Here is a 144,179-nt window from a genome sequence, read left to right on the forward strand (position 1 = left end):
CGCATGTTGCGGACTCCACTTTGTAGCCCCATTTCTTAAGGTTGGCTCTGCATCTCGTGGTGCCAGAATGTAGCCTGTTCAGCACCTTCCAGGTTGCCCAATGTTCTGTGTGCCCAAGAGAGAGTTTCTCATCCGGTGTCAGACACTGACTAAAGTTCTAGGTTTTAGCCTGCCACTTTTGGATTCTCACTTGCTTAGGTGTTCCTGTGAGTATCTTTGTAGATCTTAGGAAGCTGTTTCTTGATATAAGGCATTGGCATGCTAGCTGTTATCTGAACAGGGGATGGGCCGGAGATGTTAATGCTTTGGTCCTTTCATTGGTAACTGCTACTTCCCAGTGGATGTCAGATGGTGCAGTACCAGCTAAACAGTGTAATTTCTCCAGTGGTGTAGGGTGTAGACATTCTGTGATAATGTGGCATGTCTCATTAAGAGCCACGTCTACTGCTTTAACGTGATGAGATGTATTCCACACAGGGCATGTATATTCAGCAGCTGAGTAGCAAAGTGCAAGGGCAGATGCCTTCACTGTGTCTGGTTGTGATCTGCAGGTTGTGCCAGCTAGCTTTTGTACAGTATTATTTCTAGCACCCCCTTTTTGCTTGATAGCCAAGCAGTGCTTCTTGTAAGTCAGAGCATGGGTTCAGAGTAACTCCCAGGTATTTGGGTATGCTACAATGCTCAAGTGGGCTTCCTTCCCAGGTGATCCTCAGAGCTCAAGATGCTTGTCTGTTCTTAAGGTGAAAAGCACATCTCTGTGTTTTAGATGGATTAGGAATCAGCTGGTTTCTCCTGTAATAAAATTTCCTGTGATTTTGCAATGAAAGCCCCTCATTTTGTGATGCCCCCAAAATGATAATATCCCCAGCATTTTATGTCCAAGAGGCCAGAAAGTCAACTGGATATTAATCCTGTTGCTGATAGAAAGCTTGTCTACGTTCCAAAACATAGTGAAAATGCCCCCACTCCAAAGAGCCATGAAATCAGAAAAGGAACAGACTATTCAAAGAAAGAAGAAGAAGAAGAATATAGAAACCAAAGAGGGGAGAAGCTAGAAGTATAGGAAAATTTGTCAACAAGGAAACTACATCTGAACTCTTGGAGAAGGAGATTGGGAAGTCAACAACAACCCCTATCGCTTAACCTAATTATCTAATCTCCTTCCCACAACTCGACCTTATTGTACCTCCACCCTTTCCCAATAGATATTTTCCACTCCCCTTTTAGATATTCCCCTCCCCTCCCCCACTTTCCTAGCTTTCCTTCCCACTCCAATGTCATATTTTATGCTTGTAGAAACAGAAAATCTTTCAATAAAAAATATCTCCAGCTCATCCCTTGTTTGGGTATCAGCCAACACGTCAACGACTTAAATCAAGAAATAGTTTTCTAAGATCTACAGAGACACTCGCTGGAACACCTCGGCAAGTGAGAGTCCAAAAGTGGCAGGCTCAAACCCAGAACCTCAATCAATGGCTGATACCAAAGGAGAGACTCCCCCCTGGGCACACAGAAGACTGGGCGACTTGGAAAGCGCTGAACAGACTGCGCTCTGGCACCACGAGATGCAGAGCCAACCTTAAGAAATGGGGCTGCAAAGTGGAGTCCAAGACGTGCGAGTGTGTAGGAGAGCAAACTACAGACCATCTGCTGCAATGCAACCTGAGCCCTGCTACATGCACAATGGAGGACCTTCTTGCGGCAACACCAGAGGCACTCCAAGTGGCCAGATACTGGTCAAAGGACACTTAATCAACTACCAAGTTTGCAAATTTTGTTTTGTGTCTGTCTGTTTGTTTTGTTCTGTTAGAAATATAATACAATTGTCTGGTTGCCCCTGACACGAAAAATAAATAAATAAATATTTTTTTAAAAAACAAAGAGGCATGGAGGAGTATTTTAGGAGTCAGAAATCATTGTGGGTTTTTTTTTTTTGCAGATATGCTTGTTTTTGCAGTAATTGTGTGCATGTGTAAAAGAGGCGGGATGTTGATCTTCAAAGTCTCCTGGTAGCTAATGTGTCCCATCTCCCTGAATCCCACAATTACCCACCTTTGCTCTAAATGCACCTTTATTAGAGCAAGTGACAAGCCATTGGCGGAATGTACACACAAGAAATTAACACGTAGGTTTTCTTGCACCTGTTGTGCACTTGTGCACTATCTTCCCATTCCTAACATAAATTGGGCATGTCACTGGAGGGATAAAAAAATCCCACGTCAGGAAAGTGAGATCTCATATGGCTTTGCTAAAACGATCTCACAAGTAATTGCTCACATAATTAATCAGCTTGATTCATCACTTAAGCCCCCGGTGGCGCAGTGGGTTAAACCTCTGTGCCGGCAAGACTGAAGACCGACAGGTCACAGGTTCGAATCTGTTCGAATCTCTATCAGCTCCAGCTCCTCAAGCGGGGACATGAGAGAAGCCTCCCACAAGGATGATAAAAACATCAATTCATCTGGGCGTCCCCTGGGCAACGTCCTTGCAGACGGTCAATTCTCACACCAGACACGACCAAAAAAAAAAAAAAAGGTTTGCATATACACTGTAAAATTAATGCAATTTGATACCACTTTAACTGCCATCGCTCGATTCTACATAATCATGGGAGTTGAAATTTGGAGATGTATCAGCACTATTTCACAGAGAGGCTTTGTAAAACTACATCAATGATTCCATGGCAGTGAAGGTGGCATAAAACTGCATTGAATTGGTAGTGTAGGTTGAACACCAGTGGATTTATTTTTAGGTTGACATATAATGCTGCCATAGTGACTGATTTTAAAGAATAGGAAAAACAATTGGACCACTCAATTACTCAGAGTGGATAATACATACATAAAGCTGTGCTGTAGGTTGCATAATGTGTATATCAGAAAAGAAAAACCAGCCTGATCATATTTAATAGCTCACCTATTAGAAAGGCAATGGATAGCTTAGTCTCATCCTTTTACGCTGATATAGAAATTTTATTGCCATATTTAAGCTTTCCTTATATGCTTTAGGATAGCATCGGTTTCACTGAGGCCCCTTCTTTACTGCTCTGGTTTCCAGGATCTGATCCCAGATTATCTGCTTTAGATTGGATTATTTGAGTCTGCGCTGCCGAATAATCTAGGATAAGAAGATAATCTGGGACCCTGGGATACAGCTCCCATCAGGTTTAGACAATTAGGGATTATGGAAACTGTAGACCAGCAATCTCTGAGAGGTGGTTGCGCACTCTTGCACCAAAGGATGTTCTTATGCAATTGTGTTGAAGTGAATCTGAAGGGACACCTGGAAAGCCCATGTTTGCCCATGCTTGGTGTAGAGACAGGAAAGCCACTGCTTGATGGAAAGCATTGCTATTTTTAAAAAAGTAATGTCAGAGTACCTAAAGCAATGTTTCTCAACCTGGGGTTTGGGACCCCTAAGGGGGGGGGGGTTGCGGTGTGTGTGTGTGTGTGTTCAGAGGCATTGCCAAAGACCATAAGAAAACATATATATTTCTGATTATCTTAGGAACCCTTTGGCAGAGAAGACTGAAGACCTCTCCACCTGTTCTTTTCTTGTGGTGTTGGTGAACTACAACTCCCAGAATTCAAGAACAGCCTCCCACGACCCCACCCATAGATAGTATGCCCAGTTTGGTACAGATCCATTGTGGGCTGGGTTCAAAGTGCTATCTGATTGATCATGGGAGTTCTGTGTGCCAAGTTTGGTTCAGTTCCATCATTAGTGGAGTTCAGAATGCTTTTTAATTGTCGGTGAACTATAAATTTATTTATTTATAGGTGAACTATAAATCTCAGCAATTACAACTCCCAAATGTCTATTTTTCCCAAACTCCACCAGTGTTCACATTTGGGCATATTGAGTATTTGTGCCAAGTCTGGTCCAGATCCATTATTGTTTGAGTCTACAGTGCTCTCTGGATATAGGTGAACTACAACTCCCAAACTCAAGGTCAATGCTCACCGAACCATTCCTGTATTTACTCTTTGTCATGGTAGTTCTGTGTGCCAAATTTGGTTCAATCCCATCATTGGTGGAGTTCAGAATGCTCTTTGATTGTAGGTTAACTATAAACCCCAGCAACTACAACTCCCAAATGACAAAATCAGACCCCCAACCCCACCAGAATTCAAATTTAGGTATATTGGGTATTTGTGCCAAATTTGGTCCAGTGAATGAAAATACATCCTGCATATCAGATATTTACATTACGATTCATAACAGTCGCAAAATGACAGTTATGAAGTAGCAACAAAAATAATTTTATGGTTGGGGGTCACCACAACACGAGGAACTATATTAAGGGGTCGAGGCGTTAGGAAGTTTGAGCACCACTGACCTAAAGAGACATAAATGTAAGGAATGGGATGCATGTTTTTAAAAGCCATGCTTCAGGACCATTGACATTTAAGTCTTTCTGTATCGCAAGGGCTCAATAGTGGTTTTGGTGTGCTAATGGGAGACTTCCCTTAAACATGCCACAAAAGCAGAAGAATGAGTAATGGGCACTTAAGTGACAGATACAAACATTCCCTTTTTGAATCAAGACCAAAGATTGATTCCTCTCTCTTTCTCAACTTAAAATGCAATTACCACCTTAGCAGCTGCCCACAAAATATGAGGCTTTGAAATTATTGCCCTATAAAAAATATTTAATGCGCATGATTAGGATAGTGGAGAATAACTCAATTATAATTTGATATAAATTTAAAGATGTTTCCTATTTGGCCATCTTCGTGTATAATTAGGAGGATAATTCTTCTTCAAAGATTGAGTGGATGAATACAGTGATGAAGGTAGACGTAGCATCATACAGTGAAAAACAATGGAAGATATTACGAACATTTCAAACTTCCAATCCACTTTCCATATTAGCTGGTGTTTATGTGGAGCAGGACTCCATCTCCTGTTGTAGCCCAGCAAGCACCAAAGGATTTTTCAGAGGATGAGGGGGATGATGGGTTTCAAATTGAGGAGTCCGTGAGTAATCGAGGAGTGTGTGAGTGTGTGGAAGGGGCCCCACTATCAGAGAAATACAGTATATATGTAATTGTGACATGACCCAAAATCTTCAAGAATTGGGTTGTTGTAGGTTTTTTGGGCTATATGGCCATGTTCTAGAAGCATTCTCTCCTGACGTTTCACCTGCATCTATGGCAAGCATCTTCAGAAGTTGTGAGGGTTGGCCATATAGCCCGAAAAAACCTGCAACAACACAGGGATTCCAGCCATGATAGCCTTTGACAATATCTTCAGGAATTGTTGTTTTTCTCAGTTCAAGAAAATTTACGTTTTATCCACATTTTCACACATTTACTCTATCAATCCAACCCTGATGCCAAGAAAAAAAAACCTATAGTAACTATTTCGGATTTTTTTCTTTGTCATGTCAGGAGTGGCTTGAGAAACTGCAAGTCGCTTCTGGTGTGAGAGAATTGGCTGTCTGCAAGGACGTTGCCCAGAGGACACACGGATGTTTTGATGTTTTTATCATCCTTGTGGGAGGCTTCTCTTGTGTTCCCGCATGAGGAGCTGGAGCTGATAGAGGGAGCTCATCTGCACTCTCCCCGGATTCGAACCTGCAACCTGTCGGGCTTCAGTCCTGCCGGCACAGGGGTTTAACCCACTGTGCCACCGGGGGCTCCTATATCGGATGAAAAGAGCTCACAGTCGTACACCAGAGCAGGAACATCTCTGACCTTAAACACTACACCAGCTTGGTAAAATCAGCAAGCAGTTTATAGAAGAATATAAGTAGGTAAAGCAGTGAAATTAGCAAAAACAATAAAGTTCCAAAACAAAGGTTAGTCCATGAGCTTAAAGGCAGAACAAGATCCATAGGTATAAAAATCCATGAAACAGGCACAAGAATCCATGAAGCAAGGCAACATGAAAAATCCAATAAACTAATCAGGAGCTTGGCAAAAACTTGGTACATGAAACTAAGAACACTTGAAAGCAAGATTGTCATGAAATTCCAACGTTGACCCAACTGAGACATCTCCAGATCCCAAAATCAAAAGGTAAGCATTTCTTTTGACCTTACCACCAGATATAGGTTTCTTATCTTTCTTTTCCTGTAAACAAACTGATCTTCTTTGTGCCTGAGCACTTTGTCTCTGTTTACAAAAGCCTTGCCTTCTATCTACACTCTCATTAACTTGACTCTCATCAACTTCTGCACCTGACAAATCATTTTCAGACAGTTAATCTGAGAAAGACTGTGAAGGCCTCTCCCAGGAATGTGTCCTTGTGAATCTTCCTGAGACGGCTTGGGCCTCTTGTCTGAGCTTAACTGAGGCCCAGGCAAACCCTCATCCCCACTGCCAACACACCCAGGCCCACCATCAGGAACATCATCCCCATTCCCATCATGAACATCAGATACAATCACAGGCTGAACAGGCTGACATACAACACTCACATTCATTATTTTCCATGAAATGGAATGTCACTCTTCATGGCTTTTCCACATTCCCTCTGTCCTCTGTCAATATCTGTTGCAATATAAATCTATTACAATATAAATCTAAGACAGTATCCTTTCGAAAGTGCAAGGGGGATTGATCTGAGGATGTGCAGTCACTGTGAATTACTAGGCAGATCTCTTGAAAATGTTTGACCAAAAATTTATATCCTTGGGATATTTTTTGACATGTTTTTAATATGGGAATATGGATTTCTTTTTCCGGAACTCTGAATCTTGAATCACTCTAAATGTTCAGTTAGTGAATGCACTCCCTTCTACCATTTAAAGCCTGACAAAGGATAAACTTGTTCACAAGTTTTATTGATTTTTCAGAGGACGAGGGGGATGATGGGCTTTAAATTGAGGAGTCTGTGAGTTTATTTGTTCAGTCACTTTGTTCAGTCACTTCCAACTCTTTGCGACCTCATGGACCAGCCCAAACCAGAGCTCCCTGTCAGCTGTCACCACCCCCAGCTCCTTCAAGGTCAAGCCAATCACTTCAAGGTTACCATCCATCCATCTTGCCCTTCATTGGCCTCTCTTCCTTTTTCCTTCCATTTTCCCAAGCAGCATTGTCTTCTCCAAGCTTTCCTTTTTCTCATGATGTGGCCAAAGTACTTCATCTTTGTCTCTTTGTATCCTTCCCTCCAGTGAGCAGTCGAGCTTTATTTCCTGAAGTATGGACTGGTTGGATCTTCTGGCGGTCCAAGGCACTCTCAGAATTTTCTTCCACGGTGGTTCTCAACCTAGGGTCCCCAGATATTTTTAGCCTTCAACTCCCAGAAATCCTAACAGCTGGTAAACTGACTGGGATTTCTGGGAGTTGTAGGCCAAAAACATCTGGGGACCCCAGGTTGAGAACCAGTCCAACACCACAGTTCAAAAGCGTCTGTCTTCCTTCGCTCAGCCTTAATTATGGTCCAGCTCTCACATCTGTAGGTGACTACGGGGAACCCAATTGCTTTGACGATGCGGATCTTTGTTGCCAGTGTGATGTCTCTACTCTTCACTATTTTATTGAGACTGGTCATTGCTCTCCTCCCAAGAAGTAATTGTCTCCTGATTTCCTGGCTGCAGTCTGCATCTGCAGTCATCTTCACCCCTAGAAATACAACATCACTGCCTTGTCATTTCCCCCCTCTCTTTGCCAGTTATCAATAATTCTTGTTGCCATAATCTTGGTTTTTTTATGTTTAACTGCAACTCAGTTTTTGCGCTTTCTTCTTTCACCTTGATTAGAAGGCTCCTCAGCTCCTCCTCACTTTCGGCCATCAAAGTTGTATCATCTGCATATCTAAGGTTGTTAATATTCCTTCCAGCAATTTTCACCCCAGCCTTGCATTCATCAAGCCCCGCACATCACATGATGTGTTCTGCATACAAGTTGAATAGGTTGGGTGAGAGGATACAACCCTGCCATATGCCTTTCCCAATCTTGAACCAGTCTGCTTTTCTGTGATCAGGCCTGGAAAAAAGTTCCTATTTGATGCGGCAGCAAAAAAAGTCAATGGGATTTTGGCCTGCATCAATAGGAGTATAGTGTCTAGATCCAGGGAAGTCATGCCTTGGTCAGACCACACCTGGAATACTATGTCCAATTCTGGGCACCACAATTGAAGAGAGATATTGACTCTAATGTGTCCAAAGGAGGGCGACTCAAATGATCAAGGGTCTGGAGAACAAGCCCTATGAGGAGCGGCTTAAAGAGCTGGGCATGTTTAGCTTGAAGAAGAGAAGGCTGAGAGGAGGCATGATAGCCATGTATAATACGTGAGGGGAAGTCATAGGTAGGAGGGAGCAAGCTTGTTTTCTGCTTCCCTGGAGACTAGGACGCGGAACAATGGCTTCAAACTACAAGAAAGGAGATTCCATCTGAACATGAGGAAGAACTTCCTGACTGTGAGAGCCCTTCAGCAGTGGAACTCTCTGCCCAGGAGTATGGTGGAGGCTCCTTCTTTGGAAGTTTTTAAACAGAGGCTGGATGGCCATCTGTCAGGGGTGATTTGAATGCAATATTCCTGCTTCTTGGCAGGGGGTTGGTCTGGATGGCCCATGAGGTCTCTTCCAACTCTTTGAATCTATGATTCTATGATCTGTCAGGAGTGTTTTGAATGCAATTTTCCTGCTTGTTGGCTGAATGGGGTTGGACTGGATGGCCCATGAGGTGTCTTCCAATTCTATTTCTTACACATCCTTAAGCCACGCCCTGTGGCTATATTCATTAACATATTTAGCCCCACCTTCCTCCAAAACCATCACTTAGCCACGCCCCCTGAGCAAAGAGGCACGCCCACTTGGCAGTTTTCTCCTCCCACACTTTCCTCGCAGAGAGAGAGAGAATGAGTGTGTGTTGATAATCCCCACCCCCTCACGCCCATTGGCCAGAGAAGCCCATTCATTTACATATGTAGCCCCACCTCCTCCCAAGTCTTAAACTAACCCTTAGCCACGCCTCCCGAGCAAGGAGACACGCCCACTTGGCCGTTTTCTCTCCCACTTTCCTCGCAGAGACAGAGAGTATGAGTGTGTTGATAATCCCCGCCCCCTCACGCCCATTGGCCAGAGAAGCCCATTCATTTACATATGTAGCCCCACCTCCTTCTCAGTTCTTAAACTAACCTTTAGCCACGCCTCCCGAGCAAAGAGACACGCCCACCTGGCCACTTCCCCTCTCCTTAAAGGAGAGTGAGTGTGTTATAATCCCCGCCCCCTCACGCCCATTGGTCAGAGAAGCCCATTCATTTACATATGTAGCCCCACCTCCTTCCAAGTCTTAAACTAACCTTTAGCCACACCTCCCGAGCAAAGAGACACGCCCACTTGGCCACTTAAAGGAGAGTGTGTGTTTTGATCATCCCCGTTCCCTCACGCTCATTGGCCAGAGAGGCCCTTTCTGCGAGTGGGCCCCGCCTCCTCGAGGTTGTGCGCGCAGGCGCAAAGGCTTCCCAGTTTCCAAGGCACGAGAGAGGGCGGCTTCAAGCCACGCCCCCTCACTGCCTATTGGCCAGGAAGCGGGCCGCGTCCCCCTCGCGAGGGTTGGCGCAGGCGCAGACGCGTCCTTGAGAAGGGAGTGACAGAGGCACAGGCGGGACGTCATTCTCGTCAGCGCGCGTTGTTGTTGTTGTCGTCGCCGTCCTCGTCGCCGCGCCTCTGGCTTTCCCTCAGGAGCCGCGGGGCCCCGGCCATGCTCCCTCCGCCAGGCCCGCCGCGGTCTTGGGAGCCGGAGCGGCGAGGCGAGGAAGAAGGGGAAGGGGAAAGGGAAAGGGAGGGAGGCTCGGGGCCTTGGCCTCGGCTATTGCGGTGATGAGAGGATGGACGCCGACGAAGTGAGCATCCGCGAGCAGAACTTCCACAGCCAAGTCCGCGAGTACACGGTGCGTTGGGGGAGTCTCATCATAATATCCTATTATTAATAGTATTTAATGTTATTAATATTAATTACCATAATCATAAAATTATAATATTCTGTTATTAACTGTGGCCCACATGGGGGTTCTGTGTGGGAGGTTTGGCCCAATTCTATCGTTCAGACTGCTCTGTGATTGTAGGTGAACTATAAATCCCAGCAACTACAACTCCCAAATGTCAAGATTGTATTTTCCCCAAGCTCCACCTGTGTACACATTTGGGCATATAGAATATTCGTGCCAAGTTTGGTCCAGATCCATCATTGTTTGAGTCCACAGTGCTCTCTAGATGTAGGTGAACTACAACTCCAAAACCAAAGGACACTGCCCACCACACCCTTCCAGTATTTTCTATTGGTCTTGCCACGCATTGCTGTGGCCCACGTGGGGGTTTCTGTGTGGAAGTTTTGGCCCAATTCTGTCATGGGTAGGGTTCAGGATTCTCTGTGATTGTAGGTGAACTATAAATCCCAGCAACCAAATGTAAAGATTGTATTTTCCCCAAGCTCCACCAATGTTCATATTTGGGCATATTGAGTATTCGTGTAGTGTTTGTCCCAGATCCATCATTGTTTGACACCACAGTGATCTTTGGATGTAGGTGAACTAAAAACTCCAAAACCAAAGGACACTTCCCATCAAACCCTTCCAGTATTTTCTGTTGGTCATGGGAGAACTGTGTGCCAAGTTTGGTTCAATTCCATCATTGGTGGGGTTCCGAATGCTCTGTGATTGTAGGTAAACTATAAATCCCAGCAACTACAACTCCCAAATGTCAAGATTCTATTTTCTCCAAACTCCACCAGTGTTCACATTTTGGATATATTGAGTATTTGTGTAGAGTTTGGTCCAGACCCATCATTGTTTGAGTCCACAGTGATCTCTGGATGTAGGTGAACTACAACTCCAAAACCAAAGGTCACTGCCCACCAAACCCTTCCAGTATTTTCTGTTGGTCATGGGAGAACTGTGTGCCAAGTTTGGTTCAATTCCTTTGGTTGTAGGGGAACTATAAATCCCAGTAAGTACAACTCCCAAAGGTCAAGGTCTATTTTCCCCAAACTACACCAGTACTCGTATTTGGGCATACTGAGTATTAGTGCCATGTTTGGTCCATATCTAACATTGTTTGAGTCCACAGTCCTCTCTGAATGTAGGTGAACTTCAACTCCCAAACTCAAGGCCATTGCCCACCAAACCCTTCCAGATTTTCTGTTGGCCATGGGAGTTCCGTGTGCCAAGTTTGGTTCAATTCCATCGCTGGTGGGGTTCAGAATGCTCTTTGATTATAGGTGAACTATAAATCCCAGCAACTACAACTCCCAAATGACAAAATCAATTTTTTTTGAGTGAAGGACATACATTGGGTTGTTAGGTATCTTGTGTCCAAATTTGGTGTCAATTCGTCCAATGGTTTTTGAGTTCTGTTAATTCCACAAACGAACATTACATTTTTATTTATATACTAGCGGTCCCCTGCCATGCATTGCTGTGGCCCATATGGGGGTTTTGTGTGGAAGGTTTGTTCCAATTCTGTCATGGGTAGGGTTCAGAATTCTCTGTGATTGTAGGTGAACTATAAATCCCAGCAACTACAACACCCAAATCTAAAGATTGTATTTTTCCCAAGCTCCACCAGTGTTCATATTTGGGCATATTGAGTATTCGTGTAGAGTTTGGTCCAGATCCATCATTGTTTGAATCCACAGTGATATCTGGATGTAGGTAAACTACAACTCCAAAACCCAAGGTCAATGCCTGCCAAACCCTTCCAGTATTTTCTGTTGGTTACGGGAGTTCTGTGTGCCAAATTTGGCTCAATTCCATCATTGGAGTTCAGAATGCTCTTTGATTGTAGGTGAATTACAAATCCCAACAACTACAACTTCCAAATGACAAACTCAATCACCCCCCCCCCCCCCCCAACCGTACCAGTATTCAGATTTGGGCATATCGGGTGTTTGTGCCAAATTTGGTCCAGTGAATGAAAATACATCCTGCATATCGGATATTTACATTCTGATTCATAACAGTACCAAAATTACAGTTATGAAGTAGTGATGAAAGTAATTTTATGGTTGGGGGTCACTACAATATGAGGAACGGTATTAAGGGGTCACGGCATTCGGAAGGTTGAGAACTACTAATGTAGGTGAACTACAACTCCAAAACCAAAGGACACTGCCCACTAAACCCTTCCAGTATTTTCTGTTGGTCATGGGAGAACTGTGGGCCAAGTTTGGTTCAATTCCATCGTTGGTGGGGTTCCTAGCAACTACAACTCTCAAATGACAAAATCAATTTTTTTTAGGACATACATTGGGTTGTTAGGTGTCTTGTGTCCAAATTTGGTGTCAATTTGTCCAGTGGTTTTTGAGTTCTGTTAATCCCACAAACGAACATTACATTTTTATTTATATAGACTAGCAGTCCCCTGCCACGTGTTGCTGTGGCTCAGTCTATGTATATGTTTTGTGTGTGCATATATTTGTGTTTATGTGTATATATGTGTGTTTGGATATATATATAGACAGATAGATATAGATATATAGATAGATAGATGGGTGTATATATGTGTATATATTTGTGTATTTCTATATATATATATGTATATTGGGTATATGTGTGTGCTTGTGTATATATGTGTGTATGTATGTCTATATCTATATGTATGTGTGTATATGTAAATATGTTATGTGTGCATGTGTATATGTGTATATTTGTGTTTGTCTGTATGTCTGTGTGCATGTATATATGTGTATGAGTGTATGTGTATATGTATATATAGTTTATTTTGGGGGGTTTAGTCCGTTCTGCTGGGTTGTGTGTGTTTTAGGGGTGATGGACACTCACTGGCCTGATAGGTGTATTGTGTCCAAATGTGGTGTCAATTCGTCCAGTGGTTTTTGAGTTCTGTTAATCCCACAAACAAACATATTTTTATTTATATAGATAGAAAATATTTTATGTTATTATCTATATAAACAAAAATGTAATGTTCGTTTGTGGTATTAACATAACTGAAAAACCACTGGACAAATCACCACCAAGTTTGGACACAAGACACCAACTAACCCAAGGAGTGACCATCACTCAAAAATGGATTTTGTCATTTGGGATTTGTAGTTGCTGGGATTTATAGTTCACCTACAATCAAAGAGCATTCTGAACCCTACCAATGATGGAATAGAACCAAACTTGGCACATAGGACTCCCACAACAAATTCTGGAAGGGTTTGATTTTTTCATTTGGGAGTTGTAATTGCTGGGATTTATAGTTCGCCAAGCATAAAAGAGCGTTCTGAACTCCACCAACAATTGAATTGAACCAAACTTGGCACACAGAACTCTCATGCCCAACAGAAAATACTGGAAGGGTTTGGTGGGCATTGATCTTGAGTTTGGAAGTTGTAGTTCACCTACATCCAGAGAGCACTCTAGACTCAAACAATGATGGATCTGGACCAAACTTGGCACGAATACTCCATATGCCCAAATGTGTACACAGTTTGGGGGAAATAGACCCTGACATTTGGGAGTTGTAGTTGCTGGGATTTATAGTTCACCTACAATCAAAGAGCAGTCTGAACCCCACCAACAATAGAATTGGGCCAAACCTCCCACACAGAACCCCCATGACCAACAGAAAATACTGTGTTTTCTGGTGGTATTTGGCGACTCTTCTGACACCCCCTCCCCCCCCCCCGGGGCCTAACTCCCAGGTTGAGAAATGCTGCCTTAAGGCCATCCAGTCCAACTCCCTTCATCGGGGCAAGAAAACATAATCAAAGCCCTCCAGACAAAGAGCCATCCAGACATAGACATAGATAGATATATATGATTCACACACACACACATATATATATGAGAGATATAATATCATAGATTTGAAAGGGACCCCTAAAGAAGGACAATTATATGTTGCATCTTCCAGAATAGGCAAACCAAACCACCTCTACATCAACACTAACAAAGAAAAAACAAGAAATACTGTTTACCCACAAGCATAAAGAAATTACATATATTAGAAACCAACACTTTCACATTACTTTATTTTCCAGATTACCAGACTGGGCCACAGCAACGTGTGGCAGGGGATAGCTAGTCTATATAAATAAAAATGTGATGTTAGTTTATAGGATTAACATAACTCAAAAACCATTGGACGAATTGACAGCAAATTTGGACAAACAAGTGACCATCACTCATACAAACACTGAAAAACACAGCAAAAGGGACTTAAAAAGCCAAAAAAGCTGCCCAGGGGGATGCTTTTTGGGGAGGTGTTAGCTGGGCATAGCATATTATTTGAGAACACAGAATCATAGAATCATAGAATCAAAGAGTTAGAAAAGACCTCATGGGCCATCCAGTCCAACTCCCTGCCAAGAAGCAGGAATGTTGCATTCAAATCACCCCTGACAGATGGCCATCCAGCCTCTGTTTAAAAGCTTCCAAAGAAGGAGCCTCCACCACACTCCGGGGCAGAGAGTTCCACTGCTGAACGGCTCTCACAGTTAGGAAGTTCTTCCTCGTATTCAGATGGAATCTCCTCTCTTGTAGTTTGAAGCCGTTGTTCCATTGCGTCCTAGTCTCCAAGGAAGCAGAAAACAAGCTTGCTCCCTCCTCCCTGTGGCTTCCTCTCACATATTTATACATGGCTATCATATCTCCTCTCAGCCTTCTCTTCTTCAGGCTAAACATGCCCAGCTCCTTAAGCCGCTGGACCACTCTAACAACCACCATGTCAGACTACACAGAGAAGCCATTGAAATCCACAAGCATGTGGACAATTTCAACAGAAAGGAGGAAACCATGAAAATGAACAAAATCTGGCCATCAGTATTAAAAACTCTAAAATCAGAACAATAAATAAAAAAACAACACTAAAACAATCAGGGGAATTCCATACAGTAAACCATCAGGGCCAGCTAACACCGCCCAACAAAGGATTCCCCCAGGCAGAAATCAGCCAAGCTTTGAAGCTGCAAGGCCATTAAATGCTAATCAAGGTGGCCCATTGCAACATTCACCTATGCCTCAAGCAGACAAGAGTTCTTTCTTCTACCCTGAACAGATATATAAACATCAATTACTTAATTTCCAACAGACCCCTCGACCTCTGAGGATGCCTGGCATAGAAGGGGGCGAAACGTCAAGAGGGAATGCTTATGGAACATGGCTATGCAGCCCAGAAAACTCACAGCAACCCATTCAATGCCTTAATTGAGCCATAAATTCAGACATAAAAATGCAAAATAACCCGACATTGGTAAAGGTTGTCCCCTGACATTAATTCCAGTCATGTCTCACTCTGGGGTGTTGTGCTCATCTCCATTTCTAAGCCGAAGAGCCGGCGTTGTCCATAGACACCTCCAAGATCATGTGGCCAGCATGACTGCATGGAGCGCCGTTACCTTCCCACTGTTACCTCCCCTATTGATCTACTCACATTTGCATGTTTTCGAACTGCTAGGTTGGCAGAAGCTAGGGCTAACAGGGGAAGCTCATGCCGCTCCCCGGAATCAAACCTGCGACCTTTCGGTCAACAAGCTCAGCAGCACCACTGCGCAACCGGGGGCTCCTAACCCAACATATAAGAGCAAATTATAGCATGACAACTAAAATTAACATAACATAACCTATCAAGTTTATTTATTTATTTCGTATCAAAAGCATTGCATAAATTAGCCTAAATAGACAAAAATAGAAGGTGTGCAGGTGGCTAAATATCTTTTGACCAAAAACAGGCAACAACAACAGCATTGTCTGTGGCTTCCAACAATTCCTCCTCTGTACATGAGGCAGGGCACAATGAACAAGAATACAGAGGCAGAATTACCTATCAAGTAAATTATATCTAACAGAACACATGAAACATAAACGTCAACACCAGCATCAATTTACAGGAACGACTAATGGTTCATTAAAATATGTAGGTTGATTATGTGTCCATTGATCTTAACTGGACTATCAGGATCTACAAAGCCCAAGTACAACAACAGTTTTCAATCAGAGGTGATACATCATCATTTAATCCTCCTCCTCTACATATGCTAATGAGCAAAGGTAGTTTTCAGTTGATTTTTGAAGGAGAAAAGGGAGGAGGGTGTCTTTATTTCTTTAGGGAGTGAGTTCCAGAGGTGAGAAGAATGCCCTTTCTCTCGTTCCCACCAGCCAAGCTTCAGATGTGGGTGGGACTGAGAGTATTATTGATATTATTATTAATAATATTTATACATAATAATAAAATCCACAAAGGGACCCAATTGTATGACATATTAAATGTCATACAAAGTAGCAGCAATCAAATGCATATATAACAGTCAATAAACATAAATAAGCATTTTAAAAACAACATAGGTTAACATGGTATTTTTGTCAGGTTATATTGCACTTCGCTCTGGTTGATAAAATTAACATTCCTGACACTTCAGTCTAGGTTTCTTCGCTGAAGGCTGGCCTAAAGATTATTATTTTTGTGTAATTTGGTTATTATTATTACTATATTTTATTATTATTTAATTTAATGACTTTATGTTAGCAGACCCTGATTGTTTCATGACAGGAATTCCCCTATCTTTGGGTGTACCCAAACACCTTCCAACAAAGGATTCCCCCAGGCAGGAAGCAGCCAGGCTTTAAAGCTGCAAGGCCATTAAATGGCTAATAGCAACATTCACACTTACCTCAAACAGACAAGAGTTATTTCTCCCACTCTGGACATTCCACAGACATATAAACCTCACTTGCCTAGCTTCCAACTGACCTCACAAACTCTCAGGATGCCTGCCATAGATGTGGGTGAAAGGTCAGGAGAGAATGCTTCTGGAACATGGCCATACAGCTCGGAAAACTTACAGGAACTCAGTCATTCTGGCCATGAAAGCCTTTGATAACACAATTATATTTTGTTTTTCTGATCATTCTGGGCCCATTTCCATAGTATCTGAAAGACCATATCTTCAGATCTTCTGGCAAGGCCCCTTTCTCTGTCCAAGGTACATCTGGTGGGAGCATACAAGAGAACTTTTTTGGCAGTTACTCTTCTCTCTGCATTTCTCTTTGTAGAGGTTACATTCTTGCTATTTTCTCACAGGTAGATGAAGGCTTTTTCAGTTTAGCAGGCCTTTGAAGACACTTCAAGGCTTCTTGCTCTTCAGAAATGTGTAGTGTTATCCGGTGGTTTTTTTTTACTTATGTTTTAATTGGTTTTAAGGTATTGATAATTTAAATACATTTTGTTTTGTTTTTTAATTGGGTCATTTTTTCACAGTATGCCAATTGTTGTAAGCTGTGTTGAGTGCTAGAAAAAAGTGTTGACTGTCTGTCATTTGACTCAAGAAAGCTTAGTCTCTCTTCTTCCATATATCTGTTCATGGAGTGGATTCATAGGTGAGAAAAAGGCTTGCCAGGCAAGTTGTGGTTTCTAGGTTCCTAAGTATGTACTATTTTGTATTATATTAGCTTCTTCCTCACATCTAGGTTGTAGGCTAATGAATTACACTTGTCTAGACAATTGCTAGACAGGTATGTATTTGTGTTTGATTGAAGATTGCATGCATGTATTTCAGTCACATACTGGTGACATGCATCATGCATGCCTGTGATATATATTAAACAGAAGAGTGTGTACTTAATTATCTTGTCATGGATTGACATAAAAACAAGGAAGGAGCAGTCTGCAAATGTTTAGGGAGGCAATTCCAAGCTTATGGAGAAATGAATAAAAAAAACCCTTGGTTGGATGAGAAACTTAGGACCTCATCACACTAGAGAATGAATCCACTTTAAATCTGGTTTCTGCCTCCTGCAGAATTCTGGGGTTTGTAGTTTAGGGAGGAGCCTTTAACAGCCTCACAAAACAACAAACCCCAGAATTCTGCAGGAGGCATAAACCGGATTTAATGTGGATTCATTCACTAGTGTGATTAAGTAATTAGAGTTCCTAGAACTGAGATCGTGAGCAGACTAATGAAAGGCAATAAATGCTGGGAGGAGCTGTGTAGGATTTTGGAAGTTAAAACAAGAACCTTGTAATTCATTTTTTGTGTGGGGAATGGAAAACCATTGAAGAAATGTCAAAAGTGAGGTAACATGCTGAAAACAATAGGACAGAAAGATAATCTAAACAGTAGAATGTTGAATGGAAAATAGAGGACTATGGTGAGATAATGGAAGACAAGTCAAAAGAACATTACAATAATCAAGGTGGAAAATAGCTAAGATATAGACTAAGGTTTTAGTAGAGAGGAAGCAGAAAGAAAGAGGCCATGTTATAAAGAAAAATGTTTAAAAGCAATGCTGTGTGATGGTAGGTTGCTGCTAACTGTGAGAGAAATAAGGTTGAACACTGTGAAAGCTATCCATTGTGTAGTTATCCAGCCTCCTCCCAGGAGACTCAAATCAAGGAAAAGCTTCACGAGAACCACCACTCCTCTTAATGTTCCCCCAGCAACAGCAAGAGTATCCCTCTGGGCAGCTAAACCAGGAATCCCAGTTGGATGGCCCCTCATGCTGGTCTACTTCCAGGGGCAAGCCAAGAAAGGGCAACTTGAAAGTCCCTGAACAGACTCGGAAGTGGAGTGAGCAGATCAAATGACAGTCTAGCAAAATGGCATTACTTAAAAGAATCCTCCACCTTGTGTGAGTGTGGAGCAGAACAGACAACTCCGCATCTGTAAGCTTGTCCACTATGCCCTGCCTCATATACAGAGGAAGAATTGTTGGAGGCTACAGACAATGCGGTTGCTGTTGCCCGTTTTTGGTCAAAATATATTTAGCTTCTTATGCTCCTTCTGTTTTTATCAGTTTTATACCAATTTATGCAATGCTTTTGATCCAAAATAAATAAGCAACATGACTTTGCTACAACTTTAATGTGAAGAACAAAATACAAAGAAGAATTAAAAAGTCATGACTACATGTTCCTTTCACAGGAAAAATGAGAGTAATTATTAATTTTGATGGAGAATGCATGTTGCAAAGAAGGTCTGTGAGGAAAAATAGTTCTTTCCGCCATGTTAAGAATTAGGCAACATGCTTAGATAGCTGAAAGATGTACTGTAATGTGATGTCCAAGGTCAGGGGAGAGTTCTCTAGTGGAGAAATACAGCTTATTTTCTTCCACATAAAATTATAATGAAAGCTATAAAGACAACAAGATTGCTGACAGTGTATAAAGAAAATCCAACAAAGAACCCTGTGGAACTTTAAGCAAAACGGGAAGGAAGAAGATAGGTTGCCAACTACCATATTAAATGACTAGTCTCACAAATAAGATGTGAACTAACTGAGGACTGAATCAGTAAATCCTGTGTCATGAAGTGAATCCAATGAAAGAATGCTGTTTGGCTCTGTCAAATGCTGCAGACAGATCGAGAAGCATAAGGACTGAATATGGGCCATTTTAATTGACCTGAAAAAGGTCATCTGTGATCTTCATAAGAGCTGTTTCTGTAGTGTGCAAAGATTGAAATCTAGATTGACACAGATCCATTACAGAAATATAAGAAACGAAATCTAGGTAATTCGAGAGGACTTTGGAGAGGCATGGCAACAGTGAGGTAGTGATAATGAGAGAAGATGGGTCAAGTGAAGGTGCCTTAGGATTTGGAGAAACTGCATTTTTAGGCTGAGAAGGGAATGCGACAGTAGAAAAGGACAGATTGATACAGGTGGAATATCCCTTATCCGAAATGCTTGGTACCAAAAGTGTTTTGTTTTTTTCGATTTTGGAACAACTGAATTTTCATATACCATATATACTCGAGTATAAGCCGACCCAAATATAAGCCAAGCCACTTAATTTTACCACAAAAAAGTGAGGAAACGGATTGACTCTAGTATAAGCCGAGGATGAGAAATGCAGCAGCTACTGGTACATTTCAGAATGAAAATAGATACCAATGACATTAATTGAGGTATCAGTAGGTTAAATATTTTTTGAATATTTACATAAAACTGTAATTTAAGATAAGACTGCGCAACTGATTAAACCATTATTCTAACCTTCTTCAATGTCAATTTGCCAACATATCCTTCCAATAATAATACAGGAAAATAATAAATGTAATAATAATAGAGTGAAATAATAAATGTAACAATAACAATCATAAATAGAGTAAAATAATACATGTAATGATAACAATTATAAAATAAAATAATAAACATAATAATAAAAAAGTAAAATAATAAATATAATAATAAATAGAGTAAAATAATAAATGTAATAAATAATAATAGTAATGACAGAGTAAAATAATAAATAACCTTGACCCGAGTTTAAGCTGAGGGGGACTTTTTCAGCTAAAACAAGGGTTGAAAAACTAGGCTTATATTCGAGTATATACAGTATATACATAAGAGATACCTTGGGATTGGAAGCTCAATCTAAACATGAAATTGGTTTATGTTTCATATACATCTTATATACATAACCTGAAGTAACTATATATAATATTTTCAAACATTTTGAGCATTAAACTAAGCTTGTATATACTGAACCACCAAAAAGCAAATATATCACTGTCTCAGCTATCCGTGTGGACAGTATTGGATTATTGAGTACTGGTACTTTGGGTTTTGAAAATCCAAGTAAGGGATGCTCAACCTGTAATATCATGAGGACAAGGAGGAATTTATTTCATCTACTTATACCCCGCCCTTCTCACCCCGGAGGGGGGGGACTCAGGGGGGAATGGCAGGTGCACGAGAAATTAAGAAACCAGAAATATTAAACACTGCATATACTGATTCAGTAGGGAAAAGTGGAATGCCCTTTGTCTCTCCTTTGTTTGATGTCTGAAGCTACATTGAATTAATTGCAGTCACAAGTGTCCTCTTAAATTTTACTTCTCCCTAGTATAAGTTTTATACATTACTTTGTGTCTCTTCAAACCACTGTGCATTAATTAATTAATATTAATGAACAGAGAATGGAAGGGGTTCTATTACAGTAGAGTATTTCAATCCTTTTATTAAAAAGATCAACGTATACATTTTCCTTCACAAGGAAGGAAGCATTTATCCTTTTGTCTTGCCACTGGAATTGCACACATTGACATGTTGTATCTGAGTCCATTTCCTTCTGAATAATCAATGCAGAGATAAATGGGATCTCCCTTTATCTCCAAAGGGACTGGAGCAGAGGAGAAATTGAATCTCAGTGAAGATTTTATCTGAGTTATCTCCCATTCCCCCAAGGAATGTTGCACTCTGAGGGAGAGAAAAGGGGAAGAATAGAGAGGTTTTCCTTGCTCTCCATACCTCCTTGAATGACTTTTCTCCTTAATACGCAATTACTACAGTTATAGGATCAATTCATGCTAATAAAGTTGTTCTGTATTAGCAATCTGCCATTTCTGGTTATTCTAGTCAGAGTTCTTTTGTGTAGGGAAGTAACAATAAAAATGTACCTCCAGTATGCTTCTGAACAGGGGTTTGTGGCTTCCACCACACTCCGAGGCAGAGAGTTCCACTCTTGAACTGATTTTACAGTTAGGAAGTTCATTCTAATGTTCAGGTGGAATATCCTTTCCTGTAATTTGAACCCATTGTTCTGAGTCCTAGTCTGACCTAGTTGTCCGATACATTCAGGTTCTTAATAGCAAATTAGTTGAGATCTTACATTCTTAAAAAAAAAAAAAAAACAGCATGTGTAATTTTAGGATTGCACATGAAATTGCAGTGAGGGAACCTTCCCATACACTCTTTTGAGTTAGCGTTCTGTTTATAGCATTACTGTGAAATTAGGCTTTCAAGTGATTGCATGCTGGGTAAATTGTTAAAAGGATGTGCTAAATCTGCCATTTTATCATCTTTAAAGGATATATGATTATGAATTATACATTTTATCTTGTCAAGATGACTTGCAATACAACTTGAATATGAAGGCGATTTTTTTCAGTAATGAATGCAGTGAGATATTTTAAAAATTTAGTAAGATTATTTTCAACACAGATGTTATGGCAGGCACAGGCAAACTTTCTAACTTTAGGGCCGCAAGTCCTCTCCCTGCCTTTTCCTCCCCTTCCTCTTCTCTTTTGGGGGCAGAAAGTGAAGGAAAGGCGGGAAATGTTTGAATCCCAAAGGGTTGGTCTTGGTCTGGATGAGATGGTGGATGGGAGAGAAAAAGTTTATCCATTAGACTCCATATTGCCTACTCCTGATATATAATCCTATAGTTGGAAAAGACCCTCAAGGGCCATCCAATCCAACCTTCTGCCATGCCAGAAGGCACAATCAAAGCAGGAGGAAAGGTGGAAGGAAAAAGGGAAGAGAAGAATGGAGAGGTGGAAGGGAGTGGAGGGAGAGAGGGAAGGAGGGAAGAGGGAAGGAAGGACAAAACGGTGTAAGGGAAGGAAGGATGGAAGGAGAAAGAGGGAGGTAAGGGAGGGAAGGAAGGAGGAAGGAAAGAGAAGGAAGGATAGGATAGTGTGAGAGGAGGGCCTGAGAAAATAGCACAAGGGGTTGTTTATCTACATGGGCTGAATGGTCCTTACTGACCATGAGGTCACTTGTGGTTGTCTTCATGATGTCCAGTCACTTCTGATTCACACAGACTGTGGTCATTGGCACAGGAAATGGGAGAGATTGGGCACAAGTTTCCCATCAGGATACCACCCCCTTCTCTTTAGCTACTTACTGAGCAATTTGACCTTGTCAGGCATGGCTCATAGTATTATTTGAGTTTTGTGGCAGAGAATGGTTTTGGCCACTGCAGGTTCTAGATCTCCTCTCATATGTGCTGGGTAGGTTCATCAATCAGATCTCAAGTCCCTCCATTTGGAAACATGAAGATTCAGATTACTACTGTAATCCTACCTAAATACATGTTCCTATAGTGCTGGTTGGGTTGTTTCATCTTTCTAAGGAAACACTTCCATTTCTCTGTTAATCTTTCTCTTCTTGGGCTGCCAAAAGTGTTCACCAGTTTGTCAATAAAAAGACTTCTGAAAGGACTGGCTCATCTTTATCCACCTGTCATACTCCTTCATCACTCTATCCTGTCACAGCTAATATCAAAGTCATTTGAGCCATTCACATCCTTGACTTTAAGAGTTATATTTCATGTCACCACCACCAAGAAGATGAGTGAATCAACTGCACTTAGTTATGGTGAACTTTTCTTGTGCTTTTGCAGTGATAAAGCTGTGCTTCATTCTGGTTTTAACTTCTTGTCTGGTATTCTTTCATGCTTTAATGTTAACATTTTCTATGTTTCATCAAAATCATTCTGTTTTAGAAATTGCTCATTCGTTGTTAGGTGTTTACAATGCCCGAAAGCAGTGGTTCTCAACCTATGGGTCCTCAGATGTTTCGGCCTTCAACTCCCAGAAATCCTAACAGCTGGTAACATGGCCGGGATTTCTGGGAGTTGTAGGCCAAAACGCCTGAGAACCCACAGGTTGAAAACCATTGTTCTAGAGCTTGTTATTGATCTCACAGCATTGTCTCATGATTCTAATCACTTGTTTGTTTGCTATGAGGTTCTGAAGAATTATCTCCAAATCTTAATTAAGACACTGTCCCTTGGCTACTTTGGGAAGAGGCTAGATTCATGGGAGTGCTTTTCTAGCCTCTGAAGTAGTTGCAATCTTTAACCTTGTTAAGGGATAGCTTTTATTTCTTTTGATACATTACAGCAGTGCTTATTATTTTACTTATTACCTGTTTTTCACCTGGTATGGCACTCAAAGCGACTTACTACAGGCAATCTCTTTTTAAACCCAGAAGTGCTTTTGCATGAGTTTTAAAGACAAGTTAGCGGGGGCAGAGAATGAGTTTTATAATAGTATTTACATAAAGAACTTCAAGTTGACCTGTTTTTTCTTCTTATAAACAGGGGCATTGGAAGAATCTGAAAGGTTTGACTAGTACTAGTAAAATGAGCTGAATGGTGCTGTATTCTTAGAAGTATTGGTTTGCAGGGTGCTGATGTGACAGTCATTTGATCTAACTGGTCACTGACATTTAGGTATGAGCACTTTGAATAAAAGCATTAATATCGGTCAACACAAAGAACAAATTATGTAATATGCTGATAGGTATGTGTGCATGTATGTATGTGTGTGTGTATGCGCACACACACACACCTTCAAATTGCCTGTTGACTCTAATTTTTTTAGAGTTCTTTAGGCAAGGAATACTCAAAGATGGCTTGTCATGCCTCTCTCTAAAATAGGTCACCTTGAATTAAACAGCATCTTCTACCTGAAAAAAGGGTTTTACATTTAAATAAAGCGTACTTTGATGAGTTTCTTGAGCAGTTATTGTCTCGTGAATTTTTAAAAAATCAGGATCTATTCCTTGATATTTTCAATTGACCACTCTTTTTAAACTGTCATTTTTAGAAGGGAACAGTGGTATTTTCAATTTCCCACATGATTGTTTTGATGCAGATGGAAAGAAATGCAAATCACATACATTTGGTTTTTATTTCATTGATTCTTGGTTTTTAGGCCTGGGCGGTTTCGTTTCGTTAATTCGTAATTCGTTAATAATTCGTTAATTTTTCCAATTACAAAACGATAACGAACCATTCTGGAGCAATCATTAAAAAAAATGAATTTTTAAACACGTTTTGTAAATGCTTCGTATTTCGTTATTGTATTCGTTTCGTTATTGTTCTGAGGTCGTTTCGTTATTATTTCCACATGTCTGGGCCAGTTTTATGGTTTAATTAGTGAAAAAAAATTATAATATCACACCAACAGTCAAGAACAGAGGGAGAGGGAAGCTTCAGAAGTTTTTGGAGGTTTTTTAGCGTATTTCGCGGTCGCGTCCGCCATTAACGAATCGATTCGTTATTGTTTCGGAAATTGATTCGTTAATTTTTTACCATTTACAAAATTTCATAAATATCGAACTTTTTAAAAGGAAAATTTTGTAATTATTTTAAATATCGAAACAAAAAAACCCCCCAAATACAAATCGATTTTAGAAACAAATTTTTGCGTTGTTACCCAGGCCTATTGGTTTTTATTTCATTGCTTGGCATTCTTCAAGGGATACATATTCAATCTAACAGCATACATTTCTGGAGGTGCTGAAAATCCCTCTCCGTATAAGTGGTCTGTTACATAATAAAAAATGGAAGAAGGTAATATAGTAATATAAAGGGCTGAAATGCATTGGGCTTTCTAAAAAACAAGATAACAAAAATACCTGTTTAAATAATATTTATGTATTTATTTACTATGTTTCTGTCCCACTTCTTCTCAGAGCAGGTTACAGTTTGGCAAATTTCCATGCCACATTGCAGATACAACTATATAAAACAACACATTAAGCAATAAAACAGATAAAAACATATAGATACAGTAAAACCATTAAAACATAGCCTTTAGATACCATATATGAACTGCTAAACCCCCAAATAAATAAATCCTAAAACAAATCAAGTTTAACATGTCTCTAAAAGCCAACATGATGACACTATTGCATTTTGCCTATATTATGAGAAGACAGAGCCCACTAGAAAGGCAATGTCAGGGAAAGTAAAAAAGGATATGCACATGAATAAAATACAACTTTCAGTAAACAGATCAAAATCTCTTTCTTTTTTTGTCTGCAGACTAAAAGGAAATATGTTGACTTGGAGAGGAATCAGATGCTACCTGGCTCTCCAACCCTTGGAGAGTCTACTTTCTTGTAAAATTCACTGACTAGTTATGTGGATTAATATTTGGTTTTTAAACAATTTTATTGATACACAAAAGGTTTTTTATGTATATTAAATAAGGAAAAAATTACATCCATAAGCTATAGTCATTGTATGAAACAAACAACAGTACGCATAAGACATGACACTACATACTTCTGGGGGTGGGGGGAGATTTCAGAGTCTATAACACACACACACACACACACACACACACACACTTTAACTTTATTACATTTCTGTTAATGGCGTATTTCTATCCTCAAAAGTCAGAGTTCTGATATAACTCCATCTTGTCTTCACAAAGTTAATATTTGATAACGTGTGATATAGCATTGTCCTATGTGTGTCTGTCCGCTCAGACATAAGTTCAGTTGAGTTCAGCAGGATATAGTTCAGAATAAGACTACACAGGATTTCAGTCATAGTCAGTTGTTAATATGGTTGGTTTCCACCCACACCATTGTGCCTTTTTCTTTCTGCCAGATTAATTAATACAACTGAAGTGAATGTGAGATTATGATGCAAGCATAGGAAGTCCAATATTTTAAACATTTGAATGCTTTTTATTGTTTTTTGTAAAATTTAAAAAGTCCCTTAACTTTTTTGTATTACATTTTGGTATTATAGTTAATTATCTATGCTTTGTATTGTAGTTACATATATATGTGATGAGAGCCAGCATGGTGTAGTGGCTTGAACATTGGACTCTGGCTTAGGAGACTAGGGTTCAAAATCCTTGCTCTGCCATGTAAACTCACTGAGGGAATTTGGCTGAACCATACTCTCTCAGCCTCAAAGGGATGCAAAGCCAAACACCCTCTGAACCTATCTTGCCAAGTTTATTTTTATTTCGTGTTGAAAGCACTGCATAAAAAGCAGTGCTTTGGGGCTGGAAAAAATAGTTGTTTATAAGAAATGTTGCCCAGGGGATGCCAGAGTGATCCTCATGGTAGATTCACCTTAGAGTTGCTGTAAATTGGAAACAACTTTAAGGCACAGAAACAAATCTGTGCTTAATGTGTATGTACTTCTATAGTTAAAATTATGGTGTGTGGTTCAAAAAACAAGCTTCCTTCTGACAAAAAAAAAAAAGAAAAGAAAAGAAAAGAAGAAGTCAATTTATAGTAAATTACCTGCCCATGTCTTGTATGAGTGCTGTGATATCATTATTTAATTTTGTTGGGGGAAATTGTTAGATTAGGATATCTAAATGTGTTTTACAAGTAATATTGATTAAGGCTGCGTACTTACCAGGAAACAGGAGATTTTCTTTTTACATACAGTGTACTGCAATCTTCATGAAAGCTCTGACACCTTTTCATCTTGACTTAATATATTAAATAAATTCTTTGCTAGTGAATCTTAATAAAGTATATTCACTGTAGTGTCTGCTTGTCTATGGCCTCTGTATACTGTTCGTACCTGGAAGAGCTCAATAAATAAACAAAATAGGCATACCATATTAGTTTATGCCCACAGTAATCATAACCTTTTTCTTCATTGGAACTTGTCTCATTTCTTGTTTTTAAAAATGTAATTCTTACTTGTTATATGATGCAAATATTTTCAAATCTTAACCTTTTTTCTTCCAGATCTGTTTTCTTCTATTCGCTATTCTGTATATTGTTTCCTATTTCATTATCAGAAGATACAAGAGGAAAGGAGGTAACTTCTTTTTCATTCATATCTTCATTGGAATATGAGAGATAAGCAGTTGGTGTTATGATCGTGAATAAAATGCATAGTCCAACTATGAAAAAGGTGGTTTGAATGTTGAGGCAAGAGAGGGTATATTCTAATTTGTTCAACAACTAGTTATCATAATTGAGATCTTGAACAACTTGTAAGAATGCTTCTTTGACTTTTTTCAACATTTCTTGCTACCATTATGAGTTTTTCACATGTTAACCATTCTATTTACAATGCTTTGGCTTGAATGTTAGTTGCAGGGAAACAACAGCATGGGAGCGCTAGTGTCCTTAAGTTGTTAGCATCTATTAAGCTGTTTTGAAAAAAAGGATGCTCAATTTTGAAAGATAAATATTGTCTATTCTTCTGTATTTGGTAAAGATTAGGGGAGGATATTATATGACCTTTGATCTGTATTCTTTTTTGAATTTAGAATTCAGTATGTGCTCCTGCCTCTGAGGATATGTCTTTACAATTGTTTTCTTGATCCATGAAGGACATTATATGTCCAGGAACTGAATGGAAGTTCAGAAGGAAGGCATAATCATTTAAGTCTTGCTTTTTGATCAGAGACATGACCTGTCAGCTGAGTTTACTTCTGAACGCCAATGTACAATTATGTGACTGACATATAAATATAATATTATCATTCAAGGCTATTTACAGATATTAGTGTTTATTGCACAATTTGTGGTATGCCTGCCATTTGATTATTAACGACACAACTGATGTTCCATTTATGATCTTTGTTCTATTGCCAAAAAGTGTAGCTGATAGTCTGTGTCATGCTGCCACCTAGCTGCCAAATAACAGCCATGTTATCTATCTGGATGTTTTATGAAGAGGTGTAAGATTAAGGACTTAATCACACTAGAGAATGAATCCACTTTAAATCTGGTTGCTAGCTCCTGCAGAATTCTGGAGTTTGTAGTTTAGGGAGGATCCTTTAGTAGCCTGCCTATATGAAGTCACAGAATTCCATGCAGATTTATTTTCTGGATCCGGGGCTGCAAGAATAAATTAGCTGTGTGCGCGAATAGACATTTAAATCTAGATCTTTGACTAGGTTCCATTACTTTAATTTATATGAGAAATAAAATGTATATTCTTATTTACATTCTAATGTAGAAATGTGCATATTTTTATGTAGATGGCAATGACTGTAGTATCACTTCATGATAAAATCTTCTGCGATCTTGATAGTTTTTCTTTTTTGTTTATCATATTCCTAGTTTTTCTTGACTGACAAAATTTAAGGGAAACCTTTTGTTTCACTTGATAAATATTTAAACAGTGACATTTGTGCTAAGCTATAGATCTACTTCCATAGTCTGAAAGTAAATGAACACATTTATACAAAATGAAGCAATGCATTTTACAGAAAATTAGGCTAATGAGGTTCGATAAGAATTAAATATTGCTTATATTGTCATCTTCCTCTAAATTTGTGTCCCTTTCTTCCACCCAGTGAAAGTTCCACCCATATCTAAAAGGTTTCCGGATATTTTTCTTCGTGGTGGATTCTTATTCTTAACATTATTTATGTGTAGAGGAATATTAGTTTTTGGCCTAGTTTTGAAGCTCTGTGAAGTGAACAAGATCGAAACTAGAGTGCTCTTGTATTATCTGGGGAGGATGCTTCACTCATGTTGGAATGTCTTATCTTGTTCTATGTCATAAATAAAAGGCCATCCAACGGGAAGGAAGCATGAGCCACTTGTGCTGTATCTAGTGTTTATGAATCTCAAGTGAAAATGAAAAAAAGAGATGCCAGTGTCTTTAATGCTGAAACACGATTATTCCAAGACACTGTATGTATATTGGAATGGAAATGCTTGCTTCCTCTTTGTACAAGAGTTAGAAGAAGCCATGAGGGAAGAGTGAGTGGCTATTGGTTACTTGCTACTTTATAGGCTAACATTCCCATATTCGTTCCTTAATTTTTTGTTGGAATTTCCGAAGCATTCCTATCCAGTATGTCCATTGGTGGGAAAGATGGTAATATGTTGCACCAGAATGCTCCTAGTTTATCAAGAAGAAGTATGCATAAAGGGAAAGATTTGAGATTTGTAAATGAAAACATATGTAGTAGCCTTGATTTGTAGTAGCATAACATTAAAGTCACTGACTAGGACAAAAATCATCTGTCATTATAGAAAAACGTAGTATAAAATTGTATATTGTTTTTCAGATGAGCAAGAAGATGAAGATGCAATTGTCAATAGAATTTCGTATGTATATTTCTACTTTTTTATTACATCGTGTATTGCAAATATAGAAACTTCAATGATTATATATAGATTCTTCTCTTAGGAAAAAAACATTATTGGTCTTACAGACACAATAACAACAACAACAATAATAATTTATTTATAGGCCACCCTCTCTCCCCAAGGAGATATCTTTTGCTGTAATCTAGAATGATAAAATGTATCTTTGTGCCTGCTGAGGCTAAATTGTATGTTGTTTTGAGGGTGTTTTTAAAGAAAAATATGACAGTTTCTGTCATGTAAACAGCACTGATGAGAACAACATCTGAAAGTAGCTCCTGCTTTCACCTTATCTGTGGTACCTTGTATCCATATTTAGTCCTGTTTCTAAGAAACTCTATGTCTGTGTTTTGGTGGTCAATTTATTTTCTTTGCAGTATTGCTTAAAGCAGTCTTAAAAGTTTAGACAACTGAAAAAAAAAAGTCCAGACATCCACATGTATAGATTTAATTGGGCAAAATACATTTACTATATATACTTAGAATGGTTTGCTTTTTGTTAAATGAGTTTTTGGAATATAATGGGTCACACTAACCTGATAGTATTTCACTGCCTAAGAACTGTCCGACACAAAATAATTGTATATTTACTGTGATAGGTCTGATTTGAGAAATTTCATCAGGTTACTGTCATCTTCATTAGTTTCTTTTAGGGAAGTGGTACATGAAAACTATTTGCTCCTTAGAGTGGAGCTTTGAATATGAAAAACTGTGAGTGTGTTTTAAAAGTTGTACCTGTATGGTTGACCTTTCTACTCTTATTTTTTTATAGAAGATTAATTATTTGAGTTCTGATAGACTTATGTACAGTATTAGATAGAGTTTTGAGTTGCTCTGTTCAGGAAATTGATTGTAATAGATTCTAACCTATGGAACAGTCGGCTATAGTCATGTATTAAACATAAAATTGTTTTGCTGCTGAGTTGCTGTGAGCTTTCCAGGCTGTATGGCCATATTCCAGAAGCTTTCTCTCCTGACGTTTTGCCCACATCTATGGCAGGTATCCTCAGAGGTTGTGAGGTCTGTTAGAAACTAGGCAAGTGAGGTTTTTATATCTCTGGAATGTCCAGGGTGGGAGAAATAATTCTTGACTGTTTGAGGCAAGTGTGAATGTTGCAATTGGCCACCTTGATTAGCATTTAATGGCCTTGCAGCTTTAAAGCCTGTCTGGTTGCTGCCATTTAAAAGATTGAAGAACGAACATTGTAGCTATAAGTTGGGGAACCCTGCACAGTACTTGGTGTCAACAGCTAATAATTTGGATTGTGAAGGTCTTGCCCTGTAGTGATGTGAGCTGCTCTTTGGGAAATCTAGTGCCCTCTTGTGTATACAGAATTGGATGCTGGTATATATGGGTCTATTTCTCTTTTGGTTTTCATTTGCTGCACAGAGGAAACCTTCCCTGAAATTACTTTTAGCACATTTGCAGTAGTACTCCATTTCTACAGCAGAGGGAACACTTCCCTTACAACTAACAGATTTCACTTACCTTTTTTGTGATGAGACATTTATTTTTATTTGACTTGGCAACTGAAATGCTACATCATAGATTAAATTGTATATATAGTGATTCAGTACTTTGACTGAATAGCACTGTTGGCCTCACAGCAATTTTTTATTTCACTACTTTTGTAAATGCAAGGGAATGTGATTGTTTCTTCTCATGCAACAAAATGTACTGAGAATATTCTTTTTTTCTTTTTTGGAGGGATAATTTTTGTTGTAATTTTCAAATGGGCAAGTTTACATAAAATAAAATAAAATATTCTTAAATAACTGAGAAGCATGCAAGTACTGGAAGATTGGATATACTTTATGCATTCTTTTGAACACATTCAAATGTTTTCTAAATCATAGCTACGGTATTTACTTTAATCTAATGTGCTATCGATCTCATGCACACCTCAATTTTCAAAACCCTGGAACCAAAAAAAAAGTATTTAATGTAATGCACAGCAGCAAAATGTTCATTCTGTCTAATTTGTCCATTATAGTTGCTGCCTGCTTAGAATTCCTTCTATAAAAACAAAAGTGCTAAAACATTAGAAATTTCAGGAATGGAAAAGAAAAACTTGAGGTGCATCTATAGAGTAGAATGAATCCACTTTAATTGCCTTAGTTCAATGCTATGGAATTCTGGGGGTTATAGTTTGACAAGACCTCGAGCCTTCTTTGCCAAAGAATGCTGATGCCTCACCAAACTACAAATCCCATGGCCATTAAATTAGAGATTTGTTCATGTCAGGAGCGACTTGAGAAACTGCAAGTCACTTCTGGTGTAAGAGAATGGGCTGTCTGCAAGGACGTTGCCCAGGGGAGACCTGGATGTTTTACTATCCTGTGGGAAGCATAGAGAAGACATCCCTCAAAGAGGAGCTCTGGGTGCAGCTCCTGAAGCAGCTTCACCTTTGCTTTGTCTCAACACTAATTACTGTATTACACAAATATAATGTGCACCCTAATTTTGGCATGATCATTTCATCATTTCAGGTGAGCATTAGATTCGAGTAAATAGGATATATATATGCTGCCTTTCATTTTAAATGTAGCTTATATGTCACGTTGAAGTAAAAACATCAGAATAGCTAATGTTTTAAATATTAAAAATGGCCTGGAAAAGTGTTCAAGGATATCGGTTACCTTCTAGTTGCTAATATTTCATTTAAAATATTCTTTGTTATTATTCAGTGACTTTGTTACATTGAATAAATGTCTCACTGGAACAGCCCTCGGGGTGATCTTTGCATTTGCTTCTCATTTTTTTTGGTCAAATGTAACCTATTCTAGAATTCTGTTCTGGTGTTCCTAATTGACTCTTTGTAGGGTTCAGTTTGAGAAGGACATTGGTTCTCAACCTGTGGGTCCCCAGGTGTTTTAGCCTACAACTCCCAGAAATCCTAGCCAGTTTACCAGTTGTTAGGATTTCTGCGAGTTGAAGGCCAAAACATCTAGAGACAGGTTGAGAACCACTGCCATAGGATCTCATTTTATTTTCGGTTGTATTGATTTAATTCTGACTCATCTTTTAAAATAAAAACAAGTTGACATATTTTAAGGGTTCTTTCTCATACCTATCATGACTAAAAATCTTGTACTCTATTTATTAAGGTTGAAATCTTAAAGTGTGCTTAAAGTATTGCCTTAAGTGTATTGTCAAAGGCTTTAAGTTTTTTCATGTATAGTAGCAATTTTCCATGTTGACAGTCATATACTGTTTAAAGAAATGTTCAACAAATTATGTGAAATATTGCACTGCATGCTAAAGTCAGACATGTCTTCCCTGTTTTGTTTCTTTAATTAAACCTTGCATGTTAAATATTAAAACAATCCATATAACTTATTTGTTGTATGTTGATAACCATGTATTCAAGCTTTTTAAAAATAAAAATATGCTGCTTTGCATTAAATTAATATTAGTTTTAAGCTATTGCGTTGACAATAACAGACATGCCTGTTTTTGACTTTCAGACTGTTCTTGAGTACATTTACTCTTGCAGTTTCAGCTGGTGCCGTCCTTCTTTTACCTTTCTCCATAATCAGCAATGAGATCCTACTCTCTTTTCCTCATAGCTACTATATTCAGTGGCTAAATGGCTCTCTAATACATGGTTAGTATTATAATTTGAATATTGGTACATTATCTTGTAGTTTAAAATATTCTTGAAGTATGTTATACTATGTGGTATGGTATTAAGGTTATTTGATTCACAATGGAAAACAATATAGGGCACCTTTTCCTAGCTTAGAGGGTGCTAGTGCCTTGTAGTGATTAGAATTGGGGCGGAAGTGCACTTAGATTCAGTTAAAAAACCCTAATTATTTTAGAAATGAATTTCATATACATAAAATTAAAAGGAGCTGAATAGTCCCCATCATGCCGTTCAGCAGTGGAACTCTCTGGTGGAGGCTCCTTCTTTGGAAGCTTTTAAACAGAGGCTGGATGGCCATCTGTCAGGGGTGATTTGAATGCAATATTCCTGCTTCTTGGCAGGGGGTTGGACTGGATGGCCCATGAGGTCTCTTCCAACTCTTCGATTCTATGATTCTATGATGATTCTATGGAATCCTTACTGTATTTGTGAGGTTATAGCATCATTCGTGATCCACATCCTGGTTTGCTGTGGGGAAGGAAGAAATGCGTCGTACTAATGTTTGGTTATATCCTTGGTTTGGTTTTATGAGGACATCAGCGATATCCTATTTTTATACTAGGTTTATTCAAATATTGAATGTGTGTCTTTGCAGGGGTTCTTAATCATTTGAAGTTGGTTTAATTTATGGCATGCTATGTTTGTTGTGCGTAGCCAAGGGTAGTAGTGTGGCTTTAAACAATGCTACATGGATGCGTTTGCATAGACTATATGTTTCCTGTTTGTCAGCTTGTAGTTGCACTCTATTTATATGGCTATGTTATTAACAAATGGTTACTGATTTTGGAATTGTGTTTAGCATTTACAGGCTTCTTCCCAGTGGAGATGCCTTGTGGAGCTTAATACAATAATTCAGTCATCCCTTTACGTTTCTGAAGTCCAAAACAGACAACTTTTTGAAGTGGAAAAACAATCTTTAAAACATGTCTGACATCTGAGAAATTTGGCTCACTTTCAAAAACTCTGTAGGAAGCAAAAAATACTCAAACTTGTCAAATGTGAAGAGGAGGCTCTTGCTATGCTGTGTGTAACCAGTAGATGGAGATAGAACATAGTGTAAGCCACACACACAAACACACACACACAAAATAAGACAACACAAGACTTGCTTTTTGTTCCTCAGAGTACTAAAGGCAAGGGTGAGGCTTTACCAGACTTGGGAAAATATTTAATTGCAGTTTTCTTATACTTAAATGATTTAAAACCGAGATAGTATCTGAATTTGGCTGGCAAAAATAGTGTGGTTACTAATGAAATACTTTCTATGTTGTAGCTTTTTTTTCTTTAGCACTATAAATACTTAAGGCATGATTACTCACTTCTTTTCTTTGCAAATCCAAGTAAGGGCAGTGATTCTTGCTCATTTTTCAAAGGGGAGAACATGATTACCTTTTTGAGTAGTGTCTCATATTGTTAATGAAGAAAAATTAAATTAAAGATTGCCATGCCCATAATGTACTCCCTTCTCATCTATTGCAAACTTAAAACTTCAGAAATGAATGAGTATGAATTAAGGTTTTGTGGAAACACTTTTTCAGACAGTTCTTCTTTTATTATACTTTTAAAGATCTGCAGCAATCAAAAGTAACCTGTATCTTTTTTTTTTTTTTTGGTCTAGGTTTATGGAATCTTGCTTCCCTGTTTTCCAATCTTTGTTTATTTGTATTGATGCCCTTTGCTTTCTTTTTTCTGGAATCAGAAGGCTTTGCTGGCTTGAAAAAGGTGCGTGGATATTAAGTATATGGAAATGATGCCTAAACACGATGAACATCTGGCGAAACTTTGTTGAATAATACTAATAGTTACTTTAAAAATCTATTCTAAAGCTCTTGGATGTATACTAAATTGTGATGGAAATGGCTTGGCAACAACAATATGTAAGCAGGAACTTGAAAAACTTTCATGTTCATTCTCTTACTAGTTACTAAAGCCAGTTTCAGTAACATTGTTATTACAAATAGAGTATGCAAAAGTTATGTAGATTATACAAAAACATTTTGCAAGGAGAAAAAAATTGCATAGAGTATTACTGATTATTTCTGAAAAAATTGTTTAAACCTTGATAAAAAAAACACCAGAAACTTTCATTGTGAATGCAATTTGACCTGAACAGCTAGTACCAGACACATGTGTAAGCAGTACTTAATGATTTTATCAGAATTTGGCATCGCGTTCACTTTAGTTCTGCCTTCTTTGCCCAAGGAGTCTTTCTGCTTTGCCAAAACTATTGTGTGTGAATGTGCCTTCAAGTCACCTCTTGACCTATGATGACACATGAATTTCACAGGGTTGTCTTAGACAAGGAATAATCAGAGGTGGTTTTGCCAGTAACTTTCTCTGAAATGTGACCCACAGTGCCTAGGCTCCTATAGTGATCTTCCATTCAAGTACTAGCCAGGGCTGACCCCAGCTTCCGAACTGAACAGGATCTGGTCCTCAGAAGCACTTTATTTTATGGTTCGTGCAATTAAATCCTACCTCATCCCCGAATCCCCTCTCCAATATTTTACATTGTCCTATCTCCCAGTGTTTTAAAATTTTATCTTTGAATTTGGCCCTGCCCAGTGTGATCATTTGTGTTTTAATGTTTGAGTTTATATTGCTGTGTCGCTTATTTATATTGGTTTTGCATCTTACGTTATTTTATTTTCTGATTTTCTGTTGTGTTTTTGTGTTTGTTGTATTGATGGGTGTGGCCTCATGTAAGCTGCCTCGAGTCCCCTTGGGGAGATGAAGGTGGGGTATAAATAAAGTATTATTATTATTATTATTATTATTATTATTATTATTATTATTTAGACTCTACCAATACACAGCCTCTTGAATTTAACAGATTGTAATTATGCATAATGATGTTGCCTAGTTTATCTTACGTTATTTATTTATTTGTTTGTTTGTTTATTTATTTATTCAACTACAGTGTTTATATTCCGCCCTTCTCACCCCAAAGGGGAATCAGGGCGTATCACCGGACATACATATGTGACAAACATTCAGTGCAGTTTTATGCAGTCAAGGCAGACAATTTGAACATAGATAGAGGTATATAGGCTTTTGCAACTTCAGCTTCATGAAGTCTTGGTTCTCGGTTCCGGCCAAGAGGTGGTGTGTGTGCTGTCACTCCATCTACCTGCTGAATAGCTTTGTTCGCAATTTCCTCCTTTTGATCTTTTTGCTGGTATTTCCTGGCATTTCCTTGATGGGTGCCTTTTTAAAATACCTCCCTGCTTTTAAGCAGTTCCTATTTATCTACTCACATTTTTGCTTTCGATTCACTAGGTTGGTGGAAGTTGGGCTAAAGGTCAGGAGGTCACCCTGATCCAGGCTTCAAACAGTCAGCCTTTCAACTGACAAGATTTATTGCAGCTAGTGGTTTTAACTCACTGTGCTAAAGCCCAGTTGTTAGAATGACCCAATTTATATGGCCTATTGTTATATTTAGGGATGTATTCTTAGAAGGCAGGCAGGACTCTAGAAGTCAGTTATACTTTCAAATGCAGGCAATTAGGGAGAGCTGGAGGTGAGAATTCTTGGTAGGCATGGTCTTAGCTTCTGATGTTGGCACAGGACATCCACTACAATTCCTGGTTGGCCAGACAGATGATATATATTTAGTCCCATTTTTAAGTCTGCATGGTTTATGATCAGGCAGGACAGAATTTGAATGATAACAAATGCAAGTATAGGAAGTCCTCGAGTTTCAAGCATCCAACATATTAATGACTCATTGTTAAAAACGGGGGTGAGAAAACAAAAAGTGAGAGAAACGTACCCCTAGGAAGGAAAATTTACTCCTGAAAGAATTATCATAGGAAATAGGGGGTCTCCACTGAAGCTTTCTCATCAATCCTTGTTTCCAGCCAAATTTTTCCAAAATCCAATTATCAGAGACAGAAAGTGAGGGGAAATCTTCTGAACAGGGGCACAGACAGCAAAACAGACACTACAGGGGTGTTTAACCCTTCCCTATGGTATCCAAAGCTGAAAAATATATATGGAATTACAAAAATTTACCTCTTACAGAAAAATTCAACTTAAAAACAATCCTACAGAACCTATCTTAACTTGGGGACTGCCTTTCAGCTTATTCTCAGATCAATTTATTCTCAGTTATCTAGTGCTCCTTATATAAGAGGCGATATGTATGCAGGGTCTGCTATAGTGATGGATTCCTGGGGGGGATTCTAAATTTTGTCTATCCAGTGCCATGCTTTTGAATTTTCACCAGGCACAGTGCTTCCACTTCTACCTTTTTGGCACAAATTATGGCAGAATGGTATAGCTCTCCAGATATTGCAAATCCCATCATTCCAAGCTATTGATTTAGGTCATCCGGGGCTGGATCTACACTGCCGTATTATCCAGATTATCAATGCAGATAATCCACATTATCTGCTTTGAACTGGATTATATAAATCTACACTGGCATGTTGTACATCTTTTAATAGTGTTTTATCTCTTGTTTTAATGAAGTTGTATCCCGCCTTGAGCTGTAGGGAGAGGTGGGTAATAAAGTCATTATGATGATATGATGATGTTGTCTTTGCATATAGGTATTCTTTGAATTATCCAATCCCATCATTTTCTGCCTGTTATGTACCTTAGTGATTCTGTCACTAGGGCTTTTTCCTCCCTCTTTCTATACATTGACTGCCCATCAGTTTGCATAAGTTCTTATTTTTAAATAAATTGATGAGTCGGCAATTATGTATTCATTCAATAAATTGATTAAATGTTCAGCACTAATCGAATCCTTGAAGTTGTTCTTCTTTTTCTAGTGATCTTCCTTTAAAATGGCAGATTGAAGGTACCTCTGATGTTGCCTTCTTATTTTATTGTCTTCTTATTTTGAGAATTCAAATTCTCATGCCAAGATTTATTTTTAGTGTTATTGTGTCCATCCTTGGACAACTTAGGGTGGCTTATATAGAGTTTCAGGAGGCCTCTGTTTCAGGTATTTTTTAGTGGACACTCTTCTAATATTAGGTTCTCCTGATTATTTAAAGGTCTGCTGACACAGACTATATGAAGAACAGAATCTTTGAGACCTAGTGTTGAAATGAATGACTTTTGAACTTCTGAATCTAAACATGTTTACTTTATTATATGTAGTTCAATAGCATTGGGAAAGCCTCCCCCCCCCCCTTCCTCCTTGCTTTTGATTAATAGTTTGTAATCCCAAAATGTGTGTACCTTCCTCCAGGCTGCCTCTTTTCTCAAGCTTTCTTCCCATTCAATGAAGGGAGTTAAAATAAGATTAAAAATGATTCAAATCTGTTGAGTCTCAAATGACAGTCAAATAATCTAGTCAGTTTAGAAAAGATAACACATTTGGCAAGCTCTTTTTATTCTGAAAGTGTGCAAAAATGAAGTTTGGCACAGGTTTGCTGGGTTTTTTTTTGGAAAAGAGTTGAGTAATGTGAAAGGCAAGTTTGGGAATTGCACTTCATGTATTTCATCTCCTTAAGGAAAGCATCACTAGACCTCGTACAATAGAACTTGGAAGCAATTATGAGCGTGATAACAAGTAGTATATTTGTACAGTATTACAAACAAATCTCAAACGTCTCCTGTTCATTTAAAAATACTTTGCAAGTAGGATATCAGACAGTGTCCCAAAACCGAGGCTGATAACATATGTAACAAGACATTCTCTAACCATGGAGATAGCGTAGCAGTCCTGCTGAGAAACATAACATTTCTTGTAGAATTGTGCACTGCATTACTCCTGCACTTTGCGAATGAGTTTCTTCTTGCTCTTAAGCTGGCGGTAAACATTATTATTATCTCGCAGTGTTGCATATATAGTGAACCCTTGATAGTTAAGTATGGCCATGTCTACAATGATTAAAGGTAAAGGTAAAGGTTTTCCCCTCACATTAAGTCCAGTCATGTCCGACTCTGGGGGTTGGTGCTCATCTCCATTTCTAAGCTGAAGAGTCGGCGTTGTCCATAGATGCCTCCTAGGTCATGTTGTCAGTATGGCTGCATGGAACATTGTTACCTTCCCGCTGGTGTGGTACCTATTGATCTACTCACATTTGCATGTTTTCGAACTGCTAGGTTGGCAGAAGCTGGGTCTAACAGTGAGAGCTCACTCTGCTCCCTGGATTTGAACCGGCAACCTTTTGGTCAGCAAGTTCAGCAGTGCAGTGGTTTAACCCGCTGCACCATCAGGGGCTCCCTTGGAAAATGTTTACCTTGGAATTAAAATTGGTTTAGGAATTCAGAATTGGTGAACAAAATGTTTATCCTTCAGCCATTCTTCAATCCCGTCAAAGGATAAGTAATGCTAAATTTGCAGCCACGAAGTGTGTTTGGAGGGGGGTATATTTTGTCTGTTTTATTAATGCCCATTGACAGGCCTGCTGGATCTTATTATTTTATTTCCCTATAAGTGTAATATATTATATAAAAAGCTGTGGCACAACTTGCTAAAACTACAGCCGATCTTGATAATGTTTATGCCAATTAGACTAATATTTTCTGTTCTTTTTAATAGGATTAATCCCCCCACTTAGCTGCTTGTAACTTTATTGTGTTATTTTCATTCTAATTGATGGCATTCATTCTTGATGGCATATGGCTCCTTTGGTAGGCTCTCATTTATACCCTTGGGCAAAAGTTTTTTTTTCTTTTCCAAGCACTTGAATATTACACAGAGATACAGATACGGAAATTGGCCATTCACTGCGGATGGATGCATTGCTTGTTCTAAAATTCAAACTAAACATGATTCCCTGTCTAGGGATTTAATTAAACCATTCTGTTAATTCAGACAGGATATTTTAGGCCCAAGGGGGTTAACTGCGCCCTTTAAAAAAAGGCTTAAGTGGCTTTTTTCCTTAGTCAACTGTTTAATTTTTTATTGGGTCTGCAGTTTTTCTATGTTCCTTAAACTGTAAATCTAGACAGATCAGTCTTCACTTTGAATGTTCATTTTCAATAGTCAGATACCTTGTTAACAGTTTTGGAGTTCATTATAATCTCAGTGGTTAACAGTAGTCCCTAATGACTTCAGTTACCCAGCTATTTTACCAAGGTTTTTAGAATTCATCCTTTCACTTATTCAGACACTTAGCATGTTGCACTAAGCATAAAATCCCATAATGCAACAAGGAGGAGCTATACCCTGAAGGTCTTATTTTTGCTATTCTAATTCTTTAATTTACACTTTATTTTACAACATTTCCCTTCATATAGTGTATAAATATTTTAAACTGCTTCATTGGTTTAGAAGACTTTGCCTGTTAGGTGAAATGGCTGATTCTTGGAAATGAGGTGTACTGTACCTTGCAGAAGCAGTCTTCCACTATTGCTTTGTGCTAGAATCAGAAAAGAGAAAATAAAAGGATTATGAGAGGACAAGTGTAATAACTGATTTAGATGCTTTAATATTTTGTGATACCTTGAGCTCACTCTTGGGGAAGACAACTAGCAGCATCTCCCTTCTCTAATGCAGTGATTCTCAGCCTGTGGGTCCCCAGATGTTTTGGCCTTCAATCCCAGTAATCCTAACAGCTGGTAAACTGACTGGGATTTCTGGGAGTTGTAGGCCAAAACACCTCAGGACCCACAGGTTAAGAAGCACTACCCTAATGGGTCTCTGGATCCCATGCATTATCCAAAATCCATGGTACAAAAGTATACAACATTAGTTTCTTTACCCAGATGAATTCAGACGGGTCACTCAAACAGGAGCATTCGTACCTCCAGCCTGCTATGCCTTTTGATTTCGAGTTTTTAAAATAGCTTATGACAAGAATGACTTACATATATATCAAGATACCTGATCAGTTACCTGATAGTGGGAATTGTGATTGTAAGGGATAGTCATGTTTTCTATCTGTTTAAAGGGAAGAAAACACTACACACCTATTGTGATGGATTAAGCGGCTATTTGGAATGCAGTCTGTGTGCTGGATCTCAGTGGTCAATGATACAAGAAGACCATAAATGATTTTGTTGTGGGATGGCTGGCATGCTTTTCCTAGTCTAGTTGTGATGAAACTTTTTGAAGTATTAACAAAAGCATTTCTGTCATATTTTTGGATGTGGTTTTTTGAAGTGAAAGCACATAGATGTTCCGCTGTGCTTTTGATTAGACAATCCCCCAGATAATTTTGGCCCCAACCGGGACACAAAATCTCGTCCTCGCACTTTACTACTCTTCTGTGCCCAAAGTTATAATGCTACATCTTACATTGCCCTCTATCCCTAATGTTGCCATTTGACTTATGCACTTTATGCATCAGCCCTATCCTCCCAATTGATTTGCACCAGTCTGTCCACCTGTGTCCAGAAATTAATTATTATTGCAGGTTCATTGTTTTTTGGATGGTTGCTCTTATATTTTGTTATAATGTTGTTGTTTTATTCTGTTTTATGTTGTTATTTTGGTATTTGAGTGTGTTATATTTTAAATATGTTTGTTTGGGCTCGTCTCCATGTAAGTCGCCCTGAATCCCTCCGGGGAGATGGAGGTGGGGTATAAAAATAAAGTTGTTGTTGTTGTTGTTGTTGTTACAGAAAAAACCATAGAATTCTACTTTAAAAAGTAATCGTATTATACATTGCTTTTAATTTAATATTGATTTCTTTTGGTTGTCGTCGTTCTCCTAGCATAAAATTTACTATGTGCGATAGCAACATCCTGACCAATTATGCAAAGCATCCAGACATTTCAGTGTTTGGAACACCAGAAAAAGTCTGTGGATTAAGAAGTTAACTTGGAGAACATCAAAAGACAGTCTTTGATAATAAAAGCAAATGGTAGAAAAATTTTGAGGTAACTTCCTTGCTTAATTAATTAGATAGGCCAGGTGGAAGTGAAGAGGTCTGTGTTGCTGCTAAGGATATCTATAAAGCTGAGCTACATGACAGCACAATGGAGGAGGAACAAAGATTGTTTTAATATACTTCTATCCTGTGTCACAGTTTGAAATTGTCCTGGTTTATGTCCCTTTTGGCAAACTTACATAAAAGTGACCATGTACTGTATTTTATGACCAGATGACTTTCCCCCCCTCGTGACTAATTTGTATCAGGCCCCCAATATTAAAGAGACACCGCAATGAGTAGGAAGTCTAAACCAGTATGTCTCAAGGACGCTTCATAGCATTCTTTCATTATTTTTGCTCAGTTTTGCCACTGATCATCCATAAATTGTTAGGAATAAGTGATTGAGGAAGTGCTGCTTAGCGTTAGTGGCACATGGATGTTCTGGGTGAGGCTTTTTTGTGGGTGAAAGGAAATCAAGCTCTGTGCAAACATAAAGGAAGACTCCTGCTGGGAACCTTTCAAGGAAATTTAACTTGCATAATGTTTTGATCTTGGTGTTCCTTACAAAAAAATAGAGCAATATTTCATTAGCTGTTGTGTGTCAAGTAGTAACCCCATCACCACGTCTGTCTCTTCCTTCCCAGAACAGAATCCTTTTAAGAAGAAAACAAGTTTAGTAATAAAACAGCTTAGCCACATTTTAAAAACTACAGCAGACAAAGTACTGTCCCAAAACATATTTATGGCAGCGGAATAGATCAAATCACACTAAATTTCTGTCCTTCTATAAAACCCTGTTGTTTATATTAGCAGTAGCAAAGAAGTTGGCAGTGAAAAACTCTATAACCATGTGAGAATGTATACCAACCGAGATGTTCTAAAACATCTTGAAATGTTGATTTCAGAAAAATCTCATCATTATCCATTTTCATTCACAACAAAGCTTTTGAGATATTTTTTCCCGGGTTCTTGTGGTTCTGTTCTGATTTTTAAAATCAGAATAACTATTTATTATGTTTGGTATTTGATATCTCATGTAAGTGAACAATTCAGCATAATCTCATTGGGAATTGGTTTCTAATTTTTCATGGAATTTATAAAGTAGTTTATTTGAAAGTTTACCATGTCACACCATTTAATATAATGCCAAGTTTTTAAACTTTTTTGTTTTCTCAAATATATCACAACTGTACCCTTGGTTTACTCCTGATACGATAAATAAATAACCATGTCACAGAATAGCAGGTTCAGAAATGAAAATAGCACAGAAGAGAAGGAACCCTTTAGGAGGAAACATGAAAATATATATTTTTTTTCATCAAGAAGGATTTTGTGTAGGATATCACTGTTAAATAGTTAATGAGAATGATATTGGCATTTCATTTGGCAGAACTTCATTTGCTTATTTTATATCTTAAAGTATGAAGTTCAAATAACCACAAGCTACTGTAAATGTTGGCTCTGCAAATACTGGAATGTGGTTAAATGTGTGTGTTTATTTGGCGTTTACGCTCACATTTATGTGTCTATAAAAACATTCAGCACAGACTGACATTTTAAGGTTTGGATCTCAGTGAAATATTTACTGGTATGTAACTGAATTGTGCTACATTACAGTCCATTTATTTTTTCATTAGACAAACCAAAATCAGTTGTTTAATTGGAGACATCAAACGCAATGTAACGATATCTTAAGCTAACATTTTCTTTAAAGTTCTACACATTTGAACACATTGCCACAACAGTTTTGTTACAGTTGACATCCTACATGGCTTAAGATTGTATTTGCAAATAGTAAGAAATGCCTTTGGTTAACCATATATTTGAGAGCCCTTAAGCAACAAAATCCATAATATGGTGCTACAACAGTACTAGTGCTCTCAAGTTGCAGTCAGCAGTCATGACGTGTAAATACTGTAATTCACAAAGAAGTGTGTCTCCTCTGGAATGAATAAGGCACTCTTTTAACATTAGCAGGCCAGTTTTCTTGATTTATGATATGGCCAAATCATCAAAAGCAAACATCCTGGGCTGATAAGAGTATAGTTAGATGGCCAGTAGAGCTGGAGATATGTAAGGCATCTGACTGTTTGATGACTCATGAATTTCACAGTTTTCTTAAGTAGAGAACATTCAGGTGGTTTTCTCAGTTCCTTACTCTGGAATATATCCTGCAGTACATGATATTTGTTGGAAGTCTCCCATCCAAGTACTAACCAGGGCTGGTTCTGTTTGGCTCAGTCAGGATCTGATGCCTCTAGGCCAGGGTATTTAAGCCTCAGATGGTTTGTCCTTGACACAATTTAAAGTGCTATTGATGGTTGGTACCAGCACTTTAATTTACCCTCAGAACCAACTGGTAGCCAATGTCTCTATTTTAACATGTGGCTTATATGCTCTTTATATCCAGACCCAGTCAGCAGCTAAATTGGAGCATTTTATAGCCAATGAACAGTTTCCAAAGGCAGTTCCATGAATAGTATGTCACATTAATCCAGATGGGAAGTAATCAAAATATCTGTTACTGTTCCCACATCTGATGCATCCAAGAATGGGTACGGCTAGCATACTAATTTGAATTATGCAAAAATACTCCTGGCCGCTGGCAAAACCTGTGCCTCCAAGTTAAGGGTCGAGTCCCATAGGAAAGTCAAGCTATTAACCTTATATTTCCAGGGGACCAGTAGTATCTCTATCTATTAGTAGGAATATAAAATCTAGTGATGTCTGGAGTGTTCTTCTGGTTGTGGGCATATTCAAGCAAGCAGTTCTTGCAGGACACCAAAGGGCCTCCTCTGCTGGCAGGATTTGAAGCACTCTGTGATCAGGAGAGCACTGCAGACTTCATTCCAGCATCCTGATCTACAGTGCTATAGACATGCTTCAGTCAGTTTCTAAAGGTGGGTTTTGGGTTGATAACATAATCAGATGCAAGTGCAATGGCAAGCTCCATTGTCATAATTGATAATTGGGCCCTAGCTCTCATTTTTTTTAGAATAATGTAATGTCATCAACAATTTAAAAGTATTTAAGTGTATAATCAGTAAAATTTGCGGTTACATCTAAGAAGTAAGTAATTTGGGAAAACTTCTGTGTTTTTGTATTAAGGTAGGGTACTTTACTAAAAAAAGAAAAGCAACATGTTGATAATGTATTATTTGTATGTTATGGAGCAACATATCACAAATATACTGCTTAGAGAGAAGCTTCTTATTACAGAGTCTTCTCCCTAGCCCCCCTTTCTCTTTGTCCCCTGTCCAGGTAGAATTTTTTTAAGCTTCATCTGCATTAGGAGAAAATTGAATGAGAGCTTTGAGTGTTGAAAAAAGTGGGAAGGAAAGAACTTCTGTAATTTTCCATAAATTACTGATGAATTGGGTAGAATGTTAAGATCAGCTGGAGTAGCCTTGCTCTCGAACTCACCCCCTTTGCAGGTGCAATTGGTGGGGACGAGAGACAAGGCCTTCTCAGTGGTGGTCCCTTGTCTATGGAATTCCCTTCCTAATGACGTTAGACTGGCCCCCCTCTCTCCTCATATTCAGGAAAAAGTTGAAGACCGGGCTATGCCACCATATATAGAATGCAACACTGACAACATTCTGAGTCTAGACATTATGCTTCAACCTGTTTTAATGGTTCTAACTGTGTTAATTGTATTGTATGTTTTATCTGTGTTTATCATTTTATTATGTCTTATTTGATATGTATGTTGTAATGCGGCATTGGATTTTTGCCAATTTTGTATGTTGCTCTGAGTCCTCTTTGGGGTGAAAAGAGCGAGGTAGTAATGGAATAAATAAATAAATGATGGTACTAGTGCATTAGTGATAGTCTTCAAAGGTGGGTAGCAGAAAGCTGTGCATACAGTTTGCTCTTGTTTATTTATAACCAAAATATTCAATCTGTACATCTTTAATTCTTTACAGATCAGGTTGCTTCAGATGTTTAATGATTTTAATGTGTTCAACTACTATACTATTTAACAAAATTTATTTTAAAAATGTTCCTTGTTTGGAAGTGTTATTTCCTGTTTAATTATGCAGTAATTACTTTGAAAGTAGTTTTCATACTCCGGAAATTTAATTTTTGTGACTGCCACAAACTGTGTTGAATTGGTTGAGACTCGGTAAGATAAGAAAAGCTATAGCAAAATGTGCTGCAGGATGTCAAGCGAAAACAATGTTTTTGCAGTTTAATAAACTTTTTCCATGTTTTATGATAGGAAATAACATTTATAACCCAGGAACAAAAATTGTGTTACATAGTGTTATTTATTAACTGTTCTGAATGTACACCATGTGAAAACTTAATTCAAAAGAATGATCCAACATCAACTGTCAAGAGAAAAAACACACTCCGTGCACAGAGAGAAAGTACCCTCTAGGTATGAGTTGTAAACACATTTATTGTGGGGCATGTCTTAATGTGTTTCAATTGACATAATGGTAATCTCCTTTAATACAGATTTATTGGGGGAGGAGAGTAGACTTTTTACTTCGTAATTATGCTCCGTGGCTTCCTTGTGTCTCATTGCTACAAGATTGTAAAGCCAGCTGCCATTCATACATGAACGGGGCTTCCAGCTGGAAAGTGACTTTACAGGCATGCTCTGTTTTTAGGAGGGTTAATTGTTTGCAGTGGGATGTCAGTAATGATGAAAAGAAACACAGCCGACATTTGGAAAATAGGTCTAGTACTATATATGAAGTTTAAAACCAATATTTTTTATGGAAAAGAAGCTAAAGTTTAATACTTTCTATTTTATGCATTACCAAATTAACAATCTCTCTTAGCATTTGGGACACTTTGAGAGGAGTGTGTTGGTCTTGATCTGTAGGCTCAGTTTAGATACGATGAGCTTTATTTAATAGAAATGACATTTCAGCATGTTTTATTCCCTGTGGTAAACAAAAATAATCGTATGGAATAAAATAGGTTGCCTCAGGGACTGGTAGGTCCTCTTCTTTTGAGATCTTTAAACAGAGGTTAAATCTTTTGCCATTGGGTCGGGTGAGAGGCCCTTGTGGTCCCTTCCAATTCTCATTTTTTGACTGAAAATGGCTGTAGATCAGGGTGGGTGGACACCACGAGTTTACTGTCTATTTTTTATCCTAAAATCCCCATCCTGCTAGCTTCCTTCATTTCAGGAATATAGTTATGTATATCCCTGTATCTGATTATTTGCACTGGCAAGAGGTAATTGTTTTGCAGGCCAAAATCCACCATTTGGGATTCTCCAGCAAGTTCTGTTGAGACAAAGGATACCAAACCACCACTTCCTCTACCCTTTTTTGACTTTTTAACGGCCGGGAGACTAAATGCTTTGTAACCATGTAGGAATGGAGGGTTAACTTCATGTGTCCAGGTCTCTTGCAGGCAGATAATGTCGAATTTCTGAATAGTTTCAATGAATTCCTTATCTGCCACTTTATTTTCCCAGCTGGCCAGATTCCAGGAGACTATAGTTATGTATATATGTAATGATTGTTGCTATTGCTAAACAACTGCAAAATTGACTGGTGGGGTGTACTGGTATTTTGCACTGATATTTTCCTGTTTTCACATGATTGTTCTCCCAATTGACAATGTTGTTTACTGATCTGAACTAACCATAAAACCTTTTGGGAGACTTGAAACTGTTACCAGGCATTATAATGGAACTTTTAAACCCTATCTGATTCTTATTATGTGTCTTAAAGCAGAGAAAGCTTGGTAATCTAGGCATTCTTCTGTTTTCCCAGCACCATGATTGTGTTCACTGAACATATGGATGTCCTAAATAAATTTATTAAAAGTTCTATATGGATCATCTTGCATTGAATGTTCTATAGTGTAGGCCATGCATGGGCAAACTTCGTTCGATGTTTTGGACTTCAACTCTTAGTTGAAGTCCAAAACACCTGGAGGGACTAAGTTTGCCCATGCCTGGTGTAGACACACCCATGTCTGTCTCCTTATTATAGGGTATATGTTGGGCGATTGGGCTTATTATCAAAAGACCTTTCTCATAAATGTACATCAGAGTAACTTATTAACAGCAGCGTGACCCAGCACCAGTAGCCAAAAGTGATAAAAAGAACAATAACAACAAAAAAAAACCACAGACCAATGTTCAAGTTGACTTTATTACGGTCAATGACCAGCTCATGAGAAGAGACCAATGTTATCTCTTCCATAGGAGGCATTTCTTTATAGCAAAATAATATGGCTGCACTATTTTCAAGAACAAGGTTTCCATGACACAAATAAAGTTCAACCTTCACACAGGAGCTTCACACACGAGGCCTTCTCATACTGGGGCTTACTTCACACAGAAGCTTCTCTCACTGACTAAGGTGTACCTCACAATGTGAGGTCGCCTCTCACAGAATAAGGCCTGCCTCACACTGTGAGGCCTTCTCACAGACCTTTCTCCCACTGAGGCAAACTAACACAGAGGTCTTCTAGGCTACAGGCACATCTGCTTCTATAGAATGGCAGCTTTTGCTGAGTCATTGCATCCATTTTACCCTTTCAGTGCTTGACACACATTTTTGTAATTAAAAATACCTAGTTAATTTTTAATATTTCTGACAGTACAGTGTTACATGATTTCTAAAAAATGGTGTGTTTACCACCCCCCCCCCAAACGTGTGAGATCTGATCTTGTGTAGCATGTTCGTATTGATCTGTGAGTATGTGAGGGTATGTAAGGATGTTATCCTCTTAAGACCATTCTAGATTCTAAGAAATAGAGCTGAAATAATTAGTAGAAAGTGTGTTTGTTTGGGACTTAGGCTAGTTTAGGCTATCTATTCTTGGGCAAACTTTAATTTTGGGAGAACTATTTGCCATAACTGGCCTTCCATTCACTGCATTGAAACTGGAGATGCAATTTTCTGAGATCCTTTGTCAGCTGAGTATCTTAATAAAAATGTTTTTCTTTTAAAAATACTTCTGTTGGCTCTATATAAATGTTTTATGTAAAAAAGCTGCTTCCTTGTACCACTCCTCTATTTGTATATTTATTTCATTTTTCCAGTTCCTTGCTATAAGCAGTCTTGCTATTGTTAATAAGTTTGTTATCGCTTCTTTATCCTCTTTTTTCAATTGTTTGTTATTATATAATGATAATAAAGCTGTACTAGGACTTCTTTCTATTTTAATATTCATTATATCTTCTATTTCTCTAAATACTTCCCCCAAAAATTATTTACATATTTACATTGCCACCACATATGTATATATGTTCCTGGTTCTTGACATCCTCTCCAACAATTTTTGAATAGTTTTTATGGAAATTGGCAATAAATGATAAGCTGACATGTATATTAAAAGTTAAAAGAGGTATATGGAAACAAAGTGATTTTGATAATGCATGGAGAAAATTTATTGAAAAAGGTTTAAAAAAACAAAGAAGGAAAGTTACCTCCACAAGAAGAATTGAAATTTTGGACAGATGATATGTAAAAGTTGTGGCTTGGGAGTGGGGTGGGGAGCACAGCGGTGAGGGTCAGAAAATATGTATAATGCAGAAAAATAACACTAGATGCCAAAAATATGGCAGGTTGTATCGAATAATATGTATCTGCTGTAAAACAAACAATGTATAACAAATGTATTAAATCATGATAAAATTATATATATATATATATATATATATATATATCATAGCAGCCAAAATGTACAAAAAAAAGCTGCTGTTATAGGTTCTCATTGAATTAAGAAAATATAAATAGTAAGCAATCCCCCCCCCCCCCCTTTCTCTCTCTCTCAATTTCTCTCTGTACTAAAGAGGAACTTGGTATGCCCTGGAGTTTGGTTCCAAGACTACCTGTGGATAATAAAATAAATGAATATTCAAGTCCTATTCTATGTTATACTGTAGTAAAATAATGTTTCTTATATAAAGTTGGCAAAATTAATGTTTGGGGCTTTTTGCTATTTCAAAAATATTTTGAAGCCATGGATGCAGAAACTGTGAATATAGAGGAGTAACTATAGAAGTCTTATTTTTTTTCCTCCAGGGGATCAAGGCGCGCATTCTGGAAACTGTTGTTATGCTCATTCTTCTTGCACTGCTCATCTTTGGAATAGTGTGGGTTGCTTCAGCTCTCATAGACAATGATGCTGCGAGTATGGAGTCTTTGTATGGTATGAAATCTTTATAACACAATTTAAAACATTCATGCGGATAGCTACTATCCAAAGTTGCTTGATAAATTAGGCATTTCAAAAAGTTAAAGGAACATTGATTGTATTTTGCGAATTGGTTTTGTTTTTCTTCCAAAAGAACCATAAACATAACTATTTTTATTAACTTTAAGAATAAGATTTATTTTATTAAGATGTGTTACTAGAATGACTGAATATAGTATTCCATTTTATGTTAGATATTGCCTCTATGCTCCCTGACACTAGTCTGATTTGACAAAATAATAATATTATGTTTTTACTTTCAGATCTTTGGGAATTCTACCTCCCGTATTTATATTCCTGTATATCATTGATGGGATGTTTATTGCTTCTATGTAAGTCTTTGAATATATACTGCAAGAGCAAATACTGTGGGTTTGTTTCTCTTTTCACATCTAGTGTTTTAAAGTCTTGTTATTTAACTTTAAAAGCTATTCTTTGTTTTGACTACTATATGTTTTACATAAAAGGAAACTGAGGGCCAAATGACTGAGAGTCAGCTGACCTATCTTAACAATATTTGAATATCCATAACTTGAATATTTATTTAAACCTTGCCTTTCCATATATGGATTCTCCATACTAGGCAGAATCAAATCTATTATTTATTATTTATTTATTTCAAAGTTGTATATACCGAGCTTCTCACCTCATAAGAGGGACTCAGCCCAGTTTCCAACCATAAAAACACATACAATCGGTAAAATATCAAAATACACATTACAATAAAACATTAAAAAAGCACATATATTTAAAACTACAGTGGTCAGTCGTCATACTAAAATCGAATATACACCGTCTTCCATCCAGATCATTGTCTCATTCTTCGAAGGCCTGTCTCCATAACCACGACTTCACCTGTTTCCTAAAGTGGTTCTAACCTCTGGCAGGAGAGAGTTCCAGAGTTGCGGGGTCACTACCGAGAAGGCCCTGTCCCTCGTCCCCACCAGCCGCACTTGTGAGGCCGGCGGGACCGAGAGCAGGGCCCCTCCAGACGATCTTAGTAATCTTGATGGTTCGTAGGGGAGAATACGTAGGGGAGAGGTAAAATGGGCCGGTGTCGTTTAGGGCTTTATAGGTTAACACCAGCACTTTGAATTGTGCTCGGAAGCTAATTGGCAGCCAGTGGAGCTGGTGTAACAGCGGAGTGGTGTTCTCCCTGTACCCAGCACTCGTTAGTAATCTGGCTGCCGCACGTTGTACTTGCTGCAGCTTCCGGGCAGTCTTCTAAGGCAACCCCACGTAGAGAGCGTTGCAGTAGTCTAAACGGGATGTAACCAAAGTGTGGACTACCGTGGCCAAGTCAGCCTTCCCAAGGTACGGGCGCAACTGGCGCACAAGTTTTAGTTGTGCAAAAGCTCCCCTGATCACCGCCGAGACCTGGGGTTCCAGGCTCAGCGATGAGTCTAGGAGAACTCCCAAACTGAGAACCTGCGCCTTTAGTGGGAGTGTGACCCCGTCCAGCACAGGCTGTAACCCCGTACCTTGTTCGGTCTTACGACTGACCAGGAGTACCTCTGTCTTGTCTGGATTTAGTTTCAATCTGTTGTCCCTCATCCAGTCCGTCACAGCGGCCAAGCACTGGTTCAGGACCTGAACAGCCTCCTTAGTAGTCAACATATAGCATTTATTTACCTCTGGGGGCATTTTGTAGAATACATTGTAGAATCTTCTGTAGACAATATGTAAAGTTTGAGTCATCTTGCTTAATTAAATCAACCATTGCCTTTTTGAGGCAAATATATCTGATTTTATTCTCTTTGATAAATGTTCTAAAAGTTTAAATACATTTTTAAATAGAAACTGCAGCTGTATGTGCAGGTTGGCTGATATGTGCTTTTTTCCACAGTATGTACGCCAATGGGACTTTCACGAATGTTTACAGTAATGGGTCAGATGCTTGTGAAGCCAACGGTAAGCATTGTACTATTTTAACATAACACATCCAAAATTAGTAGGTGACATTCAATAAGCAGCCTATATTTGGTCAATTTTCTTATTTTCGATATGTTAGGATTAAGAAATTTCCAGATGTCATTGAACTGAAATAGCTATCAGCTCCATGAAATAGCTATCAGCTCCAAGGCTATAGCTACCACCATGATAGGTCAGTGACCTATCATGGTGGTAGCTATAGCCTTAATATCCTAAAGGACAGTGGTTCTCAACCTGTGGGTCCCCAGATGTTTTGGCCTTCAACTCCCAGAAATCCTAACAGCTGGTAAACTGACTGGGATTTCTGGGAGTTGTGGGCCAAAACACCTGGGGACCCACAGGTTCAGAACCACTGCTCAAGGAAGTTCCTGGTTACCCACCCATGCATTTGTACAAATACAGTACTAGTTAGGTATCGAAAATGCATGAACATGATCTAATTGTATGTATTGTTACTGCTTTCATTTAGTTTTAGTGAAGTGTGAATTGGCAATAATATAACTGATTCATTAAACATGTTTGCTTCCATACAGATGCATCCCCGTATTTTTCTTGTGTCTGCATTTAAAACAATAAGCTTCTAAATTAAAAAATTCAGATAACTGAGGGCCACTTTGCACTTGATTCAGATGCGTAAATTATATGCATGTATAGATTATAGTTATCTCTGTAATGTATCTCTTTCAATTATAGGCATAGTCTATATCAGGCATGGGCAAACTTCAGCCCTCCAGGTGTTTTGGACTTCAACTCCCACAATTTCTAACTGTAGGCTGTTAGACACATGGAGGGCCAAAGTTTGCCCATGCCTATGCCTGGTATATACTGCATGTGAAGCTGTTTCATATTTCCCAGTAAATGTTTTATTCAGTGTCTGTATTTCTGAATTTAGATCCTTGAAGACCTGGATGAACAAATATATATTATCACCCTAGAAGAAGAAGCTATCATGAGGAGGCTAAATGGTGTGTATAAACAAAGTGGTGACAAAATTGTTCTTCTTATATATATATATATACTATATATAAAGTGTGTGGTTATATTTTAACAACGGGCGGGTGGCTGCAAGAGGGTGGGGGTCCCCCATTTTGAAGTAATGAAAATATACCACTGGGTTTTAGCATATGTTTAATATTTATAATGGTTTTTGTTCTTTCTGCATATAGTTGTATAAAATTTGACTATTTTCACAGAAATAGGCAGCTACTGTAGTTGTTGCATGTGTTTGTGCTTAGTGCTTGTATGAGTTGCATGCAGGCCTGTTTGCTGCAAAAACAAGAGCCTTGTGGATCAGACAGGATGTGAGAGAAGTTTTTGCAGTAGAAGAAATTTAAGGACTAATAACTATAAAAATTGTTGTCAGTGATGTATCTTACAAGTATTCAACTGTGCATATATATAGTTTGAATTTGAAAAATGACTGGTTGTTAAAAGCATGTTTCATAAGATATGTTTTTATATTGCCTGTAACACAAAAATGAGACCTAAAACCCTAAAGCCACTATATCCTCTATGATCTTGGAAGCTAAACAGGGTTGGCTCTGGTTAGGATTTGGATGGGAGATCGGCAATGAATACCAGGTGCTATTGTCTCAATTTCAGAGAAAGGGACTGGCAAAATGAATCTTCCTTGCCTAAGAGAACCCTACTTCATTAGATGCATGGTGTGTTATTCAGAATTTTGGGTGTGAATCCATACAGAAGACATGGTTAGGGGTCAGCTTCTGGATCAGAAGTTCACCAAGTTTTCATCTTTTACTACCAGAAGTAAGAATAGCCAGCAGTTTTCAATTCTCTTTTTCTCTTGTGCTTGTGCAAGCACAATCCAAATACTGGCACTAACAAAGGTGAAGTGGGATTTTTGAAAATTACAGGAGGCTTGTGCTAGTAGAATGATATAATATATAACTCAGTCTTTGTATGTCAATAAAAATCAAGAAACTTTGAATGGTAAACATCATACGGCTACATTGGAGACAAGATGTGTTCATCACAGTTTTGGCAGACAGTCAGGGTCTCTCATGTAGGGTTGCCAGAAAAAAGGAAACAAGCCTCCTGTCCCTTTGATAGGTGTGTAGAAGCAGGAAGTTCAGCAGGTGCTGCTTGTCATGCAAATACATGCTGAAATTCCCTCTGCACAACTGTTAAGAGAATCATTAGAGTTTTGGCAACGTTCTACCAAGTGGAAGGTCATGAAATTTGTCCCTCATTCTGAAAAGCAGGAGAAGTGTTGTCAGTTATAACCTTCATCCTTGTTTATGTGGAATATTAGACTGTGCAATATTTTATTTCAAAACTGATTTAATAGTGCTTCTAGGAAGATGCAAAAATGTTACAATTTAGCTTGTGGTTTTTAACATTCCCTGACTTAGACAATATAAGAAATTAAAAAATCTCACACCATTAAAGTTTGAATTTTATATAACTTAATTTATGGGGAAGATGATAGAGCATTGATTGTTTTTATTGTGGAAGAGACAGTGGAATGGAAATAGTGTTTAATTTTCTGGCATATTGTATTTCAAGACCCACATCATTCCTACAGCAAAAGAATAAAGCTAGGACCTTCTTTATATTAAAAAGGAAAACCAGCCGTTAGCTATTAGTTTTCCTGAATCCAAGGAGATGGGCGGGGTAGGATCAAAAATACTTTTTTGATCAAAGTTATTGGCTCTGAAGGTATTCTATCCTATGTAAGAAAGATGAAAGGGGATTTTTTTTTATTGCACACTAGTAACAGTGTAATTTTGAACTAATTGGTGTTGAACTGCCAATCATCTACAAGGAGTGCAAATAGATACTTCTACAGTTTCCTTTGAGGTACTGAAATATTATGTTGGGGTTGGAAGAAAAACAAAATAATACTGTTAAATTGACCTTAAATGAGCTGCTTTGTGGTTTTCTTGGAGAATCCCTTCTACCTTTTCATGACTAGTCTGAACAAGTTCTGTCTAACAGTTTGATTTATTGGCTAGACAATGCAGGCATTAAACTTTTGCTTGAAATGAAGTTTTAGAGGCTATGATGCTTTGAATAGTCTGTGGCTCTGAAATGTTGCCTTGTTCTTTTGGGAAAAAATGTTAGGATTAGTATTTCCATATTATCTTGGAGGAAGTTGTAAGAGTGGTCATTTCCTTAAAGAGTTTTAATGTATTTCCTATTGACGTGTATGAAGATTACAGCAGATGTAGTGAAAGAAAAGTGTTTCTAAGTTCATGTACTGAGGATGCTCAAAGTAGCCTTAACAATACCCATTGGTCCTTCTAGCTCTGTGATCAGAGTAACAGCTCTTCTCTAAGATCCTCATGAATTCTGCGAATCTACTAGAGATGCCAGTTATGAGCAAACAGACATAGGGAACACCTGCTTTCATGAATGGTGCAGTAGCTGCTGATTTATGGTCCTTTAAAAATACAAAATGTTTATGGATGCATCTACTTTTGCCCTGTTCTTTCTCCTATAAATTCAGAATTCATTTTTGAAATGATGTTTTTACGTCAGTTTGAAGTTCTGCTGTAGAAGACTTTATATTTTGTAGTAACATTTATCTTACTCTATCTAGCTTGGGCTTTGCATTGACTTTGTTCCTTGTAAAATAGGTGGAATATCAGAGTTGTTTTAATAAACCAAACCAGGTGACAGCATCTTTGTTCTTGAACAGGGATTTCTTCCTCCGTGGAATATAACCCAAAACAACTGGAACAGGAGCTCAATAATGTGAAGAGAATGAAGACAAAATTGGGTAATTACATCAGGTCTTTTGTGCATGTCCTGGAGCTCACTTCTGCATGGTGTAAGCGGCATTTGTGTGTATTTCTTATCAAGACTCTCTTGGTATAAACCTCAGGCGAGCCGTTTGCATTTTGTGAGTTTGCACTAAACATATACAAGTAATTGTGAGTTATTTTCTTTTTCATTTTAAAATACTTTTTCATTTGATTATGGGCAAGAAACCCTACCCTTTCCCCAAAGCAGATTCAAAAAGTAGTTCCAGCTGTTACTGTATTATTGTACTACACTTTAGCCTGCCTTTCCAATTTCAATAGCACTCAAAGTGGCCAATCAGCACAATTAAACATGAAAATAGACAATACAACCTTTACAGTCCTCACATTAATCTCTATAACAGGTGAAAACATATTTCCCTTTGTCCTGGATCTTCATTGAATGGTTCTGTGTTCTAGTATCAGGAAAAGTCTCCTTTGGTAATATTCTGTTCAATTTTAGATGGCTTAAGGTTTTAAACTTACTTGGCAAGGAATTTGCTTTTGGAAAGTTGAATGAAAATTCAAATTCTACAAATAGAAATCTGTAAGTTTTTACTGGAAATGGAAATGTTTCCCCGCTTTTGCACAACAAACATTGCGCACTAATGTTGTTTGCCATGAAATTATGGTACTATATTAGATTCTAGATGACAGAGGTTTGTGTGTTTCATGATTAACTATTAAATCTCCCAGGAAATCATAGATGGACTAGGTGTTTTTGCAGTGGAAATTCTTGCAGCAGTGCTTATTATATTGCCTGATATAAGAGTACCGGCATTTTTTTTCTTAATATGCCAGGTATTTGTACCATATTTGGGCTCATTTGTTACACCTGTCTTCTTTCCTGGGGACTCACTCCTGTGGATTGTCTCAGTGCCTTGCATGCTCCATGGACCCCACTTTTAGTAGAATTGACATAACAGTATTGCTGGCAATACTTCTAGTTGTGTGTTGCTCTGTTGGGTGAGTGAGTTTATTAACATAAGACCCTCCCCATAAATGTACAGCAGAGTAACTTATTAGCAGCAGCGTGACCCAGCACTAGTAGTCACAAGAGATAAAAAGAAGAAAAACACACAGAACAATGTTATATCTGCCATAGAGGCTTTTCTTTGTCGTAAAATAATATGGTTGCACTATTTACAAGAATAAGCTTTCCATAAAACAAAGTTCTGTAAATTTCCTTCTTTGCTTCCACGCTGGGCTTCTTTCTCATGCAGATAAACAGCTTTGCTCTCACAGAGCCTCTTCTCTAACCAAACTTACACAGGAGCTTCACACAGTAGCTTTACACACAGCAGCCTTCACACACGAAGTTTTACCACCTGTGGCTTCTCTTACTGAAGCTTCTCATACTAGGCCTTCTCACAGACTAAGGCCTTCCTCACACTGTGAGGCCTTCTCACAGCAACTTTTCTCCCACTGAGGCAAACTGAAATAGAGGCCAACTAAGCTTTTATAGAACTGCAGCTTTTGCTGAGTCATTGCATCCATTTAACCCTTTCAGTGCTTGACTCACATTTTGTAATTAAAAATACCAAGTAAATTTTTAATATTTCTGACATTCTCTTATCAAGAGCTTCTGATATTCAAAATCTGTTTCAAGTCATCTCACTTAACTTTTGTTATTTGGTTTTTAAAGAGCGACGGAAAAAAGCTTCTGCGTGGGAAAGAAATCTTGTATATCCAACTGTAATGATATTACTTCTAACTAAAACGGTAAGCTCAACCTTCCCTTCATTAGTTAAAACTCACAATTCTTCCTGATATTAGTGATCGTTCTCATTTTCATGTCTGAACTGGATATCAGAAATATGCAGAGCTGCTGATTCTTTATCCCCTTACACCATCACAGCTATATTTTACTCAGTATACAAGGCTTTTTCTTTCAAAATGAAGAAATGCTCTTTAGTATGTGAAAAATAGCAACTTTATAAAGCATCAGTGATTGAAATAGGTATCTCTGGTTTTTCCTTTTGTAGGCAATCTCCGTCCTTCTGGTTGCTTGCAACATTCTTTGCCTATTGGTTGATGAAACTGCAATGCCAAAGGGGTCAAGGGTAAAGTATTGTTCTTTTATTGGTGCTAATTACAGAAAAAGGTTCAGTATTGGCACATCTGCTCAAAAATAATGTGATTCCCTTCCAGGAACAGGTCTCATGTCCAGGAAAATCGGTATAGGAATTTGCAGGCTGTCTTTGAAAGAATGAATTGTGCCTTAAATGTAATTGTGATGGCGGTTGTACATTTTTGCATAGAACCCAACTCAAGGAAATGTTATGTTTTGGAGCATAATGTATGTCTAAATAGGAAATAGGGGGAAAGTAACATGATCTGAACTAGCATCTTTCTGTCACAAGCTAACAGTGCACATAGCTGGGCCAGTGTTAGCTGTCACACAATCTAAAACATGCTGAAAAAAGCTGTTCAATTTTTTTCAACACAGTAGCTTTACACACAACAGCCTTCACACACGAAGTTTTACCACCTGTGGCTTCTCTTACCGAAGCTTCTCATACTAGGCCTTCTCACAGACTAAGACATCAATGTTTTGCAAAGATCTAGCTTTTATGTTCATAGAATCTATTGAGTATACTCTGGCTGTATTCTTGAAAAAATGCATTTTTTGCGGTCTCTGATAGTCAGTAAGCCAAATTGCTTTTAGAGCTTACCCTTTTGATTCCACTCAGATTATTTTTGCATGTTGATATCTGCCAGTTTTGGTCATATAGGAGAGAAGAGGAACACTTCCCTTTTCTCTCCTGACTGGAGAGGTTGCACCGGGGAGCTGCCATTGCCCACTTCATTCTCATTAGATGTTCTCTGGTGGATCCTGCTCTACATTTTGGGATAGTCAGCTTGTATTCCTAGGTTTCATATTATGCACAATTATTGATGGCTAACTTTGCATAAGTCACTTCTGCCCAAGGAACTTCTTGATTTTCTAGGCCAGTGGTTCTCAACCTTTCTAATGCCACAACCCCTTAATACAGTTCCTCATGTTGGGGTGACACCCAAGCATAAAATTATTTTTCTTACTACTTCATAACTATTATTTTGCTAGTGTTATGAATCATAATGTAAATATCTGATATGCAGGATGTATTTTCATTCACTGGACCAAATTTGGCACAAATACCCAAAACGCCCAAATTTGAATACTGCAGGCGGGGGGCGGTAAGGGTTTTGTCATTTGGGAGTTGTAGTTGCTGGGATTTATAGGTAACCTAGACTTGATGGGAGCTTTACCCCTGCTTTGAAGGGATGCAAGCCTCACTCCAGCCTCAAACGCTCTCCCTGATCTGCACATGCGCACCACACTACCATGCGCCGAGTACGCCTGCTACCCCTTCCCCTCTTGGAGTTTTAGTAAAAGCCTTTCCCTTGGCTGAGATGCTGACCAATAACAGCAGCAGGAGTGCCTTTGGTGGGAGGATTCGCCGTATGTTTCCAAAAAAGGAAGAGAAGGACAGGTGGAGAGATCTTCAGCCTTCTCTGCCAAAGGGGTTCCTAGACCATCAGAAATATGTGTTTTCTGATGGTCTTTGGTAACTTCTCTGAAGCCACCTGATGACCCCCCCCCCCCCCGGGTTCTTACCCCCAGGTTGAGAAACATTGTTCTAGGTAGACAAGAACAGCATTTCAGTGTAATTTCCTCTTTCTCTCCCTTTTTAAAACTTCTTCCAGGGGCCTGGCATTGGAAATGCCTCTCTGTCTACCTTTGGCTTTGTTGGCGCAGCGCTTGAGATCATTTTAATTTTGTATCCTTTGCTTCAGTAGCCATTCTTGTGTTTATGTAAGTATTCTGACCAATTTCTGGAGCAGTTTAATTTACTGGGCCCCTTATGTAGAAGAGAGAAATTGAAGGGTCAGCCATTCTCATGCACTCAGAAGTAGCCAACCCCTTCTCTCTATGTGGTTTTTGAGTTTGAAACTTGGATTATTCTGGAGTTCCCTTTTTTCCTTAATTCTCACAGCTATCTTATGGTCTCCTCTGTAGTCGGCTTCTACAGCCTGCGTTTTTTTGGAGATTTCACTCCCAGAAAGGATGACACAACCATGACAAAGGTAAGTTAAAAAAAACCCTCTGAGATGATTGTGCTTTATTCCTCCTCCTCCTCCCTGTCTCCTCCTCCATTTCTGCCACTCAAGGCAAACCTGAGCCTCTCAGTCCACAGTTGCTCTAAATGACTTGTTGGTGGTGATTAGGTTTTGTAAATTGTGTAAACAGATTGGAAAAGTTTCACACTGTTGAATGGGGTTGGAGGAGAATAGAAGAAAGGATGTGGCTTGTCTAATTTGAATGGATTCTATTCACATTGAAAATTCCTGGGACTGCAGAGCTTGTTAACTGACCATAGAAAATGTGAGCAAGGTTTTTTCTCTCCTCTCCAAAGGGAAACATGTTGCTAATGAGTAACTTTGATTGTGCCAACTGGACTTTAGGGGCACGTTTGAAATGTGAGGAATTTGGTTGGTTACTAGTCATGCAAAGTCACACAAGCAAATCCATCTATTTGAATAACTAGTTAGGAAGTGGTTCTTTTCAGCAATGTACCTCATTCTGAGGCTACTCTGACTTGGCACGATGTTTATAGCAGGTTTAGCAGAATTAGTGACACATTCATTGAAAAGGTAGTCCTATAAACTAAGCAGCCAGAAAGGATTCTGTTTAACTTTCACATATTTGAGATTTCCTTCTACTTTATTTAAAAGGGTTTTTTTCGGAGGGAGGGGGGAAGGGAAGGGGAGAGGTATTCAAAGAAACGAGTAGCAAGATTGCTTTAATCTTGCCAGAAATTCTTGGAAGTGGGAAAGTAAACAATATAGAAAATTCTTGATTAATACTGTTGAGGAGTTCCATTATGTTTGTTCACCTCGTTCATTGAAAGCATTTTGGAAAAAGGGCATTGTAAGCCAGTAACAGTGCTTAATTTGCCACCTTATTTGTGTTTAGGCATTTTTTAAAACGAGCTCCCGATACGTTTCCCTTGTTTGACATGGTGTTATAGGGTTATTCTTATTCATAGCAGTTATTTACACTTCCACCTTTCAGTTCATTTTAATACAATGCTTTTATTTTATAAATCAAAGTAATTTCAGTGAATCCATGGATGATCATACTTTGATGCTCTTAATGGATGTTTGAAGGAGTCCCCGATGGCGCAATGGGTTAAACCCTTTTGCTGGCAGGACCGCTGACTGACAGGTTGGCGGTTTGAATCTGGGGAGCGGGGTGAGAAGGATTCAAGGGTAGGGGCTAATCTAATCTCTTTTGGGAGGGTATTCCAGAGCCAGGGAGCCACTACAGAGAAAAAGCCCTCTCTCTTGTTCCCACCAACCGCACTTGATATCAAAGCCTGTACCAGTTCATAGAATGAGATGTGGTCTCAAAGATAGGTTGGACCCGAAGTGTATAGGGCTTTGTAGGTAATAACCTGCAATATAATGTTATATTCAATAGCACTGTGATAGAAACTGGTGCCAACCATGCTTTCCTTGCGTTTGACTGGTACAGCTTTTGTTAACAAGGTGAGGTATCACCTTGTTGGTTTCAAATATCCTTGTGATCTGTTCAGAATTGTAGAGGAAATTGATTAATATGGGAATATGTATTTTACTGTACATTTGGAAGAGTGCAGAAGGAAGAGACCATTGGGATGGGGAAGCAGTAGAAGCAATTGGATTAGTAAAAGATGATTTGTGGTTTGTATGTTTTGCATCTACTTAGTAAACTTAGCAGGTGTCATTAAAATGTTACTTCTGTTTCAAATAACGTATTTTTGTTGCAACAGATAATTGGGAACTGTGTTTCTATATTGGTCCTCAGTTCAGCTTTGCCAGTTATGTCTAGAACACTGGGTAAGTATTATTTCACTTTTAAAAGAATATTTTAAGTATTTTCCACTTGGTGTAGCTGCTGCAGAACAGCAAATAGATATTTAAGGAAAGAATAGAGATAGAATGAGTATTTTAGCTGCATAATATATATTATGTGTCAGAATAGATGTGAGCATAATGTGGCCTATAGCGACCTATTTTCGTGGCCCTTAATCTACCCATTCCTTTTAAAATGTGTTATTTTGGGGCAATTTTTGCCATAAAGCCATACAGAAAACTCTTAAAATACATTAAAACATGTAATAACAGTCTAACCCACCTTGTAACACTCATATCATCCCTGGAACCTCAATATTTTTACATGGTGCACAAGAGTCGAATGAAAAATTGTTCAAACATATAAACAAAAAGTGAACAATGGCTATGGTATATTCAGAAAAGAAATAGAAAGCAAGACTCTTTAGTTTCTTTTCTGTGGTCCACAAATGACATTCCTCTGTTGTTTGCTCTAGAGATAAAGGAAAGACTAAAACAGAAAAGATGAACAGTTAAAACACAGCTAACAAATGCACAGACACAGCTGTCCAAATAGGATTAATAAGAGTGTATTAGGGTACAGTGAGTCTTTGCTAAATATCAACATGCCTCACATTGGAAATTATGCCCAGTGGTACTGGATGGATGAAACGAGACATAGAATATAAATAGATTCCTAGATGCATTTTTCATTACATTATGAAAGCAGGTCCCTGGGTGATAAAAGGGATCATGGCTGCTGTAATGGGAAAGGCAAACGGAAGAGCAAATTCACCTGTTTAAGACTACTATAGATCGTTTTGTTGAATGCAAAATGGAGCTTTACAAACATGGCAGGATTGTGCCAGTGGCTTAGGAGGTTGACAGCACCGTGCTCCACTTTCAAATAGGTGGATGACACTCTTGCTGGGCAGATGTTCAGAACTTATTTCAGATTTTTCTTTTATGCTCCTGCATGGCATAAAGGCCTGCATCTTTGGGCCCTGTGAAATGAACAAGGACTGAGCTCTTTTTTGTTTCCACAGGCCTATCTTACAGATTAAAATACTGCTTTAAAAACAGAACACAGAGATTCAAGACAAGTAGTTTTCTGCTTTCTTTCAAGTAACATAACACCGTTGATAGAAATCATTATTCTGAAAACTATATGAATTCACAAGTGATTGGGATCTTACAGTATATAGAGTTGTGCTGAAAGTGCTTTAGAGATCATAATTTCTACCTTTTGAAACACCACTCTGCATCTTATATTTTTCCAAATTGGTATTATTTCTCTGTCTCTCCCATAGGCATTACAAGATTTGATCTTCTTGGAGACTTTGGAAGGTTTAACTGGTTAGGGAACTTCTATATCGTGCTATCTTACAATCTGCTCTTTGCCATTTTGACAACCCTGAGTTTGGTCAGAAAATTCACCTCAGCAGTTAGAGAAGAACTGCTCAAAGCACTAGGTAAATTGCATTATCTTATTTTGGTGCTTGACTTGCTTTAACATGGTTTAAATGTAGCCTCAGAATTTTATATACCAGTGAAAATAATCAACTGGTATGAGTTTCTAGTTTATGTGAAAGTTAGGTCAAACCAACCATTTAATGACCTAGACTACCTGGTATGGAAAGACCTATGTGGTGAATAGTTTTGTATCCAAATTCTCTATGTTTTGCATTTTTAGAAAAAAAAGCATCATTTGTGTTAACATTGGTTGTAAATAGTAAAGATAGTAAATAAAAAACTACAAACTATGAAATAATTGAACAAATACTACTAAGATGAGTAACGCTAGCCAACAAAATCAAACTTTTTGTAATCATCAGAAATGAGAATAGCACAGTTTAAATCAAGTTTTTATGCTGAATTTAAATATGTCTTTATTTTTTTCCATCACGTCAACTTTTTAAAATATGATGAATGGTACATTACAGCAGACTACTGTAAAGTCTGGACATTTCACATCATATTTGTCTAACACAAGGCAACAAGTATTTTTCATCAGATATGATTTTAGGCCATTCATATAGAGTTTTTTGCACTGAATTCAGATATGTGTTTATTTTTCTCGATCACGTGTAGTTTTTGCAATGAGACTAATCAAATAATGCATTTATGCACTGATATGAATTAAGATTCTTTTGATATTAGTGTGTAAATGCATTAATTATTCGATTAGCCTCATCGCAAAAACTATACGTGATAGAGAAAAAATAAACACAGATCTAAATTCAGCACCAAAAACTCTAGAATGACCTAGAATTATATCCGATGAAAAATACTTGTTGGCTTGTGTAATATATTAGGTTTAGATAGATAAATTGGTGGAAGAGGTGCTAAGCATGTGGCCGTTCATATATTGCTGAATTTTTTTCTGAGTTATAGTGAGATGCAATTGAAAGCACGTAGCCTTATGTCTGACTCTCTGCCAAGATATTTGATATTTTATCATGATCTATAATGCCATTTTTCTCTGTTGGACACAACACTGGATAATCCCAAATTCTATCACATAACACAATATACATTCCATTAGATGGGTGATAGTGGCAATTAGACATTTGAATAATTTGTATCATGTTTAGGTGTTTTAAAGATTTAACAAGTTTTATTTGCTATAGTCTTTCTTGCACTCTAGTCATGTTTTTAATGAAGTAGGCTGGAGTCTATTACAGCTTATAATAAAGAGGACTATTTTGTGCTGCCATAAATGAAATAAAGTTTGCTTCAATTTTCTCACAATGTTTTTCAGGTTTAGATAAACTTCACCTCTCACACAATGCAAGAGACTCTGAGACAGCTAAGCCCTCTGTAAATGGGCATCAGAAAACACTGTGAAAAGCAGTCAGTGGACTGAGCTCTTCAGCTTCATGACATTCCCGTCACTTCATCACACTTGGTTTTTGTATTGCTTTTACCTGTTTGTATTTTGGGTCCAACGTGATTCAGATGTGTCCAAGAAAGATGGGTACATCTGGCTGTGTTCTCCTCTCTTGGACTGGCCTGTGTTTCTTCCAGCTTCTTTTTCAGCTGGTTCAGAAATGTGGCTCAAAACCGGGAAGCTGAAAACTGCATTCCTCTTTGAAGAGTTTCCATATTGAACTGTCTGTGAAGAAATACATTTCTGAAGAATGTGGTTATGTGCCTGAGATGAACCTTGCTAGTTGGAAATGCACCCAGCCGCACCCCATTGCTTAATTTTTCCAGTAGGACTGTATTATGAAAGCGAGATTAACTTGCAGGGTTTAGGGAGGTCCAGGATCAGTTAATTTGCCCGTGTAGTTTGTACTGTAACTACCGAATATCTAAGCAGTCCTACTTCAAAACAACAAACCGTCCTGGAGTTATCACTGAAGACAACTTCCTTCCTGGTTAATGTATTATGCAATAATTTAACCTCACACTGCTAAAACTGAGCCTGGAAAACTGACAAATTTCACAGACCTCTGATCATTGTGTACAGAATCATGTATCTGGAATATCTTAATACAGCAGTTACTTGCTTCACTAAATATTATGCACAGAAAGTCTTATTCTTTCTTTTCTGTGAAATATTTCACCAATAAGCAGTGAGAAAACCGAGGTAATACAAGGCAGCTTTCACAGGTATTGTCTTAAAATGACTTCTGAGGCAGGGCATTTCATCTAATTGAAACAAGACTATTTTCTCATTAATTCTTTTAGTTGATTGTATATGTATCTATAGTTTCCTGAAAAGGGGGAGGATATAGATAATGTGCATTTTAAATACAAACATTTAGATTCTCGTTTAGGGATTAAGAGAGCATGCAAGCCCCGGCACACCTGAAGCTGAAGGAACTGAAACTGAGGTATAGACTCTGTTGAAGTGCGTAGTTTGTAAAGATCAATTTGTAACTGCTGAAAGATTGTAGTTGGGTGGCATGTCACACTGTGCCAATGAGGACAATTTATAGGTTTGGTCACATAGCCTTTACTGGAACTTCACAGTTCCCGTAAATCCAGTACTTCTAATGCATGAACTGGATTTGGAGGTATTTCATAGTATCTAGATAGTTTAAGCTATCCAGCTTTTTAGGAGAGATGAGAGTATTGCTAGCTTTGTTAAGGTCCACAAGCATGACCTTTACTGCTTGATCTCACTGTGGAGACTTCAGATACATCCAGGTTTAACTAAGTTCTTACTCAATTTAATTTTGCTTAAAAATTCGAAGGTAAATTTTCTAGGATAGATAACAGCAAGTTTAATAATGGAAATTGAAGTGTTGAGTAGAACTCGCAGAGAACATAATTTAATGGTATAGATTCTAGAAAATACATTGTAACAGACCTTTTTGCCAAACAGAAGCTTATGGCAATCAATTGACTCTTTCTGTTCAAATGTTCATCTCAATTTGAAAAGATAGTGATTTCTCATGACAAGTTGGATGTATCTCATGATGAAATTGAATATATGTATTCTAAAGGACATAATCTTCATGAACTGCCTCCTCCACTGAAGACCAGTAACATACCTACTCAAAATTAGTGTGGCTTGATACAGTTAATATGTATCTCTACAGACCCACCGTAAGTAGTAAGTCTGAGTTTGAACTATATTACCCTAACTGTGGATATCAATACATATGTCTATGCAGAGCAGAGAGTTCTTTGAAGAAACAAGACTGTAACTATCATTGCTTTGACAAGATTCATCCAGAAAATACTGTGAATTTAGTCAAAGATCTAGGCATGTATTTCCTCTAGAAGTCACACGTGTAGTTGTTGCAAAATAGGGAGAGGAGGAAGACAGAATGGTTGAAATTATGAAAATTCTATTATTTTAGACATGTTTGTAATAGCACATCAAGACTAATGGGGTGGAGGGGAAAAGAAAAGTAATGTCTTGTGTGGACACTGCTTAAATCTCTGGTCAAATCACTAGAAATGGCTCTAGAAATGTGCAAGAGGAAAAGCTTTTTTTGATAATCTCTTATGGATAAAATTCAAAGAACAGGGTATGTTGAGAGATCCCTTCCTAGCTGTAATTTTTGGGATCAGGTTTGCTTTTTAGTTTGTATTTTACTAACCTCAAACATATGTCACTCTTTTGCCCTTGGAAAATATTACACTTGCTTCTGAATTGGGAATGGCTGCTTAACTAATGTGTGTCTAGTGCCAATAAAGCATACTGTTCCTCTGTGAATTCAAGAAAAGTTGATTTCAGTACCTCCCCTCCCCCCAAATATGATCCTCTACTCTGGAAATGAATGTGAGATAAAACGCACAATAATAGTGATTCAGTTCCCTTTTCTATATGACCGTTTCCTCTGTGTCTTGGCTTTGTCCATGTGAAAAAGTCATTGTACCCCTCAGTGCAAAATATTTTGCAAGAAAATTTTCATTTCCAGTACCATTAATAAGAACCCCCCCCCCCCTCTTATAGGAGTGTGATGTCTACCGGCTTAAACACCTCTCTAAGGAAGTAGCCAATTATCATATGGACATTTCTAGTGGTTTGACCGTTTTAGCACTCAGCACCTTTTTCTGGTACAACAGCATCAACCATCTGCCTTATTAATTATGAGGCTTAAGCACAAAATAGATGAGCTAGGTATATGTCGAAGCAGACCAAAATGTATGTAAGTGAAGTGTCTTTAAATGAACCACTGTTTTGACTTTCTTCTCCACAGAATGAAAGCAGTGTTAACACGGCATGACAAAAATGTGGTAAAGTCTGAGCATATCTCTTCTGTTCAGCTCTTAAAAGTTAAATTCAGGCGCACAAGAGGGTTAATTCAGAAGTCAAATTCACATGGACACTGTTTACAGATTGTAATGTGATGTTTATCTGCACCCCCTTTTGTCTGGTAACTTTTACAATTGCCTGTTTTACAGTGCTGATTAAAAGATTTGACAAATTGTTGTATGACTTGGTATTTCATGGAGATCAAGCATTGTAATGGAACATCTTGATGCAAAGGCAGAATATAAATCTGATTTGCGTGCTTCAAGCATTAGGAAATAAACTTGATTTAGTTACTGCCTGAGGGCCAATGGTAGTATAGTAGTTTACGTGTGGACTATGACTAGGAGACCAGAGTTTGAATCCTGTCTCAGGATTCACACACTTGGCCTTGCAGAAAGGCAAAGGCTAATCTCTTTTGAATAAATTTGGCCAAGAAAAACCCATTGTAGGTTCTGCCCACCTAGGAAGCTGGGAACTTTTCTCCAAAAGAAATGGGGAGCAGATAATTCTATGTACCTCAGTGGAGAAAGCAGAAACAAATGTTTTGGGTGGTTTCCTTTTTAAATCAGAGCATAGGCTGAGGAGAAGCACCAAGACTTCAGCCTGTGAGCTATTTAGCCAGAAAGCATGGATTTAGACACATAGTTCCAATGGAAGTAATCACAGTGCAGCTGTGGGATTGTCATCTGCAAGTGAAGTAGGTTGGAAGTAGTGGTAAAATTAAGAATTTACATGGTCTAGAATGTACTGAATTGATGAGATAGGAAATTGTGTGTCTGGGTTACTGGAATTTAATTGAAAAAAACTATTTCTTTGATTTAGGAAATTAGGTTTGAGCTTTCTTGAACATACCAGCATTCTTGAGCAAGCTTCCAAATTTGGAAGCTCAGGAGAGGAATTTTGGGTAAACTCTTCACATTAGCACCTCTTTCTTGCATAGGCAAGACAGCGTTTAAGGAGATGCCCAAGAATCACTGCCCCCAAACAAAACCAAAAACTTGGCATCTTATTCCAATGGTTATGTTATGATCCATAGTCATTAACAATTCATGCCACTCTGTCTTTCCTTAAGCCAATGAGATTTTCCAAAATTCACATACATGCATTCAGAACAAAATCAACTGGAACACAGACATTGGATGAAAATGTAATATTTTAAAAAAATATTAGGTGAGAATTTTCTTTTGATAACAGGAGCGGCATAAAGGACATACAGGTCTTTCCCCCAAGGAAAACTCTTCAAATGCTTGAAGACAAGTACAGTGAAAAATATGAGAACAGGAAAGCAGAACAGTCTGACGGAGATATGATGGGCCGCTCTCATGGGAGAGTTCATCCTGAAGATAAGGGTGCCCCAGTGGCATAATGCAAATTGGGCAGTCAACAATATCTTGGCGAAAAGCCTGGAAAACAAATGATACTGCATTTTAAAATGCTGTTTATATTCATTAGCGGAAAATACAACTTTTGCTCAATATGAAAAATAACAGTGTCCTGATCTAAATCCAGCTATACCTTCCAAGTAAAGTAGACCCAATGAATCAGAAAGTAATTTTACCCCTTAGTGCAATACATTTTACAATAAAATTTTCTTTTCCAGTGCCATTAACAAGAAACCCCACTCTGGATTGCTCAAGAAATCATCCTGAGAACACCACATAAACATTATCAGGAATTAAAATACTTAAACATAAAGCAAGATTTGATTATAAAGGCCCAGTACTTAACAATAAGGCAGTCCAATGATGGTGGACTACTTCATAAAAGGCTACTTCCATTAACTGGCCTTACTTCCTGAACAGGATACTATTTGGATTGTGTGAACAGGATACTATTTGGATTGCATTCATTAGAAGTTTTGAACTAGATAGCTCAATAGGCGCTAAGCTCACCTATTGAGCTATCTTATGCCAGAGGCTTATTGTGACGATAAAGCTGTAGTATTACTGTACACCGTTCTAAACTGATGGAGGATAAAGGAACACAGAAATGGGCAGAACAATGAAATGGGTGCAATTGGAACAAAATGCATAAATGTAAAGTCCATCTCTTGGACTGAACCAAGAAACATTTTTGCCTGAAAACGTACCTGCATCTGTATCTTTTCCCACTCAACTTCACTTATGTGTGGACCAAATACGTGGTCAAGTTGCTGAAACACAGTCTGGCTTGTGGCTACATCAGAATCAATTTCTGAGAAGAATTCATCTATGTGGGTATCATAGGAATGCAATAATCTTTGGCAGATCTCTGTAAACTGCACAGTTCAGATAAAGTATTTTAGTTTTGGAACTGAAATGCAATTGATCTGTATCAAGGAACACTTGGGGGGGGGGGTGCATCTGAACAAAGACCCTAAGTCTAGACTACCTTTGAAAGAAGGAATCCTTGATTGTTCCTCACCCAAATCAGATCTGACTTGCTTGAACATGTGGCTAATGCTCTAATAAATGTGACATCTGTCCTATGACATTTAACAGAACATTAAAAATATTTAACATCACTTTAAAAATAGAAAACATTTGGTTACCTTGACTTAAGAATTTAATTTGTTCTGTGACTGTGTTCTTAAGTTAAAATGTTCTTATCTCATTGAAATGCTATTAATCCGTTCTGGCCCCTTGAAACACCCCCCTCCCCCAATTTTTTGTTACATGTTTTTAAATAAGAAAATGTACTTTCTAAATTACAAATAATGTATAAATGCATATTCTCGTGGAACAATAAAAAGCAAGGTCAACCTTGACACAGTTGAAGCCCAAAGTTGTGACAAGGAACCACATTTGAAGCAACAAAATGTGTGTTGGCCGGTGTAACAGCAAGGCAAAACAGCATTTTCTTCATACTGTCCTAATTCAGTACTACAGTACTAATTCCAGCCTTCCTCTCTTGCTCTCTCTCTCCTTGAAGTCAAACATAAGCATACAGAATGAACTAACCCAAACTTCCTCAGTGGATAGCAATCTTAGAAAGCTGAGAAGAGGCAAGCATGCAGAAGTCTCCCAAAGCAGAGGAGCACATGACAAGCAGGCAGAGGCATGCAGGCAGAGGCACTGAGAGGTATAGAAGCTGCTCTCTGGAAGCCTTGTACTCTCGTGAGAGTGCTACGTCTTGCAGTGCTTCTGGTGGCCGCGTGCATGTTTGAGTGCTCCATCTATTATAAGCACTCTCTTGCTCAAGTTCTCCATTTGGAGCAAGGGGCTTGGGACTTGTGCTCCTTTTAGGGTTCTGGCACTGTTTTAGGGTTCTGGCACTGTTTGAGCACTCCATCTGCCATGTTTCATAGATCAAAATGGTGTTCAGATGTCAAAATGAAACCTAGGCCAAGTGACAGTTCGTTGATCAAAACGTACGTATGTTAGAACATTGCTAAGTAGAGGCTCCACTGTACTTGGATTCCAGTTTTTGTATGAGGGACAAAATTCATATTCCTCACAAAAGGCTTTTCTATGACTACTCCACTCCCCATCTGCTCCTGGTGACAGCATCACAGTTGGAAATGCTGTAGGATATGGTGCAGAGAGCTAAAGATGAACATGAAGTTTAGCAGATCCTCTCTCCACAGGAATAGTGGGACAACATAGGATCTATGTTGTTTATTCTTCAAAGGAAATGATAACATGAAAAAAAAATATCCATTTTAAAAATGAGAACATTTAATTTCTCAGAAAAAAAACCTCTTCTGTATTGGTTTAACTAATTTTGTGTCTATTACAATGACTTAATTTGCCCTTCAACTTGAACAACATGACAAAGCAAAGGCATTTTAAATATTTTTATCTAGATGGTAAGCACCATCAGTCACAGGTTTTAGGTGAAGCCCAACAACATGATTAAATAAAGATGCACATAAAAGCACTGAGATGAACTTTGTCTGCCAAAGGCGAGCCCTTTTAAAGCAATCCATCTTTATGTCAGCAAATTGCTTACTAATGTGTTGACTTAAAAGTAAAATGAAAAGGCTGGAATTTACAGCGTATCAATGAATCAGTTGATAAGCTTTTACTGGTTTAATGTCCTTCTAGCCTTGCTGCCTGGAGCTACATCAAGTTAGCAACAGAATGTTTGCCATCTCTATGTGATAAAGGAAGTCAAATGGCTAAACAAACTCCTGGACCATTATGCTGTTTGGTGAGATTTAAATTAAAATCTTTGGGAAGAAGTCACGTGATAGAGAAGTCAGCTACTAGAGGAAGCTGCACTATTTTACAAATAAGATACCTAGCTTCCTTAACAATGGTCTACATTTTTAGCTGGCCTGGAGATAATGTAATGCATTTGAAAAGATTTAATTACCGCAGTAAAAGGCTACCTCAAACAGATGACATATACAAGCATAGTTTATAGATGAGGATCAAAGAAATTCACTACAGAACACGCTGAATTCTAGGCAACCCTTTCCTTGGTGTATACATTGTTGTTAAAATTAGCATAGTTTGGTAGCAGTAACCTTTTGCTGTCTCTTTGATCTGTTAGCAATAACTCGGATGGATTAGTGTAAAAGGACTAGTGTACTACCATTAGGCACTTTTTTAGAAATGCCACTTCAAACATTAAGCATCTGACCCTTTTGTGTATTTTTGTCAAAGGACGAGGACCAACATACAATTCATAGAAAAGATGCATTTAAAGTGGTTTTATACTCCTAACTGCATAAGTGCTTTGATTCTGTTACCATTTAAGTTGATAAAAATTCCAGTTTAGAAACTTATTTGCAATCTACAAACATTCCCTGGTTTCACAAAAAGCTGAAAACGTCACTCCTATATTTGTCTACAAAGAATTAAACATTTTGGAAAATTATTCTGAGAAGAGCAACTATATCTGGAATAAATATTGAAACTTCTTTCTGGGGATAATGGTTGGGCAAACTTCAGGGACTCTTTTCCCTTTTCGTCTTCATTGGAGATCTACTAAATACATCCTTTTTGAAACATTTTAAGACAAAGAGATTTGTTTTGAGCATCAGACCTGAATAAAGCTCACCATGCTTACAAAAGTATATTTCTGGTCATCTTTTGGTAATTTTAGCATAAACTTTAGGGCAGGACTTTATTGTACATGATGAAACTTGTAAGTCTGAAACCCCTGCTGATCTATTGCAAATCACTAAAAGATCTAGCACTGGACCCAAATCTATCTCCTGCTTGGGTCTTCCCAAAATCATAGCCAGGCACTATGAACTCACAATCTTAAAATTACTTTTCTTTGAATTACCGTTAATTCCCATGGTGCACCTTTTCCAGTTTCAAATTTCTAGTTGGTATCAAAACTATTACTTTATGTTATGGTAAGAGTCACCTTGAGATAATTTCCCCACATGTTTTCAATGATAAATATATTGTTTAAATATGCCCTCACATGGTGAAAATTGGTATTTACTCTACCAAAGAAAAGCACTGAAGGTAATGGGTTGCTCTAACTTTTTCGGGCTGTATGGCCATGTTCTCATGGCCATACAGCCCAAAAAACTCACAACCTCTGAGGATGCCTGCCATAGATGCAGGCAAAACATCAGGAGAGAATGCTTCTGGAACATGGCCATACAGCCTGAAAAACTTAGAGCAAATCAGTGATTCTGGCCATGAAAGCCTTTGACTCAAGGTAATGTTCTAGATGAGGAAACATTTCAACAACATATTATACTTTGTAACTAATACAGCCTGGTCACTGGAAGTGCTTTTGCTATAGCAAATAGCAATCTATATCTGAAAGGTCAAAGAAAGAAAAAAACAAGCTTGTTGCCAGAAACACTCAGCCTGATGTTTGTCTTACTGTACATTTGATGCACTACACTACAATAACACCAACATTTTTTAAAAAAATGTCACAAATGAATTATCCTCCCAAAATGGGAAAGCAACAAATAATTATGTGGCATTGTATCATAACATTACCAGTACAAATGGTAAACCTGTAGAATAATTTTGAGAAAACAGAAAGCATGTAGGGAAGAGATTCTCCAGCTAAGAAACCAGAGTAGATTGCATTTAGAGAGAAAAGCCGCTGAAGTCAACATTGATTCAATAGTTCTACCCTAATTATGGCTGGATGCAAAACATATTAAGTACTGTAGTGTTGTATACATAATTCAAGTCATAGAATCCTTAATACTTCTGTTACAAAATTATCCTTTTTCTGAGTAATCTGATCAACAGTGAAATTGTTTTACTTCCGTAGCTTTATAATACATTTTAAGAGAATGAAAATGAGGTATATAGTTGAGAATAAATAATTGCCACATATACCTTTTCCTCAAAGAACTTTTTTCTTAGCTTGGCATCTTTTGGCGGCACTGTTTTTCTCAGATTTTTATACCATTTTCTAACAATGTATCCTCGCCAGAAAGCTTGAATTCTGAGGCATGAAAAAAATACAGATCTTTCACAAATCCAGAGTAATGGGAAAATTTAATTTACAAGATTTAATTTGTTTTTGTGGTGGTTCCTAGTTTGAGGGCAAAAAAGTTGGATGGGAAACCATCTGTCAGGTTCATCATTCCATGACATCAGCTGTACCACAAATTTAATGTGGTAACCTTGCACTCAGAACATATCCAAATCAACGTTTCAACACAATTATTGAAACATGATAGGTTCTCCTGAATATACAAGAAATAATCCTAGCAACTGAGATTAGAGGTTTTATTACTTTACACTTCAGTTATTACTAAAAAAAGGTTGGAAAGTTTTGCAGTGGATGACCACATTACGAAAACCGTTGCTGTGTTAGTGGTTTGACTGTTGGACTAGGACTTTGAGGGAGGAGTGATTGACTCGTCCCTTGGCCATGATGACCCACTGAGTGACATTGGGAGGCAGCCCTCTGTCAGCCTCAGAGTAGCTAACCCTCTCTGAACAAATATTGCTACAAAACCCCACAACAGGTTTACCTTAGGGTCATCATAAGGTGGAAATGACCTGAAGGCAGCCAACAATGATCCCTGATTATCTGTTTACTCGATTACATGGCAGTAAAGTCTCATATAATCCAGTTCATAGCAGATAATCTGGGATCAGATCCTGGGATATAGGACAGTGTAGATCCAGCCTACAATAACATTCAGGACATTTTGTGGTGGGGGAGGAAAAGGACCATGGAATGGCAGGGGTGTAGTGATAAAACTGATTATCTTTCAAGGGATAGAAACAGTTATGTGTCTCCATGCTGCAATGCAAGAGATAAAGTTAATGGAGTATTGTAGTATTCAAAAATGTATATCGAAAAAGTTATCTGGACATCAGTTGTGTCTCAGGTTGTTTGTGATGTTATATGCCAGTCAATTAAATATCCTTGACTACAGCCACACTCCGTGTAACAATGACAAACATTTACAGTGAGAGTAATGGTAATTTCCAGCATTTTAGTAATTTGAGAACCAGCAAATCACTGGCTGTTTTTTGAGCAAGCCCCATGGTGATCTAAAATTAAGTAAACTCTCCAGTTCAAACAGAAAACACATGGCTATCTCAACAAAAGACTATTAGATAAGATAGGTGAAATAAATTAAAATAAAATGCTCCAGTCTCTAACTCTGGTCATTAACAACACACAGCAATAACCTGCTACATAGACTCTTCTATGTATGCACCTTTCTTGCTGATTTCTTGCAATTTTGGCATTTACAGGCCAGCCTTACCTTGTTGCACACTTTATTTTAAATAGACGTGCTCCATCATGAATTACTCGAGTCTGATACTGGATTTTTCTACACATTGGACAGGTCTTCTTACCTGCAAATCTTTCAAAAGCTTTCAGGCATGCCTTAAGAAAAGACATTTAGTTCTAAATCAACTTGAGATTAGTATATCTATCTCATATTATTCAAAGGAAGCCTTGATACAAACATTAATGTATTAATAAACTATTGTACTGAACATCAGAAGCAACTGCAATAAACGAACACTCGTGTAGAATTAAACCTTGGCAACTGTGCGTTCATACATACATGGGTGGGAGCCCTAGACACACTTGCATGGAAATAGTTCTCACTAAACTAAATGGACTAAAATATTCTAAAGGTGACTGATACGGTCTGGTATTTAAAATTTAAGCAGGGTCACCTTAGTACTTGGATAAGAGACTGCCACTGAATTCCAGGTTGAGTGCCTTATGGCAACTTAAAGGCAAGCCTGCCATGGGGTTTTATTTGCAGGATTGATTGAGGTTTCTCACTGCCTTCCTCTGAAGCTGAGAGAGTATGACTTGCCCAAGGTCAGCCAATGGCTTTCCATGCTTGACCAGGGATTCAAGCCCTGGTCTCCAGAGTTATAGTTCAACACTGAAACCACTACACCACATTGGCTCTCAAACATTAGGTGCGTACACAATATTTCAGAGGCAGGAACTGGCAAAACCACCTCTGAGAATCATCCCTTGCCTAAGAAAATCCAATGAGATTTACAGGGTCAACATAAATTGACAGGTGACTTGAAAGCACAAACTAAATGGGGCTTACTTTTGATTTTGGAAGTTATGAATACATCATTTGTCTGGTTATATGTGCTTAACATTTATTAATATAACTGATATTTCACAGTGCATGGCTACATGTACCCTTGAATGACATATACATGAAAACCTCTGAAAACAACTTCAAGGATATTGTCTCAAAGCAGTATTCTGAAGTTGTGCTGAGCATCAGAAACAAGACTTAATTCCAGCACTTTAACTTTACATTAGAAATAAGTCTACAATTTATTTATTTATTTGCGACATTTATATGCCGCCCTTCTCACCCTGAAGGGGACTCAGAGCGGCTTACAAGATACACACACACACACACACACTACATTATACCGTTAGCACAGTACAATATCAGCGCTATACATCACTATACTGTACTATACAATTATATTGTAATATTATTAGCAATATTACATGTAATATAAAATATATAATTATAATATTATATTATTATTAGTATTATACTGTATTTACATTATAATTGTACAACGTGCAAATTCAATTTGAAACATATTTCATTTGAACTGATAAGGATAATATTTACTCACTTTGTGAAATACATGAGAACATGAAAGCAAAACCTATTCAGAGAAAAAAAAACCTTTTAAAACTCATTGAACAAATGTATATGATTGTAATAATTTTTAATTACAGGCAGTCCCCAAGTTACAAACATCCAACTTATAGTTAATAGCAGGGGTGAGAAAACAGGAAGTGAGAGAAATCTCCCCCTCAGAAGAGAAATTCACTCCTGAAAGAGTTATTATGGGGAAAAGGTGTCTCCACTGAAGCTTTCTTGCCAATCCTTCTTTCCACAGCAAGCCAAATTTTTCAAAATCCAATTCTCACAGGGACAGAAAGTGAGGTGAAATCTTCTGAACAGGGGCACAGACAGCAAAACAAACACCACATAACACCCATGCTATCCAAAGCTCATTTTATTTTGCTGGAGTTACACTTTAAAAATGTACCTGTTCTAACTTACATACAAATTACATTCGACTTAAGAAGAAACCTACAGAACTGATTTTGTTTGTAAGTTAGGGACTGCCTGCATAATATTGATTTAGATCCTCTTTTTCCTAGTTTGGGATTCAAAATGGTTCACAACAGTTGAAATAAGCATAGCTAAAAATTATCAACATAAAAATGTTACAAATGCAATTAAACTGTAAAAAATTAAAATCTGTTAAAAACAGAAACCATTAAAACCACTACAACTGATGGGAATTGCCAAGGGCACATCAGATTAATGGTTGCTTTCACTGCAAAAACGAACATTCTAGAGTTTAAGTGCAATGTTTAAATTCTCCTTCAAGCAAAAGTTGCAGATCATTTGATTACAGTTGCCTACATTGCTCCTCCTGCTCTTTTTATCAGTAGGTAAAGACTTTTTTTAATTGAAACAGGTATTTGATTATTCATTGGTTGCGCAAAAGGGTACGTATGCTGTATTTTTATCTCCATTATGTTTTTAAAATTATTTTAGACTTTCAAAAATTAATGGCATTTAAATATGACAACATGTTTAATTGTGTTTTAACTTTCTCGTAATTAGTTTTTTTTTTTTTGGCTTTATCTCATTTAAATTTTTTGTAAGTCACCTGGGATCCTGTATCTAACAAACATAAGGGCAGAAAAATAAGTATATACAGTAAATAAACAAACAAGCAGAGGTACCATCTTTAATTTTGATTTTAAAAAGGCAAAGTTTCACTTCATCAGCAAGTCTGCCATGTGGTCTTGTTCTACTGGGGACATAAAACAAATCCTGCTTGGGCATTACATTCTTAGATTTTAATGCCTGGTACTTCTTCTCCAGCTCTCAGTGAGGAGGAAAGATTTCAGGGTAAGAGCGCCATCATGAAACATTTGTGTCCATGTATAATTATCTTCATTTTTGTACTTGGGGTTTGGGGGTGAATTGCAAATTGAACACATGAATGACACCAACAGGCCATGTGTTATCAGTCCACTCAATATCAATTAATCTCGCCTCCCCCAACTGAGCTTGTGCAAGGCTTGATTTGGTCAATACTGACAGAACATCTACCACAGCATCAAAGTAAATAAATTACCTGTGGCTGAAGTGCAAATTCTTCTCTGCATATGGCACAAGGCTGAACAGAATCTCCCTGTTTTATAGATCGTTGTTTCACTTGCTCCCATTCCTCCATAGTTAATGGTTTGGCAGGGAGATCCACCAGTCCAAATTTTTGAGCTATAGACAAAGTCCATGTTAGTACTAATGACACACAACATTTCTTCAAGATCACACCCCTGTTTTTGTTTATAATTTAAAAGGCTTATACAAAGATATCTTATCATTACTTAGATGTTAACTTTGGATGATACCTTGGCAGACTATTTTTGTTGTGTGCCTTCAAGTTGTTTCTGATTTATTGTAACCCTAAAGCAAACCTGTCACAGGGCTTTCTTGAAAAAAAAATTGTTTGGGGGTGGGGGGGATTGCTTTTGCCTCCTTCTGAGACTGAGGCAGTGTGATTTGCCTAAGGTTTGCCAGTGGGCTTTCATGACTAAGTAGGGATCCTAGTGCAACACTCAAATCATTACACCATCCTAGCACTCCAGAGTGTCATTATTCTGGTTCACAGTACAATACAATACTGAAAAAATGGATCAGATGAATAGGTCAGTTCAACCACCAGTGCAGTTTACTTTTACAAGACACCTTTTAAAACATATGAAGATGGGTCAAAAAGTTTTGCCTCCTGTATCACAAAAACATTAGGAATGAACATATAACAGCAGAAGTTGCTACAGATCATAGCCTGAACTATCCTCTACACAAAACTACAATTCAACATAATCACAAACAATTTGTACACAATTGCACTATTGTTTAACCCAAGGATGAAAACCATTTATTGTGACTATGAACGGTAGTATTGTGTAGTGGATAGTTCAGGCTGTGATCTGTAGCAACTTCTGATGTTATATTTTCATTTATAACATTTTATGGCCCAGGAGGCACAACTTTTTGACCCACTCTCGTACATCTTTATTAAACATAAAAATACACAATCAAAAAACATAATTTTTTTCAATATAAAACAAATAATAGAGTCAATAGTAGTAAACAACAAACTATATTAAACCAAAAATAATAAAAGGATTATAAAAAGAAAATAAAAATTGGGGGGGGGGGGTAGGTAAACAGGGCTTGGCTTCCAACTTCCACACCCAAAACCATAGGAATTACTTGCTGCCTTAAAGCACCTTCCTCTAGTATAAAATATTTTATTATTTGTCAAACTTGGCAACATATGCAAACTTATATTTGGCGTGCTTTCTACTATTCTTCAGACACTATATAATTGATTATCTGCTCCAATTTTCTCTCAAGTATGCCACAATTGATTGCTGGTCTTGCTTAAATTCCTTTGTTGTGTTTCCCCAATTAGGTTTGTCAATCTATCCATTTCAGGAAAATCATACATCATTAAAAACCAATTGTCTGCCAAGGAGATCTCCTTAACTTGCCACTTTTATGCACAAAGAATTCTTGCCACCTTTTAAAGATAACTTCTTAGGTAGCTGACATAATTCTTAGGGGGTGTAAACAGCCTAACTTTGATTTCATGAAAAATTAATTGGCTAATATGAACATGCAATATGAATGTATGTATAGAAATGTCTATGCTGATATCTGCCCCTCCCCCCCTAGAATTCAAAGTATTTGTGTTCTGAATTGTATCATGCAACTTTAAATGACACATTAACAGTGTAATCCTATGAAAGTCTACTTAGTGGTAAATCCTACTGGATTAAACAAAGCTAACTTCCAAATAAATGTCTAAAGTTTTAAGCTTAATGTGTTTTTATTTACCTTTAAGCCACACATGCACAGATAAGATGATGTGGCATATGGTTGAGGAATTTAACAGGTAAGCTATATTTTTCTCTGGCAAACAGCACCTCTCACAGTCTTTTATTGAGATTACTATCTAACAGATTATGTGCAGTCCTTGCTGGCAAAGAGCAAGAAATGAATTATTAGATCCTTGAAATATCTTATTCGTACCCCTTTGCTTATATTTGCATTTACTGACTGAAAAAACCCATGCATATCATGGCCTATGTTTATTATTTGACTTTCTTCTTGAAATAGTACAAAAGTGTCAGCTTGATTAGTATGCATGGTGTTATTGTCCCGGAAATAAATCTGAAACACTTTCACTTGTCAGCTCAAAAACTTACAGATGAGTTGAGAGCAATAAGATGAAAATTCCACTCTTCAACTTAGCATCAATGTGTAACCAATTCTCTAGAATAATGCCCTTAGGAGAATGAATAAGCCACTTCTGTTTAAAGAGCCCAAAGGACTACACATCCATAATTTCATCACTTTTCCTGCCAGGCTAATATTGGTCTGATTAACACTGATCAGAACACTAATTAGGACATATGGCTGTATGATGATGCCTGGAGCATTTGGTATGCAGAGGAAATTTGTTTATTAAAAGTACCTGCATACCAAACAGTTGTTAGATAGCTGCCTTTTAAATGTGGGGCTGCAATTATGAACTCACTTGCCTGAAGGAGAAAAAACCTACTATTGCTTATTTCTGAGTAGACGCGGACACTAATGCACTGTATGAGATGTTCATAGAAAGAATACTGTAGCACAAAAATTCAGGCTTCTAGTGAACCATAGGACCTAAATCCAATTATTAGTCTTAATTAGAGTAGACAAATTTAATCAATCGCTGAATAACAATGTAATATATGTAAATACCACGGTTTATTAAATTTATTCTCCTTGGGAATACCAACTGGAGTTAGGTCTAGGTATACAAAATGGACTTTATATTAAAGAGAACCAAGGTGTAATAGTCAAGATCTGGCAAGTCTTGAAGCAGTTTTGTCCATTGTAGTGTTGTGCAATGTAATTTACTGTCCAAAGAAACAAGGAATTGTGCTCCCCCCCCCAACCCCCCGAGAATCCAATTAATTTTTTAAAAGTCTGCATTTAATTTTTCTTCTTGGGAATCAGCAAATGGGCTGAGCCTTTCAACAAACTTTAAGGATGTCATTTTACTGCTAAGGATATAAACTAACGCACTTTCTGTGCATTTTTCTAAATTGCTGTATTATACCTTAAAGATAGCAATATGAAATGTTGCCTTGCATCTCTTATGATCCAAAGTTTCTAAGATTTTGCATCTATGCATTTTATTAAGAAGCACACCTGCTGTTTCTTGCTCTGAAGAAAGATTTTTAACTGCAGCATTATTTACAGGGGTTGCTAGGAAACCATTACAAATACAAAACATGTAGAGTTTTGAACAAAGGAAAGGTAAAGTAAAAATATTATGTCTAAACTATTAACTATGTTTGGAAAAAGCAATAATTGCTTAAGTTCTTATCCCACTTACAATATAATATCCCAGTTATAAAAATACAACTCTAGATGGTGCTAATGTAGTTTTACTGCAATGCATTTGAGTCACTGATAACTTTTCTTCTCAAGTGGCAAAACTCTTTACAGGTTTGTTTTGATATCTCTTATCACTGTAAATATCTCTCTCTGTGTATACACACATATATAGAAAAGATGGATAAAATGCATTATTTAGGACCTATAATCCTGGATTTTTTTTTACATTTATATGCACATGGACACTCTTGATATTATTTTTTCAAGATGAGAGCTAGCATGTTGTAATACCAGACTAGAACTCTGGGAGACTAGGGTTCAAATCCCCACTCAAGTATGGAAACACACTGGGTGACATTGGGGAACAGTATATAAAACATGGCAGTCATGCCTAACTCTTGCCACAAAATCCCCATGAGAGGTTTGCTTTATTGTCTCCATGAGTTAGGAGTAAGTTGAAGGTCCACAACAAGCAAATATGATAAACATAAAATCACAGGCATTGTGGGTAAATATTTCCATAAGCATGTCAGCATTTTTTCTAAAGTTTGCAAATCATATAAACGTTTGTTAATATTATATTTATTTGATACTAAGATGCCATCGATTGTAAGAGACAACCTAATTTCAGTACAAACAACAGAAAAAAAAGCTTTATTCATTTAGATAAAATGGCACACACGATTCTAGGATGCACCCCGTTTTAGGTGTTTATATAGGGGAAAAGTGAATGTTAGAATTGAAAAAATACAGTGATACCTTCAAAAATCCTAGCTCATACATTACATTTGGTTTCCCACCCAAAAAAAGTTTATTCCCAGTTCTTCGAATGACCAGAATGTAAATATTCATTCTACACATATTTAGAACCTTCATGTCTATCTCGAACTATAAGCTTAGAAAAGCAAGCTGTTGCCTTCATGCCCTGCCGGTAAACTTTTAATTTGTCACTACTAGAAACAGATGCTTGTCTCCAGTCTGTGGTAGATCTTCTTGTGAGAACCAGCAGGACTTTTATGTGTTTTTCCCCCCTGTTATGTTGTGGAAAAGAGCAGAAGTGCTTGAGGCCAGGTTGTTATTATTTAAAGAATCATTTTCTCTTATAGCTGCATATCAAAACCCAAAGCTTACTCCTATATATCCCAGCCAAACATTGCAAGGTAGAGAAAAGACAGAGGGCCTTTTCAGTGGGGATGCCCACCTGTATGCCTTCCATAGGAAATTATGTCTGGCAACTACATTATGGTCTTTTCAGTTCCAAATTAGGACATTTCAAGAATTATTTTTAATGCTTCCCACTCAATGTTTATTTTACTACAATACTTAATTTTGTTTCATGTGGTTCATTGCTCTTAACTCTAGGTTTCATCTTAGTGTTGCATGCTGTTTCAGCACATATTATTTATTGCTTTATTTGTACACTGTAAATGTAAATATGTACATTCATCAGAAATCATCAGCTAGCATGCCATCCAGGAGTGCAGCAAACAAAGAAATACACATAGATATAAACACTATAATCTACGTTGTGTTCTTAAAAACACCATACATCCAAACATGATGATTTACCTAAAGTGAGAGGTGGTGGACATGGATCAAGGACATATTCCTTTTCTGGATCTTCATTCTTTTGATGGTGATTGCTTGTTTTCTTCTTCAGTCCAGTATCTACTATTGCTCTAACTGTCTCTTTGTTCACAGGTCTGTATGTATGCTTTTTACTTAACTTTAAAGGATCTACTAATGAAAGATTCTGGAGCTGAAGATTATGTAAAATGTGATCTTGTAATGCAACAGCAGTAAGTGCTACAGACTCCCGTTTGCAGGAACTCCCCTAAATAAAGTTTTATAATAATGAATATAAATCACTTCTGTATGTGTACATGATGTACAGCATAATAAACAACAAAAGAAATTCAGCCCTTAGCCAATGCTTTTTAAAACTTAACAGAGGCTTCATACAACTCCCATGCTTGAAGTCTTACTAATATACAATTACCATAATATAAAACATAAGATTGATGTTTGACACATCCTAACTTTAACTTATATAAAGGCAAAAGAAATCTTTGATTTATCATTTATATTAAATAAAATAGCAGCAATTTTTAAACTTTTAATTACTGAACCCATAATTATTATGTGCAATAAACTCATTATGAACTATAAAAATGTGACATGCCTAAACATATTTTGCTTCAACGTAATTAAAAACAAAACCTAAGGCTACTCTTGCCTTCTAAAGCAACGGCATATTAAAAAAGTAAAGTCAGTATATAATATTCTATATAAATTGAGCAGGGCTGTTTATTACACCTTATTTTAAGCAGCATGTTTTACAACTATATGATCTGTTCACCTTGTAATATTTCTTTTCCATCCTGGAACTGGAGGTAGTGATTATTTCCTTATCTTTAAAAGTGAATGATGCCCTAATGATACAAATTGTTGATAGTATACTGTGCGTAGCATACACTGTTGAAGTCTTGTAAGCCTAAGACAACAAATGCAAACATTAGAGGAATAAAGATAACGACAAACCAAAAATATGGTGAACAAAAGCCAGTGTGATGCAATGATTTAAGTATTTCATGATTCTAAAGACCAGGGTCTGAATCTCATCTCCACAGCACTTGGTGACCCTGAGCAAGTCATATCCTCAGGTGAAGGCAAAGGCAGCCCTGCCCCACCCCCAAACAAATCTTGCCAAGAAAACATGATAGATTCACCTTACAATTGCCATAGGTCAGAAATGACTTGAAAGCACACAACATATCTCACCTGACATGTTTACCTAATGTGATTCAGATTTGCTTAATATACAGAGGATCAGTTCCAATGTCAGAATTGGCAACCACATAACACCCATACATATTTGCACTTTTTCACTTTTGTGGAAGTCCTGTACCCCTAATTCCAGTGAATGTGGTGGGCTGACTGTACTTTAACATATAAAATCATAACTTAGAACAGCAAGTTCACAGAGCGACAACTAGATCTGGCCTCGGTTCCAACCTTCCTTATCAATGAAGACAGCAGATATCTTGCCTCCCCTATGGCATATTTAACAAACTTAGAGGTTCCCATTCATCGAAGGGCTTTCACCCTGGCTCGATGCCATGCTCTCCCATCAGCTGTACTCGAAGGCCGCTACCGGAAGATCCCTTTCCCAGAGAGACTCTGCCCCTGTGACTCGGGTCATGTAGAAACAATAGAACATGTGCTCCTTCAGTGCCCGTTCTACAGGCTTATAGGGCTGGGCGGTTTCGTTTCGTTAATTCGTTAAAAATTCGTTATTTTTTTGTTAACGAAGCGATAACGAACCATTCTGGAGCAGCTTAAAAACGAAACGAATTTTTCAATTCGTTTAGTAAATGCTTCGTATTTTGTTATGTATTCGTTTCATTATTGGTTTGAGGTCATTTCGTTATTATTTCCGCATGTCTGGGGCAAGTTTTATAGTTGTTTTTTGTTTAATTAGTGAAAAAAAATTATAATATCACACCAACAGTCAACAACAGAGGGAGAGGGAAGCTTCAGAAGTTCCCCCTGTCCCATTTGGAGGTTTTTTAGCGTATTGCGCGGTCGCATCCGCCATTAACGAATCGATTCGTTATTGTTTCGTTATTGTTTCGTAATTTTTTTACCATTTACGAAATTTCGTAAATATCGAACTTTTTTCAATTTTTTTTTCGGAATTCTTTTAAATATCGAAACGCAAAAAACCCCAAAAAACGAATCGATTTTAGAAACAAATTTTTCCGTTGTTACCCAGGCCTTATCTTACCTCTGTTATACAAGTACCCAGGCCATTCAGGACACTTTTATACCTCCATGCTACTTGCAGATATTAATTCAGCTACAACCTACAATGTTGCAAAGTTCTGTGCAGCAGCATACAAAATCCGTCAGGGAATGACTAGTCCCAAAAGTTAACTGTGTGTCCAGTAATCTTCTTCTCTGAATCTACAATTTAGTGATGGATCCGGGCATTGTATGTTTTTGCTCTGTTTCCCCTTCCCTTCTGCTCCCTCACCCATATTGTGCTTCAGTCGTTATATTTATATTTTTAATGTACCAAACATACCAAGTTTGTATGAAAATGTGACTATTTTCTGTGCTGGTCAATGACCGAAATAAATGATTTGATTTGAACTTAGAACAGCATTTATTTCAAAATTTAATTAGAACAATGCCTACTAGAAGTTGAATACTGTAACTAAGTATTTTTGAAAGCAAGGGAATAGAAGTTAGTTGCAACTAACTTAAGTACCGTTTATTTGGGTAGTGGAACTTAAATTGGACCTATTTTAATGGGTTATATCTATTTCTTGTTCCCATCTGTAGCACTTGATCCATGGCAACCCAAACTAGTTCCCTTCGCTTTGGCAATCTGTGATAGCATCTATCGAGATGCATTGAGGGATGGTTGCAGTGGCTGATCTAGGTCTAGAGTCCAGTAGGGCTGGCATCACAAAGTGCCAGGAAATCAAGAGAATGGGAAACTCTTATATAGTTAAAATAGCTCTTGAAGTGAGACAAGATATAGGGCAAGGCCCATCTTTCCTCATTTTCTGCTAGCAAATGTTGTGACCCTCCCATACTTGGTAACAGATGTATTGCTGGCAGCAACTGGTTGCTCTTCTAAGGAGCCATGAAGAGGCATGTTTTCTTCTTTCCTTACAGGTAACCTTTCTGCAGATAGATCTGAGGCAGACTGCCCTGACCTGGCACCCTCCAGATAAGAGAGATTACAATTCTCATAATCCTGAGCCAGCTTGCCCATTCTAGATGATTCCAATTAATCTCACCGTATTTGTAATGTTAAAACATTGTGACAGTGTACATTGTGGCAACATTCATCAGTTGTCTTGCTCTTTCCTGCCATCTACAGTGTCCTTTGTTTCTGAATTCAGCTTTGATCATCCCCTTCTCTTTTCTATACTAGTCCCTTGATCTCATGAATAAACAGTACATTCATAACAGAGTACTTTACTTTTTACTTTTTACTTTACTTAGGCGATCCCTCGTTGGACGAGTAAGATGGTCTTCCATTATGGATTTCCTTGTGGGTCCGTATGTGGCTGTGGAGCCCTATTCTTGCTCTGCATCTTCTTCCGCAGTGAGGGCATTGGTTTCCAGGTGGAAGGCGTTCCCGGTCGGGGTTGGCTTGACGCGCCTTCCTCCTGGTACGTTTCTCTCTTTCACCCTCCACTCGTGCCTCCTCGAATTCTGCAGCACTGCTGGTCACAGCTGACCTCCAGCTGGAGCGCTCAAGGGCCAGGGCTTCCCAGTTCTCAGTGTCTATGCCAGAGTTTTTAAGGTTGGCTTTCAGCCCATCTTTAAATCTCTTTTCCTGTCCACCAACGTTCCGTTTTCCGTTCTTAAGTTCGGAGTAGAGCAACTGCTTTGGGAGACGGTGGTCAGGCATCCGGACAATGTGGCCGGCCCAGCGGAGTTGATGTTGGAGGACCATCGCTTCAATGCTGGTGGTCTTTGCTTCTTCCAGCACACTGACGTTTGTCCGCTTGTCTTCCCAGGAGATTTGCAGGATTTTCCGGAGGCAGCGCTGATGGAATCGTTCCAGGAGTTGCATATGACGTCTGTAGACTGTCCACGTCTCACAGGCATATAGCAGGGTTGGGAGGACAATGGCTTTATAGACAAGCACCTTGGTCTCCCTACGGATGTCCCGGTCCTCAAACACTCTCTGCTTCATTCTGGAAAATGCTGCACTTGCAGAGCTCAGGCGGTGTTGTATTTCGGCGTCGATGTTGACTTTGGTGGAGAGGTGGCTGCCAAGGTAGCGGAAATGGTCCACATTTTCTAATGTTATGCCATTAAGCTGTATTACTGGCACTGGAGAGGGATTGGCTTGTGACTGCTGGAACAGCACCTTGGTTTTCTCAATGTTCAGTGACAGGCCGAGCTTCTCGTATGCTTCTGCGAAGGTGTTTAGAGTGGCTTGTAGATCTTCTTCTGAATGCGCACAGACGACATTGTCATCAGCATACTGGAGTTCTATAACAGATGTTGTAACCTTGGTTTTGGCTTTCAGTCTGCTGAGGTTGAATAGCTTGCCATCTGTCCGATAGATTATTTCCACTCCGGTGGGAAGCTTCCCATCAACAAGGTGAAGTATCATAGCGATGAAGATGGAGAATAGAGTTGGGGCGATAACACATCCCTGTTTGACACCGGATTCCACCTTAAATGGGTCACTTTGGGAGCCACTGCTGTCCAAAACTGTTGCCATCATGTCATCATGGAGGAGCTGCAGGATGTTCACAAATTTGTTAGGGCACCCGATTTTGTGGAGGATGGTCCAGAGAGCGCTGCGATTCACTGTGTCAAATGCCTTTGCAAGGTCGATGAATGCCATGTACAGGGGTTGGTTTTGTTCCCTGCATTTTTCTTGGAGTTGTCGTGCAGTGAAGATCATGTCCACGGTTCCTCTGGAGGGGCGGAAGCCGTTCTGGGATTCTGGGAGGGTGTCTTCTGAGAGGGGCAGGAGGCGGTTTGCAAGGATTCTTGCGAGGATTTTCCCAGCGGAGGTTAGAAGGGAGATACCTCGATAGTTTCCGCAGTCTGTTCTTTCCCCTTTTTTGAAGAGGGTGATGATGGTGGCGTCCTTGAAATCTGCTGGGATTTTCTCGGTCACCCACACTTTTTCTATGAGCTGGTGGAGTTGGTGTGTTAGCTCAGGTCCTCCCTCTTTAAAGATTTCAGCAGGGATCCCATCTGGTCCACTGGCTTTGTTATTCTTCTGTTGGCTGATGGCATTGCTGACTTCTTCCAAACTAGGCAGTGCTGCAAGCTCATCCCTGGTTTGTTGTTGTGGGATTTGTGAGAGGACCTCTTCGGCCACATTGGAGCTGCGGTTCAGGAGGCTTTGGTAGTGTTCTTTCCAACTTAGTGCAATTGAGTTTTGGTCCTTCAGGAGTTTGGTTCCATCTGATGAGCGTAGAGGCTGTATGCCATGGTTTCTTGGTCCATAGATTACCTTTGTGGCTTTGAAGAATCCCTGAGCATTATGGGTATCTGCCAGGTGTTGGATTTCTTCGGCCTTCTTTGTCCACCAGATGTTCTTGAGTTCTCTTGTCCTTCTTTGGACCTCAGCTTTTGCACTAGCATAGATCTTTTTCTTAGCAGCACAGTTGATGTCTCTCTGCCATGCTTGGAAGGCTTTCCTTTTCTTGTCAATTAGCTGTTGGATCTCGATGTCATTTTCATCAAACCAGTCTTGATGTTTCTTGGCTTGGTATCCAATAGTTTCTTCGCAGGCTTGGATGATGGAGGTCTTCAGTTTGTTCCAATGTTCCTCAACATTTTCGGGGTGTTCTGTGGGTAGATGGTCCTTGAGTGCTGTTTGGAGATGGGCTCGTCTGGAGGGCTCCTGTAGGGCTTGGGTGTTCATTTTGCGCCTTGTCTTCCTTCCTTGGAGTCTGCGCTTGGGGGCGATCTTGATAGCCATCGAGGATCGAATTAGCCTGTGGTCAGTCCAGCAGTCGTCAGCACCTATCATGGCTCTTGTGAGGAGCACGTCACGGCGGTCTCTGGCGCGTGTGATTACATAGTCTAAGAGGTGCCAATGCTTTGACCGGGGGTGCTTCCATGATGTCTTGAACTTGTTTTTCTGGCGGAAGAGCGTATTGGTGATGACAAGGTTGTGCTCCGCACATTTAGTGAGAAGCAGGATGCCATTTGAGTTGCTGTTTCCAACCCCGTCTTTTCCAATGGTCCCTGGCCACAGGTCGAAGTCTCGCCCGACTCTTGCATTGAAGTCCCCCAGGAGGATGATTTTGTCCTCCTTAGGTATCCCCGATAGGACGGTGTCCAGCTGACAGTAGAATTTCTCCTTGATGTCTTCGTCAGCATCTAGTGTTGGTGCATAGGCACTTATGATGGTTGCCCGTTGGTTTTTGGCAAGATCGATTCGGAGGGTTGAGAGTCGTTCGTTGATGCCAGTGGGTGCTTCGGACAGGTGTTTCATCAGATCTACAGATCAGATCAACAGAGTACTATCTATTTGCAGATACTGCATTATGCTGCAGCAGACAATAGAGAAGCAATTGCTATTATAATCACCTCTGTTAAAACACTTTGTCTTTCTGCAAGTTACCTGAACTGTTTGCAACACAGCTGGATATTTACAGGAACCATAACTTTACAGTTTGAGGGGAAAGTATCCATTGGGAAAGGTGGAAAGTGCTTCTGCAGAAACCCAATCAGCCCAGGAACTCTGATTGCTCCTGATAGTTCATCTTTACAAATGATAATTCTTTGTTTCATTTAATAACTGATAAGCAGTTTGAACAATACTGGTATTATTTTTTAAAATCTCTCGAGAATAGGATGTTGGCCACTTCTGAGTTCTGACCAGTTTAAGATCAACACTCCACAATGTCTACCAAACCATCTCCTTCCTTGAGACATTTTCATCCACCTCTGCAATAAAGCTTATGTATGTGGTCTGTCCCAAAGAGAAAGAAGAATGAATTAATTTTTTACTGAACATACATGCAGTTAGTTTACCCCTTTAAAAATAGGCTCCTTGTGAATAAAGACTTTCTTTATATATTTCAGGTTTCAATATTGATGTCAAAAACGCACAGTATGATTTTACAAAGGATTTATGCTACATTAGAACAGCAAAGACAAATATCACTTAAGTGATATGGAATCTCCTCTCTTGTAGTTTGAAACAATGGCTTCAAACTACAAGAGAGGAGATTCCATCTGAACACGAGGAAGAACTTCCTGACTGTGAGAGCCGTTCAGCAGTGGAACTCTCTGCCCCGGAGTGTGGTGGAGGCTCCTTCTTTGGAAGCTTTTAAACAGAGGCTGGATGGCCATCTGTCAGGGGTGATTTGAATGCAATATTCCTGCTTCTTGGTAGAATGGGGTTGGACTGGATGGCCCATGAGGTCTCTTCCAACTCTTTGATTCTATAAGTAAAATAAACATTAAATATTAAACAACCAGAAAAATAAAATAAGGTGTAAACACTAAACTAATCTGGGAATCTGCGTTTGCAACACATCCAATGAAGTGATCCTTAATTATTAATTATATTAGTATTATCATTCCCTATCTAATTTCACTGTATTGTTGTCTGCGGTTCTTAATTACTCATTATATTAGTAGTATTATTCCCTGCATTGTTTCACTGTGCTGCTGTTTGTGGTCCTTAATTATTAATTATTATTATTATTATTATTCCCTCCCTTATTTCACTGCACTGCTGTTTGTGATCTTTGTGATAATAATGATTGTTATATAGTTATTGTAAAACCTAATTATATATATATATATATATTATAATTATTACTATATATTATTATTATATATGCTTATTGTTATATAGTTATTGTAAAACCTAATTATTATAATTATTATTATCATAACAATTAACAATGATTGTACTTGTGTTTATGGCAGTAGCTATTTCAAGCCCTCTGAGGGTGTGCTATTTAGGTAATTGAAGTCACCTTTGTAAAACTACATCTCCCAGGAATCCATGGCATCGAGCCAATGAGAAGTTAAAGATATGTCAAACCGCGTTAACTCTAGAGCAGGCCTGGGCAAACTTGGGCCCTCCAGGTGTTTTGGACTTTAACTCCCACAATTCCTAACAGCTTACCGGCTGTTAGGAATTGTGGGAGTTGAAGTCCAAAACACCTGGAGGGCCCAAGTTTGCCCAGGCCTGCTCTACACCCTTTCTTCTTCTTCTTCTGTCGACTCCTCTTTCGATACCTGCTCCGTCGCCTGCTTTTCTGCCTCAGGTTGGGGCGCGCGCCGCGTTGCTAAGCGACCAGATCCACACGCGCAGGCGCAGCAGAAGCAACACTCTCGCGCGCGCACACACACACACCCGCAGGCCAATAGCTGAGCGCGCGCGCGAAAGAGAGATTCAAATCCCGTCCGCCCTTGGCACAAGAGGCGCGCGCGCGGGGATGCTGAGCAACGGTCACCCCTCCCTCTCAGCGCCAAGTGCGCATGCTCGGAGGCGGTCTGGTCCAGGTGTGCACTCTTGGGGCTAGTGCTGCCAGGCTTTGTTTTTTTTTTAAAGGGCCAGTCAACATTAATTCCCATGGGTTGTTGTAGGGTTTTTTTTCGGGCTATATGGCCATGTTCCAGCCTGCATCTATGGCAAGTATCCTCAGAGGTAGTGAGGTCTGTTGGAACTAGGAAAAAGGGTTTATATATCTGTGGAATGACCAGGGTGGGACAAAGGACTCTTGTCTGCTGGAGCTAGGTGTGAATCATAGAATCAAAGAGTTAGAAGAAACCTCATGGGCCATCCAGTCCAACCCCATTCTGCCAAGAAGCAGGAATATTGCATTCAAATCACCCCTGACAGATGGCCATCCAGCCTCTGTTTAAAAGCTTCCAAAGAAGGAGCCCCCACCACACTCCGGGGCAGAGAGTTCCACTGCTGAACGGCTCTCACAGTCAGGAAGTTCTTCCTTATGTTCAGATGGAATCTCCTCTCTTGTAGTTTGAAGCCATTGTTTTATTTATTTATTTATTTATTTACTTTGCTTGTATACCGCAGCTTCTCAGCCCGTAGGCGACTCAACGCGGTTCACAACATAGCAAAAACAGTCATAACAAAATAGCAATAAACGATTTAAAACCATGAGAGCACAAAATACAGTAATGGCACATCAATAACAACACAACAACGTCTCGTAACTAGAATCGTGATCCAATTCGTCGTCTATAATTCCGTTCCTATATTCATCGTATTCATTGCACTGTTTATCTGAATGCCTGTTCAAACAGCCAGGTTTTTAGCTTTTTGTTCTGCATCCTAGTCTCCAAGGAAGCAGAAAACAAGCTTGCTCCCTCCTCCCTGTGGCTTCCTCTCACATATTTATACATGGCTATCATATTCCCTCTCAGCCTTCTCTTCTTCAGGCTAAACATGCCCAGCTCCTTAAGCCGCTCCTCATAGGGCTTGTTCTCCAGACCCTTGATCATTTTAGTCGCCCTCCTCTGGACACATTCCAGCTTGTCAATATCTCTCTTGAATTGTGGTGCCCAGAATTGGACACAATATTCCAGATGTGGTCTAACCAAAGTGGAATAGAGGGGTAGCATTACTTTCCTAGATCTAGACACTATGCTCCTATTAATGCAGGCCAAAATCCCATTGGCTTTTTTTGCCGCCACATCACATTGTTGGCTCATGTTTAACTTGTTGTCCACGAGGACTCCAAGATCTTTTTCACACGTTTCAACTGACCACCTTGATTAGTTCCCATGCTTTGGGGAAAATGGGGGAATACATACCTTTATTTATTTACAAAATATTCATTATTATATAGCAACAAAGTATTATCTACCTGTTGCATACCTGAAAGTACAAACATAATAACATATTGGGTTGTTGTAGATTTCTTTGGGCTATATGGCCATGTTCTAGAGGCATTTTCTCCTGATGTTTCGCCTGCATCTATGGCAAGTATCCTCAGAGGTAGTGAGGTTTGTTAGAACTAGGAAACAGGGTTTATATATCTGTAGAATGACCAGGGTGGGACAAAGGACTCTTGTCTGCTGGAGCTAGGTGTGAATGTTTCAACTGACCACCTTGATTAGTTCCCATGCTTTGGGGAAAATGGGGGAATACATACCTTTATTTATTTACAAAATATTCATTATTATATTGTAGGGGCAATGAAACCAGAATATTTCCCAAAAAGGCAGAAGCCCCCTTTCCAATAGGGAGGGCAAGGATGGACACCACGAAAGTTGAATCTTTTAAACTGCAAAAAACTATTTATTGGTGGCCATAGCAATAACGACAAACGAGCATACAGGAATGCAATCAAAGGGTTTGTCGCAACCCCCAATGGGGGGTTTATAGCAGAGCATTTATAGTAAATGGAATATACATTTTCATTGGTTCCCAAAGACAAATCATTTCAATGGTTTAAGTTAGCTATGCAGTTATTCATTAGTTGTTTATGATTTTGATTGACATTGTCTTCCCTGTCTTCTCATTATGTGGCCAAAATACTTCATCTTTGCCTCTAATATCCATCCCTCTAGCGAGCAGTCGGGCCTGCTGAAGTATGGACTGGTTGGATCTTCTCGCAGTCCAAGGCACTCTCAGAACTTTCCTCCAGCACCACAGCTCAAAAGCATCTATCTTCCTTCGCTCAGCCTTCCCTATGGTCCAGCTCTCACATCCATAGGTGACTATGGGGAATACCATGGCTTTAACTATGTGGATCTTCATTGCCAGTGTGATGCCTCTACTCTTCATTATTTTATCAAGATTGGACATTGCTCTCCTCCCAAGAAGTAAGCATCTTCTGATTTCCTGGCTGCAGTCTGCATCTGCAGTAATCTTTGCACCAAGAAATACAAAGTCTGTCACGTCTCCACGTTTTCTTCCTGTATTTGCCAGTTATCAGTCAGTCTTGTTGCCATAATCTTGGTTTTTTTAGATGTTTAACTGCAACCCAGCATTTGCACATTCTTTTTTCACCTTGATTAGAAGGCTCCTCAATTCTCCCTACTTTTGGCCATCAAAGTGATATCATCTGCATATCTAAGGTTGTTAATGTTTCTTCCAGCAATTTTAACCCCAGACTTGCATTTATCAAGTCCTGCACATCGCGTGATGTATTCTGCATACAAGTTGAATAAGTTGGGTGAGAGTATACAACCCTGCCGTCCATCTTTCCCAATCTTGGACCAGTCTGTCATTCCATGGCAGTGTAGTCTCACATAACCCCATTCAAAGATAATCTCGATTCAGAAACTGGATTATATGGCAGCGTAGATCCAGCTAGAGAAAAAGGCTCTTGTCACCAAACTATATTTGATGTTAAATTGATATATATTTTAAAATTTGTATGGTTACATAAATTATTTCATATGTGCTGAATTTCCATAATTTAGATTCCTTTATTAGTTTTGATCTTTAGAACTACTTACCATGGAAGTTAATGGCTGCTAAACTTCAAAATAAAGAAAACCAGAATGTGTATATAGTTTTAACAATCCAGTCTTATGGATTTTTGTGTAGTTAAATGACATGAAAGGCAATTTTTAATGCAAATATTGATTTTGCTTGTTCTCAAAATATTCAATAATTTGGTGGGTTTTTTTTTTGAGTAGCTCATTGACATGAAGGTTAACTTTTAGTGCAAATATCAATGTTGCTTGTTCTAAAAAGTATTTTTTTCATAGAAGGAAGCTAATAGCAAGTGTTTTCCTCTAAAAATATTGAAAAATCTTACCATTGATAGTATAATTTTAGGTTTCGATTTTGTATGTTAAATGAGGCTCATTCCTGGAGCGTGATGTGTACCTCTGGTTTTGAACATCCCATGCATTAGGATTGAGACTGAAATAAAAGGGGAATTCTTTCTCTTGGTTAACGAAAGCAATTCCTTATTTGCTTTGCTATGTCAAACAAACCATGCTATTTGTCACTGTGGTTTGTATATATGTGTGCTGAAAAAAGAGGCTTTCAACTTTGATCTGAAGCAAAGTGCACTGGTAGCGAGGATGACAGAAGTAACAAAACTGCAGTGTCCGTTGTCACTCAGACAGATTCTCTAGTAAGTCAACAAAGGACATGATTTAGAGGCTGAAAACCCTAGGACTTGGGACGGGGCTTGTGTGTACTTGTGAGAAAATGCAGACCTTTTCCTTCTGAGGTTCAGACAAAGGTGTGGGGAAATTTATTAGTCAGGGATTCAGCTCAGTATGATGTGCAATCAAAAGGTGTCTCTTCTAGTCCAGAGACTGGCCTTTGCTTGCATTTCTAAGCAAACAATCCCATTTAAAAGGCTGCACTGAGCAAGGCGCAGTGGCACGTAGCGGCTGCTTTATTCAAACTGTCATCGCAGTAGATCTCAGGGCATGCTTTCCCCGATGTCTCTGTCTTTTAAAACAACACTTTTTGAAATATCTTTACATTCATTTTCACATGGTTTGCTGGTTTTCCCCCCTCCCCTATCTGGTTTAGTGTGAACCAAGGAGTAATTAAATCAATACATTAGAAAGTTCTTTCCTTACATTCCCTTGTTCAAATCCTATCCTCCAGCCCCATTTGGTTGGGTTTTTAAAAATAGGTTTTGGATGCCCTTCAATGCAAGTTTTCTCATTAAGATGCTTTAGGTTCATTATAGGATAAGGGAGAATATAATTTAAACAAACAAACAGTACTGACTACCATAGCTTAGATCAGTGCCATTCAATGATGTAGATTTGCAGATAATCTTGAATTAGAAAATTATACAGTGCCCTATAAATGAAGGATACTTATTGAGTTATGTTACTAAAGGAATCTTCCAAAACGGTGTTTCTCAAACTCTGCTCCTCCAGGTGTTTTGTACTTCAGCTTCCACAAATACCAATTTGTAATACCAATTAGGAATTGTAGAAGCTGAAGTCCAAAACATCTAGAGGAGCAGAGTTTGAGAAACACTGCTGTAAAAGCACCAGATCCTGTTTGATCTTGGATGCTAAACAGGTTCAACTTTGGGTTGCTGTGTGTTTTCCAGGCTGTATTGAAAACTCACAGCATCCCAACCCAACCTATGGGGATGCCTGCCATAGATGTGGGCAAAATGTCAGGAGGGAATGCTTCTGGAACATGGCTGTACAGTCCGGAAAACTCACAGCAACCCAGTGATCCCAACCATAAAACCTTCGACAACACAGGTTCAGCTTTACCTAGTGTTTCGATAGAAATATCAGAACTGTAGGCTATATTTTAGATTGCAAGGCTATGACAGAGCCACCCCTGACTATTCCTTGCCTAAGAAAACCCTAAGCAATTAATGGGATTGCTATAAGTCAACAGGTGAAGGCACATACATACATAGACAGACACACTAAATAAATGCCCCATTAAAATAGTCCATATTTAGACTGAAACGTTGATTATGCGTTTGTATTGGGAAGACCAGTAAAATGCAGTGATTGTGAGATGATTACGATTCTGAGAAGCCAGAGTTCACGTTCTTAACTCAGCCATGGAAACCCACTGGGTAACCTTGAACCACTCTTTTAGCCTTAGAGGAAGTCAATAGCAAACCTCGCCTAAATAAATCATAAACAAGAAACCTCTAAGATCAGGTCATCATAAGCAGAGTCAAGTTGAGGGCCCATAACTAAGTGAATTTGGATTGCAAACTATTATCTCTTGTGTTGGTTGGTTTGTAAAATCTTGCCTTTGGGCAGAAAGTTAGATTTGTGGTTAGATCCTTCTAGTCCTGGATCCTTGTTAGCAGAAAGTGTTGCTATATGGAAAAAGGGCTGGCTCCAAGGTCTGCTCTTTCAACCTGCTTGTTTATGTGTTCAATGGCCCCTCAGGAAAGGCTAGTCAGTAACCTAATTGGGTCCCTTCATCATAAGATAGACTCGTAACAGAATTCTAAAACATAATTATGCACCATTGGTTAGACCTTTAATTTTTCAGCTTCATTCCAGAAAGCTAATGAATAGAAGCCACCCCAAATGCCCTGCCGTCCACTGATAAAGGAGAATTGAACTGAGATTCCCAAGTGTAGTTCCCTCAAATTGGTCACTTAAAAGTAGCAGAAGTGTTACATGTGAACAAAGTTTCATATTTCTCCTCCTGTTTTGTAAGAATTCCTGTTTGTGAATGTTAATCTCTACCCTCTTTATCAGCAGAGGGTGCTATGGGTGTTTTGTGCTCTCCAGGACTTCATTCTTTATGCATGCTTCAAATTAAAATGAGTAGAACTAACTGGTTTGAGTAGGAATCAAGCATATATTTGCATCCTCTATGGGAGGGTGTGCCATAACTTATCAGCCCATCATTTCCTTAAATTGATTGGTGCTGACAGAGTTAGACATTTTTAAGTGGCTAGTTTTGGCTCCCTAACCCGTGACCTCACACCTTCTTCTGAAATGACTTAATGAACCTATTCTTAAGATAGTCTTGTTTTCTAGCATTGCCCAAGGGGGTGCTTCAATCTGATGTGAACATAACTTTATTCAAGTGTTCATATGGTTGTTTCATGTTCACTGTTTAAAATTAGTATATTTTAGAGCTTTGCTGTATAATGTATCATGAATAATGACCAAGTAGGAACAGTAAGAACAGACCATGGAACAACAGACTGGTTCAAGATTGGGAAAGGTGTATGGCAGGGCTGTATACTCGCACCCTACCTGCAGAACACATCATGCAACGTGTGGGGCTTGAAGAATCCAAGGCTGGAGTTAAAATTGCTGGAAGAAACATTAACTACCTTCGATATGCAGATGATACCACTTTGATGGCTGAAAGTGAGGAGGAGCTGAGAAGTATTATAACCAAGGTGAAAGAAGAAAGTGCAAAAGTTGGGTTGCAGTTAAACATCAAAAAACCCAAGATGATGGCATCCAGACTGATTGATAACTGGCAAATAGAGGGAGAAAATGTGGAGGCAGTGACAGACTTTGTATTTCTAGGCACGGAGATTACTGCAGACGCAGACTGCAGCCAGGAAATCTGAAGATGTTTACTTCTTGGGAGGAGAGCAATGACCAATCTCAATAAAAGAGTCAAGAGTAGAGACATCATCCTAGCAATGAAATTCCGCATAGTTAAAGCAATGGCATTCCCTGTAGAAACCTATGGATGCGAGAACTGGATCATAAGGAAGGCTGAGCAAAGGAAGATAGATGCTTTTGAACTGTGGTGCTGGAGGAAAATTCCAAGAGTGCCTTGGACCGCAAGAAGATCAAACCAGTCCATACTCCAGGAAATAATGCTCGACTGTCACTGGAGAAAAGAATATTAGAGGCAAAAATGAAGTACTTTGGCCACATAATGAGAAGACAGGAAAGCTTGGAGAAGATAATGATGCTGGGGAAAATTGAAGGAAAAATGAAGAGGAGCCACCAAGGGCAAGATAGATGGATATTGTCAATGAAATGACTGGCTTGACCTTGAAGGAGCTGGGGATGGTGATGGCCAACAGGGAGCTCTGGCGTGGGCTGGTCCATGAGGTCATGAAGAGTTGGAAGCAACTGAACAAATTCACAACAAAAAGAGGTTTGCTTGGGTGCATAATACATTCAACACAACAGATCCCCTCAATTTCTGTTACTGTTCTATGTTAATCAACTTGAAGAATTAAGAGATCTGAAACCACCGATTTCTTAAACTATAGAGTTCATATTATTTGTTGAAGAAACCAACTTTTTAATACGTAATACAGAAAAAAATATTCATCAGCTTTAATAATGCTTATATTTTTTGCATCAGAAATTTCATTTAAATTTGCATTTTTTGGGATTTAAGCTTGCATTTAACAGGAAGCACAAAAGTGGTGTCCCTGAGATGAACTTTGCCGACTTTGATCTATGGCCATTGCTTTTAGTAGATCTGTGCAACTTCAGTGCATTTTTATCCAGTTGTCCAACATGTAGATTATAAGAGCAACCACCAGGAGATTCAAGAAGAGGAAAGAAGCCACACCTTTTCCCTTCTGGCAGGGGAAAAAAACTATTGAGGGGCATAGAATAATTGTATGAATTGAGTCATGGATGAGATCTATCTCTGGTTAGAGCAGAGCCATGTTTAAAGGCTGTGGGGAAGAAATGCTAGTACAACCATAAGAAAACTAGCAACATCATTTTGTTCCGAATCATAATTCACTGTCAGTTTTTCTTTTCCCTCCTGGCTCTCTTTACGAAACTGCTTAGAGACAGTAGTTTGAAGCAGGCAATTTACATCAAAGAAGCAAATTCTAGCACTGCTCTTTCCTGCCCTCCTTCTCTTGTTCAAAGACCTCATCAGCCATCTCTAGAATGGGAGAAGTGTTTTGAAAAGGTTAAGTGATTTCTCACCCCCACCCCCAACACTTCTTAATTGAGTTTAGACACATTCTGTACATTTTTACATCAGCATCAAAGGTAGCGTCCTCCCAAAGATAAGCAGCTTCTTCTCATGTTTCAAAAAAGAAAAAAGGAAAAGAGAAGGGGAATAAAGAAATACAAAATAGATTCTATCACACACTTCCATCAAGCCTTTCCGACTGACAGCTACTGGATATCGCTGTCATTGTCATTGGAAAAAATGGGCAAATTTTCTTAACCAGGACTACAGGGAGGTTTTTGATGACAGTGAACATCATCCAATCTGTTGTTTCTTTTATGTGTCAATTCACATAGGTGATATTTGGTACCTGGAACAAAAGAAAGGCCAAAATCCTTCACAGTGGTGTATCTTAGAAATGTTTGATAAGAAACTTAAGATATCAGACTAAAAAATTAACAATGGCCAGTTGTCATCTTGAAATCAGAACATGGGTAGCAGTGCGACCACGTATGCAACATGGTCTGTTTTTCTCTTTAAACCTTTTTAACATAATGGAGGACTATAACTTGTAGTTCTGGAAAACTTAAGTGGTGTCAGATAGCATGTATGCATTGTTTTAAACATTTTGTTTCATAGGAGCTGCTATACCCCTAAATGGGGAAGAAGTCTCTACTTTCTACTACTGGGCACTCACAATTTCCAGTCCTAATCTATATCTATATCTATGTATATAATAAAAGTCAAAACTTGTATGCGGAGGACAAAAGTGTGGCGGGAGGAGTATGTGCCAGCGTTTTGATTGGCTGCTGCAGTGGTGCTATTTGCATATGGTCTCTGATTGGCCAGTTTCAATAGGAGCCCCTGGTGGAGAAAAGAGTTCATGGCAGAAACGGGGACATGAGAAGGAAATTTGCATATGGTCTCTGATTGGTCAGCCTCAATTCCAAGATTCCGAGATGACAAACAGAGGAAAGGAAAAGGCCAGAGGGGGCTGAGTCAGACAATTACCAATACAGAACAGATTTGGCACACAAAGCCCCCATGACCCACTCGACATCCTACTGCAGTTTGGAGGAGGATGAACCATGGATGATGGGACTTGCAGTACCATCACTCACATTCTGAGACCGCTGTTAATCTCATCCAATGACTGATCAGGACCAAACTTGGCACATAGACCTCTCATGACCCACTTTACGTCCTGGTGTGGTTTGGCCAGGGATGGACCATGGATTATGGGACTTACAATACCTTTGCTCAATTCTTGAAACCACTGCAACCCTAATGCAATTACTGATAAAGATCAAACTTGGCACACTGAGTCTCCATGGCGCACTCGACATCCTGGGGCAGTTTGGGGGAGGATGCACCATGGACGATGGGACTTGCAATAACTGCACTCCTTTCCTAAGACCATTACAACTGCCAACAATGATGAATCAGGACCACAATTTACACAGAGAGCCCGCATGACCCACTCTACATCCTGGTGCGCTTTGGAAGAATTTGACAATGGATGATGGGACTTGCAGCCACTTCACTCACTTCCTGAGACCACTGAGCCCCTCGCCAATGACTAATCAAGACCAAACTTGGCACACAGAGTCCCCATGACCCACTCTACATCCTGGTGCACTTTCGAGGAGGACAGACCATGGATGATAGGACTTAAAGTACCTCTACTCCCTTCCCAAGAATGCTGCAACCCTCATCTAATGTCCGATCAAGACCAAACTTGGCACACAGAGCCTCCATGACCCACTCTACATCCCGATGCTGTTTGGAGGAGGACGGATGATGGGACTTCCAGTACCTTCACTCACTTCCTGAAAGCACAGCGACACTTATCCAAATACCAAGAAAGACCTAACTTGGCACAGAGAGCCCCCTTGGCTAACTCAACATTCTGGTGATGTTTGTGGGAGACTATGGATGATGGGGGAGAACAGACTATGGATGGTGGGACTTGCAGTACCTAAACTCACTTTCTGAGACCACTGTGACCCTCATCCAATGAATGATCAAGAACAGAACTTGGTGCATAGAGCCCCCACGATCCACTCTCCATTCAGGTGCAATTTGGAGGAGGATGGACCACAGATGATTGGATTCAAAGTACCTTCACTAACTTCCTGAGACCACTGCGAGCCATATAAATAACTGATAAAGACCAACCTTGATACACAATTCCTTTCTCAAATAACCCGGGCAGCGCCGGGTCCCCAAGCTAGTATATAATAAAGAAGAGTGTTTGTTTGTATCGGACAGAGGAAGGGCGGCGGGCGGAAGGGCGGAAGGGATATGTGGCAGCGTTCTGATTGGCCAGCCTGAAAGTTCCAACATTCGGATTGGCTGCCGCAGTGGTGCTATTTGCATATTGTCTCTGATTGGCCAGCTTCAAGAGGAGCCCCTGGTGGAGAAAAGAGTTCATGGCAGAAACGGGGACATGAGAAGGAAATTTGCATATGGTCTCTGATTGGCCAGCCTCAATTCCAAGATTCCGAGATGACAGAGGAAAGGAAAGGCCAGAGGGGGCTGAGTCAGACAATTACCAAGACAGACCACACTTGGCAAACAGAGCACACAAGACCCACTCGGCATCCTACTGCAGTTTGGAGGAGGATGAACCATGGATGATGGGACTTGCAGTACCACCACTCACATTCTGAGACCGCTGTTAACCTTATCCAATGACTGATCAGGACCAAACTTCGCACAGAGACCTCTCATGACCCACTTTACATCCTGCTGTGGTTTGGCCGGGGATGGACCGTGGATTATGGGACTTGCAGTACCATTGCTCAATTCATCAGACCACTGCAACCCTCATCCAAATACCAAAAAATACCAAACTTGGCACACTGAGTCTCCATGACGCACTCTACATCCAGGTGCAGTTTGAAGGAGGATGCACCATGGACGATGGGACTTGCAATACCTGCACTCCCTTCCTACGACCATTACAACTGCCAACAATGATGGGTCAACACCACAATTTACACAGAGAGCCTGCATGACCCATTCTACATCCTGGTGTGGTTTGGAAGAATTTGTCAATGCATGATGGGACTTGCAGTCACTGCACTCACTTCCTGGGACCACTGAGACCCTCGCCAATGACTGATCAAGACTAAACTTGGCACATGGAGCTCCAATGACCCACTCTACATCCTGCTGCAGTTTGGAGGAGGACAGACCATGGATGATGGGACTTCAAGTACCTCCACTCCCTTCCAAAGATTGCTGCAACCCTCTTCTAATGACCAATCAAGACCACACTTGGCACACAGAGCACACAAGACCCACTCTACATCCTGCTGCAGTTTTGGAGGAGGGTTGACCATGGATGATGGGACTTGCAGTACGTTTACTCACTTACTGAAACCACTGCAACCCTAATCCAATGACTGATCAAGACCAAACTTAGCACACAAAGCCCCCATGACCCACTCTACATCTTGGTGCAGTTTGGAGGAGGACAGACCGTGGATGATGGGACTTCAAGTACCTCCACTCCCTTTCCAAGATTGCTGCAACTCTCATCCAATGACTAATCTAGACCAAACTTAGCACACAGAGCCCCCGTGACCCACTCTAAATCCTTCTGCAGCTTGGAGGAGGGTTGACCATGGATGATGGGACTTGCAGTACCTTCACTCACTTACTGAAACCACTGCCACCCTCATCCAATGACTGATAAAGACCAAATTTGGCACACAGAGCCCCTATGACCCACTCTATATCCTGCTGCTGTTTGGAGGAGCATGGACCATAGATGATGGGACTTCAAGTTCCTTCACTCACTTCCTGAAAACAATGCAGCCATTATCCAATGACCAATAAAGACCAAACTTGGCATACAGAACTGCCATTACCCACTTTCTCTAATAACCCGGGCAGCGCCGGGTCCCCAAGCTAGTTTCTCATAAAGTGTAAATGGAATTACATCAATTCTTCATTATTATGTTTGTTTGTTGGTTGGTTGATATGTTGATGGTAACAGAGCTGGGGGGGGGGGGGGGGAACATTGGAGATATGGCATTAATATGGATTACATGAATTCCCTTGCAGAAGCTTTAAAAGTACTCAAGGGTTAATGGGAATCTGGGACTTGTGCAATAAAGTTGTAAGGACAGTTGGAAAAAGTGCAGGAGCTGGATGATAAATTAGGCCTGGAAGCGCAATATCAGTCAGAATACTATATACAGGGGACAGTAGTAAAGTGCAGGGGTCAATAATTAAATTATGGTTGAGGGGGCACAATTATTTAATGAACCGTTTAGTCAAATGCACAGTGGAACATCCATGTTTTTAGGTCTTTGCGAAAAGTGGATAGGGTGAGTGCCAGTCTAATCTCCCTGAGTAGAGAGTTCCAGAGCTGAGGGGCCACTCTTCCTTATCCCCACCAACCATGCTTGTGACGGAGATGGAAGCGAGAGAAGGGCCTCCCCAGAAGATCTTAGAGCTTGCGTGATGTGATCACAATGTGATCGTAAAGCTAGGTAGGTCCCGAACCGCTTAGGGCTTTGTAGGTGATAACCTTCACCTTGAATTGAGACTGGAAATTTATCGGCAGCCAGTGGAACTGTTTAAACAGGGGTCTTGACTACTATAGTAGACAAAATCTACTGACACCTACAGAGAAATTACTACTGTTATAGGGCACATGCAAGGAATAACTTGCAGCTTGTTTGGCCTCCTCCTGGGCCTTGGTGGGTATGTCTATATGTGACTATAGATGTCTGATGCAATATCTGCATAGCTGGAAAATCTTCTTTAAAGAAACTTCTGAACTGCTTCCCATTGATAGCCATCTCCTGTTATAGATTGGGTCCACTCACACCTTACTCATTAGCTTGTGGCTTTTCACATTAATAAGTATATGACAACAAATATCTATTCCTGAGCAATTTTAATTTTTCATATCTTGTCCAGTAGTGGAAAGTAAGAGGACTCTGTTGAAGACCTTGGATGCCCAATGGGCTAGAACATTATTTTGTTTCCATAATCCAACCCTCAGTTTTATACTGTTTCCATTCAAAGTATTGCTTTCTTTTCCTTTCCTGTGCATGTAACGTGCACTTGTCCACTTGCCTTTTTCTTTCTTAGCTAGGGTGACCTTTTCCAGTTGAAAAGGATTTTGACTCAGGAGGTTGTATTACATTTACGTGACATAAAGCACTTCAATGTAGCAGGGACAAGTTGAAATTCGTAAAATATCTGGTTGTTCCGGTGCCCACTGGAAATGTCACCCATTGTCTAATCAGCCACATTTAGGCTGTCATCTTCCCTTACACTCATAATACCCACACTACTCTCCTTTTCTTTTTCAGTGATTCACCGTCAGGTGTGTTTAATTCTTTTCACTCTTGGTTTGAGTAAGAAGGCTGTACCTGAACATTTTCTCAGTGTGTGTATATATACATCTTAGAAAGTGCTATATATGCAGAGATCATTCTTGAAATCAGTGAACTGCAGCCATCGTTTATTGAGTACAAAACTGAAAGTCTCTCTAAATTAAATGAGGTTTTGTTAAGCAGTTGGCTGCTTCCCAGTATTACGTTCCAAGAGAAACTGGCAGCTGGCTAGTGGGAAAAGAAATAAAGAAAACCAAGAATCCGGCATCCAGCGCCTGACGAAGGAGTTCCCCTAGCCTTCGTGACTCACTCCTGTTCATATTTCTCCAGCTGGAGTGACTCTTCACCCTCTCTCTCAACACGTTTTGGGGTAGATGGATGACAGAAGCTCCAAAGACTTCCATGCAAATTTAACCTATATTGTATATCAAAACTTACCATAAGTGTATATCTAAAAGATAGCTGATAGAGCCTGCAGACATAATACTGTGAACATTTTACCTTGGGTTAAGACTCTTCTTTCTCTTAACATACAAACCCCATATTAAATTAATACATGTGTATTACATTGAGTGAGACCACTGGTCCATCTAGTCCACTATTTTCCTCTCCTTGGCAGTGGTACTCCAGGTCTTCAGGCAAAAGTCTGGTCCATCACGTGAACCTTTCAAATGGAGATGTGAGGATTGAACCTGAGACCTTGCTCATGCCAGGCATTAGTCCAAGCTTTGGCACCTTCTCACACAGCATGTTGCTATGGTTATTCAAAGAATAGAAGCCAATTGTATCATTGTCCACCAATATCTTGCTAAGTTTGGTTGGGCATGTTGATAGTGATCCATAGCTAGTAGCCAGTTGAAGCTTATATTGGGGCTCTGGCCTATCCCCCCCTTTGCCAGACCTGGGGTGGGGGTTCAGATGAACACACACACACACACAAACACACACACACACCATTATTATATTGCTCTTCCCTGAATATGGAATGAACTGCATTCAGTTGACTCTATTTGGACAGAAGATAAAGTATTTCCAACATCCACCTCTGGTTTCCTAACTTCTACAAGAGTTTGCTCTTTGCCGACACAGATGACTTCATCACATTGAGGTCCATAAACTGGGGGACAGCAGGGGAGAATGTGGGGCAGCGTAACACTTCATGCACTTACCATCGGTGGTCATAGGATCCATTCCCACGACGTTTCACTGTTGTCTCTGGTTTCCTCCTGCTTCCTCCTTGGCTTGTTCTATGAGGAGTCAAGTGTACACCCAACTCTTCTGGGCTCTGTTTCTCTGCACTGCTGGCACGGAGCTCAAACGAGCCCTACCAGAAGTTGCCCTGTGTCATTTGATGGGTTTTGGGGGACTCGGTGTCAGCAGCATGTTGCAAGTGCAGAGAAGTGCAGAAAAGACTCAAAGTGATGAGATGGGTAAAGACAAACAGAGATGCAATTGAAAATAGTTGGAGGGGAGAGCAAGTGTATCATGCTATGTCCTACAAGAATTCCAATTTTCATGAAGGACTTTTCACATTACAAAATCATGATTGTACCCTAACTGTCATGATTGGACCCCATGGAAGCTTAGAGTTTGTAATCTAATGAGGCAACAAAGCTCTCTGTTAGATGTGCCTTCCCAAATAAATTCATTCTTTCCTAAATTGCAAATCTGAGGATTTTGTGGGGTGGAACCATGGCAGTTAAAGTAGAATTCTAGTGCCATAATTGTGTCGTGAGAAATCATTCCAAGTCATCTGAGTGAAAAAAAAATGTGGCCTCTTAGTCTGGACATTATTTGAACCATTCTGGAATTCGGCCTCAAAATGAGATCAGTGTAGGACTGAGAGCAGGCAGGGCAAGGTTGTTCTCCAAGACAAGCAGCATCAAAATCAATGTCTTTAATTTAAACAATTTTGTTGAAATACATTGGGATGCCACCTCCCACTAAGCTAGTTACCATCAGCAATCTTTTGGTAGAAAGCAGTATATGCATAATTCCAGTCAATCAGTTAATTTGCACAGGAAGTTATCTGGCACTTTGAGTATGAGGCATAAATTACTGTAGACTGAATGGTAAATTTTTGTATTGGCTCCAGTTTCAATTATCTTTAAACCTCTGTTTCTGCAACCAGGATCAACATGTCAGCTCAGTTGCTTGTAGAATAAATAATTTTAATGTCTCAGTGAAATAGACTTAGCATTTTAAAGTCTTCAGGGTAGACATTGTTGGCGGTTTATACCATCCAAATTCTGGTGCCTACTCATAAACATCTGTTTAGGACTAGGGACCTCATCACGTACCGATTCACCAGCCTCTGTGGTGAATCAGCGGGGCAGTGGGCACCCTGGCACCCTGCCTTGCTGACAGCAATGCTTCTCCATCACATGTGGGGAAGCATCTCCGTGCGGCTTCTCCCTGCGGGGAACATGGGGAGGTGCCCATGTTGCCGCTGCAGTGTTGTAGGATATTTTCACCCCAGTTGAGTCATGGAGCTCTGCTGGAAGTGAGCCTATGTTGTCTGATGGGTGTCATGGGGCTCCGTGGCTCAGCTGGGGCAAAAGCAGCCTAGGTTGCTGAACTTTCCTCATATTATGAGGTCTTTAGTAAACCTGCCTTGCCTCAGTCAATGAAAAGGGAGAAGTGTCCCTTCCCCATTTCAAGTGCAATTGATTGATTGAAGTACCAGGACACTTTCTGCAATAGTTTCATATACATTGAAAATTGATCCTTGATTTGTGAATTAAAAGTATCATTAGCTGTACAGTGGACCACTTACACATGCAGATAATAATAACAATAATGATAATATTGTAATATAGCATTCCTGAGACTGCATTATTTCAAACTTCAGGAAAAGAAAATACTTGAAAAGTACCTCCACATTTGAGCATCTTTTTGTATATAAACTACCTACCCAGACTTTAAATTCAAAGTCTAAGACAGTGATTCTCAACCTGTGGGTCCCCAGATGTTTTGGCCTGAAACTCCCAGAAATCCTAACAGCTGGTAAACTGTCTGGGATTTCTGGGAGTTGTAAGGCAAAACACCTGGGGACCCACAGGTTGAGAATCACTGGTCTAAGATATTTCATGTGTTGTGTGTGTATATGATAAATGAAGTATTCCGGGTAGATAAAAAAGGACCTTTTTAGTGATGGCACTGCCACTTGTGAAAAATCTTCATTACAAGGCTTGTTTGGTTCTTACATTATACTCTTTGGCACTGACTAGGTAAATATTTATTTCATTTTCAATGACATTTCAGTCTTAAAATATTTTTATGTTTTTAAATGTTTCATACTAGATGTTTTAGATGTTTTTAGATGTTTTTAGATGTTTCATACATATTTTTGTTCGGTTTCACTGTTTTATGTTGTTGCTGACCTTAAGATGCTTCTGGCTGTATGTTTGTGTGATAATATGATCCAGTTTTGGATTTTTTTAAAATCCTGTGTTTTTTACACAGGAATTTGTACCACACATGAAACATGGTACAAAAGAAATGGTAACCTTTCTAACTTTTCTTTCATTCAGATTGTAAGTGGAATAATCAACATGAATGTGGGCAATACAAGGTGTATTTCTTAGTAAGTTAATATAATAAACTATTTTAACATATCAGAAGGGAATTGAGACTACAGTTATATTCTCAGTTATATAGTAAACGAATATAGAAAGATAGCTAGACTAGAGCAGTTCTGCCTAATATGTGTCTTCTATCTGTGCAGAGACTGGTTAGCATATGAATATGGTTAGCATCCAAATGCAGATTGTGAAAATGCAGATTGGCTTATAACTGCAAAGTCCTGTCCATTGGCTGCTTTGACATTTGGCAGGGTCATTTCCAATTCATCTGTCCTGATGAAAGCTTTTAAGATTTTCTAGTTTCGGTCTCTTTCTGCCACTTCTATCCTTTTTGGCATAGTTCAATTGCTGCAGAAGCAGTTCAGTAACTTAAAAGAGGTCAAAGCATGGTGCAAAACAATATGTTTAAATGGTTTTTCAAAGGTTAAAAAATTGGAGATGGAGCTGCTCAGTGTTGGAATTGCAATGTTCCAAGGGCTCATGCGGGACCAATATGACTTTTTTCCTGAGCTGTAGTCACAGTTTTAAAATGAATATTTTAGATTTTGCTATATCTATATGGACATTAACCATTTAGTAGTGACTTTAACCATGTCTCTACTAAATACTGAATGGTTCTAATTTAAAGCCTAGGTTTTAAGTAACAGGACTGCAAGATTGCCATTATAGCAGTTTCTTTTATGGTGCCATTAAGTTGACAATACCAGTATTTTAATGTAATTTTTATGATTACAATTACAGATTAACTTCATTTTATGGGATGATATGCAATCTGATTTTTATGGAAGCCTAATGGTAAAGTTCAACCATTTTTCTTACATTTAAAAAGATGTGTTTATGTTGGCATGATATTAAGTACTAAGTTGCCTTTTTGAAGGGCTGCCATTGCTTCTTATCCATATCAAAATGCACCTTTCCTGAGAAGTTCATGATTACTACTGTATGGATTTTCGTTGGTGCTTTTGTCATTTATGCACTGAGTTCCATGGATGCCAGAAGAAACTGAGGGTCCAATAAGAATTAATGAAGAAAGCAATGATCCTGAATTTACAAGAACTGAACACAACGGTTAACCACTGCCTTTTGGAGATCTCCCATAATATGTAGGGTTATATACTGTGTCAATTTCACAGTATATAACAATAACAGTAATGTTTTCCTTTTCCTTTTTCTTTTTGGAGTTTGACCCATCAAATCAATTAACATCTTGTTGTCTCATTAAACAATGTACTCAGCAGTTTATTTATTCAAATACTTATCCCCAGCTAATTTCATTAAACCATTATGCTAAGTTCAGGGTGCTAAATGGAACAAGGCAACGAAATACTTTCTACTCTATGTTGCACTTCCCCAAATATGTAACACAAGGCTTTGTTTGTTTGCCTACTTGTTTGTTTTGCGCTGTTGCATGTTCTTTAAGCTTTACCTTCTATTTCCCCCACCGCAGAACAAGTTAATTATTTGCTGATAAGCAGTGTTGTTTCCATCTGCAACAAGTTAACAATAGGCATGGTAATTTCCCCCTTCTGTTAGAGGAAAAAATGAAATATAACTCTAAAACCAAAAAAGTCATATATTTATTGGCATTGAATGAATGCCTGTTGTGAAGCCGCCCTGAGTCCCCCTCTGGGGGTGAGAAGGACAGGATACAAATAAATATATTGCTCTTCATTTATGACCACCTTTCCCCCAAGGAACTCAAGAGAATGGTTTTTCCCACAAGAACCCCGTGGGAAAGGTTAAGTTTGGGGTCCAAGGTAATCAAATGACCTTGAGGATGAAGTAAGGATTTGAATGCAGGTCTCCTTATTCCTGAAACTCAGCATAATTGTTTGAGCATTGGACTACGACTCTGGAGACCAGGTCAGAATCCTTCATAGCTATGTAAACCATGTCAAAGCACAGGCAATCCACTTCTGATTAAATACTACCAATAAAACCCTGTGATAGGGTCGCCATAGGATCGCCATGAGCTTGAAGTGACTTGAAGGCACACAGCAACAGCAACAACTCTTTATTCCATGTGACTACCCTGCTACCATTTCTTGTTATTTGCCATCAAGCAACTTTTGGCTTATTTTTTAATTTTTTTTATTGTTTACCTCCTCTCACCCTCCATCCTTCCCCTCTTGACATACAATTTATACAATAAATTACAGAAATTACATTTCAAATATCAATTTTTCCATTCTACATCTCAATTTTGATGTGAATATTGGCTATTATGATTTCTCCTTCCATTGTTCTCCAATACACCTGTACTCTATCACGTTCTTATATCATGTGATTAAACCATTCCAACACCTGTCCTTTACCCCTGGTAAAAAAAATCAAAGTTGTGCAGGAGTCCTGTTCCATTTTTGTAACATTTTCCTTCTTGCTTCCCCAAGTACATTATTTTCCTTTGCTATATTACTTATTTCCCTTTGGATATCTTCCCTCTCAATTTCCATATCTGTTCTTCATGTTTGAAATATTTCCTCTGTTATTTCTTCTTTTACCATTACTTTGACTTAAATTGACCCTGTGAATGAGATACCTCCAATATAATATATTATCTTATTAAGGTTTTGCAAATTCATGGTCATGTCTTTCATTGCCACAATCTACCTGTATTCTGGTCTTCCTCTTTCCCCTCCATCTTCCAGTTTACCAAGTCTTATAATATTTTTCCAATGACTCTTGTTATCTCATGATATATCCGAAGTGCAATAATTTTGCTGGGCATACTCCCCCATGCATGTTTGATATATTTTGATCATTCTACTTCAATTAAACACTCATAGCACCCTAGGTTACACAGATGATTCTAGCACACCACTATCACCTTCTTCAGATATCTACCCATCCATTGCTGAGATCTAAGCAGCTGTTGTCACCATGTTTTCAAGCTTATCTTTCCAGTAGTAACTTGATTTCTAGGTGCAAAGATTACTGCAGATGTAGACTGCAGCCAGGAAATCAGAAGTTGTTTACTTCTTGGGAGGAGAGCAATGACCAATCTCGATAAAATAGTGAAGAGTAGAGACATCACACTGGCAACGAAGATCCGCATAGTTAAAGCAATGGTATTCCCTGTAGTAACCTATGGATGTGAGAGTTGGACCATAAGGAAGGCTGAGCAAAGGAAGATAGATGCTTTTGAAATGTGGTGTTTGAGGAAAATTCTGAGAGTGCCTTGGACCACAAGAAGATCCAACCAATCCATACTTCAGGAAATAAAGCCCAACTGCCCATTGGAGGGAAGGATATGAGAGGTATAGTTGAAGTACTTTGGCCACATAAGGAAAAGACAGGAAAGCTTGGAGAAGACAATGATGCTGGGGAAAATGGAAAAAGGAAGAGGGGCCAGCCAAGGGAAAAACGGATGGATAGTAACCTTGAAGTGACTGGCTTGACTCAGAAGGAGCTGGGGTGGTGATGACCAACAGGGAGCTCTGGCTTGGGCTGGTCCATGAGGTCATGAATAGTCAGAAGTGACTGAATGAATAAACAATAATAAGTAATTTGATTTTAAAGCTAAAGAACTAAATGAAAGTTGAAATGATCAAGATGCTAGTTTTTATGCCTGGCAATTAAGATTCATGCTTGCAAGATAAAAGAGTCGATTATATATCATCTTGGAAATAATGCAGGTCAAAATAAGCATGGTTGAGGCATGGAGACTATCACTCCTTCCAAAATGAAGATACTGCTGACATGATTTTCCACAGATGGAACACGGTGGAAGAACTCAAAGTGTTTCACATTTTAAAAAATGAATACCATGACAGGAAAATTATGAAGATCAAGAGGAAAGGAAAGTGTCTTGAATAAACCTGTTTGTAAAATCATTGGCATAGTAAGCACTGCTATCAGATAATGCCGTAATCTCCAGCTTTGCACCTTGAAAGGGAAACATATGGAATCCAAAGAGTTGTTTAAAAAATAAAAACCCAGGATATAAGAATTTAAAGCAGCATTCAGAGTAAATCAATTAAGCTGTTTGTAAACATGCATTCTCTAGCTCCTAATTTAACAGGGACAAAGAAAGTGTTTTGTTGTTCTTAGTAGTGTTTGAGTTAATTCAAAGAGGACAAACAAGCAAAACAGTGTTTCCTCTTTAACTGCCTAATGGGTATTCAAATTAAACCTGGAAAATGAGTTTGAAATAAATAAATAGCTCGAATTCTTCTTCTCATTTTCTTTAGCTCAAGTACTTCTCTGTCTTTCTCTTCTTTTCTTCTTTTGTTCCTTGAGAGAACTTTGAGTTCAAAGCAGCTTGAGCATAGAGACAACCTGTGAAAGAAGCATTTCACTATGCTCCTGTCTTGTTGCTTGTGATGAATAAATTCTTGCTGGTTAAGTGGCAGTGACACATCATTTGTGGCAGCTTTAGCATCTCAACAGAAAAAGATTAATGTTGCTATCAACACTGCTAAGCGAAGGGAAGCTTGCTCATTACCTGATCTCAGTTAAGCTGCTTTGTATAAGCTGGGACATACCCATTTGAAATAGCTGTCTGCAAGGCATAGACTCCCTTTGACTATGCACAGACAAGAAATAGACAATTATTGTGGGTTGTTGGCATACAGCTTGTGGTCCGAGGTAGGGATAAATGAGGAATCCTGTCCACTCTTAGGCTTTCGGCAAATTTCCTCATCTTATCTCTACCAACCAAACCAAATGAACAGCATAACCCCCTTCTCCATGAATCCAATATCCACAATTTCATTTAACCACATTCCAAACAACTTTCCCACCCAGAAGTATTTGTAGGCCTTCTTCTGTGGGATTCTATTATATGCTTCCATACCTGGTGTAGTCAAAATATAGAGTTTGCTATTATTCCTGGTTTCATGGGGGATCTTGGAGTGTATCCCATATGGATGTGGGGAGCTACACAGTGCAGAACATTTGTGAATCTGTGCATTCCAAGAATGTGAACAATATGATTTACGTACAGCTGTGATGGACTGGATGAGGGCCAACAAACTGAGAGTCAATCCAGACAAGACAGTAATCCTGGTCAGTTCCGAGGCCAATCAGGGCATAGGGTGGCAACCTGTGCTCAACGGGGTTACACTCCCCCTGAAGACACAGGTCTGCAGTTTAGGGGTCCTTCTGGACTCATAGTGACGCTTGAAGCTCAGGTGCCTATGGTAACCGAGAGGGCCTTTGCACACTCAAAACTTGTGTGCCAGCTGCGACTATACTTTGAAAACCCTGACTTAGCTATGGTGGTCCATGCCTTAGTTACATCCAGAATGGATTACTGTAATGAACTCTAAGTGAGGCTGCCTTTGAAGACAGTTTGGAAACTGCAGTTAGTGCAAAGTTTGGCTGCCAGATTACTAACCGGAACTAGCTATAGGGAACATACTATGCCCCTATTGAAACAGCTCCACTGGCTTCCGACAATTTTCCGGGCTCAATTCAAGGTGCAGGTTATTATCTACAAAGCCTTATACTCTTTGTGTCCAACCTATGTTTGAGACCGCATCTCTTTCTATGAACTGGTGCAGGCTTTGCGATTGGCAGGGGAGGTCCTTCTCTCGATTCCACCATCATCTCAAATGCGGTTGATGGAGATGAGAGAGAGGGCCTTCTCTGTAGTGGCTCCCTGGCTCTGGAATACCCTCCCAAAAGAGATTAGTTTAGCTCCTACCCTTGATTCCTTCTGGTCTAGCCTAAAAACATGGATTTTTAAGCAGGCTTTTAGTCTCAAGTAAATTGGCCCATAGATGGTCTGTGTTTTTAAATTGTGCTATTTATTTTATTTAATGTGTTGATAGTGGTTGTTTTTATAATTTTTATGTGATACTCATGTACCGTTTATGTTATATGCTGCATTTGGAGTGCCTTGTAAGCTGCCCAGAGCCCCTTTGGGGAGATGGTGGCAGGATATAAATAATAATAATAATAATAATAATCATCATCATCATCATCATCATCATCATCAAGTAACTCAGGTCTAAACCATTAGTGGGGACATGCAAAAATGTATAATTTTTCAAAAATAAGTGCAAATCAGGCTTTTTCAAAGAATAAGGTATATGAGGGTGTGGGGATTTGACAGATTTCTTTTTTCTTGGTACCTTTTCTTTTGATTTAAATCTGATGTCTTATGTTCTGGTCTCTTATATAGCAGAAAACCAGCAGGCTCCATCTCCTACAGGACATCCTTACAAATATTTAAAGATGGCCATCACCTCATCTCACATCTTCCCTTTCCCAAGGTAAACACACCCAGCTTCCTATCATTCCTCATATCAGGAATTTTGGTTGTCTTGGTTTCCTGTTTCTGGACATTTACTAGCTTGTTGTTATCTTCCTTGAATTGTAGTACTCAGAATAACTTTCATCTACAATGACAATAAATTATTAAAAGCTTAGGTTGATGAAGGTTGTGAATCGCTAATAAAGGTCCATGTTAGGTATCAGTAAAAAGGTACCGATAAAGCAAAAGGAAGGGGAACATTTGACAAATTTGGTCTGGAAAGTTACAGTGGGTTGAAATATTATGGTATACTACAAGGAGGTATTATTTGGAAATTAGTGAAAACAGACAATTTAAAGTGAGGAAGCTAGGTGCTTCCGCTGTTATCAACTCTGTTTGAAACATTTCTCCGTCTCCAAAACAGTTTGCCATATGACTGGAATGGGTTTTTTTTTTTGAGATACACAGCCTGCTTTGACATACTAAACAAATTGCACAGGTCTTCACCCATTATTTTGTATTTTTTTGCCCTAGTAATTTTGTTTTATAAACCACTAGAAGTATTTGTTAGAGAAAAAAACACACCAAACAAATGATCTTATCCAGCATCTACAATGTTTACACCCCTTTTTGGTTTACAAGGAGTTGAGAAACTCCATTTGTCAGCATACTTACACATTTTAGAGATGCTTGAAAATATCTCAAAAGAACAGTATGTTTGCAAAGCTATGGCCTTTCAATTTACCATAATTTTAATGTAACAAATGCAAATTAATCAATATTTGGGAAATTCAGTTTAATTCTAAAAAGATGTAGTTATAAAATAAAGAAAAAAACCCCTAATGTTTCCAATTTCAGATGTCGCTTTATTCATTACATCAATTCATTAAAAATCCCACTATTTATATGAAAGGCCCACTGATTGAAGATCAAAGGTGTTAACACTTGGTGACCTGGCACAGTGCCAGCCAGATAATTACCCTCTGCCACTCTCAATCCCAGTGTAGTTTCATTATTTAGATGAATTGTTTTTTATTTTGCATCCCAAATGATTAGACTAGTCCTCCTGTCTAAAACCTTTTATTACCTCTGATATGTTCCTACCAACATCTGCTTTTCACTCCTTACCAAGGCCTAGATCTGCTTCTGAGTCTCAGCTCAAGTAGACCCATTCAGTGTTTAGGATGTACGTAATGTTGATTTATCATTCATCACTTCATTTGGTGGCTTAAATACCCCAAAGGTACCAGATCCCATCTACCTTGAAAGCTAAGTAGGATCAGCCCAGATTAATACTTGGATAGGAGCCTCCGGTGCGCAATAGGTTAAACCCTTGTGTTGGCAGGGTTGCTGACCGACTAGTCAGCGGTTCGAATCTGGGGAGAGTGGGTTGAGTTCCCTCTTCAGTTCCAGCTCCCCATGTGAGGACATGATAGAAGCCTCCCACAAGGATGGTAAAACATCAAAACATCTGGGCATTCCCTGGGCAATGTCCCTGTAGATGGCCAATTTTCTCACACCAGAAGGAATTTGCAGTTTCCCAAGTTGCTCCTGACACACACACACACACACACACAAAAGTCCTTGGATGAGAGATCACAAACCAATACCAAGTGTTGTAGGCTATATTTCAGAAGAAAAAATTGGCAAAACCTCAGTGTATTTCTTGTCTAAGAAAATAATGTGAATGTCAACAGGAGGCTTGAAGTAGGCATACTCTAGTTGCGAGTTGCACTTCAATGTAGGCCAAAATAATCCTATGTTGAAAGTTCCATATGGAATATTAGAGGATGGGGTAGCGTTGAACCTTCCTGCCTGCAACACAATAGCATTAAAGTTACAGATTAAAGCAGAACATTGCCTTCTGTTCTGCAATTTTTTTGTATGGTTAGTAGTACCATCCATTGAAAGTTTTGCTACTCTATGCAATGTTTATTAACCTATTCCAGTGTTTTATTCATAGGGGAAGTATTTTGCATGGACTGAGTCTTAACTGCAGGACTGAGCTAAAGGAAGGCTAATCTAAGTCTGTTTTTATTTCACATCTTAATATCTCATCGTTTATTAGTCTTTTGGAAACACGTCGACAAGGGGCTTTATAATAGAGCCGGATATCAGTTGAAATAATTTAATAAATTAACAATTCTTTCCTGAAGGCAAATGCTGCTAGCCCAATATTTATTGTGGCTAGCTGTCTATCCATTTTCTAATTTGCTTCCATCCATTTATTTTGACGCCCTTCCTGTAACCTTGTCTTCTCTATGCATGGCAGTGAAGCATGCCTTAAATTTCAGTGTATGAGGTTAGCTGTCTTTTTAAGGGCAGAAGAATATACTACCGGTACACAAATTTTATAGGATATGGTTTGAGAAATTGTATCCTAACCATTGTAAGCCCTGTACATGTATGCCTGCATAGTAGTGCCTGAATTTGATGACATAGGATTGCTACCCTGAAAACTGCAGAAGGTGATGGAATCTTTAATGGTTCTAGAGAAGAGAGAATTTCAGCTGGTGTTGTTTGTTATGCAATCAGGTAAAAAGTAATATCTCTTGAAATTCCCTCTTATACAAATTATAGGAGCCCTCTCCAGTTTTCAAACTGGCAACCTTAGTTTGGAAAATGAATATAGTGAGCCCTTGGTATCTGTAGAGATTTGGTTCCCCCTGGTTATATTAAAATCTGTGGATGCTTAATTCTCATTATATACAATAGTGTAGTAAAGTAGGGTCCTTGACTGAAAACGGCAAAATCAAGTTTTACTCTTTTGCATTTTTGGGAATATTTTCAAAATATTCCGAATCTCTGGATATGCATAGCTAACAGTACTAGGAAATTCTAGAAGGCAAGGGGCGTTCAGTGCTTTGAGAGCCAGTGGAGTCCTGGTGAAGTTTGACACTGTGGTCACCCAGATAAATCAAGGCTGGAGTTCTGTTAGTGACATACATGCAAGTAGGTGCAACTATGAATGTGTCTGTTGCTTTTTGGATAGGGAGCAATTAGTTGTTCTGCATCCCTTTGCTCACCATGTGAAACCTTCTTGCCCGGAAAGCTTTTGAAACCCCGGAAAAGGCAATTACTACTGCTTTTTTCTGATGGAGCAGGAAGACAATACAGGCAGGAAAGATGTGGGAACGCGGAGAATCCCACCAATCAGCAAATTTAAAGGAATTGGACAATCTTCTTGTGGTAACCTGGCAACCTAAGACCCCAGATTTTCTGAGCCCCCTGAACTACCTGGAAAGAAACATCATTGCTAAAGACAGGAAGAAAGGTCAGCTGTTGCAAAGCAGCATCTTACTAATGTATTTGAAGAGGTTTGGCTGTGTTCTGAGATGGTATAGAAATCACAGGTTTAAGTTTACTCAATCTGATTCACCCATTTGGGGATTTACAAGATTTTTCCAACAAAAGGAACAGAACATGTTGCTTGACCTCAGCTTTCAAAGATCTGTGCTAAGTGAACTGCCATAAAAAGCAAACTGGCCATGTCTTTCTTCTACAATGTGTTCCAGGGATGTGGCTGTTTTCCTTTAAATAGGTGCTCCTTCCTGAAAGTTTTGAGTCACAAGAATTTCTGGTCATTTCCCCACAGGGTCATTGTGGCCACTCTCATAGAGAATTCAGAATGGCACTCTTTGTCGGAAGAATTTGAATGTGGTGCCATTTCAAGTCTACTAAAGGATGTGTTCAGGGAAGCAGATATCGAGCACACATTGTTGGCCAGATGATAACCTCCATATGAAAACAGCTATGCTGCAATAGTTCTTCTTACCTAGCTCCCCTACTGAGCTTCTGGCTTTTTCTAAAAAATAAAATAGAGACAGAAAATGTGATAGTGATGTTTAAAAGCTTGAGATATTTGTGTGCTTTAGTCATGGGCTTGGTATTTTCATCACCCATTTATTTCATGTTTCCGTTTCGTACCGTCCATTCGGATGGCACGAAACGGTACACCCCCTCTGTTATGGAAATATCAGTGAAATGAAAGAGAAGTGGGAATGGTAATCATTTGGTCATCTGAATTTTGTCCAATTGGCGATAATGGGTGGGCTTCCCATGCTCCCCTTGCCCATAGTTTTAGGGCTAGAGGATCTCACCATTTCACTGAACCTCAGTGCTCTCTGCAGCATTCATTTGAGTTGTTAGGGTTGGTGGGATAAACCCCTGTCTCTGAATCTGGATAGGTCTGCAGGCCACACACACTCTCAAAGAGCCCGTGTCTGCCAGGGCTGGCAGCAGAGTGCCAAGTGCCTAGTAAGAGGCACTCTGCACTGTGCTTGATGCTCAGCTGCAATCCCTGGCAGTCACAGGCGCTTTGGGCCTGCAGGCCACACACATACACACACACACACACTTAAAAAGAGTCTCTTTCTAAGTTATTTTATGTTGAAAAGTACAGCGGGGGGGGGGGGGGGGCGCTGTTACCAATTTAAAAAGATAATGGAGCCTGAAGAAAAGCCAAGAATTGCAAAAACAGCATCAATGAGCCACAGACTGCATTTTGCCTGTCCAGATTCAGAGATGGGTTTATTCCACCAAGCCTAACAACTCAAATGAATGCTAGAGAGAGCCTGAGAATCAGTGAAATGGTGAGACCCTCTAGCCCTAAAACTGAGGGGAAGGGAAGTGTGGGAAGCCCCCCTACCCCATTGCCGCCAATTAAACTAAGATTTTTGTTCATTTGGATGACAGAATGAAACAGCTCATTCGGAAAGGTCTCATTTTCGAAAGCAGTGCTCGAAAATGAAAATGGGGCCATACGAATGAAACAAACCAAAATGGATAGTGATCCTATACAACACCACTGCTGGAATACAGCACATACAATTCTTATGTAGGATCGGATCTACAGAGGACTAACTACTTTCTTTCCTATATTAGTACATGCACCCCACCATCACTGAAGGCAATTGACAACACTAGAAGGCATGTACATGTCAGAGGAAAAATGATGTTATCCATAGAGTGTGTATATATAGCCCATGGCATCACATCTGGGAGAGGAAGTGGTGAATTCACTATGGAATCTGGCAGTACCCCCAGAGTGTCCTCTTCCTAGCTTACTTGGGCTACCTACACACACATCTGGTCAATGCAATTATGGCTTTGTTGCCAGGGAGGAATTTATGGCTTCCCAACTGTTTTGTTCTAGGTGTTTTGGCCTACGACCCCCCAGAAATCCCAGCCACTTTACCAGCTGTTAGGATTTCTAGAAGTTGAAGGCCAAAACATCTGGGGACTCACAGGTTGAGAACCATTGTTCTAGTGGGAAAGTTTTTCTTCTTTCCTTGCCATACATTGAATGGGAATGACTGGCTTTGGGTTGCACTCATTTAGCAGAATATTGTAGAAGACAATACTTGTGAACACTCATGGACATTATTAGGCTGAAAGAGTTTTTTTAAATAACCTAACTTGGGTTTAGAGGCCCAGGGATAGGGAAGGAAGTGACTTTATGAGACTGACCCAAAGCATTTCTGTTTTGTAAGGCTTGGTTGTGGTGGGTAGGTATCTGGAAATGTGTGCTTTAATGTGGCTTGATTGGGCAGTCAGGAAATGTGTCTGTAGCTGGGACCAGAGGTGACTTGTTCAGAGCAGAGCAGAATGTGAAACCTCTCTGCAGACCTGTTGACCTCTCACACTATACAGTTATAGCACTATGATTCCCTTTAACTGCTATGACTTCAGTGTATGCAACCCTGACATCTGCAGTTTGGCAAGGTGTTAGAGCAGAAGTTCTCAAACTTTTTTAAAGCCGTGGAGCCCTTTTTGAAGGAAACGTTTCTCATCAAACCCCAAGAAACTTTTGGACGCAGGCGTTGCATTGCATTTTAAAATTTGACAGATGGGCCGGGACAACTTTGTTTTTTTCTTCTTCTGGTGGCCTCAAAGACAATTGTAGTAGGCCAAATTCTGATGTTCCTAAAGTTAAGGGAGGTTTATTTTCATTGCTTTCTTTTCTACATACATGTGACCCTTTCTGCTAGCTGAAAATTTGGTTTCATAAAGTTTCTTAGACATAAAAAACAGGATCCACAGGATACTATGGGGAGAGGGAGAATTGTCCTTTTTGTGGTTCTGTTGGGAAAAAACCAATGTCCGCATCGAATCCTGCATATGCAGCATATACTTCATAAAGGACTAATGGCACCCACCAAGTTAAACCTGATTTATATGTCACTTTGTTTTTTTGTGCACCGTGATGCTGAGTTTCTTGTAAAATGAAAGGTGTGGTGTAAGTGCATAAAGAAATAAATCTTTGAAAAAATCATAATTTGTCTACTGACATGACTGGAATAACTCAAATTCGCAGGAGTATATACTGAAAGCTTACAAACAATTATGCTTTTGCAATGGTATTAGATTGCAAGAATGTCTGAACACTGAATCAATAGGCAATCCAAACATGCTGTATTAAAGGAGAACATAGTTTTTATGTTTTTCAAACATGGAAGGGATCAATACACTTTCTCTAAACTTAGCATATACAATTGTGAAATTGATTAAGATTATAAAGAGGTAAAGGGACGTGCCTGGGAAATTTAATGTAGCATACATTAGATCTGTCAGTATAAATCCAGGAATATGTAGTGTATTCCCTGAAGAGTTCAAGAAATGATGAGATTTTGTGTACTTAGTTGTGTTGCTTTAGAAAATAATATGTTTTCTTGGCTCAGTGACATGGGTCTGGAACTTCTAAAATCCTCACCCCATTTTGCATTTTCTATACATTGGACGGCAGCCTGTCCCTGAAGGCCAATAGCAAAGTAGTTGTGCTAATTAACAACTTCCTATTTGAGAGAATTCAAGAGAAATTGCTGTGGCCATGTGCCTATATGCAACTGTGTGTATACCAGTGCTTCTCAACCTTCCTGATGCCATGACACTTTAATACAGTTCCTCATGTTGTGGTGACCCCCCAAGCATAAAATTATTTTCATTGCAATTTCATAACTCTAATTTTGCTACTGTTATTAATCATAACGTAAATATCTGATGTGCAGGATGTATTTTCATTCACTGGACCAAATTTGGCACAAATACCTGATACGCCCAGATTTGAATACTGGTGGGGTTGGGGGGTGGGGGTGGGGATGGATTGATTTTATCATTCAGGAATTGTAGTTGCTGGGATTTATAGCTAACCTACAATCAAAGAGCATTCTGAACTCCACCAACAATGAAATTGAACCAAATTTGGAACACAGAACTCCCATGACCAACAGAAAATACTGGAAGGCATTTCAGTGGTGGGCACTGACCTTGAATTTTGGAGTTGTAGTTCACCTACATCTAGAGAGCACTGTGGATGCAAACAATGATGGATCTGGACCAAACTTGGCACAAATACTCAATATGCCCAATGTGAACACTGGTGGAGTTTGGGGAAAATAGACTTGACATTTGGGAGTTGTAGTTGCTGGGATTTATAATTCACCTACAATCAAAGAGGGTTCTGAATCCCACCAATGATAGAATTGGACCAAAGTTCCCACACAGAACCCCCATGACCAATAGAAAATACTGATGGTCTTTAGTGACCCCTCTAACACCCCTTTGTTACCGCCAGTTTGAGAATCGCTGGTGTATACCAATGCATTAATTAATTAATTAATTAACGATTTTGGTATACTGCCTTTCTCAGCTCGCGGGCAACTCAAGGCAGTTTACAGAGGCAAAATTCAATGCCCAAACATCATAAAACATCTAAAAACATTTAGAACATTAAAACATAATGTACAATCACAATAAGGTCAATAAAACATAAATCATTTCCGTCTCCTAGTTAAAACAAAGTTCCAATATCATTATACAATTGTTCCATATTCCTGTGTCTGTTACACTGCCTTAAAGATTTCCAAACGCTTGCTCAAACAGGCAACTCTTGGCTTTCCTCTGGAATGTTAAAAGCAAGGGGGGGGGGGCAAGCTAATGTCCTTAGGAAGGACGTTCCATAGCCAAGGGGCCACTACATGTTTGTGATGCAGGCGGGATTGAGAGCAGGGCCTCCCCAGATGATCTTAATGTCCTAGTTGGTTCATAGGAGGAGATGCGTTCAGACAGATAGGTTGGGCCAGAACCATTTAGAGCAGTGGTTCTCAACCTGGGGTCCTCAGATGTTTTTGGCCTACAACTCCCGGAAATCCCAGCCAGTTTACCAGCTGTTAGGATTTCTGGAAGTTGAAGGCCAAAAACATCTGGGGTCCCCAGGTTGAGAACCACTGATTTAAAGCTTTATAGGCTAAAGCCAGCACTTTGAATTGTGCCCGGTAGCAAACTGGCAGCCAGTGGAGCTGGCGCAACAGAAGAGTAGTATTCTCCCTGAGCGCCGCCCCTGTTAGTAGCCTGGCTGCCGTCCGTTGGACCATTTGGAGCTTCTGGACAGTCTTCAAACTGGACGTATTATTTACTTTTTAATATATTTTCGTTATCACTGTTGCATCACTGTTATTTGCTTTGGGAAGAAAGGTGATGTCACAAAAGGTGACATAGATATCTTTAATATACATGTACATACATGATTGGGTGGGTGGGGGGGGGGGGAGGGTGAGTGATGCTTGAGAAACATTCCTTGGAAGAATTGCCCAGTTGTTGGGATCCTGGCCAAGGAAAGTTGTCAAGTCTTGACACCTAATGTTTGATTGATTAAAGTGGATTAAAGTCACTGAGGAATCAATTAAAACTTATGACTATAAAATAAATACACAGATGATGCTGAAGTGTAACAAATACATTGGATCTGTGCTTTGCTAGCAGGGCGAAAGGCACCCCTTTCCTAAACACATCATAAGGTGATTTTAGTTAATAATATACAACAGGCTGTAGGGCCCTGTCGGTGACCCATTGGGTCAGGGCCTTTGTTTTATGGACTATTATTAAACCATTAAGCCCTTCATTGGACCAACCCACAAATCTTTTGGAATGGCATGTAATAAAAGGGACCTTTGTGATCCTAATAGGTATTATATTTTATCTTTCAGATTTGTCAGGGAAAAGTTAAACAACTCAGTAACATCATATAGATTTCTGCCTCCTCTGGCCTTAAAAAAAAGAAAAGAAAGCAAAGTATTATTACATGGGATTAAAAAAAAGATATTAGTCTGAATTTGAAGAGTGCTGTTGGTTTCTGGGCTATTTTCAGATGAAAAGCATACTGAGAAGTGTAACCAGAGTACTCAGTTTCTCATCTTTAAAAAGGAAGAAATCAAAATGATTTTTTTTGCAGATCTCTGGAATGTATAATATGAAGCATAAATTGTAATTGCACTTCATTTACTAAGTGGTGCATTACCTCATCCTTTAGTTTTAACAATGGATTTTCCATAAATCTTCATATGGTTAAACATGATAAAGTGCTCAACATATCATTGAACATGGCAGTGCTTATTAGCACTTGAGAAGTTATTGATTGCTTACCTTGATTAATCTTTTATGGGTCTCTGTAGTATTAATTCCACAGGAGGGGGTGGTAGCTGTCGAGGTTTTGTAGCATTAGTCTCCTTATTCATTCATAGTTTCAGCTTCGGTTACATGAAAGTCTCTGACTGATGTCATTATGCTGATTATAATATTATTATTATTTCTGCAGCCACATGGCTTCCATGCATCAGTGCAAGGGAGTGGAATTTCAGATAGCGTACATGTTTTGAGGAACGTGCCGGGGAGATTGAAAAAAAGTATTTGAAGAGTGAAAAAAGTAAAGGAGATTCTGAATTTGTGGCACTGGACCAAAAATAGATGTCTTTAGTAAATTTAATTTATTTAAGTATTTACTTTGGGTTATGTCTCAGCAAATAGTATTCTGAGAAATACTGACTCTGCAGTTTTCATATATTTGTTGTGTGCTGTCGCACGCTGGGCCTGTGCATTAGACTGTAGATAGGACATAAATTCCATGTGCCCAACGGGACGCTGGGGCTGCCTCAGATTAAAGGCCCTTGGATTTCCTTAAAACAGAGTCTTTAGATTGCTTAAAGGTTCAACAATGTTCTTTATTATTGATGAAAACAAACAGGTACTTTAAAGCTTTCTTAACAGTCTATTGGCTCTTGCAGTCTTGTTCACTGGGAACAGGCACTATCTTCCTAACTGTATACTAACTAATGGGGAAATCCTTAACTTCTAATCTGGGCAGTCTGTACTTGCCTCTGTTGGCGTGGAGCCCCTGCACCCGGTACCAACTGCTTTTGGCTTCCGCGAGTGACCCTTACCAAGCAGAGCTTTGTAGACCTCCAGGGGAAAAGGAGTTCAGGTTTCAGTGATGGTTGACTGAAGTCCCTCCACAAAGGAGCTGTAAGGCTGTATGATCCTTGGCCAAGCTGTAGAAGACGAAGCTTTCTACAGGAGCTCTTGGTATTATGTCCTGCATGGAAAGCTTCTCTGTGTGGACTGAACTCAAAATGGCTCCTATTCCCTCTAAAACCCAAAAAGGGGGTGGGATCAGGGAACCTAACTATAATTGACAGGTGGCTTGCCCTATGATTGCAGCCAAAAGAAGACACCTATCTGCAGAGTCCCTGAAACTTTGGACTATAACAAACATTAAATGCAAAGCAAACAAAATGGGAGCTCCTGGTGCAGTTGTACCTGCACATGTTGACATAACTGGTAGTCACAGATAACTGAATTACTATATATTGACAAATCTGTTCATTATTTAATTTCAGATTGTGGGTGTAGACCAGCGTTTTTCAGCCTGGGGCCAGGATCTCTGGGGAGGTTGTGAGGGGGTGTCAGGGGGTCACCAAAAAACATCAGAAAACACAGTATTTTCTGTTGGTCATGGGGGTTCTGTGTAGGAAGTTTGGTCCAATTGTATCATTGGTGGGGTTCAGAACACTCTTTGATTGTAGGTGAATTATAAATCCCAGCAACTACAACTCCCAAATGTCAAGTCTATTTTCCCCAAACTCCACCAGTGTTCACATTGGGCATATTGAGTATTTGTGCCAAGTTTTGTCCAGATCCATAAGTTCCATAAATGCGTTGTGTGAAAAGCCACCAGAAATGGCTGAAAGTCTACTTCTGGTTTTCAGAATATAGTTTTAATATTAAAATGTGTCAAGGAAATGGTAGTGTCAGCAGTTCAGAATGTATATTGTCACTTTTGAATCTTTCACAAGATTAAATTTGCCCCCTTTTAAGCAAACAAGGTGCTCTGGTATGTTTGTAGAGGTCATTGGCTTCAAAAATGGCTTGAGAGGAGCACATGGCTGCATTTCATCCATTCATGGCCTAAAAAAATTAAAAAATCATCATCTTAACATGAATGCTCATGCCTGGCCTTCAAGTCACCCAGCGAGCTTCATGGCTGACTGAGGTCTTAAGCCCTAGTCTTTGTATTCCTAATTTAACTGTACGTTGAGCAATATGTGGCCCTTACGAAATTGGAACAGTGCAACTCATTTCAGCCTCAGCTGGCACAAATAGACAACACATACAGGAATCATGAGAACTGTAATCCAATCCATTGCTCATTCCTACCCTTTATCAATACACCACAAAAAGTTTGTCATTCCCTTTCTGACAACTAGATCCAGTTGAATTGCTTAACAATCAGGGATGCTTACCAGTATATAGCCAGTCCCCATTAAATCATAAAATATCAATTAAAACATCATTAACAACAATATAACCACATCCACATCCAATTCAGCGTCCAGAGTCCCAGCCCGAGGCCTGTCCATGATCAATTCTCATGAATCATTGCGATTCTTACTGCTAATCTTGCTAATCGAATGCCTTGTCCCAAAGCCATGATTTGAGCTTTCCCCCCCTAAAGGATAGGAGAGATGGAGCCAAGTGTGTTCCACAGATCGGGGGAGTGTGTTCCACAGATGGGGGGCCACTACCAAGAAGGTCCCATCTCTCCATCGCACTTGTGAGGGAGGCAGGATTGAGAGCAGGGTCTCCCCTGATGATCTTAAACCATTAGGTGGATCGTAGAGGGAGATATGTCAGACAAGTAAGCTGGGCTGGAACCATATAGTTAGAAGTTAGAACAGGTACACTTTAAAGGTGTAACTCCAGCTTTGGATAGTATAGGGAAGGGTTAATACTTCAGTCAAGTTTGTTTTGCCATCTGTGCCCTTGTTCAGGATTAGTGATAACACTTCAGTTGAGACACCTTTTCCCCATGATAACATTTTCAGGAATTAATTTCCCTTCCTAGGGGTAGATTTCTCTCATTTCTTGTCGTCTCACCTCCATTCTTAACTATGAGCTATTTGTAAGTAGGATGTTTGTAACTTGGGTATTCCCTGTATTAAAAAAGGGGGAAATAGAAGAATATGCATAATAAAAAACGAGGGTTGTTGAAAACCAGAAATCACTTCTACTATACTGTTAATAACATTTGCAGCAAACACTAATGAGCTCATCATTTCCATTAGTCTAGGAAGCTCCTTCAGTCTGCTTATTCTATAATCAGCATAAATGTGTAGGAGAGCGGCAATGCTACATTGGACTGCATTATGTGATGGCCAAACAGCTTGTGATCTAGTTGAAATATCTTCAGTTTTCTGGTTTTAATCTCCTATCTGGAGGAGCCCTTTCATTTGCCACAATAAGAGGCCATCTTCATTCATAGAAGATTTTTTTTTCATATCAGGAGTGACTTGAGAAACTGCAAATTGCTTCTAGTGTGAGAGAACTGGTCATCTGCAAAGATGTTGCTTAGGGGACACCCAGATGTTTGATGTTTTACCATCCTTGTGGGAGGCTTCTCTCAAGTCCCCACATGAGGAGCTGGAGCTGACAGAGCGAGCTCATCGGCACTCTCCCCGGATTTGAACCTTTGACCTGTAGGTCTTCAGACCTGCCGGCACAAGGATTTAACCACCGAGGGTTTCATAAAAGTTGGCTTTCCATCTGCAGGGGTGCCTTACCTTACCTACACCTGTTATTGCAATTTGGCTAAGTCTTTTTCTTCCTCTTGTTCTTGATCAAAGAAAAAAATCATGTTTAATCCTTCCTGCCTCATCTCCTTTGGAAATATTCAGGTCAGAAATGAACATGTTAAATTAATTTTCACTTACAATCTCCTCACTTAAATAGCCCATAATTCTCACCATACTCTGTTGATCTTAATGTTTTCCTGTCTTCTAATGGACAGTAATTGAGAGGGATCCATCATTTAAATTAGGCCCTGGTGAAGAACATCACTTAGAGAAATGGCGCTATAAACTGGAACCGTGAAGGTAAAAAAAAAATCAATTGGCTAGTTGGTTAGATTTAAAGAAAAAAATTCATTATGTGTGCTAATTCTAGCCTCTAAATATAATTTACCTGTGTGATCTTCAGCTTAATCAATTTATGAATGGAATCTAACCACTCATTTTCTCATATAATGTTACAAAGCCCAGGGACTTCCGCCTCTCTCTTGAAATCGGCCCATAAGTCTTCTTTAGTCTAGTACTTCTTAAACTCTCAGCAGGAATTTCCCCTCAAGGGACCTGGGACTTGCACCGTATTTATGGTACAACTAGTTGACTCCGGCCACGCGTTGCTGTGGCCCAGTCTGGTTAAATGGAAAAGAAAGAAAAGAGAAAGAGCAGGTTTCTAATGTATTTAATTTCACAATGCTTGTGGGAATACAATATTTGTTGTTGTTCCACTCTCTGTGCAGATATAGAGATTGTCTGGTTTGCCGACTCTGGAACACGAAACCTATAGATTGGCCCCGAGCACTGTTGATGTTCATTGCAAATGCCAATCAAATTGGGAATTGCAATCTTTTAAATAGAAATGGCATATCCATTGGAATCATAGGAATGTGAGGGATGAGGACATCTTCAACCCAGAATATGAAGACAGATAATCCAGAAGGTCTGCTTTCTAGTGGATTGTATGTCAATGCAGATTTAGGGCTCTTCCTTACAGCCATAGAACCCAGAACATCAAGGCAGATCATCCTCAGTGTCTGGTTTGAACTGGATTATCGGAGTCCAGACTGCCATGTAACCCAGTTCAATGTGGATCATATACAGCTGTGTGGAAGGGGCCTAAAAAAAGACACAGGGCACTCAAAGGAGCCCAAATGAAGTAAATAATAAACATACAGTGGCATTCCTGAGGGCGAGGGTGGCATTGGAGGAGAGAAGAAGGCAGGAAGCCCCCCCCCCCCCCCCCGATGAGGCAATGACTGACAGCAAGGATTTTTTTTAAAGTGGGGGGGGGGGGCATTGAAGTTAGGGAAACCCAACTGAGGGGGCATAATGTGCATGCGCATGCAGCCAAATAAACACACAGAGCCCAAGAGGTGAGGCCTGCCTTACCTGCCCAAAGGGGCCGGGCTGAGTGGGTGAGTGATTAAGGCACACTCCCTCTCCCTTGGGCACAACTTTGGACTGAGGCAGAGAAGCAGCGTGGGGGGGGGGGGAAGGTGAAGGCGCAGCCCTGAGGCCCCCACTGTGCACCTCTTTAGGGTAGAGCGAGCAGTGCCGAAGTGAGGAAGGACAACAATAAACTATACTCACAAAATGAACGCAATGGTAAATGACACATCTCAATTCCAATGCAATTAAATCAAAATGAAAATTAAATCAAAATCTATGAACATTCAATGTAACAATGCATTCGGAAAGATTGAAATAGAATCGTAAAATATGTAGTATAGCATGTGTTGCTTTGATGTCCAGCAGATGGCACTGTTTTTGAAAAAAATCTTACCTGTCACAGGTGTGACACCTATATAATAGTAGGTATGTGAAAACATAAAGAGATGTGCATATTTGAATGCTACATTGTGTCAAAATTTCAAAGCAATCGGTGAAGTATTTTGGGAGATTTAAGGTTTTGAACAAAAAGACATTTACATTTTTATGTATATAGATTGTTTATTTCCCCAAACCTTGCCATGAATGCCAATAGCCAACAGACTGGCGCAGGTCCATGGAGCTCTATCTTAGGTTTGCGTCTACTCTAAAACACTCTAAATGACATGAAATGGGACTCCTTTAGCCAAACATAGGTATACATACAAATGGATTGATGTGTATGTGTTATGAGATATTTGGAAAGGTACAATAACTAAGCAGCTAGTAATGTGTGAGCTATAATTTGGAAATATGACGGAGTCACAGCTATTTGAAGTAAGAGTAATAGGTGCCAAAGTGTTCTCTCCACCAAGGAGTGAGCAAGTTGACACCTATTATGCTTACTTAATTGTTCCAAGTCAGTTAGCTCTCCAAAATGTAGCCTACACATTTTGAACACTGCATACACAGGACTTCTCCACACAGTTGGGAGCACATGCATTTTGCTGGATTGTTGACTCTGCATTCCTAGCAGTAGAAATATAGTCTAAATAAACAAACAAAAAAGGAACTTTTCCATGTTCTGGAGATAGAATGCTCTTGCAAAAGGATTGACCACTAGCAGAATTGTTCTTCCATCTGCATCCTTTTTGGATTTCCCTTCTATTTCTTCCATCCCTCCACACTTTCCTGGTGTCACACAATTAAGGTTGTGTGACACAGTTTGGTGGTACCCCTTGTTTGCAACATGAGTGGTATATTTTCAGTGATGCCGGTATCTAACCAGCACCAATGCAATTGCACCATCAACCTAAAAAATATTGTTTGGAATCTGGTTGGTATCAGTTGCATGTGTAAGTTTCCCTGCAGGAGGAATTGGACATTTTTACCTGAAACAGAACTACTATATTCAGTTCAAGATTGAAGCACATGGGGTGCCTTTGCAGATTCTCACATTGCACATTGCAAATTTGGCCATGCAATTGCACAGTTCTCCAATGAAGCAGCATGGGGCAAATGCTGAGTAATTGTGTGAGTATGTTCTGTCTCCTTGATCAGAGAGTGCTCCAAAAAATTTAATGTTAGGCTGAGCAAAATATTTTGTGTAAGCTGTATCTGAAGTTCCAGAGTGCATTGAAAGGAAAATAAAGAGCACAATGCTGTCCAGGCCTCCCTTGTTTCTTTGCCACTTAAGTATGCATCTGTACAGACTATGATATCACAATTCATTAATCAGCAGCAGGCTGGCTCTCGATGAGATCAGAATATGGGCCTGTGCCAATGTTTCTATTATCTGATTCATCAGGTGATTTTTATCAGCGAGGCAAAAAAAGCAGTTGTAGTTTATAAATAGAAACCAAAATTGAAATTGAACAAATCACATGTAATCCTCTCTCACCTCAGACATGATTTTCAAACAGCTAGACTTCAGCTGTTTTCTTCTTATTGTGTGTTATTCCAGAATTAGTGGATTGGGGTACTGCATCAAGGACACACAAGTAAGTAAACATATATAGACTTGCATTATTCTGCCTTGTTTGTTCTGCTCTCAAGGTTTACACAGTCAAAGAATTTGAATGTTTCTTTGGCAAGATGCTGTGGAAGACAGAGTTGTAGACTAGAGGTAGGTGGGTTGGGAAGCAGCTGTTGAGTGCTGTTTAATATGGAATTCAGGGATAATAGGAAGAGATGGGTTGAGTGAAAGAGTGAGAAAAAAACAAGGATTATTGCAACTTCACTTGTTTATAGGGGATTTAATCTAGGTCTCTCCACCATGTTCCTGGTTGCTGGCTGCCTGTGAAATATTACAAAAGAGGAAATGCATCAACACAAAATAATAAAATGGAAAATAGATAAAGGTAAAGGTTTTTCCCTGACATTAACTCCAGTCGTGTCTGACTCTGGGGGTTGGTGCTCATCTCCATTTCTAAACCAAAGAGCCGGCGTTGTCTGTGGACACGTCCAAGGTCATGTGGCCAGCATGACTGCATGGAGTGCCGTTGCCTTCCTGCCAGAGTGGTAGCTATTGATCTACTCACATTTGCATGTTTTCAAACTGGAGATGAACACCAACCCTCAGAGTTGAACACAGCTGGACTTAATGTCAGGGGAAAACCTTTACCTTTACCTTAAGGTATTTAGTCATTGCACCCAGTGTGCTGATCACCACTGGGACCACCTTTACTGGCTTGTGCCAGAGTCTTTGCAGTTTGATCTTTAAATCTTCATACTGTGTAAGCTTTTCCGGTTGCTTCTCGTCAATTCTGCTCTCACATCGACAATCTATACTTGTCCCCCCCCCCCCCCCAAATTGTGAAGTCAGGAGTCTTGTGCTACAAAACTCTGTCCGTCTGAATTTGGAAGTCCCAGGGTAGTTTGCTGTGTTCATTTTGTGTAACTTTTTCAAGCTTGTGATCCCACCAGTTCTTTGTCACAGACAGATGGTATTTGTGGTACAAGTAGATCATCTGAGCAATACTACTACTACTACTACTACTACTAATAATAATAATAATAATAATAATAATAATATCTATTAACAGTGTTCATTGCCTTTACATGGGATTCTGAATTAGCTGCCTATGCTGACTCCTGTTGTCTTTAACCAGCCCTCAAAAAAGACAGGAAGGAAATCGAAAACAATGAAAACCAAATAGGGGTACTTTTTAAATAGTCAAAAGATCACAATCCTCAAATAATTGCACGTGTGATTGGAGAAATCTCTGTGAAGCTGGAGATGTTTTGAAGTTCCCAGCACATCAGATAACTGAGCAGGTGAGCCGGTTGAAAATGGAATCTAACAACTGAACAGATTTCAGATGCTTAAACAGCTGAAGTTAAACACCAAATGAATGACAGCCACAGCATTCCAGCTGTGCCCTTTTCCCTCCACTGCACATATGGTAGTCTGCAACTGTGGCCAAAAAGCTCATAGGAAGAAAAAATATGCATAAAAAAGAGGGGACATGATATATAGTTGTTTATATGCTAATACTGCAAGTTGGAAAACATGAATTAAAGTCTGAGAAATATAACTATATTGTGGCATAGGAGAAAGCCTGTGGATAGTATGTCTTCTTGGCATTATAACTCTTAATCCCAACAGTGGCAATGGCAATCTACTCCTTTTAAGATTGGTTAATTTGGATCGTAGCCAACATGTATGAAACTTTTCCAAGTTTGTGCTCATGAAAAAAGAGACCCCTCCCCCCCTTTGCATATTGGCCTTGTCTATAATATAGTGAAGTCAATGCTCCCTGCTTCCTGCTGTGTCTTTATTTGCATGCTAATTGAAGATTAAGGTTCCCTGGCCTCCCATGAGAATCAATGTGTGTTTTTATTGATTAGTTTGCCTTCATTTAACATTCAAATGCCTATTATTAAATTGGTGTGAGATTATAACAGGGAGTACGCTCAAGGCATTTTACTGTGATATTTTTGCCAAGTCTGGTAGTTAGCCAAACTTTTGTGCAAAATTGACAAATCGGAGTTGCAATTGGATGTAATTCCTTTTTTAAAACCAAACTAAATAATATTCTATATTCAGTAATATTTTCACTTCATCTCAGATGTCATACCAATCAGGAGTTAGAAGAAGAGACCTGTAACTCACAAGGTGTTTCCCTGAAATGATACATCTGCACTGATACGATACATCTAATATTACATCCGAAGATTGACTGACTTTGAATTAATAAATCTGCACATCAAAATAACGTTGACAGTGCAAATATACTAAGTTTGGATGTTTTGGCAGAAATGCACATTCTTAAAAAATTATGCACCATGTAATGGTAAGTGTACCAACAACTAAGTATAAAGAATGTAGCTTGGCACTATAGTTGCAACTACGTAATAAACAATCCAGGAAAATAGTCTGGAAAGAAAGCATCCACTTATATGCCTTGAGAAAAGTTTTCAAATAAAATTGGCAAATTTCAATATTTAAAAATGTTTCCCCTTTTATAGTTACAATATGACAAATTTCAAATAAGTCCTTCGTGTTAAAATTATGTCATTATATCAAAAGAAGTAAATTAGTTGCAGTTTCAGAAAACAGTGCTAAGTTACTTACAGTGTAGAAATTTGGGACACTTAAGACCCCACCCCACAGCTCCTTCCAAATCATCTGAAAATAGGCCAAAAATAAAACTCGAAGTGAAATACACTCTGGTTGCATTGGACATGCTGGCATAGATCCAGGGTTGTGTGTGGAAAATGGAACTTTCTCCCTCTTCAGTTGCCATGGCTGGCCTTCATTCTGGGTTCATTTATTTGGATTCATCTTACCTCTGTTTCTACAAGTGATTAGCCCACAATCACTTTGAAGGTCCAAAATTTGTTGCTTGTTTCTAATTTGTTCAGTTGTTTCTTAGGCATAGGACACTATAAGCTTCAGGCCTGGGTGTACATTTATGGTAATGTTTTTTCAAAGTGTCCTGAAATTTTTAGCTAAAGGCGGATATAGACAGCCCCTTTATTGCAGAAAATTCCGCAATAAAAAGGGGGCTGTCCAGTTCTGGCCAAATCGAAATTAATCTGCCACAAACCAAGAAGACCCTGGTTTGTGGTGAATTAATTTGATAGTGGGTTTATTCCATGCCTTCTTGGAAGGCGCAGGATAAACCCACTATTTCCAGTGTCTAACCAGTGGTTCTCAACCTTCCTAATGCCACGTCCCCTTAATACAGTTCCTTATGTTGTGGTGACCCCCAACCATAAAATTATTTTCGTTGGTACATCATAACTGTAATTTTGCTACTGTCATGAATCATCATGTAAATATCCGAAAAGCAGTATTACCATTCACTGGACCAAATTTGGCACAAATACCCAATACACCAAACTTTGAAAACTTGTGGGATGGGAGGGTGTTAATTTTGTCATTTCAGAGTTGCAGTTGCTCGGATTTATAGTTAACGTACAATCAAAGAGCATTCTGAACTCCACCAATAATGGAATTGAACCAAACTTGGCACACAGAACTCCTGTGACCAACTGAAAACACTGGAGTTAAGTTTTGTAGTTCACCTACATCCAGAGAGCACTGTGGACTCAAACAATGATGGATCTGGACCAAATTTGGCATGAATACTCACTATGCCCAAATGTGAACACTGGTAGAGTTTGAGAAAAATAGACCTTGAAATTTGGGAATTGTAGTTACTGGGATTTATAGTTCACCTACAATCAAAGAGCATTTCGAACCCCACCAACGATAGAATTGGGCCAAATTTTCCACACAGAACCCCCATGACAAACAGAAAATACTGTGTTTTCTGATGATCTTTGGCGACCCCTCTGACACCCCCTTATGACCCCCTCAGGGGTCTAGACTGCGGAATACTGGTCTGGACTGCGGAATACTGCAATCCAGACAGTATTCCCACAGTTTTCCAGGCTAAATTAGCTCGGAAAACTGAGGGAATACCAACCCGTTCCCCAAAAGCCCACTAAACTGAGTTAACAAAGGAAGTAACTCAGCTGGCTTCCATGGGACGGATGCCAAAGTTCTCCTGGCGCATACAAATGATGCGCCAGGAGAACTCCGACAGCCATCCCATGGAGCCCGGGTGAGTTCTTTTCTTTTTAAACTCAATTTAGGGGGCTTTTTGGGAGGGGGCTATGGTGTCCTGGTATTGTACTTGGAAGTCCCAGTATAACATCTGCACATCCATCCCAGAAAGCATGCATTTTCTGGGGTGTGTTTGGATGGGGTCCCAGGAACATTCACATTTTTTTAAACATGAATGCTCCTGGGATAAAGTCCTGTCTGGAAAGGCCCTAAGTTACAGTTCTGGAATGGAACTGCCTGATGATCCAGTCTTCCCCAGCTTTCATCTGGTATTGAAAAGCAACACATCACTATTATATGGTAATACTTATGGGTTGCAAATCAATGCATCAAGTAGTCCACAACAAGGAAAACATCACAGATGTTTAGCTGATATATTCCTAGCACCAACACTCCTAATGCTCACGGCTGGGTGATGCATTCCCTAAGCTAGGCTGTAGCTTCTTAGTGAGGTGAGTGTAAAATAGATCCACAACCCTGAATTAGGCAGAATCAAGCCAAGGAAATAGAACTGCATAGATGTGATCTTGTCTCCTATCCCGACAGATATGACAACTGTACAGACATGTTGCCAAATTGAAAGTTTATATTATTTATTTATTTATTTATTTATTATTTACAGTATTTATACCCCATTCTTCTGACCCTGAAGGGCACTCAGAGTGGCTTACAGAACACACATACAGCAAACATTCAATGCTGATTATACAACTAACAAGAACAGACAACACAAACAAAGTTAAGGTAGTTTTTCCCCACCTTATTTCCGGCATCTAGGAGGCTGTGCTTGATTGCGGCCATGGGGGGTGCTGTCGCTCCATCTTCTATTCCAAGGAGCTTTCCTCTGATTGATGTCCTTAAGGGTACCTTTATTACCTCCCTGCTAAAAGTAGTACCAATTTTATCTACTCATATTTCTGCTTTCGACCTGTTAGATGGGCAGGTGAGCTGGAGCTATTGGTGGGTGCTCACCCCAACCCGGCCTTGAACCGTCAACTTTCTGATCGGCAGGATTTTTCTGCAGCACAGTGGTTTAGCCTGCTGTGTTTAAGACCAGCCCCTATTTGTGGACAGCTGCGTGCTGTCAGGTATCAACTATTGATAAGGACTTAAAAACAAAATACAGCAAGTCGTAAATATAGCAATACATGGATGCTCAAGTACCGTTATATACAGTCGCATAGTAAAATGATATCCCGTTTATTTGCAAGCCATGCCTGGTGGAATCTATGGATATAAAATCTGTGGATATGTTGGGCTGATTATGACACCTCTCTCTCTCTCTCTCTTTGCTACATGACTGGTAGAATTTGGCCACTGTGTTGACAAGAACTATAAAACCCATCTTCTTGGTTTTATGGATCCATTGAATACCAGTATGAATACATTGCCATACTTTTATTTGCAATGAATTCTGAATTGTAGAAATTCACAGATAAAGAGAACACTCCTTTATTCCTGTATCCCAACCAATTTATTTTTACCCTGTTGCAGGTGAGGAGACCAAATATCTGAGGTGAGATGCATTTATTTATTTATACTAGTCAAATGAATGGGCAGTGCAGAGTTCATTTGCATGAACAACACAAAAGGCTAATCTTACTAATGAATGTGCTTTTATGATTGCGTTGATAACTCCGGTACTTGGCGAGAATCCCATTAGATCAGAGAGACTAATCAGCTCTGATTAGCTGATTACTCTGTAGAAGAGATACATAGAAATCGGAGGCAGCTGCTGAGATGGTGGCTACATACATTTGTCTTCCCATCCTCCTCCTGCCTACTTAGCTCTAGTCATTAAGACTTAGTCTTTCATTTAATGAATTTTATTTTATTGTTGGATTTAATGTTGCGAGTTGATCTGGGTCAGAGCATGGAGCATTATTTTTTAAAACTGACAAGGTTACCCTATGCATTACTTTTGGAGGAGAAAACCCAAATGTGCTGCGTTTTACGACACTAAGCATAAAGGCCTCAAATGGCCTAAATTTGGTACAATATACAGTAACAGAGGTTATCTTGCAAAAACAGGACTGTTATGGGTCTCCCTACCATAAAAAGTATTATTTATTTATTTATTTATTTGCTTTATTTCTATACCGCGTTTCTCAACCTATAATAGGTGACTCAATGCGGTTTACACTATATTAATTACCACAACAATAACAATTAAAACACAGCATACCCAATAACAAACACACAACCATTCATACAATGCCTCGATCGTAAACATGATCCAGTCTCATATCCTTATACCGTTCCTATGTTCAGTTTACCGTCCTTCTGTGTACCATTGCGCTGATTAGCCAAACGCTTGCTCAAAAAGCCAGGTTTTGAGCTTCTTCCTAAATGCCAGCAACGAAGGGGCCTGTCTGATGTCGCTTGGTAGGGCATTCCATAACCGAGGGGCCACCACCGAGAAGGCCCTGTCTCTCGTTCCCGCCAACCGTGCCTGTGACGCAGGCGGAACCGAGAGTAGGGCCTCCCCGGACGATCTTAATGTCCATGTCGGTTCATAGGAGGAGATGCGTTCGGAGAGGTAGGTGGGGCCGGAACCGTTTAGGGCTTTGTAGGCTAATGCCAGCACCTTGAATTGTGCCCGGTAGGGAATTGGCAGCCAGTGGAGCTGGCTCAACAGAGGAGTGGTATGCTCCCTGAGAGCTGCTCCTGTTAGCAACCTGGCTGCCGAGCGCTGGACCATCTGGAGCTTCCGGGCAGTCTTCAAGGGCAGCCCCACGTAGAGTGCGTTGCAGTAATCTATGCGGGATGTGACCAGAGCGTGGACTACCGTGGCCAAGTCCGACTTCCCGAGGTACGGGCGCAACTGGCGCACGAGCCGAAGCTGTGCAAATGCTCCCCTGGCCACCGCTGAGACCTGAGGCTCCAGGCTCAGCGATGAGTCCAGGGTTACACCCAAGCTGCGAACCTGCGTCTTCAGGGGGAGTGTAACCCCGTCCAACACAGGCTGTAACCCTATACCCCGTTCGGCCTTTCGACTGACCAGGAGTGCCTCTGTCTTGTCTGGATTCAACTTCAATTTGTTCACCCTCATCCAGTCCGACACAGCAGCCAAGCACCGGTTCAGGACCTGGACAGCCTCCTTAGAAGTAGGTGGAAAGGAGTGACAGAGTTGGACATCATCTGCGTACAGATAACACCGCACCCCGAAACTCCGGATGATCTCTCCCAACGGCTTCATGTAGATGTTAAACAACATGGGGGACAGTATTGAACCCTGCGGGACCCCACAAGACAAAGGTTGTGAGGACGAGCAGCTGTCCCCCATCAACACCTTCTGGGTACGACCCTCTAGGAAGGACCTGAGCCACTGTAAAACAGTGCCACCAAGGCCCATTCCCGCAAGGCGTCCCAGAAGGATACCGTGGTCGACGGTATCGAAGGCCGCTGAGAGATCCAGCAGGACCAACAGGGACACACTCCCCCTGTCGAGCTCTCTGCGGAGATCATCCACTAAGGCGACCAGGGCTGTCTCGGTACCATGTCCCGGCCTAAAGCCAGACTGTGCCGGATCAAGATAATCAGTGTCTACCAAGAATACCTGGAGTTGTGAGGCCACCACACGTTCCAGGACTTTGCTCAAAAAGGGAAGATTGGAAACAGGCCGATAGTTGACGAATTGAGTGGGGTCTAGTGATGGTTTCTTCAACAGCGGTTTTATTACAGCTTGTTTTAAGCTGGCTGGAATATTGCCTTCCCGAAGGGAGGCATTAACCACCACCTCCACCCACTCGGCCAATCCCCCTCTGGCCTCTTTTAGAAGCCAGGATGGGCAGGGGTCTAGGATGCATGTGGTAGCTCTCATTCCTCCAAGTATCTTGTCCACATCCTCGGGTTTCACCAATTGAAATGAATCCATCAAAATCGGACAAGCAGATGCTCGTGTTACATCCTCAGAGACTGCCGTTAACGTGGTATCCAGGCCAGAGCGGATCAAAGCGACTTTGTCCGCAAAGAACCGAGCAAATGCTTCACAGCGGGCCGCCGAGTTGTCAGGGTTCCCATCCGGAATGGTGGGGTTCAATAGCCCTCTGACAACTCGAAACAACTCCGCCGGACGGTTCTTTGCGGACGCAATATTGGCCGCAAAGAAAGCTTTCTTTGCCGCCTTTATTGCCACGGCATATGCCCTTAATAGGGCAACAAACCGTGTTCGATTTAACTCGCTCGGATCCAAACGCCACACGCGCTCTAGTCTCCTCTTCCTTCGCTTCATCGCTGCCAGCTCCTCGTTGAACCAAGGTGCTGGTTTAGCTCGGCTACTTGAGAGGGGACGTTCCGGAGCAATCGTGTTTATGGCCCTAGTCATCTCCTCATTCCAGAGGGACACCAGGGCTTCAACAGAATCACCAACCGAGGTGGCAGGAAAATCCCCAAGAGCCATCAGGAATCCATTCGGATCCATAAGCCTCCTAGGGCGGACCATCTTAATGGGTCCCCCACCTCTGCAGAGGTTAGAAGGTGTGGTGAGTCTAAATCTGACCAGATAGTGGTCGGTCCATGGCAACGGAGAGGTGGATAACTCCTCAACACCGCCACCTTGCTCCCATCCCTGACAGAAAACCAAATCTAATGTGTGTCCCGCACAGTGGGTGGGGCCAGATACTTGTTGGGACAGCCCCATGGTTGCCATGGATGACATGAAGTCCTGAGCCGCTCCTCCTAGGGAAGTCTCGGCATGTACATTGAAGTCCCCCAGCACAAGAAGCCGTTGAGACTCCAATGCCAGGCTCGGGACCACCCCCGCTAGCTCAGGTAGGGAGACCGTAGTGCAGCGAGGTGGGCGGTACACTAACAGAATCCCTATTCTGTCCCGGTCACCCACCCTCAGGTGGACACACTCGAAATTGGTTGACTGTGGGATGGGGCCTCTGGTCAGAGGGATAGAGTTTTTATAGACCACCGCAACTCCGCCTCCCCGCCCTCCAGGTCTCGATTGGTGCTGTACGGAGAATCCTGGCGGACAAAGCTGGGTCAAATTAACTCCTCCAGCTTCATCCAGCCAGGTCTCCGTAATGCACGCCAGATCTGCCCGTTCCTCCAAGATTAGATCTTGGATGAAAGATGTTTTGCCGTTGACAGATCTGGCGTTCAGCAGCACCATCTTCAACCCAGAGGGGCTGCCAACCTGGGTGCACCCACTTACCAAGTCAGGAGACCGATTACAAGTGATTAAGTTTTTTTTCCTTCTTTCCCTAGGCCGAATTTGGGTTGTAAAATTTTTACTATTTCTAGGCCGAATTAGCCGAATTGGTGGTCTCCCTTTCCCGTATCTCCCCCTCCCCGTCACGGGCTCTATGGGGGCCCCCCGGCCAATGGAATACCCTTCTTCTACCATATTGCACTTAGAATTCGTAGTTTCAACCCATGGCTTATACCAGATTATATATTTTTGCCACTCAGTCTCAGTCCAATTCTTTCCTATTCCTGGTGTGTTAATTCCAGGCTCCCCCCACCCGTTCCACCCTCTATTGTCCTCCCAGTCCACCAGTAACACAATAAGCAGACCCCAAGGGAGGAATGATGACATTGGGGAACAGAGTTGATACAGGGTTGAGGTAGGATGTTAAGTTCAAGTAGCAGTAGATTTTAAATTACTAGGTCTTAAAGTGCTAAAGATTTAGTCTAAGCTGTTAAAGTGCATAGAGAGCTGTTAAAGTGCATACAATAACGCGTTTTCAGAGACTGACTGCTATGGTGGTCACTTAATAACCTTACTTATACAGGGTTAAGGTGCAAGTTGTTGGATAAAGTGCTGACCGTTATATACCTTAGCAGCAATTGGCCCCTATAAGTGCTAACAGTTGTAAAGTTTAGCAGCAATAGATCAAATAAAGTGCTGGTAATTGGAAGACTTAATAGAGTTGGCTCATATAAAGTGCTGGCAATTGGCAGGGTATCAGCGTTGGCTCAGATAACAATTTACTAGCGCAATGAATGTGCAAACTGATCAAATAGTCCTCAGCCCTATTGGTGGATGCAAAGTCCAGTTGGTCTCTCTCCTCCCCCTCCCACCATCAGTGTCAGGGTCGGGAGACTGGGGCCTTGCAGCAGAGTGACGGATCGCTAAGATGGCCACCGGAACTGCTGATGAGCTGGATAATTCCGGAAGTGGAGGCAGTAACGCGGTGGATGGCGTTATAGTAATGGCGGTTGATCACAAAGCATGTAACAGCAGCTGTGTAGCAATATGTATAGATTCAACCGCCCAGGAGTCAGCCTAGCAGTTGTGAAGTTAGTGTTGCTGGTTAAGAGCGTTGCAGGCTAGAGATTACGATCGCCGCCAGAGATCTTAAAAAACGCTGAGTCACCGCGCGGCGTTAGTCCGGCTCTCCCAGGAAGGCGCCGAGTCACCGCCGGCTCACCCTGTCGAGCTTGCCCCGGCGGTATCGACGCATGGGAGGACCAGCCGGGACGCCTCCAGGCCTCGGAGAAGGTTGGAATACGAGGCCTGTCTCAGTTGGAGTCGCGAAGGAATCACACCTCCGAGTGCAGAGGAGACGAAGCTTGGCGCGGAAGGATCGGTGCAAAATCCGGGGAGCGGGGAGCGGAGCCACGCTAGGGGCACAGGCTGAGGGCTCAGATGAAAGTCAGGGCCAGATCGCGCCGAGGATGGAGATGGACAATGCAGAACGGCAAGTCGCTAGCACCGCCGCGCTCGGAGCGACAGCCAGCTGCCCCAGCAACTCTCTCCGGCTCGACAGTCCCTCGGCAGCCCCACAATCCACTCCGACCAGCCCAGGTCGCCGCTCCGGCGGTCCAGGCCACGGTCCAATCCAAGCCGCGGATGAGTCTGGGCACAGCAACACAAGCCGCACGGCGGCCACTGCCGAGTTCCAAGGGCGGCCGCCCCGACCTCCCTCCGGTAATCGACACAGCGGGTGGTAATTGGCGAGCTGGCGGGTTAGATGTTCCAGGCCAGGTTAGACCGAGCAAACGGGCTGGGAGGGAGCGTGCTAGGCCGTATCGGTAGTAGCGGCCTTCGCTCTACCTCCTTCCTCTCCCTTCTTCTTTCCTCCCTGGTTTTTCCTCCTCTGCTCCCCTCAAGCCCCCCTCCGGGGTCCTGAGGAGACGCCGGTTCAGGAGCCGATGACAGGAGTTCAGAATAGGGGCGGATGGGTCAGATTAGGCTCGGATTAAGAGCAATCGCCTTACCCGGACGGGAGGTTAGCTGTTAGCAAGTCGCCATCTTAACCGGAATATGTAATATGTTAGAAATAGCTTTTTTACTTCTAATGCACTACCTCCAAGTTCTAGTCTGGGTACCTTTGAGAGGAGGCCAGGCCCGTAGCCAGGATTTCGTTTGGAGGGGGGGGTTAATTTTTTTCTGGGGGTTTCGGGGGGGCTGAGTTTCGGGGGGGGCTGAGTCTGAGTGAAAGAGGGTCTACCCTAGCAAACCTTTCGTATCATTACCCCAATACCCCAATGCATATGGGATATATCGAGTATGGTGATCAGATCATGATATGAATAAACATAACAGTTTAAGTAATGCACCAGTAAGGCCTTTTCGCGAACCACCATGAGAATTTCGGGGGAGGGGGGGGGCTGAAGCCCCCCGAGCCCCCCCCCCCAGCTACATGCCTGGAGGAGGCCCAATATAGTATACATAGGTGTCCCCAGATAGACACACTTTGGGCTGTGGAATTTGCATCTCAGCTCCTGAGAAGAACTTTATGAGAACAGAAGAATCAGGCTGGCTAGTCCATGTATACCCTAGAGTTGAAGTAATCTGCAAGTAATTTCCTTTCATTCTTTTCTGTCAGTTTGCAGAGCTGAAGGGGCGAAGTCCCTATTCATTAACCAGAAGATTAAGGGTTGCTGGATTGTATCTAGAGCTCAGAAAAAGTTACATTTCCAGAATACAGCTCTTTGAATCCTCCAGCTAGCATTCTGGAAACTGTAGTCCAGAACATTTCTGAGTTATGATTGCATGTGTGAGATCTATTTGTTTTTGTGTAACAATGTTTACTTGTATGCCAATGGGCAGATGGGAAGCTATTTAACCTCAGCAGACTGAAAGCCAAAACCAAGGTCACAACAACATCTGTCATAGAACTCGAATATGTTGATGATAATGTAGTCTGTGCGCATCCAGATGAAGACCTACAAGCCACCCTAAACACCTTTGCAGAAGCATACGAGAAGCTTGGCCTCTCATTGAAACCAAAGTGCTCTTCCAGCAGTCACCAGCTGGAACATTAGAAAATGTTGACCATTTTCACTACCTTGGCAGCCACCTCTCTACAAAAGTCAGTATTGATTCTGAAATAAAACCCTACTCTGTGAGTGCAGCATTTTTACGAATGAAGCAGAAAGTGTTTGAGGACTGGGACATCCGTAGGCAGACCCAAATGTTTATAAAGCTATTGTCCTCCCAACTCTGCTATATACCTGCAAAATGTGGACTGTCTATAGACGTCACATTCAGCTCCTGGAATGATTCCATCAGCATTGCCTCCAAAAAATCCTGCAAATCGCTTGGGAGGACAGGCGAATAAATGTCAGCATGCTGGAAGAAACAAAGACCACCAGCATAGAAGCGATGTAGCTTTTGCCCTGCCCTCCTAGATCTGAACATGTCCGCTGTTCTCACTACAGGTTGATGCTTATAGATGTTCTTATGTTGGTATGATGTCAGTTGCTTGGTTTTATTGCTTTAATTATTGAAATGCAATGTATTTTAATCGTGCTATAGCTTATTTCTGTTTTTGTTGGGCTTGGTCCCCATGTAAGCTGCCCCAAGTCCCTTTGGGGAGATGGTGGCGGGATTTAAGAATAAAGTTGTTGTCATTATTATTATTATCATTATCATTATTATTATTTGAAACACAACAAGATGAGTCCACAGCAGACAAGATCACTCTGCTGGTTGTTGTATTGGATAACACGTCAGACACTTCCCAGTGTTGTATTTCAGTGTGATGTATTGGTGAATAATGCGTGCAGATCCCAGTAAAGTGGATTTCTGCAGCTGGCAGATGGTAATTTTGTCAGCGCAGATTGTGTTTTAAGTGCATGCCAAAGTCTTGAGGCACTGCACCCAGTGTGCCGATCACCACTGGGATCACCTTGACTGGCTTGTGCCACAGTTTTTGTAGTTCGATCTTTAAATCCTCATAACGTGTCAGCTTTTCCAGTTGTTTCGCTTCAATCCTGCTGTCACCTGGGATTGCAACATCAACAATCCATACTTTGTTTTTAACACGATTGTGAGGTCAGGAGTATTGTGCTCCAAAACTCTGTCTGTCTGAATTCGGAAGTCCCAGAGGAGTTTGACGTGTTCATTTTCGGTAACTTTTTCTGGCTTGTGATCCCACCACTTCTTTGTCGCAGGCAGATGGTATTTGTGGCACAAGTTCCAATGAATCATCTGAGCAATGGTGTTACGTCTCTGCTTGTAGTCTGTCTGCATGATCTTCTTGCAGCAGCTGAGGATGTGATCTATTGTTTCATCTGTTTCCTTGCAGAGTGTACATTTGGGATCTGTCATTGACTTTTCAATTCTGGCTTTGATGGCATTTGTTCTAATGGCTTGTTCTTGGGCTACCACAATCAGGCCCTCAGTCTCCATTTGTGAATTATTATTATTATTATTATTATTATTACTATTATTATCATCAACAATCATCTTA

The 144,179-nt window shown here is 39.7% G+C and overlaps 2 protein-coding genes across 2 annotated transcripts; one reads left to right on the forward strand and one right to left on the reverse strand.

The window, feature by feature from the left end:
• Positions 1-9,518: 9,518 nt before the first annotated feature.
• On the forward strand, positions 9,519-67,558 carry LMBR1 (limb development membrane protein 1). Its single transcript, XM_060782581.2, has 17 exons — positions 9,519-9,843; positions 27,136-27,208; positions 29,424-29,463; positions 32,971-33,110; positions 34,771-34,874; positions 49,940-50,066; positions 50,375-50,443; positions 51,958-52,022; positions 52,936-53,008; positions 55,705-55,785; positions 57,453-57,529; positions 57,793-57,870; positions 59,498-59,571; positions 59,788-59,878; positions 61,606-61,672; positions 62,977-63,138; positions 64,428-67,558. The coding sequence occupies exons 1-17, from the start codon at positions 9,781-9,783 to the stop codon at positions 64,511-64,513; spliced, it is 1,470 nt and encodes a 489-aa protein (XP_060638564.2). The 5' UTR covers positions 9,519-9,780; the 3' UTR covers positions 64,514-67,558.
• Positions 67,559-68,148: 590 nt separating this feature from the next.
• Positions 68,149-91,089, reverse strand: RNF32 (ring finger protein 32). The gene is made up of 9 exons (XM_067470370.1): positions 91,006-91,089; positions 83,609-83,743; positions 82,819-83,083; positions 77,927-78,069; positions 76,397-76,429; positions 75,022-75,146; positions 73,631-73,739; positions 69,472-69,639; positions 68,149-68,785 (listed from the first exon to the last, which is right to left on the reverse strand). Exons 2-9 carry the CDS (start codon positions 83,627-83,629, stop codon positions 68,549-68,551), a joined length of 1,101 nt encoding a protein of 366 aa, XP_067326471.1. The 5' UTR covers positions 83,630-83,743; positions 91,006-91,089; the 3' UTR covers positions 68,149-68,548.
• Between the last annotated feature and the right edge of the window lie 53,090 nt (positions 91,090-144,179).

This window comes from Anolis sagrei, chromosome 6 (assembly GCF_037176765.1).
Source record: "Anolis sagrei isolate rAnoSag1 chromosome 6, rAnoSag1.mat, whole genome shotgun sequence".
In the NCBI taxonomy this organism is placed as follows: Eukaryota; Metazoa; Chordata; class Lepidosauria; order Squamata; family Dactyloidae; genus Anolis; species Anolis sagrei.

Bases quoted from the DNA above. Each gene is read 5' to 3' on its own strand.
- LMBR1 (XM_060782581.2), top strand. From the start codon at position 9,781: ATGGACGCCGACGAAGTGAGCATCCGCGAGCAGAACTTCCACAGCCAA. The intron at 34,875-49,939 runs GTGCGTGGATAT...TTTTTCCTCCAG, and splicing joins GCTTTGCTGGCTTGAAAAAG to GGGATCAAGGCGCGCATTCT. The intron at 50,067-50,374 runs GTATGAAATCTT...TTTTACTTTCAG, and splicing joins GAGTATGGAGTCTTTGTATG to ATCTTTGGGAATTCTACCTC.
- RNF32 (XM_067470370.1), bottom strand. From the start codon at position 83,629: ATGGAAAAGAAATATTACAAG. The intron at 83,084-83,608 runs GTGAACAGATCA...AACTTTATTTAG, and splicing joins TGGAAAAGAAATATTACAAG to GGGAGTTCCTGCAAACGGGA. The intron at 73,740-75,021 runs GTAAGGCTGGCC...TTCATGCCTCAG, and splicing joins AAAATAAAGTGTGCAACAAG to AATTCAAGCTTTCTGGCGAG.